Consider the following 144,179-nt stretch of genomic DNA (forward strand, 5'->3'; position numbering starts at 1 on the left):
TGCAAGAAGGCTGGGGAGGGACTTTTGAGGGTGTCAGGGAGTAATAGGACTGGGAGGAATGGAGCAAAACTAGAAATGGATAGATTGAGATTGGGTGTTAGGAAGAAGTTCTTCCCCATGAAGGTGGTGAGACACTGGCACAGGTTGCCCAAGGAGGTGGTGGAAGCCTCATGCCTGGAGGTTTTTGTAGCCAGGCTGGATGTGGCTGTGAGCAACCTGCTGTAGTGTGAGGTGTCCCTGCCCATGGCAGTGGGGTTGGAATTGGATGTTCCTTGAGGTCCTTTCCAACCCTGACAATTCTGTGATGGATTCTATGACTGTAAATGCAATCATTTTCTGTCTGACTGTCTGCTGGGAATGAACAACAAACCCCCCAAAAACATGAGAATGAAATGTTTTGCTTTTGATATACCTTTCCTTGCCTTTTACATGCACTACAAAGGGTTGAAACAGTAAGAGCTGCCTTTATCCTGCACAAGTCACCTTGAGAGGTAGGATCTAACCCTGAATTTGTTTGTGGTGACTATCAAGTCTGCCTATGAAAGGAATATATAGCACTGAAGAATGAATATGAAACACATTTTAGTTGAAGCAATACATTACATAACCTCCCCTTTGTTACATAGCCTCTTGTAACCCAACAGAAGGTTGCAAGAACAAGAAGAGAGGCACTTTCAGTAGGAGACTTTTAGAAAGTCAACTGCAACAGGAGCTCCTTCTGAAGTTCTTGTAAGGTATAAATTCAGTACAGCCTCCCCTGCCAAAATCATCTCAGTGCCATGGCTTCTGAATAAAAAGCACACCTAAATACAAATCTTTTGGGGAAGAAGAGGTCCAAAAGAAGACAGAGCAACTCACAGAAAACATCCAGTTGGAGGAGACCTTGAAGATCATCCAGTCCAAACCCCAACCCATGACTGAAGGATCAACACTAAACCATGTCCCTAAGTGCCAGCGCCACAGGCTGCTTAAACACCCTCAGGCATGGTGACTCCACCACTGCCCTGGGTAGACCATTCCAATGTTTGAGAAGCCTTTCAGTGAAGAAACATTTCCTAATATCCATCCTGAACCTCCCCTGACACAGCTTGTCACCATTTCCTCTCATCTTGTCATTTGCCAGCAAGAAGAGACTGCCTCCTCCTTGCTCCAACCTCCCTTCAAACAGTTGTAGAGAGCAATGAGATCTCCCCTCAGCCTCCTATTAGAATAGAATAGAATTAACCAGGTTGGAAAAGACCTTTGAGATCAAGTCCAACCTATCACCCAACACCATTTAATCAACTAAACTATGACACCAAGTGCCTCATCCAGTCTCTTTTTAAACTCCTCCAGTGACAGTGACTCCAATTCGGCACATTCCAATGGCCAATTGCTCTTTCTGGGAAGAATTTCTTCCTAACATCCAATCTAAACCTCCCCTGGCACAGCTTGAGACTGTGTCTTCTTGTTCTGGTGCTGGTTGCCTGGGAGAAGAGACCAACCCCCACCTGGCTACAACCTCCCTTCAGGTAGCTGTAGACAGCAATGAGGTCTGCCCTGAGCCTCCTCTTCTCCAGGCTAAGCAACCCCAGCTTCCTCAGCCTCTCCTCACAGGGCTGTGCTCCAAACCCCTTCTCAGCTTGGTTGCCCTTCTCTGGGCACATTTCAGCATCTCAACATCTTTCCTAAACTGAAGGGCCCAGAACTGGACACAATACTTCAGCTGGTTCCAGACTGAACAGCCTCAGCTGCCCCTTATAGGTCACATATCAGAGAAATACTTTTTTCTCCCCCCAAAATACTTAAGAATCTGCATTTCTCCTTCCCCTCTCATTGCCATATTGGAGGGAAGCATGCCCAGGTGAGAGCCACACCTCTGCTGAGTCATCTGTCTGGGGCAAGGAATGAAATCCAGAGTCCTTTTATTCAGATGTGAGTTGCCATAGAACATCTCTTTCTGAACACTTAAATACATGTTGAGGATTATTCCCAACTACTTCAGGCACTGATATTCATATTATGCTGAGATAATCTTGAGTTACTCCCTAATCACCTAACTAATGACAATTCCCTAGGTTGTTTGTGATTCACCAGGGAAATACACCATGAAATGAAAATACAGCTTTCACCACACATTAAATCTCCTGAAATTCAAGGTGCATGTGCAAATGCTTTAATGCTTTAAAGAGCATTAGCCAGTTGCGTGAGCAGGGAGCATGGAAAAGTTACATAGAGCTCTTTTGGTTTATTTAAATATCAGTGATGATGACTTTAAATAATAATCCCCAAAGCATCAGTGATGTCTCTCACAGAAGAGTTTTCTCACTTACTTTGGTTAGAGAGGCTTTCCTGTGCATGAGAAACTGGTTTCATGTTCCTGCATACAATGAGCTTTGTGCAAGCTCCATAGAATCAGAGAATTGTCAGGTTGGAAAGGACCTCAAGGACCATCCAGTTCCAACCCCCCTGCCATGGGCAGGGACACCTCACACTAGATCAGGATGCTCAGAGACACATCTAGCCTGGCCTTAAAAACCTCCAAGGATGAGGCTTCCACCACCTCCCTGGGCAACCTGTGCCAGTCTCTCACCACCCTCATGGGGAAGAACTTCTTCCTAACACCCAAGTTGAATCTAGCCATTTCTAGTTTTGCTCCATCCCCCCCAGTCCTATCTTTCCCTGACACTCTAAGAAGTCCCTCCCCAGCTTTCTTGTAGCCCCCTTCAGATACTGGAAGGCCACAAGAAGGTCTCCTCGGAGCCTTTTCTTCTCCAGACTGAACAGCCCCAACTCCCTCAGTCTGTCCTCATAGCAGAGAAGCTCCAGCCCTCTGCTCATCCTCATGGCCCTTCTCTGGACATGTTCCAGCACCTCCAGATCCTTTCTGTAATAGAGGCTCCAGAACTGGATGCAATACTCAGGTGGGTTATCACCAGAGCAGAGTAGATGGGGAGAATCACCTCCCTGGCCCTGCTGGCTCTGCTTCTCTTGTTGCAGCCCAGGATGTGATTGGCTTTGTGGGCTGCAAGTGCTCACTGCTGGCTACTGTTGAGCTTCTCATCCACCAGCACCCCCAAGTCCTTTTCTTCAGGGCTGCTCCTAAGCCAGTCCCTGCCCAGCCTATAATGGTGCTTGGGATTGCCCTGACCCAGATGCAGGACCCTGAACTCCATGAGTTTGGACTTGGGCCCAGCTCTCCAGGCTGTCAAGGTCCCTGTGGATGAGAGACCGTTTTTAACCCTAATTTAACACCTTACTGGAATGTTCATATTTCTGGGCTGGCCAGGAAAGTGTCTGCTGTGCTTTTTACTGAATTACTTTTAAAAACAAATGTACCCATAAATCATGGGGGGGGTTAGCATGTTGTCAGGCATTCTGAAGTGCAAAAGTAAATGAAAAGCATCCATTCTTTACAGGTAGATCAGGATGGAAAGCTGTCTGTCTGGAGGCTGTCTCAAGATCATCGGAGGCTGTCTCAAGATCATCTGATCTTGTCCTTGTTGGTGACTTCAACCTCCCAGATATCTGCTGGGAACTTAATTCAGCAGGGAGGAGGCAGTCCAGAAGATTCCTGGAGCGAATGGAGGACTGCTTCCTGACACAGCTGTTAAGCGAGCCTACCAGGGGACAGGCTCTGCTTGACCTGCTGTTCTGCAATAGGGAAGGGCTGGTGGGAGATGTGATCGTGGGAGGCTGCCTAGGGTGCAGTGACCACGAGATAGTGAAGTTTTCAATATGCAGGGAGATTGGGAGGAGCACCAACAGAACCTCCACCTTGGACTTCCGAAGGGCGAACTTCAGCCTATTTAAAAAACTTGTCTGCAAAGTCCCCTGGGTACCAGCCCTCATGAACCAAGGGGTTCAGGAGGGTTGGACCTACTTCAAACAGGAGCTCTTGAAGGCACAGGAATTGGCGGTTCCCATGTGCCGGAAGGCAAGCCGGCGGGGAAGGCGACCAGCCTGGATGAGCAAGCAGCTCCTGGAGGATTTAAGGGGGAAGAGGAGGCTGTATCACCTTTGGAAGGAGGGGAAGGCTTCTCGAGGTATGTTCAAGGAAGCTGTTAGATTATGTAGGAATAAAATTAGGGAGGCTAAGGCCCAGCTGGAACTGAAGCTGGCCACCTCAGTCAAAGATAATAAAAAGCATTTTTATAAATATATTAACAATAAGAGGAAGGGCAGGAAGAACCTGAACTCCCTAGTGGACCTGGAGGGGAACACAGTTACTGAGGATGAGGATAAAGCTGAGGTCCTGAACACCTTCTTTGCTTCAATGTTTAACAGCAAGGCAGGAGTTCAGGACGAGTGGTCTCCGGAGCTGGGCGTTGGGGTCGGGGAGCAGAGTAATACCCTGGAAATCCATGAGGAGTTAGTTCGGGACCTGCTGAGCCACTTGGATATCCACAAGTCCATGGGACCAGATGGGATCCATCCTAGGGTGCTGAGAGAGCTGGCGGATGTGCTAGCTAGGCCACTCTCCATCATTTTCCTCCAGTCCTGGCTCACTGGTGAGGTCCCAGATGACTGGAAACTGGCCAATGTGGTCCCCATCCACAAGAAGGGTCGGATGGAGGAACCTGGAAACTACAGGCCAGTCAGCCTGACCTCAGTGCCAGGGAAAGTGATGGAGCAGATTATCCTGGCAGCAATAACTGCGCACCTGAAGGATGGCCAAGGGCTCAGGTCCAGCCAACATGGATTCAGGAAGGGCAGATCCTGCCTCTCCAACCTGATCTCTTTCTATGATCAGGTGACCCGCCTGGTGGATGTGGGGAGGCCTGTGGATGTGGTCTACCTAGACTTCAGCAAGGCCTTTGACACCGTCCCCCACAGCAAACTGCTGACTAAGCTGTCAGCCCATGGATTGGACCACTACACTCTGTGCTGGGTTAGGAACTGGCTGGAGGGCCGGGCCCAGAGAGTGGTCGTGAACGGTGCCGCATCCAGCTGGAGGCCAGTCACCAGTGGTGTTCCCCAGGGATCAGTGCTGGGCCCTGTCCTCTTCAACATATTCGTTGATGATCTGGATGAAGGGGTAGAGTCAGTCATCAGCAAGTTTGCAGATGACACAAAGTTAGGGGCAGATGTTAGTCAATTAGAGGGTAGAAAGGCTCTGCAGAGGGACCTTGACCGACTGGACAGATGGGCAGAGTCCAATGGGATGGCTTTCAACAAGTCCAAGTGCCGAGTGCTGCACTTTGGCTATGGCAATCCCATGCAGAGCTATAGGCTGGGGTCGGAGTGGCTGGAGAGCTCCCAGACAGAGAGGGACCTGGGGGTGCTGATTGACAGCCACCTGAATATGAGCCAGCAGTGTGCTCAGGTGGCCAGGAGGGCCAATAGCATTCTGGCCTGCATTAGGAATAGTGTGGCCAGCAGGAGCAGGGAGGTCATAGTGCCCCTGTACTCTGCTCTGGTTAGGCCGCACCTTGAGTCCTGTGTCCAGTTCTGGGCTCCTCAGTTTAAGAAGGACATTGAGACACTTGAGCGTGTCCAGAGAAGGGCAACAAGGCTGGGGAGAGGCCTTGAACACAAGCCCTATGAGGAGAGGCTGAGGGAGCTGGGATTGTTTAGCCTGGAGAAGAGGAGGCTCAGGGGTGACCTTATTGCCCTCTACAACTACCTGAAGGGTGGTTGTAGCCAGGAGGGAGTTGGCCTCTTCTCCCAGGCAACCAGCACCAGAACAAGGGGACACAGTCTCAAGCTGCGCCAGGGGAGGTTCAGACTCGAGGTGAGGAGGAAGTTCTTCACCGAGCGAGTCATTCGGCATTGGAATGTGCTGCCCAGGGAGGTGGTTGAGTCATCGACCCTGGAGGCGTTCAAGGGGAGATTGGACGTGGCACTTGGTGCCATGGTCTAGTCATGGGGTCTGCGGTGTCAGGTTGGACTCGATGATCCTCGAGGTCCTTTCCAACCTAAGTGATACTGTGATACTGTGGATTAGACATAAGAACATTTCCCAAGACTTTCCCTTTAAAATCTATTCCAAATAAACATGTAAATACTGTACCAAATTCCTAGGCAATTTGCAGCTTGCTATGAAAAGAGTTTGAGTCACATTCTGAGGTGTTCTTGGGTGATTTCCCTCCTTCCAATGACTTCCCAGCTAAAGTCATCACTTTCTTAGCCACCTTCTACATTTCCCTACTCTTTGCTTTCCCATGGAAGCATAAGCTACAACTGATGTGATTCCCGGAAGTTTTTGCTCTTTTTTTTTTTCTTCCTTATAGAATTAACCAGGATGGAAAAGACCTCAGAGTTCATTGAGTCCAACCTACACCCAACACCATCTAAGCAACTAAGCCATGGCACCCCATCCAGTCTCTTGAACACCTCCAGGGACAGTGACTCCACCATCTGCCTGGGCAGCACATTCCAGTGGCCAAGCTCTCTTTCTGGGAAGAACTTCTTCCTAACATCCAGCCTAAACCTCCCCTGGCACAGCTTGAGACTGTGTCCTCTTGTTCTGGTGCTGGTTGCCTGGGAGAAGAGACCAACTCCCACCAGGCTGCAACCTCCCTTCAGGTAGTTGTAGAGAGCAAGAAGGTCTCCCCTGAGCCTCCTCTTCTCCAGGCTAAGCAACCCCAGCTCCCCCAGCCTCTCCTCACAGGGCTGTGCTCTAAACTCCTCCCCAGCTTTGCTGCCCTTCTCTGGACACCTTCCAGCAACTCAACATCTTTCCTAAACTGAGGAGCCCAGAACTGGACACAGGACTCAAGGTGTAGCCTAACCAGTGCTGAGTACAGGGGCAGAAATCCAATGTGAATAATATATGTATCAGGTCTCTTACATGTATCTTATCATTACAAGTTCAAAGCTTGTGAGATTCCCTCACCAGTATCCTGTATTAGAGCTCTTACAAGTTCAAAACTTGTAAAGTTACTTCACCTTTAAGGTAAAAAAAAAGCAGAAAAGTGGAGATTTATGAATCTTCCAGACAGCAGCATTTAATCTGTGATTGCAACATATACCACAGTGAAACAAAACAAATTGTTTGTTACTGGGAAATGTAATTGGATGCAAGGATCTAACAGTGACTTGGTGCTTGAGCAGTTCTGAGGGATTCAGGTACAATTATTACCATGAGAAATCAAATGCCAACACCCATTAAAAAAAACCATAAAGGTCAGAAGTAATTGCTGGATGTGGAAAGGGAAGAGTTTATCCACCTGTATTAAGAAATAGATAGCAGCTGTGATCAAGATCTGTAACAGGAGTTAGAAGGGGAAGCAGTAGCTGAGGTGTACTTCTTATCATAACATCAATGCACTGCTCACATTAATGAAGCCTTACTCCCAGCAAATTCTAATCCAGCTGGGATTGTTCCTTTAGGACTGATAATCACTGTTTCATCCTCAGTGAAACAATTAAAGCCATGTGGATACATATGCATCACACTCACTAGCCTCCACCCGTAACGTGTTGGCGCTACTGGCACCTGGCAACAAAGCAACCACACTTCAGGCATAAACACTCCAGCTTTAGCAGCAAGTGTAAGGTGTGAGCAGTGAAAAGGGGCAGTCATTTCAAACAGTCAGCTCTTTATCACATTCTGGTAAGACCAGAATAAGTGGGAATCATCCGTCTGTCATGCAGGGTCTTAATGCAAAAAGGAGGAGCTCATGCAGCTTCAGACTAATAAGCATCAGATACCGGAGTGGAGTGAGAGAACTCACCATGCAGTCAAGGATCATAGAACTATAGGATCAACAAGGTTGGAAAAGACATCAGAGATCATCAAGTCCAACCTATTACCTAACGCCTCCTGACAACTAAACCATGGCTCCAAGTGCCACATCCAAGCCTTTCTTGAACACCTCCAGGGGTGGTAACTCCACCACCTCCCTGGGCAGCACATTCCAATGGCCAATCTCTCTTGCTGGGAAGAACTTTCTCCTCACCTCCAGCCTAAACTTCCCCTGGGTTCTCTTGTTTTGGTGTTTTTTGCCTGAGAGAAGAGACCAACCCCCACCTGGCTACAACCTCTCTTCAGATAGTTGTAAAGAGCAAAAGGTCCCTCCTGAGCCTCCTCTGTCAGAAGAAACTGCTGACAACATGAAACCTGTGTGTGGTAGCTTTAGGCTGTGCCTAGGAAAGTTTTCCACAAGTCATAGAATCACAGAATTTTCAGGGTTGGAAGGGACCTCAAGGATCATCCAATTCCAACTCTACTGCCATGGGCAGGGACACCTCACACTACAGCAGGTTGCTCACAGCCACATCCAGCCTGGCTGCAAAAACCTCCAGGCATGAGGCTTCCACCTCCTCCCTGGGCAACCTGTGCCAGTGTCTCACCACCCTCATGGGGAAGAACTTCCTAACATCCAATCTCAATCTACCCATTTCTAGTTTTGCTCCATTCCCCCCAGTCCTATCACTCCCTGACACCCTCAAAACTCCCTCCCCAGCTTTCTTGTAGCCCCCTTCAGATACGGGAAGGCCACAATCAGGTCTCCTTGGAGCCTTCTCTTCTCCAGGCTGAACAGCCCCAACTCCCTCAGTGCGTCCTCATAGCAGAGCAGCTCCAGCCCTCTGCTCATCCTCGTGGCCCTTCTCTGGACACCTTCCAGCACCTCCAGATCCTTCCTGCAATAGGGCATCCAGAACTAGACACAGTGCTCTAACAGAAAGTAGTTTCTCTCTTGTTAGTAAGAGCTACAGCTTTAAAAGCACCTATAAAATGTATTAGACACGAGTTCTTCATCAGCTCACAACCTGCAATACTTAGTTGTGTTTGATTCATAGGAGTGCAGCACTGCATAAATCTGCTTGCTCCTCTTCTAGGATTTCCTCTTCCCCATCTCTTAGGCACTGTAGACCATTACAAATGTGTATTTGCAGCCCAGCAGAGGAAACCAACATCCTCCTTCCTTAAATTCCTTAAGTTATCTTAATTGGCATGCCAATGAAATGATTAGCTGATTAGCCCACAAGACACTGAAATGAGACTTCTCAGAAGTGATCTATTGTGCCACATTGTCTGCAGCTTCAGGGAGTGCTGCAAGGTCTGATGTTGAGCCTGCAGCTCTGAGGCTTTCTTTGCAACTGCAGGGAACAGAAGCTCTTGTTCAAAGGAAAAATGAAAGAGGGCAACAGTGGTGGGTTGCCTACTGTGCTGACTAGATCATTTCCTAGATAATTGACTAAATCAGTTTTTTTTTTTCCCATCTACATTAAGGGGATTTAGGAAAAGCCATCTGCAGAATTAGCAAACATTCTAGCACCCCTAACAGTCATGTCCTACTGCATGCAAGAAAGATCTGGATGTGCTGGAACATGTCCCAGAAGGGCCAGGAGGATGGGCAGAGGGCTGGAGCTCCTCTCCTGCAGAGACAGACTGAGAGAGTTGGAGCTGTTCAGTCTGGAGAAGAGAAGGCTCTGAAGAGACATAATTGTGGTCTTCCAGTATCTGAAGGGGGCTACAAGAAAGCTGGGGAAGGACTTTTGAGGGTGTCAGGGAGTGATAGGACTGGGGGGAATGGAGCAAAACTTGCAGCAGGTAGATTCTTAGAATCATAGAATCAATAAGGTTGGAAAAGACCTCAAAGATCATCAAGTGCAACCTATCACCCAACACCTCCTGACTACTAGACCATGGCACCAAGTGCCACATCCAATCCCCTCTTGAACACCTCCAGGGATGGAGACTCCACCACCTCCTTAGGCAGCACATTCCAATGGCAAACAACTCCCTCTGTGAAGAACTTCCTTGTCACCTCCAGCCTAAACCTCCCTTGGCACAACTTGAGACTGTGTCCTCTTGTTCTGGTACTGGGAGAAGAGACCAAGCCCCTCCTGGCTATAACCTCTCTTCAGGTAGTTCTAGACAGCAATAAGGTCACCCCTGAGCCTCCTCTTCTCCAGGCTAAGCAACCCCAGCTCCCTCAGCCTCTCCTCACAAGGCTGTGCTCCAAACCCCTCCCCAGCTTTGTTGCCCTTCTCTGGACAGGTTCCAGCAACTCAACATCTTCCCTAAACTGTGGGGCCCAGAACTGGGCACCACAAAGGACTGTTGTGGTTCAGGCTCAGTGAGCAGCAAAGCCCCATGCAGCATCTCACACAAGTACTCCCCCATGGAATGGAAAGAACAACCAAGAGGAAGAGGCAAAGCCCTGGGGGCTGAGATAAGAAGAATGTGACAGAAGAGCATAAAGAGAGAAGAACAACAACCAGGAAGAACAATGCTGCTAATGAAAGCATACACAAGCAGTGATACAAAAGGCAGCACTGACCTCAATGGGGAGGCTTGGCTCATCCACTTGATCCTGCACTGTCGTGTCCCAGCCACCTGCTCACTGCAGGTGTTGCCCTGGCCCTTCCCTTAAGTAGTGAGCATGAAGTCAACAGGGTATCAAATAACCATTGGCTAGTTCAGGTGCCTCTCTTGGCTCTGGCCCCTCCCAGCTCTTTGCAAAGGGGAAAAAAAAAAAACCACTCCAACCAACCAAACCAACCAACCAAACCAAGGACTTAACCCTGTCCTAACCCTGCCCAGGACAGCATGATTTGTTCATGTCAGGCGTAACTCATATAGAGTCACCATCACAGGAGGTCATAGAATCATAGAATCAATAAGGTTGGAAAAGGCCTCAAAGATCATCAATTCCAACCTGTCACCCAACACCTCGTGACTAACTTACCCATGGCATCAAGTGCCAGATCCAATCCCCTCTTGAACACCTCCAGGGATAGTGACTCCACCACCTCCCTGGGCAGCACATTCCAATGGCTAACAACTCTGTGAAGAACTTTCTCCTCACCTTCAGCCTAAACTTCACCTAGCACAGCTTGAGACTGTGTTCTCTTGCTCTGCTGCTGGTTGCCTGGAAGAAGAGACCGACCCCCACCTGGCTACAACCTCCCTTCAGGTAGTTGTAGACAGCAAGAAGGTCTCCCCTGAGCCTCCTCTTCTCCAGGCTAAGCAACCCCAGCTCCCTCAGGTGTTTAAGAAGAGATTGGATGAGGCACTTAATGCCATGGTTTAGTTGATTAGATGTTGTTGGGGGTAGGTTGGACTTGATCTTGAAGGTCTATTGCAACCTGGTTAATTCTACTCTATTCTATTCCCTCTTCAGCATGCACCAGGTTTTGTGGTGCAATCACAGAATGTTACGGGATGGAAGGGACCTTGAAAGCTCAATCAAGACTTTTCTTAACTTGCCTTATAATTCAGCAAGAACCAAACTCTGAATTGTTCAGATTAGTCAGGTCACTTGGAGGGCAACAGAAAACAAGATCAGTCATATACTGCCTCTGGCTCAGTTGTTAAGACTTGAGTATATCTTGGGGATTTTGATGAATGCAGCTAGAGAATCAAATAAAAGAAAGAAAAAGAGAGATTAATTTCTTTTTGTAATATATTTATATTCAAGGCAACCTGTCTCCAGAGTTAGAGGGCAATTATTGTGCCTTCTGGTGTATTCACCTGTTCTACATCTAAGCTGTGTTGTAGTGGAATCTGAAGAAAACTTGGCTGCTTTCTTGAACACCTTCAGGAACAGTGAGTCCAACACCTCCCTGGGTAACCTATTCCAATGCCTGAGCACTCTTTCTATATGGAAATTTGTCCTAGTATCCAAACTAAACCTAGCCTGCCACAATTTCAGGCCATTTCCTCTCATCCTATGACTTGATACTAGGGAGAAGAGGCCAACCCTCACCTCACTGTGACTTCCCTTCAGGTAGTTGCAGGGAGCAATGAGGACTCTCCTCAGCCTTCTCTTCTCCAGACTAAGCAACCCCAGCTGCCTCAGCCACTCCTCACTAGACCTGACCCTTCACCAGCTTCATTGCCCTTCTCTGGACACACTCCAGCAGCTCCACTTCTTGGAGTGAGGGCCCCAAAACTGAACACAGTACTCAAAGTGCAGCCTCACCACTGCTGAATAGAATAGAATAGAATAGAGTAGAGTAGAGTAGAGTAGAATAGAATAGAATAGAATAGAATAGAATAGAATAGAATGATAGAATATAAATAGAAATAGAATAGGAATAGGAATAGGAATAGGAATAGGAATAGGAATAGGAATAGGAATAGGAATAGGAATAGAATAGAACAGAACAGAACAGGTTGGAAAAGACCTTTGAGATCATCAAGTCCAATCCATCAAACAACACTATCATAAAACTCTTCTTTGCACTTTGGCACTCGTGTCCAGTATTAGCAATAAAAAGAGATGATGGTGGTCTTTGGAGAGTGGAGGAGACATTGAATGCCTTCCTCTTTAATACTTAAGGTTAGGATTTCAAAAGGTCTGCAAAGACATTGAAAGCCATGTGGCTCTTCGATATTTATCATGCTATGAATGTTCATCTTTCACTGTGGCTCCTCTTTGCCACAAGCACCAAGCACAACTCTTCAAACTGATTTTCATACTGGATCTAGTTAAATGTTTCTCTTCTCCTGTCTGGTGGAAGTTTTGATAGATTGGATCCATGGCCAGCATCAAAGGGATGAGCTTCACAAGGCCAAATGCCTGCACTTGGGTCACAGCCACCCCAAGCGTTGTTACAGGCTTGGGGAAGTGTGGCTGGAAAGCTGTCTGGCAGAAAGGGACCTGGGGGTTCTAATGGACAAGCAGCTGAACAGGAGCCAGCAGTGTGCCCAGGTAGCCAAGAAAGCCAATGGCTTCCTGGCTGGGATTGGAAATGCTGTGTCCAGCAGGAGCAGGGAGGGGATTGTCCCCTGGTACTCAGCTCTGGGGAGACCACACCTTGAGTATTGTGTCCAGTTTTGGGCATCTCATACAAGAGAGATATGGAGGTGTTGGAGCCAGGGCAGAGGAGGGCAAGGAAGCTGGGAAGGGCCTGGAGAATAAATCTGATGAAGAGGAACTGAAGAAGCTGGGGATAGTTTGAAACAGAGGAGGCTGAAGGGAGACCTCATTGCTCTCTACAACTACCTGAAAGGAGGTTGTGGAGAGGCTGCTGCTGGTCTCTTCTCACAGCTAATTAGTGATAGAACAAGAGAAAATAGCCTCAAGCTACAACTGGGTAGGTTTAGACTGGACAGTAGGAAACATTTTGTCAGGTTAAGAGTGGTCAGGGATTGGAATGTGCTGCCCAGGGAGGTGGTTGAGTCCCCAAGCCTGGATGTGTTTAAAGCTGGTTTGGATGTGGTGCTTCAGGCTATGGTTCAGGGGTGACCCTTGTAGAGTAGGGTGCTGGGTTGGAGTTGGTGATCCTGAGGGTATTTTCCAACCTGAATGTTTCTGTGATTCTGTACTCTGCAACTATTACTCAGGCCATCTATTGGCTTCAGGTTTGTACACAAAGCATTCTGCTGAAACCCTCCTCAGTGACAATCTGATGGGTGCACTGCAAAGTTTTCTGAACAAGAACATACTGTATTATAGACCATTTTCTGCATTGCTAGGAATCCCTCAGCATTTCAAAGAGCATAAAAACACTCTTTGATACTGGTGAAATATTCAGGGGGAAAATATATATATAGAGAGAGAGAGTAAGTAGAAGAAACCCATTTTCCAATGGACTAATAGCTATCTTTGGACAGTTGCTAGTAAGAGAACACTGCAAGCATATTTCACCCTCCAACCATATTTTGTCTGCGTACATTTTTGCACCCAAGAAGAAGGAACTGTGCAAAGGGACAAGCCAAACAGACTGCTGCTTCACCAGTAGCTTGATCCTTTACTTTTACCTTGGCATTAGGATGCTGCCTTGCTTTATAATACAAGGTGCTTTGTGAAGGGGAAGAAATGAAAAGGAAGTCAAATTGATCCAGCAGCTCCAGGAGGTGTTGTTTGCTGCGTCCAGTTCTGGGGTCCGCCAGCATAAGAAGGACATTGAGCTGCTGGAACAGGTCCAGAGGAGGGACATAAGGATGGTCAGAGGGTGGGATCACCTCCCCTATGGGGACAGTAATGGCTGTTCAGCTTGAAGAAGACTACAGGGGGACCTTATAGAGACCTTCCAGTACATGAAGGGGACTACAAGAAAGCCAGAAAGGGACTTTTTACAAGGGCTTGTAGGGATAGGACAAGAGGGAATGGATTGAAGCTTGAGGAGGGCAGATTTAGGCTGGAGATTAGGAAGAAATTCTTTACAGTGAGGGTGGTGAGACACTGGAACAGATTGCTCAGGGGGGTGGTGGATGTCCCCTTCCCTGGAGGTGTTCAAGACTAGGTTTGACGAGGCCTTGAACAACCTGGGCTAGTGGAAGGTGTCCCTGACCATGGCAGGGGGGTTTGGATGATCTTTAAGGTCCCCAAACCCTCTTATGGATCTATGACATACTTAAAGGGTGGTTGTCAGGAGGATGGGGCCAGTCTTTTCTCAGTGGTGCCCAGTGACAGTACACAATGGGCACAGGCTTATACATAGGAAGTTCCATCTAAACATGAGGAGGAACAAGGGGGAGGACAAGAGGGAATGGATGGAAGCTTGAGGAGGGCAGATTTAGAGTGGAGGTTAGGAAGAAGAAAATTCTTTACAGTGAGGGCTGTGAGACACAGGACCAGGTTGCCCAGGGAGGTGGTGGATGCCCCCTCCCTGGAGGTGTTCAAGACCAGGTTGGATGAGGCCTTGAACAACCTGGGCTAGTGGAAGGTGTCCCTGCCTATGGAAGGTGTCCCTGCTCATGGAAGGGGGGGTTTGGAGCTAGATGATCTTTAACCATCAACCTAAACCATCTTATGAATCTATGACATACTTAAAGGGTAGGTATCAGGAGGATGGGGCCAGTCTTTTCTCAGTGGTGCCCAGTGACAGGACACAATGGGCACAGGCTTATACAGAGGAAGTTCCATCTAAACATGAGGAGGAGCAAGGGGGAGGACAAGAGGGAACGGATGGAAGCTTGAGGAGGACAGAGTTAAACTGAAGGTTAGGAAGAAGAAAATTCTTTACAGTGAGGGCTGTGAGACACAGGACCAGGTTGCCCAGGGAGGTGGTGGATGCCCCTTCCCTGGAGGTGATCAAGATCAGGTTGGACGAGGCCTTGAACAACCTGGGCTAGTGGAAGGTGTCCCTGCCCATGGAAGGTGTCCCTGCTCATGGAAGCATGGTTTGGAGCTAGATGATCTTTAACCATCAACCTAAACCATCTTATGAATCTATGACATACTTAAGGGGTGGGTATCAGGAAGATGGGGCCAGGCTTTTCTCAGTGGTGCCCAATGACAGGACACAATGGGCACAAGGAACAAGGGGGAGGACAAGAGGGAATGGATGAAAGCTTGAGGAGGGCAGATTTAGACTGAAGGTTATGAAGAAGAAAATTCTTTACAGTGAGGGCTGTGAGACACAGGACCAGGTTGCCCAGGGAGGTGGTGGATTGGTGCTGCCAGAGCATTAAACACCCCAATGCAAAATGTGCTATATTTAAATTAACTTTAATAAGAGGTACAAAAAGATAATGTTGAGCAGTATTTTTGCCTGTGGTTAATAAATAGTCTCGAAGAGCAAGCAGTGACACATTCAAACAGAAATCCAGTTATCTCTTTTACATCTTAGAAAAGTTAACAACTTCTTCCAGTTAAAACAAGGTCACAAATTACAGAGTAGTATCATCCTCTTGGAATTATTTATAGCTATGAAACCTACTGAATAAGTGAACTGTCACCCAAGAAGGTTGGCTGTGACGCTGATGCTCGAGGTTAAGTATACTTACATTTATCATGCAGGTTCTTACTGTGTGCAGTATTCGACTGGTGGTTGATTTGCTGTGAATTTCTCGGTTCCATTCTTCTTGTTGTCATTGGAAAAATAAATAAAGAATGATATATATATATAGAAATTATTATTTTATTTTATTGTTAATTGTTAAGGTACTGGAAGCATCATCTGGTCTCAAACTCCTACCCATCTTCGTGTCTAAGTGACTCACTGAAGTAGGTTTGTCGTACAATACATAAATGCTCTCTGACTCCAGCCCGGCTGAGAATTTGCTACCAGGGTCTGAAGCAGACTCTGCAGTAGTTTTATTTTTTTTCTCATTTTTGCTTTTTTTTTCTGCTTTTTTTTCTGATTTTTTAATTCATATTTTTTTCTCCTTTTTTCTCCTTTTCTTTTTCCTCTTTTTTTCCTATTTTTTTCTCCTTTTCTCTTTTTACTCCTTTTCTTTTTGCCTCCTTTTCTTTTTTCTCCATTTCTCTTTTCCCCCTTTTTTTTCCTTTTTTTTTTTCTCCTTTTTTTCCTCCTTTTTTCTTTTCTCTTTTTTCTCCTTTTCTTTTTTCTTCTTTTCTTTTTGCCTCCTTTTTTCTCCTTTTTTTTTCCTTTTCTTTTTTCCTCCTTTTTCTCCTTTTCTTCCTCCTTTTCTCTTTTTTCTCCTTTTCTCTTTTCCTCCATTTCTCGTTTCTCCTTTTCTTTTTTCCTCCATTTCTCTTTTATCCCTTTTTCTCTTTTTTTCTCCTTTTCTTTTTCCCCCATTTCTTTTTCCCCTTTTTCTCCTTTTTTTTTCTCCATTTTTCCTCCTTTTCTCTTTTCTCTCCTATTCATTTTTCCTCCTTTTTTCTTCTTTCCTCATTTTTTTCCTTCTTCTCTCTTTTTTCTCCTTTTCTCTTTTCTCCTTTTCTCTTTTCTCCCTTTCCTCCTTTTTCTTCTATTCTCTTTTCTCCTTTTTCCCCTCCTTTCTCTCCTTTTTCTTTTCTCCTCTTTCTCCTTTTTTCCCCTCCTTTGTCTCCTTTTTTCTTTTCTCCTTTCTCCTTTTTCCCTCTCCTTTTTCTCCTTTTCTCCACTTTCTCCTTTTTTCCCTCCTTTACCTCCTTTTCTCCTCTTTATCCATTTTTCCCTCCTTTATCTCCTTTTCTCTTCTTTATCCTTTTCCCCCTCCCTTTTTCTCCTTTTTTCTTTTCTCCTTTCTCTTTTCCTCTCCTTTTTCTCCTTTTTTCTCCTTCCTCCTTTTTCTTCACCTTTCCCCCTTTTCTCTTTTTTCTTTTCTCTTTTCTCTTTTTTATTTTCTTTTTTCCTCCTTTTCTCTTTTTTCTCCTTTTCCTTTTTCCTTTTTCTCCTTTTCTCTCTTTTCTCCTTTTTTCCTTCCTCCCTTTCTCTTTTTTCTCCTTTTTTTTTTCTTTTCTCTTTTTTCTCCTTTTTATGTGTTTTTGTTTTGCAAGTCAAGCATAACAAGGCTTAGTGTAATCACTTCCATTAAAGTGCCTTCAAATGTTTCCTAATAAAGTGACTATTTGGAAGGGAGATGGTTGAAGGGGGTGCTGTGCAGGACCTGATTCTTGTACCAGTTTATAGATACGGTGCATATTGTACATATGTATTCTAATAGATGTAAAGTACTACATTGCATTCCATGCTAATGCTAAGCTACAGTAGCCTAGAAACTGATAAATTCAGCCAAAAATGAACATCTAAGAAAGAATATCAAAAGCAGCTGATCAAAGCAATATCGTCTTCCATTCTCTGCTTCCATCCATCCTCAACAGCACAGGTAGATGGATGAAGTACTGGAAAGCCAACACGCCACTTCAACCTGTTGCAGCTCACCTCTGAGTATCAGATGAGTGAAAGCACTCAGTGCAGTCATAAAAAAAGCCTCAAATGCACAAAGACACCCTCCAGGCCCCCTGATCAAGTGAATCATTCACAACATTCGATAAGGAATTAACATGTGAAAGGAAAATATAACTTTTGAATCATTCAGCAATAAAAAATATATCTATATATCTTTAGGTAGACTGAACACTAGAGGAAGAGTAGACATCACCTGGCCTATTTTAAACTACCCTCCAAATTCCTTTCTTGCAAGTGTTGTCAGCTATTCCTACCTCCTAATATTCTTAAAGGCATTAATCTATAGCAGGAATGGAGCAGACACCATGTCCTTTATTTCAGTATGGTTGGCTTGTCTTCTAAGGCCTTATTTTCATGGGTTAAAGCACTGAGCATCTCTGTGCCAAGGAAGAGGCCCAGGGCTGCTCTCAGGGGTACTCCCCTTCTGTCAAATATCCTTACTGAATTCAGTGACATAAATGAACATCCTGCGGATGCCAATCACTTTGGGTTTAAATCCAGTGCAGATTTTGCCCTGATCTCAGCCAGAGACATCAAGCCCTCAAAGTTTAGTCTCTTACAGTAAGATGTAATCACAGACTCCAAAGCATGAGTTCAAGGATTCATTCACTTAGAAATAGCTGAATCTAGAAAATGAAATGGTTTGAAGTAGAGGAAAACAAACTTTTAATGTGGTTAACATCAGCCATTCATTGAAATCTACTTTTGAGCTTCTAGCTTCTGCTACTAAAGGTCTACAGTGATGAAGCATTCTAGCAGGATGCTTGGCACTGGGGAAAAGTGGAAGGAATCCTAAAACTCTGCTTTCTACAGAGCCACCTCCTTTACTGGGGGCTGAAGTGTGAACTGACTTTCATACAAATTCACTTTGCTTCAATGTCTTCAAGACAAAAACTTCATATGTGACATCAAATTATACCACACTTAGGGATGTTATTTAGATGTGTTTAGACATTTGTACATTTATCTTTTGCTGTGGGTTTTTAAATGAGCTTTCTGGGCTCATTTTAAAATGATGTCTTCCTCTGCTTTAAACCCCACTGCATTGCTTTCTAAATCTCAGCATTATGTGTCTAGGCATCATCAGGCACAGGCTGATGATAGATTCATATTCCATACTGAAAGCCACATTCCATACTGAAAGCCACATTCCATCCTGAAAGCCACATTCCATACTGAAAGCCACATTCCATCCTGAAAGCCACATTCCATGTTCATGCATATTTGTTAGGAATGGAAATGTTCAGAGGCATAGAATTCACCTACTCAGTGAAAGGCCAAGGCAAAAAATTGGGCACCACCAAGTAGGAATGAGGGGGGAGAAGGATGGATGCTGATTATCTGTGCTTAAGTAAAAGTCACATCTCTCAACAAAACCTGGAATTAACAAAGTTCTACTTAATTCCTGAAGCTTCTTTTCCTTCTCTGCCCTCGAAGGGCCATATGGTAGGAAGCACACAACGTTGCATGGTTTTCACAAAGCAGTCAGCAGAAGCCTCAGTTTTGAAGGCACAACTCATGTCTCTCAAATTCAGCACAATTACACAAGAAGTATTTCAACTTTACACTCTTGAGCTATTCTCCTACAACTCACACATAGCAATGAAGGCTCAGAACTGAAGCTGAAACAAAACCACACATTATTACCTGCCTCAACGGCTTCTTCCTCAATCATCTCACAGTCTCTACCAAGCACTAACAAAGCTGCTTCTCTTTCCTACTTCTTACCCCACACATCCCTACCTCCTTCCACATGCTTCTGCTTCCTTTAATGCAGTTTATGCTCAGCCACTTCTGAAAAGTCTTACTACAGTCACTGGGAAGGGAAGGAGATTCAGCAAGGCTCCTGCCTGGTGTCAAGTGAAGCTCTTTCCTTCACTCTCCTGTGCCTCCAGGCCAACTAGCTCCTCCAGCTAGCATAATGCTCAGTGGAACAAGTAGTCTTCCAAACCAAAGCTCCCACCTCAGAACATCCACCAATTAATTATTCTTTTTAAAACAATGCAGAAGTTTCAAGTTGAATTAACCCAGATATGGAGAGTGAAGATAATTTCATTGGCTACAACAAAACTGAGAGGTTTGGAAGCCACTCTTTGAAAAGCAGTTTGTCAGCTCCCCAGCAGACAGCCCTGGCTGATAACCCCTGCTGACCTCCACAGCTTCAGGCTGACTTGCAATTTACTGTTAGCTTACTGACCACATGCACTCAGTGCTACACTGGAAATCTATTTCATAAGCTTCATTCTCAATTCTGGTCCTCCCAGTCCGAGTTTACCATGGCATTATATCATTCTATTTATTGTATTCACCTCCTAAGTCACATGAAATATATGACACTCTCACCCAAGAAAAATGGGGAAAATAAGTTACATGAATAGGCCAACAAAAATATTTCACTGCTAGATTCCATGTGCAAGCTTTTGATAGTGAAGAGACTTCCATTTGCTCACTCATCCTCTCTCTCTCTCTGCTTGAAGGAGTTAAAACTTGGAAGTTTTACTCGAGTTAACTGAAACTTGGCACACTAGGTATTTGGCACATCAATTTGTGAGACCAGCTCTACAGTGCAGGACACAGGTGACCCTGCTAAATGAAGAGAAGGCCTCACTCTTCTATCCTGCTGTTCCCTGCACAATGCATACTCAAATTCCCTTACTCAATTTACACCCTATGCATAGCTTACTCTGAGTGTTTTCAGCAGGGAAACAACGAAACAGGCTCCTGCGTCCCGCAGAACTGAGTCTGCTTTAACACAGACCTACTAAAACTAAGGTGAAAGTGAAACTTTTCTGGAGCTAAGGCATTCAAAAGCCCTGCTGATTCCCACAGTAACTGCATTTGGCTATTGAAAGTGTGTTATTTCCAGCTGAGTGCATTCAGATAGTATTCAGATGCTTTTCTGTATTAGAGAGCAATAAAGGCAACTCTAGCCCCTGCTAAACACCTGCTTCCTTGTCTGACTGACCCTAAGCATAACACAAGCATAGACAAATGGTCAGTGAGTGGGAGAACAATTGCACTAGTAGCAGCAGAGCTGCCTAACATGAGGCAGCATCATCCTTCTTGTGCAAACTGAAGATCTGCTTTCTGCATGCAGCTCTGGATTACACAGGTGTTCTCTTCCAGAGAAGAAGTCTTGTTGGAGAAGACTTGTATTGGTAAAACCTTCGAGGGGTGCCTTGCTTGGCTTACGGATGCAAAATCCTTCCTTATCAGGTAATCCACCATGCCTCTGAGCACACTCACGTCTGTAGAGGGGAGTTCTGACTATATAGTGTCCTGTAGGGAGCAATACACAACATTGTTGAAACACTCTGGAGGGTTTGGAGTCCCTGGGCTGTGGCCGAGGGTGAAACACCAGCTCTGTTTCTCATAGGCCAGTCCAGCGAGGTTCGGCGAGTTCCTAGGTCTTGCTGATGGGGCTAGAAGGTAAGAACTCCCACCAGGACACAGGAAGGAGACCTCAGCTACAAAAAAAAAGTCATAACCAAGCTACTCAAGGTCAGGAGCAGTTCAGCATGGGCCTCCATTAAACTATACAGTCAGAGCCCTTTGCCAAAAACAGAGTTAAAAGTGAAGGGATTTGGGTGGTGTTTTTTTTCTACAGTGCTAATATTTACAGTTCTTTGTACATATCTACATATTTATATATTTATTTATTCATACCTGGACAGAAGGTGAAGTTGAAGGGATAACTTAGACTTTACAAATGAAACAACAGTTTTAAAATGTATAACCATACCATGGAAAGGAAAAAAAAAGAAGAAAACCAAAACCTTTTTGTGTTGGTTTTTTGGTTGGTTGGTTGGTTGGTTTCTTATTGCTTGCCTTCCAGCCTTACGCTCATAACCAGACTATTGCACACACCTCCATGTCACATGGAAGATCTAAATATCTGTATAAATATATATATGAAAATAAGGACATCTTTATTTTAATGTTCTGAGTAAAGTGCTCTTTGTTTGGTTTTTAACTACTGTTGGTGAGAAAGGTTTCATCTGACAGTTTAATCAGAGGGACTTCAAGGGATCCACACCTTGTCCGTGCTTCTCCCTTTCCTTTCACGACTTACAAAACAGCTTTATTCTCCCCCATGTCAGCTCTTGCCTTGACTCTTCGTTCTATTCATAATATGCATTTGTGACCTTGGCATCTCTACTGTCACACAAAGTACAAAACAAAACAAAACCAAACCCAGAGCCACGTTAAAGGCAAAGAAAAGGCAAGAAAATAAACCAGCAGATGAAAGCAGTGTTTCTCTTTGTTGCCTGTTTAGCACACTTCCATGTCTTAAGATACTCTCTTTTTTTTTTCCTTTTTTGAATTATTATTAGCATTATCATCATGTTGGTTTTTTTTTATTTGATTTTTAGAAATATTTGTACAATTGTTGTTTGAACATCTCTATTGTATGCACTATACTCAAGTACTGTACAAAACTGCAATAAATGACACTGTACGACTACATCATGTCTCTACTAGAAGACGTCATCATAAAGGTGCAGCTCACTTTAAAGGTCAACTAATAACTGCTAATGCATGTGTGACTCAAAAAGAGTTTTGGGCTGGCCAAGTGGACTAAAAATCTAAATACAGTACACAATCCTTACTGATGTCATGGTCTCCCAGGCCTTTAGGGGCAGAAAGAACCTTTGCAAAGGCTCGGACGAACAAAATATAAACCACCCACAGTTTCACCGAGCGGTGTTAAATGCTCATAGAAAACTGCAAATGGCAGCTCCAATTTGGTTGTGGTTGTGTGTATGAAGTACAGTTGATGCCTACTGATGATGCATGACCTGTTTTGTTTAAAAAAATAGCATTCAAGTCTTAGCAAAACCCATTTCTAGTATACAAAGTTGCTGGAAAGTCGTGTCGGCGAAACGTCAAGTTGCAATTTACAAAAGCAGCAGTTAAGATTTCGCTGTGTGGACAACTTCCTGACCTTAAATGCATCATGGGGCTCGTCTCCCTTGAAAAACAGCACTTCCTCGGGTCAGAGACAGGTAAATATCTGAGTGGCAGGTTTCAGGATGACATTAAGCAAGGGAAAAGAAAAAAGAGTGAGTTACTGATATACTTAACCCTGAAAAAAAATTTCTGAGTGCTTTGGGATGAAGCTGGAGCAATGGAATGAAGCTGGAGGTGGGGAGATTCAGGCTGGAGGTGAGGAGGAAGTTCTTCACCGTGAGAGTGGTGAAGCCCTGGAATGGGTTGTCCAGGGAGGTGGTTGAGGCCCCATCCCTGGAGGTGTTTAAGACCAGGCTGGATGAGGCTCTGGCCAGCCTGATCTAGTGTGGCGTGCCCCTACCCATGGCAGGGGGTCTGGAACTAGATGATCCTTGTGGTCCCTTCCAACCCTGACTGATACTATGATACTATGATTTTCTGAACCTGACAATGATCCAATTGACAAGAAAGTCAAAAAGCAATAAAAAAAACCCAAAAAAGCCAACCCCAACTTTGCAGAACCAGGCAAGCTGGCTTAACAACATCAAGCAAAGCAAGCGGTGGAAAGAGTAAGAGGTTCAGCAGCGGAGGTTGGTGGATATTGGCAATTTGCTTTCCAGGTGCTTGTCCCTGAAATCAATCAGAAGAGTTTGTGAACAGCTTCAGACAGGACAGAAGGAAGAAACTTGTGGCTTTTGCCACCTTTCCAGCCTAAGTAGCATCCAGCAGAAGGTTAAGTGTGTGAGCTCTGCACTGTGTTATGTACAGGGGTGGGACTGCCGTTGTATGAAACAGTTAGAACTCTTGCTTAAAAAGAAAAAAAAAAACAAAACCTTTTTTTTTTTTGCCTTTTTTGGTTGTTTTTTTTTTTAATGACAGCTTCTCCTTCATGAAAGTAGGAATTAAGTCACTTTGTAGAAAAATATCTTAACTTTAAATTAAAAAAATACTGCTTCTAAACAATGGTGTAGGATCACCTCTTTGTTTCCTCAACGCTGGAGAGAATGTCACTCTGTATCTTTGAAGCCTAGTTTAAACACAACTTCCCCTGGCTAGAACTATTGGTTTGGTTTGGTTTGGTTGTTTTGTTTTTTTTTTCCAAGAGCTGGCTGTATTTGCTGTGGGTGCTGTCAGTTTGCAGGACCCATGAATTAAGACTGCGTCCCTCCTCTGGAGGCAGGCAGAGAAGACATCTATATACACTCTGTACACAATGGTTCAGGGATTAGCAGTTATTAGTCGCACTGTACATAGCGAACAACCTATCTGATTAGAATGATGCTTGGAGTCCTCGGTGCAGGGCAGCGTTTAGGTTGATGGTGCAAAGCCAAGTAAGACGGGCTCCCTGTTTAAATATGTTGCCCAATACACTAAATTGAAAGTGCCAAATAAGACTGGAAAGACTATTCTAGACATTCTGTCGATTTTGCTAACGCTGTTGAATGTCTTCTTTGCTTCCTGTGGCTTCGCCTCTGGTTTTGCCTTGTTGGGTTCTGCGGTCGTAGCGCTCTTGGAGATGGTTGGTAGCACTGAGTCCTTGGTAATATTTGGAGCATAGTTGGCAACAGCCACTGCATAGGCATTGTTTTTCTTAATGACAGATGCTTTCTCTTTTTTCTAGTGGAAGACAGCATGAAGTTAAATATTTAATGGGTGTTTCCCAGCAGAGACTTAATAAAACATCATTGCAAACGTTCGAGAAACAAATGAGTCTGCGTGAGCATGCTAGAGTAAACACCAGGAACACCATACTGACAAATGCAAACACAAAGGCAAGACAATTCCAGTCCATCTGGGGTCAGAGTGGCTGAGAGCAGCCACACAGAAAGGGACCTGGGGGTGCTGGTTGGTAGTAGGCTGAACATGAGCCAGTAGCATGCCCAGGTGGCCAAGAAGGCCAATGGTATCCTGGCCTGGATCAGGAATAGTGTGGCCAGCAGGAGCAAGGAGGTCATTCTGCCCCTGTACTCAGCACTGGATAGGCCACACATTGAGTACTGTGTCCAGTTCTGGGCCACTCACTTTAGGAAAGATGTTGAGTTGCTGGAAGGTGTCCAGAGAAGGACAACAAAGCTGGGGAGGAGTTTGGAGCACAGCCCTGTGAGGAGAGGCTGAGGGGGATGGGGTTGCTTAGCCTGGAGAAGAGAAGGCTCAGGGGAGACCTTATTGCTGTCTACAACTACCTAAAGGGAGGTTGTAGCTAGGTGGGGGTTGGTCTCTTCTCCTGGCTGGCCAGCACCAGAACAAGAGGACACAGTCTCAAGCTGCGCCATGGGAAGTTTAGGCTGGATGTTAGGAAGAAGCTCTTCATAGAAAGCGAGAGTGGCCACTGAAATGTGCTGCCCAGGGAGGAGGTGGAGTCACCATCACTGGAGGTGTTTAGGAAGAGACTGGATGAGGCACTTGGTGCCATGGTTTATTTGATTAGATGGTGTTGGGAGATTGGTTGGACTCAATCTCAAAGATCTTTTCCAACCTGGTTAATTCTATTTTGTTCAAAAGAAGGTAGAGGGAAGATAGCAATGCTCTAAAAGCATGGACTCTTTCACCAGCAGATGCCCTACTCAAGTTCTCTGAGGAAGGGTCTCTGTGCTTGTAAGGATAACTGGGAAAGAGCTGGTCTTCCTCTAGCTGCTTTGTATCTGGCTCCTTACAACACACCTGCAAGATCTTTAAAGTGTTCTCTGCTAAAAGAACTAGGAGTGAATGCATAGACTGGAAAAGGTAAAATAAACCAAACAGATTACCTGGCACTGTAATAAAATGAAGATCAGGCCATGATTTCCCACATCAATCTAGCATCACTCTTATTTGAACACAAGTGAGGCGTTCTTGTGACAGGTGTACTCCAATTTTGTTACTTCCCCCTGTGAGGCATCTACCCAATCTCCCATTTTGGTTTCAAATTAGCTCCTGCTTTATAATTTTCAGAGCCATATACAGATCTTGACATCTCTGTGATTAGATGCTGTGCCCCAGCTCCCTTGTCTCAGGAGATGAGGTCACATGGAAATAATGGGGTGGGAATTCAGCTCATTGACTTGACTTCAACAAAGAGCTGATCAAACACGTAGCTTATCCCTGCACCTGTTTTCCTGTGAGATAAATTCCACGTTGACAGCACTTAGATGGAAATTTCCATGTAACATGAACGCAGCTGACTGTCAACATTTCATTTGGTGAAGACAAAGCCTGGCTCTCGGTGCACAGCTGAAAACAAGGTGTTCAGCACAAGCGAGAGCAAATTAACAAATCAAATCACAAGAGGAACACCCCCAGTGATCTATAATCCATTCCTTTCAGACACACTGAGCATGCTTTCTAAAGGTACTTGTAATGTCATTAAGGAGATCAACATTGTGAAGAAGAATATGTTAAAAGTCAGCTTTTTGTGAAGTCAGGTTGGAGAAAATTGGAATGGGCTGTCCAGAGAGGTGGTGGAGTCACCATCACTGGAGGTGTTTAGGAAGAGACTGGATGAAGCACTTGGTGCCATGGTTTAGTTGATTAGATGGTGTTGGGTGATAGGTTGGACTTGATGATCTCAAAGGTCTTTTCCAACCTGGTTAATTCTATTCTATTCTATTCTATTCTATTCTATTCTATTCTATTCTATTCTATTCTATTCTATTCTATTCTATTCTATTCTATTCTATTCTATTCCATTCCATTCCATTCCATTCCATTCCATTCCATTCCATTCCATTCCATTCCATTCCATTCCATTCCATTCCATTATAGAGAACTGGACATGTGAATGAGAGACAAATATTCAAATGAATTGTCTCCTTTTGTCCTTCCCAGGGAAGGAATTACTACATGGCTGTTAAACAGCTCCCAGTCCTGAGATCATGAGATGACACTGCTATATTAATTTAAAGGAGCAGCCAAACGATGATGGGAGAGTTTTTAATGGCCCTCTACATTATTACAGTGCCAGGGCAGCATGCCAGTCTGAAAAGCTTCACTAATGACATGCTGATAAACTTGTACTGACTCAGCATCTGCTTCTAGCACAAGGGAACAGATCCTGCAGCTATGGATAGTCCACACTCATTCAGGAATCAAAAAGACTTATAAACAGTGAACTTATTCCCTCTGATTCCCCTTTACCATTAATTGCACATTTTGCTTCCTTAAGCACATTGGGGTTGTTCAGCCTGGAGAAGAGGAGGCTCAGGGGAGACTTCATTGCTCTCTACAACTACCTGAAGGGAGGTTGTAGCCAGGTGGGGGTTGGTCTCTTCTCCCAGGCAACCAGCAACAGAACAAGAGGACACAATCTCAAGCTGTGCCAAGGGAGGTTTAGGCTAGAGGTGAAGAGATAGTTGTTCCCAGAAAGAGAGATTTGCCGTTGGGATGTGCTCCCCAGGGAGGTGGTGGAGTCACCATCCCTGGAGGTGTTCAAAAAAGGATTGGATATGGCACTTGGTGCCATGGTTTAGTTAATCATGAGGTGTTAGGTATTAGGTGACAGGTTGGACTTGATGATCTCTGAGGTCTTTTCCAACCTTATTGATTCTATGATTGTCTGATCGTGCTTTATGCATTCAAAGTGCTGAGAAACCAGCAGTTAATTAATCTTTGCTTCACGACTACTGTTTTCATCTAGGAAGCAAATCATATGCTGACCTATTTTGGGGGCAGAACCACAGAAATCAGAATATTCTTTATCAAAAAAAATAATAAAACCAGGAAAAGTAGAAAACAACACAATAATTCTTTCCCACTGGGAGAATCAGGGGGCTGGGATACAACAAAATTACATAACATGGTTTAGTCATGAGGTCTGTGGTGACGGGTTGGAATTGATGATCTTTGAGGTCTCTTCCAACCTTGGTGATATTGTGATATTAAGTCAGTCAAAACAAGAACAAGTCAGCTTCAGCATTTGCTCTGTGTTATTAAAGTCATCAGCTGTAAAGCTTGACACAAATTTAGGTGTCTCACCAGTTCATATTGTTCAGAGAGTATGAAATCCTATCAGACTGAAATTTCTTCACGCTCTCGTACCTTCGCTACAAGCAATACCAGAAAATTAAGGCCTGGCCGTGTTTGTGAGCACTGAAGTGCATCAATACATCATAGGTGAAGTGCTCAGAATCTGCTACAAACTGCTGTTTAAATTAGCTCAAAAAATCAGTGTCGCCCGAGGGCGAGTTTCAGAACACTGGAAAGGTTCAAACCCTCTGGATTCTGTTATTAATAGCTTTCCCATTCTGTTGTTTTGCTGATCCTCAGTTACCAGGGGAAAAAAAAAAATCAATTGACATGATATCTTCCTGTAATGTTCTTCTTATTGCCAACTCAGCCAGATTAAGGGATACAAAAGACCAGCAGCCAATACCATCTGGATTCGACTTTTGGAATAACCAGACAAACAGCTGTATCTGAGGAGTCAAGGGAAAGTCAAGACTGCTGCCAGCTGTGGTGGGTTTTAGGCTAGGCCTTTAAATTTTTGCTACAGGTTTTGAGCAGAAAAGTAGAAAAATATAAATAAAAACACTATTGGGTGTACAAAGGAAAACTAAAAGGGATTGGACATGGCACTTGAAGCCATGGTTTAGTTAATCAGGAGGTGTTGGGTGACAGGTTGGACTTGATGATCTCTCAAGTCTTTTCCAACCTGGTTGATTCTGTGATTCTAAGGATTACTCTAAACAATTTCATTGGAGAAAATATCTGCTATAAAATTGACTGTACCAAAACAATTCTTTCTCTTTTCTGATCTCTTCTCTGATTGCTTCACTCAGGAGAGATTAATCTGCTTCTGCTGACCTTGGCTGCATTATTTTGGTTAAGTCTAACCACTGCTTTCTCTCTCTGCTCCTCTTTCCTTTGGGACAGGGAGTTGGGGGAGGCAATGGACCGGGGTCTCTGACCAGGGGGATTTTCATGTTGTTTGTTAATTGTAAGTATCTGGATAATATTGTAACTACTGAATATTTTGTCCATGTTCATTGCATTCCATTGTAGAGTGTGGTTTTGCTTGTAAATACAGCTTCCATTTGCTTCCACCTGAGTTAGTCTGGCAAAATCAACGTTGGGAGGGGGAATTTCAACCCATCACATTACAAAAAATAATCTGGATTATTAAAACCAAGCAAGACTAACTAGATCAGAGCAGATATATTCCTGATCAGGACAGAAAATACATCTACGTCCTTCTGATTGAATGTATCATGACTTGGAGGGGGGTTTATGCAGCCAATTTTATCAGAACAATAGAAGCATGGAATCCATAAGGTTGGAAAAGACCTCAGAGATCATCATGTCCAACCTGTCACCCAACACCTCATGACTAACTAAACCATGGCTTCAAGTGCCACATCCAGGCCCCTCTTGATCACCTCCAGGGATAGGGATTTAAACATCTCCAGGGAAGTTGACCCCACCACCTCCCTGGGCAGCACATTCCAATAGCCAATCTCTCTTTCTGGGAAGAACTTTCTCCTTACCTCCCCTGAAACAGCTTGAGACTGTGTCCTCTTGTTCTGGGGCTGGTTGCCTGGGAGAAGAGACCAGCCCTCACCTGTCTGCAACCTCCTTTTAGGTAGTTGTAGAGGGCAACAAGGTCTCCCCTGAGCCTCCTCTTCTTCAGGTTTAACATCCCCATCTCCCTCAGCCTCTCCTCATAGGGCTTGTGCTCAAGACCTCTCCCCAGCCTAGTTACCGTTCTCTGGACATGTTCAAGTGTCTTAATGTCATTGTTGAGTTGAGGGGCCCAGAACTGGACACAGGACTCAAGGTGTGGCCTAACCAGTGCTGAGTACAGGGCAGAATGACCTCTCTGTTTCTACTAGCCACACTATTTCTGATGCAAGCCAGGATGTCATTGGCCTTCTTGGCCACCTGGGAACAACAGAGCTGTTTGCCACTCACTGGCAATAGGGCTATTGCCTGCTCTGGCAGGCGGGTTGGACTAGATGATCTTCTGAGGTTCTGTGATTCCTTAGCACTTACCTTATCATTCACTACACTCTTTCCATCCCAGGCCCATCCTCGTTTTGTGAAGTAGTTTACAGTTGCAAATTCAATGAGTGCAGAGAACACAAAGGCATAGCAAACAGCAATGAACCAATCCATAGCCGTCGCATAGGCCACTTTGGGGAGCGAGTTCCGAGCGCTGATGCTCAGCGTTGTCATTGTCAGCACTGTGGTGACTCCTGCCAGGGGACCAACAGAAATAAGTCAGAATATCACAGTATCATAGTATCAGTCAGGGTTGGAAGGGACCACAAGGATCATCTAGTTCCAACCCCCCTGCCATGGGCAGGGACACCCCACACTAGATCAGGCTGCCCAGAGCCTCATCCAGCCTGGGCTTAAGCATCTCCAGGGACAGGGCCCCAACCACCTCCCTGGACAACCCATTCCAGGGCTTCACCACTCTCATGGGGAAGAACCTCCTCCTCACGTCCAGAACAGCTTTGAATGTGAGGAAAAATGCAAACCAAGGATTCTTATGGTATGCTTGGGAAACACAATAGAAAATTTGCTAATCTAAGTGGAGGCAAAGTGCCAGGCTCATATTAAAGGCTGCAAATGGAGTTCCCTTTGAAGTGTTGCAGACCAATTTTGTTGTCTAAGCTTCCCTTTTTTTTTAGTTAGCTGAAGAGTGAACTCACAGGAGATAGAGAATATTTTCAATTATTTTTAAATGTCAGGACAGGTAAGGGACAAAATTAACAATTCTTTGATAGAATGATGCTGTTCTGCAGCATTACAGTAATAATGATCAATATGTTAATATCTGTTGGCTGGCCTCGGGTGTGGAACTGACAGCACCACGCAAACTGAGCTTTGTTAGTAGAAGTCATGATTTCTTTTCTCTTTGCCAGTAGCTGTCTCACTAGCCATCCAGTGGTGTAGCTGAAGATGCAAGCAGGTGAAGTTTTCCTTCAGGTAACAGAGGTCCAAGGATTTGAAATGCTAAAGCATTCTAACTGTGTATTATGTGTCTGTCGGGAAACAAGACTGGGTGGTCCTGGAAGAATGCTCTTTCACTGTGGCAGTTCACAGTACTTTCTCCATAAAGAAAACCCAGTAGGAAGTCAGAAATTACAATCCCAAAAAAACCCCAGAACAACAGGGGAAAAAAACAAAGACGATACATAGGAGGGGAAGAAAAAAAGAACATTTTTCTGAATCAGCCTTAGCAAGCAGAAACCCACAGCCAAAACTGCAGGCTCCATCCCTTAAGTAAATCTATTTTCTCACCTCAGGCTGAATCACATTTAGACAAACTAAACTATTCCCTTTGTGGCGTGCCATTAAAGATGTCTCCGGAATGAAAAGCGACACAATGTGATATGCTCAGCATTGATCAGCAAACCTACACCCCATGATGGCAGGCAAAGGAGATGCAGAAGGATTAGTAAGAGCAGATCACAGCTTCAACAACTAAACACTCATGAAATTGTTGTAAGAGTATTCCCAAGAGAAAGTAAAGTCACTCTGCCTAAGCCAGATCCTCCACTGTCACCAATCTGTCATCGGGGTTCTGCAGGAGTGACCTAGCTCAAATTTTCTTTCTGCTCTGAGAGCAGCAATTTTAACTGCTGCATGAGAGGGAAGAGAGGCAGCAATTACACCTACTCAGACCTCCTCAGGCTTTGTAATTTCCATCTTTCCTGTAAAGCATCTCCACCTCTGAGGGTGCTACAAAGGATGACAGAGCAAAGCTGAGTGGACTCAGCCTCAGCGCTGCTCTCCCTTGATGTGCCCCTGAAAGCCTGTGCAGCAGGGAAAACAAGGATCAGAAACACCCTGCTGAGTCACACAGTATCCAGACACCTTAGCAAACACCACTCTCTAATTGCTGGTTTTCAACCTCCAGAAATTAGTGGATTTGGTCTGGAATCAGCCTGTGACACCCTTGTGATCTCCCAGCACACACAGTGAAAGGGAAGCAGCTCTCAGACCATACTGCATGAAAACGTGTAGCCAACGTCTTTTGTACAGAATTTCTTCTCTCCTAAACACTTACACAACATATGGCTTGATTATTTGCAGCACCCCAGGGAAAAGGCAGTCTATCTTACATTTAAAATTACCACATACAAATGTTAACACTGTTCCTGAGCTGCAGATAGATCACTTTAATTTATATGGAAGCATCACTGAAGTGATTGTTTGCCAGAGCTAAGGTGACCTTATCCCCATGTAAATATATACAGTTACTGCTCTGCTTAAGTCCTAACTTTTACAAGAAACTCATCTTCTGGGAGCCTCATTGCCTCCTCCAGGAATCCAATTGAAGATTAACTGCTGACCTTTTCCAGTCTCAGTTAAAACCTCACGAATTTACATCTTGTATCTTGCTGCTGACTGACAGCTCCCCTAAAAGAGTTCGGTGAGCCACACCACTTTGTGACCCAAATGCTAAGCAACCAGGCCACTGTCAGACAATTGCCAAGGCTCTCTCATTTATCCTTTCATTCTATAAATTCAGGGATGGTCAAGCTACCACAGTCATTTTACCTGAACTGAGATGGGGGACAAATAGGACAGAAAATGGAATCTGTAATACCTGTCAGTTTAGCAATCTATAGCATTATTAGACTTGCTATTCTCCAGGCAGAAAGCAGAGTGACTTTGCACATGTGCTCCTCTGGCCAAGAAGGCAAATGCCATTCTGGGCTGGATTAGAAGGACTGCGGTTAGTAGGTCGAGAGAGGTTCTCCTCCCCCTCTACTCTGCCCTGGTGAGGCCACATCTGAAATACTGTGTCCAGTTCTGGGCCTCAAGAAGGACCTAAGGAAACTGCTTGAAAGTGTCCAGTGCAGAGTCACAAAAATGATTAAGGGAGTGGAACATCTTCCTTACAAGGAGGGACTTGAGGGAACTGGGGCCCTTTAGGCTGGAGACTGAGAGGTGACCTCATTCATGTTGATAAAGATGTAAAAAGGTGGGTGCCAAAAGGATGGAGCCAGGCTCTGCTGGGTGATGCCCAATGGTAGCACAAGGGGCAGTGGTGGAAGCTGAGCCATAGGAAGTTCCATGTGAACATGAGGACAAACTTTTTCCCTGTGAGGGTGGCAGAGCACTGGAACAGGCTGCCCAGGGGGGTTGTGGAGTCTCCGTCTCTGGAGATATTCAAAACCCATCTGGATGCATTGCAGTGTGATCTGCTCTAGGTGCTCCTGCTCCGACAGGGGGGTCAGACTGGATGATCTTTCAAGGTCACTTCGATCCTGACATTCTGTGATTCTGTGATTATAGTTCATTTGGAAAATCAGTATTATTAAGTCTTCTTTACAATAAAAGACTAAATCAGCTTCAAATCATTCCCTCTTGTCCTATTGCTAGACACCCTTAGGGAAAGTCCCTCTGCAACCTTCCAGTAGGCTCCCTTCAGGTACTGGAAAGCAGCTCTAAGGTCTTCCAAGAGTCTTCTCTAGGCTGAACAGCTCCCTTGGCATATCCTCATAGCAGAGGTGCTCTAGCCTTTGGATCATCTTTGTGGCCCTCCTCTGCACTTGTTCCAACATCTCTGTCCCCTTCTTATGCTGGGGACACTAGAACTGGACACAGTATCTGAGATGGGGTCTCAGCAGAGCAGAGTAAGGGGACAGAATCCCCTCTCTTGCTCTGCTGGCCACAGTCCTCTCGATGCAGCCCAGCACACAGTTTGCCTTCTGCTTGAGTGCCTTGCATGAGGGCACTGCCAGCTCGTGATGAGCTTCTCATCACTCAATACACCCAAGTTCCTTTCTTCAGAGCTACTCTCAACTATGATGATGATCCATGCAGGCCAAGACTGGAGCTATGTGATTGCCTAGGATATTTGTTTTCTTATGGTTCTGCGTTTGAAAGAGCATCTGCTCACGGGAGAGAGGATATCCATCTCCAGAGCTGTAAATTCAACACTTTGCACTGGCACTAAATTTATATTGGTTCTGTCTTGGTTTGGATTCCAGGACAGATGGATACCAATTCAAGATGTGATTAAAGTTAGACAGGCAACTTTGGGCAAACAATTTCTGTCACTCGGTGCATGACATATTGCCACACAACAGCAGAAGAGGCAAACTGGGGAAAAAAAGAGAAATGCCTAACTAAAAACACACACTGGGAACTGGAGAAGCTAGCACATCAATAACGAAGTGATGATCTGTCAAGAGGACTGGTTTGTGCCCACATTTGTGTGCAAAAGTCAGGCTACTCTTTGACAGGGATAAGTTCTTTTTGATCCTAATTTCACCTCTTAACAGTATCGTAGAATGGGCTGGGTTGGAAGCGACCTCCAAAGCTCATCCAGTCCAACCCCCTCTGCACTCAGCAGGGACATCCTCAACTAGATCAGGCTGCCCAGAGCCCTGTCAAACATCACCTTGAATATCCCCAGGGATGGGGCCTCAACCACTTCCCTGGGCAACCTGTTCTAGTGTTCCACTACCCTCATGGTGCAGAACTTGTTCCTAACATCCAATCTGAATTTGCTCTTCTCTAGTTTGAAACCATCGCCCCTTGTCCTGTCACTGTAGGCCTTTGTAAACAGCCTCTCTCCATCCTTCTTGTAGGCAGACCACTATTAGGTCTCCCCAGAGCCTCCTCTTCTCCAGGCTGAACACCCCCAGCTCCCTCAGCCTGTCCTCATAGCAGAGTTGCTCCAACCCCCTGATCATTTTTGTGGCCCTCCTCTGGACCTGCTCAATCAGGGCTCCAGACCTGGATGCAATACTCCAGATGAGGTCCCACCAGAATCACTTCACTCGATCTGCTGGCCACACATCTCTGTGTATCAACTGATCTTTCTAATTGGAACAAATCTGAGTCAACTCAGTCATGTCTCGGCCTTCTCACATTAGAAAGAGGACACCTCCTTTCAAAATGAAAGGCCTAAATTAGTTACCAAAGGACACTGCTGTAACAAAAGAGGTACTCCAGCTTTACAAACTGTACAAAATCCTCAAACTGCTCCTTCTGCAACTCCATCTTTCCCTCACAGCACTTTGCAAAGGTACACAGAATGCATCACAAAAGTACCAATAAACTACTTTCTATTCCTCCCTTTGAATTAGAAAGCTCATTCCATTGCTATATTATTTCACTCTTTCTTTCTTCTCCACAGTAATTACACATATTGTTAGGTAATTAGATTGCTCAAGCTGCTCCCAAACCTGAATAGGTTTCTACATACAAACAGCAGCAGAAAGAAAAGCCTGCTGTCCCTTTCACAGAGACACAGATTACTGTTTCATCACTCCACGAGCAAACGGTTGGAGGCCTAAACAAAAGCTTACAGATTCTGGTGATAGTGCAATTTAAAAGGATTCTACCAAAACATTTGGCTACATACTATGCTGTTGTGGGTGGTTTTTTTCCCCCCACCTACACAATGCCTATGTATTATTTGAGAGCATGTTGATTCTGCTTAGACACCAGGAGATAATTCTCAACGACCACTAAGAAGAAGATTGTAGAAAATAGCTGAAGTTCTCTGCCTACTGTTTTTGTTCAAAAAGATCCCCAACCAAAACACAAAAGGCCAGATGTCCTTTTGAACAGCATGGAAGGCCAAGAACATTGGTCAGTTTTAAGACTCAGCTTGACAGGGTGCTAGGCCATCTCATTTAGAATAGAATAGAATAGAATAGAATAGATTAGAATAGAATAGAATAGAATAGAATAGAATAGAATAGAATAGAATAGAGTAGAGTAGAGTAGAGTAGAGTAGAGTAGAGTAGAGTAGAGTGGAGTAGAGTAGAGTAGAGTAGAGTAGAGTAGAATAGAGTAGAGTAGAGTAGAGTAGAGTAGAGTAGAGTAGAGTAGAGTAGAGTAGAGTAGAGTAGAGTAGAGTAAGATAGGATAGGATAGGATAGGATAGGATAGGATAGGATAGGATAGGATAGGATAGGATAGGATAGGATAGGATAGAACAGAATGGAATAGACCAGATCAGGTTGGAAGAGACCTTCAAGATCATCGCGTCCAACCCATCAACCAATCCAACCCACCTAAACAACTAACCCATGGCACCAAGCACCCCATCAAGTCTCCTCCTGAACACCTCCAGTGATGATGACTCCACCACCTCCCCAGGCAGCACATTCCAATGGGCAATCACTCTCTCTGTATAGAACTTCTTCCTAACATCCAGCCTAAACCTCCCCTGGTGCAGCCTGAGGCTATGTCCTCTTGTTCTGGTACTGGCTGCCTGGGAGAAGACTACACTGTCTACTGCACTACTACACTACACTGTCATACAATCATAGAATCAACAAGGGTGGAAAAGATCTCAGAGAACATCAAGCCCAACCCATCACCCAACACCATCTCATCAACTAAACCATGGCAGCAAGCACCCCATCCAGTCTCTTCCTAAACACCTCCACCACCTCCCTGGGCAGCACATTCCAATGGCCAATCTCTCTTTCACAGAAGAATTTCTTCCTAACATCCAGCCTAAACCTCATGACTAACTAAACCATATCTTCAAGTGCCACATCCAATCCTTATTGTAGCAGATGATCCTTAGGGTCCCTTCCAACCTGGCATTCTGTGATTCTGTGCCCATAGCATAATCTATTTCCAGAAAAGTTGCATCTAGTCAGTCAATTAAGCTACACAAACCCATTGTGAAGTCAGAGCTGATGTTGCTTTCCTGTACATGCTAGCAAGAAGCACTGCAACAGTTCCTCATCAACCCCCAGCCAAGCTAATTCCAAAGCTGAACAGCAAGTGCTATTTACCCCAGCTCCAGTGAAAGCTGCATGCCATTATACCACTACTGGGCACAAGCCAACCTCATGAAGTTCAACGAGGCCAAGTGCAAGCTTGGGATAATCCCAAGCACAGATACAGACTGGGTGAGGAGTGGCTTGAGGGCAGTCTCAAGGAGAAAAACTTGAAGGTGTCAGCTGATGATAAACCCACCATGAGCCAGCAATGGTCACTGGCAGCACAGAAGGCAGCTGTGTGCTGGCCTGCATCCAAAGCAGTGAGAGCAGCAGCAGGGGATTCTGGCCTCCCCTGAGTGATCCTGTTTTGGCAGGGAGTTTGGACTCAACCATCTCTGGAGGTCCTTTCCAATGCCTAATATGCTGTGATTCTGTGAAATGCCTTTTTGCTTCAAAATGTAAATTAATTCATTAATATGTGTTGAGAAAAAGAAAACCAATAACAAGCAAGACATAGGGATAAGAACACCTCATAAGAATGGATGGCCACAGTCTTCTGACAAAAGAACATAGAATCATGGAACCATAGAATCAACCAGGCTGGAAAAGACATCAGAGATCATCAAGTCCAACCTATTACCTAATACCTAATACCTCATGATAACTAACCATGGCTTCAAGTGCCACATCCAATCCTTTTTGAACACCTCCAGGGACAGTGACTTCACCACCTCCCTGGGCAGCACATTCCAAAGGCCAATTACTATTTCTAGCTACATAACTACATGAATTTAAAGCTCTGTGTCTTGGATAATGTACTAAAAAACAATACAAGTCTTGATTTTTGTTCATGCCTGATTCAGGTGTCAAAGGGGAAAAAAAATACATATATATTCAGTTTATGACTCTCATTCCTTGGTCTCTTCTCCCAGGCAACCAGCACCAGAACAAGAGGACACAGTCTCAAGCTGCACCAAGGGAGGTTTAGGCTGGGTGTTAGGAAGAAGTTCTTCCCAGAAAGAGAGATTGGCCATTGGAATATGCTGCCCAGGGAGGTGGTGGAGTCACTGTCCCTGAAGGTGTTCAGAAAAGGATTGGATGTGGCACTTGGAGCCATGGTTTAGTTGTTATGAGGCATCAGGTGATAGGTTGGACTTGATGATCTCTGAGGTGTTTTCCAAACTTATTCTATAGAAGAATAGAATAGAATAGAATAGAATAGAATAGAATAGAATAGAATAGAATAGAATAGAATAGAATAGAATAGAATAGAATAGAATAGAATAGAATAGAATAGACCAGACCAGGTTGGAAAAGAGCTTTGAGATCATCGAGTCCAACCTATCACCCAACACCATCTAGTCAACTAAACTATGGCACTAAGTGCTTCATCCAGACTCTTCCTGAACACCTCCAGTGATGGTGACTCCACCACCTCCCTGGGCAGCACATTCCAATGGCCAAGCTCTCTTTATATGAAGAACTTCTTCCTCACATCCAGCCTAAACCTCCCCTGGCACAGCTTGAGACTGTGTCCTCTTGTTCTGTCTCTGGTTGCTTGGGAGAAGAGACCAACCCCCACCTGGCTACAACCTCCCTTCAGGTATTATTCCTACTCTGTGAGTTGAAAACCACAGGTAACTATAGCACTAAGAAAACTAATTTCTGATGGTTTTCCTGTCACCTGCATCTAATCCTGCTATTCAAACACATGTGATGCTTCTCAGTGTTATGACCCCTTAAAAACCAAGGAAGAATTCAATAAGCTGCACAAGATGAGTTTTGCTCATAGTGCTGACACTGAATGTGTAACAATCAACACATTACTAAATGAAAGAGATTGTAATCTTGCCACTAAATGGAAGCATTACGAATCAGCCTTATTTCCCTTCATTAAAAATGCAATCAAATGCTTCTCAAATTTATCTGCTGGAGAAAACACATTCAAGGCTTATTTAATTAATGATGATCAAACTTCCTTCTCCCAATTATTTAAAGCAAGGTTGAAACAATATAACATTATGATACCATTCATTTGGGATAGCTTAGGTCAACAATATTAAGTGGAGGCCATGAGGAAAGGGATTAAAGAGCTCAAATAGAAAAGAAGCTTAATGTTAACCTAGAAGTTGAAACTACAACGTGAGGGAGTAGAAAGGGGAAAGAGAAGTAACTCCTTTCAAACAGGAAATGATAAATGCCAAGTGGTGCTTTGAGTAAGTGGGAGAATGTTTCTTTAAAAGGGACACTGCTCTAGTAGTTAGTCCCTTCCAGGACTTGGGAGCTCTCAAGAAGATTTCCTGGGCAGTGTGGTTCTGTCCTTGAGGCCATTCTACCCACTTCTCTCAAGACAGACTCATAGAATTGTCAGGGTTGGAAGGGACCTCAAGGATCAGCCAGTTCCAACCCCCCTGCCATGGGCAGGGGCACCTCACACTACAGCAGGTTTCTCACAGCCACATACAGCCTGGATGCAAAATCGTCCAGGCATGAGGCTTCCACCACCTCCCTGGGCAACCTGTGCCAGTCTTTCACCACCCTCATGGGGAACAACTTCTTCCTAACATCCAAGCTCAATCTACCCATTCCTAGTTTTGCTCCATTCCCCCCCAGTCCTATCACTCCCTAACACCCTAAAAAGCCCCTCAACAAAGTAACCCAATAAAGTACTTAATTAAAAAAACCCAATAAAGTGAACAAAAAAATATGAGCAAGAAAGATGCATGCAGGAAGAGAGACAACATCCCAGAAAAATCATCCTAGTGCTTTGTCACTGATGTGGTGTGAAACTGTTATGGACAACACAGGAACAGACAGTGCATTTTTGGAAGAGAACATGCGAGACTTATTTTGGACACACCAGTTAGAATGTCCTAAATATATAGGAGAGGGGAGAGAAAAGGGCAAAGACAAAAATATGGATGGATTTGACAGTGTACTTGCAAGGCTGGGAAACAGAAATGTGCAGTGTGATAAGGAAAATTGGTCAAGTTCACAGCAGATTTGAAGGGGGAAAAAAAAACCAAATGAAACAAACAAACAAAAACCAAACCCAACAAAACAACACAACCCAAAACCCAAATCTGCCTAACAACTGCCCAGGCAAACATGGCTAAAAGCTAGTCCAAATAAAACCACTGGTCACTTTCACCTGAATAGGATGCAGAATACAGAATTAACCAGGTTGGAAAAGACCTTTGAGATCATCAAGTCCAGCCTATCACCCAACGCCATCTAATCAACTAAACCATGGCACCAAGTGCCTCATCCAGGCTCTTCCTAAACACCTCCAGTGATGGTGACTCCACCACCTCCCTGGCAGCACATTCCAATGGCCAATCTTTCTTTCTGGGAAGTATTTCTTCCTAACATCCAGTCCAAACATCCCCTGGCAAAGCTTGAGACTGTGCCCTCTTGTTCTGGTGCTGCTTGCCTGGGAGAAGAGACCAACCCCCACCTGGCTACAACCTCCCTTCAAGAAGCTGTAGACAGCAAGGTCTCCCCTGAGCCTCCTCTTCTCCAGTCTATGCAAACTCAGCCTCTCCTCACAGGGCTGTGCTCCAGACCCCTCCCCAGCTTTGTTGCCCTTCTCTGGACATGCTCCAGCAAGTCAACATCTTTCCTAAACTGAAGAGCCCAGAACTGGACACTGGACTCAAGGTGTGGCTTAACCACTGTTGAGTGCAGGGCAGAAGGACTTCCCTGCTCCTGCTGGCCACACTGTTCCTGATCCAGGCCAGGATTCCATTGGCCCTCTTGGCTGCCTGGGCACACTGCTGACTCATGTTCAGCCTACTATCAACCAGTACCCCCAGGTCCCTTTCTGCCTGGCTGCTCTCCAGCCACTCTGACCCCAGTCTGTAGACATCAATAAAGCTGATATTCTAACCTGCAATTTTTCCACAGTGCTTTGTGTGGCACTTTCTCTACCAGGCGGGCCAGCAGACGTGTTGCTGTGCATCGTGTCTGGCCTGTGCTTTGAAGTGTTGCATGGTTGTTGCTGATGACTAATCAGATGATTTTATGCAGCATTTCTGGTGGCTGAATTCACACTGAAATTACTTGCTTTTTGTTCTGTTAGTCTAGTTTTCTTTAAAGGCAAACAATTGGATTTGAAGTTATTTAAGGAGGGATGACATTTGTTACTTTGCTTTAATATGGAGCAAAACCTTATTGGAGGAGACAAAGAATTGTTTTGCACTGCTGAAGATGTTTGGTGTTTTTACAGTACACTCTAATTGGAACTAGTGAGAGTTTTGTCCAGATCGCCAGAACAGGGTTGTTTTGAAAGAAGGGCAGCCTGCAAAGTTTAACATGGTTCAAATAATTCTGCAAATGAGAAGGTCCTTTAATTTTCAAATATATTTAGGAATGGGTTCATCTACCAAGCACCAGGATATCTGGGTAATACCAAGGTAACACATTGCAGAAAGTAATAAACATTTACTTTTTCAATAGAAACACAATCATCTTTTTCCATCCTGTGAATTTTTTTTCCCCTTAAAAGAGTTAAGGAGTGTGGCCAGCAGGTCAAGAGAAAAGATTCATTTCATGTACTCTGCTCTTGTGAGACCCCCACCTCAAATACTGCAGCCACTTCTGGTGTCCCCAGCATAAGAAGGACACAGAGCTGTTGGAATTACTCCAGAGGGGGGCCGCAAGGATGAAGAAAGGGCTGGAACACTTCTGCTATAAGGATAGGCTGAGGGAGCTGGGGTTGTCCAGCCTAGAGAAGACTGCTGGTAGAACTTGTAGCTGCCTTCCATTACCTGAAGGGATGCTACAGGAAAGCTGGAGAAGGACTTTCCATGAAAGGGTCTAGCAACAGGACAAGGGGGAAAGGTTTGAAGCTGAGGGAGAGCAGGATTAGAGTGGATCTTAGGATGAAGTTCTTCTGTACAAGGGTGGTGAGACTCTGCAATAGGCCCTGAAAGGGCTGGAACACTTCTGCTATAAGGATAGGCTGAGGGAGCTGGGGTTGTTCAGCCTAGAGAAGACTGCTGGAGGAACTTATAGCTGCCTTCCAAGACCTGAAGGGATGCTACAGAAAAGCTGCAGAGGGACTTTCCATAAGGGTGTCTAGCAACAAGATAAGGGGGAATGGTTTGAAGCTGAGGGAGAGCAGGATTAGGCTGGATCTTAGGATGAAGTTCTTCTGTACAAGGGTAGTGAGACTCTGCAATAGGCTGCCCAGGGAGACTGTGGATGCCTCCTCCCTGGGGGTGTTTAATGCCAGATTGGATGAGACCTTGGGTAACCAAGTCTAGTGGAGAGGTATCCTTGCCCATAGCAGGGGGGTTGGAGCAGACAATAATCTCTAAGGTCCCTTCCAACCTAATCCATTCTATGCTACATGGATAATTTTCTTGTATGTGCTAATTTCCCAAACCTTTGGGGCTCTCAGGAGATCTGTAATCTGCAGCTGGGAGCTGTTAGGACTACAAACACAGTAACTGGAACGGAAAAGCAAACTTCAGAAAAGCTTCCTAACGGCTTCAGCTGTTGCAAACAGCAAAGCTAATGCTATTCAGTATACTCACCAAAGACTGTCCTGGCAGGTACAGATTCTCTGTTCAGCCAGAATGACACTTGAGAGAGAATGACAGTCATGATACAGGGGAGGTAAGTCTGAATGACAAAATAGCCAATTTTCCTCTTCAGGTGAAAATGAGCTGTCATTACTGTATATTCACCTAGGTGTCACACACAAACACAAAAAAATGCAATGAAACAAAACATTATCATCTTAGAAAGTCCATTTTGTTTGGTTAAAAAGAAAGAGTCTGGTGCTTTTATGTGATCCAAATGCACAGGAAGGGTTTTGTAGCATAATCTATTTCGTCTTACAGCACATAAGAAACTTTTTGATTCCAGCTACATCTTATTCCCACTGAGCTCCAGGAAATGTCAGTGCTCAGGATCTTAAAGGACTTGTGTGTCCTGATAAGAATTGCAGTCCTGCAGGCTTCTGTATGAAAGCAACTCTTTGTGTCAACACAAAGGCACCCTGAGAACTTAATCGCCAGTCAGAAGAGGGGGGGGGGGGGAGGTCCATCACAGCCTGACACAAGTAGGCACACAGTCTAGAGTGGAGTAGAATAATTCAGTGCTTAATGCCAAAAACATAATGGAAGGCAAAAATGCTTGCATGCTTCACCATTTAATAGATGAAAGTTGTCACTTACCATAGGAAATGAAAAATTATCCCAGGCTTGGGTTACAAACATCAGGATTCAAGCCTGGGCTCCAGGCAACAATAGAAGACAGTCACTGGGGACAAGTTCGCCTCTGTTATCATCACTTATTAACCCCAAAGAACCAGTAAAGTGCTGCTATGTGTTACTTGCACCAAACATTAACAGGCTATGCCTGATATCTCACAACAGGTTTTTTCCAGTAGCCCTCTAACACCAGCAGCAGTGACCGTGGTCTTCACAGCTGAGTGCTTTCTTCATCAGAATTATCTTTTACTAACCTGTACTTGATTTAACTGTCTCTTTTCCAATTGTTTGGCCTAAAAGGTCGTACTGGTTCAACCTGGAGCCATCTGGTGCCACCTGCACTGAATCTGAAGCATTGTAAGTCCAAATGTATGTCACTTCTGAAGTTGTGTAGGCATCTGTGGGAAATAAGATAAACTGCTTTGTCAGTAATGTAAATGAAAAGGCTTCCATCCACACTCAAACAATTAGAAGAGCTACTTGTTTTTGAGAAACAATGCCTCAAAACCTCTAAATGATATGGTTAAAAACATATTTGTCCATATGGAATGGAATGGAATGGAATGGAATGGAATGGAATGGAATGGAATAGAATAGAATAGAATAGAATAGAATAGACCAGACCAGACCAGAGCAGACCAGGTTGGAAGTGACCTTTGAGATCATCAAGTCCAACCTATCACCCAACACCATCTATTCAACTAAACCATGGCACCAAGCACCCCATCCAGTCTCTACTTTCATTACAAGTACATTTTAAATCTGATACCATAACTGTAGTGAAGAGAAAAAGAAAGCCACATTTCTCTTGGGCTGTAAACATATTCCTTTGAGAAATCTCTAGAGGCCCAGGAAGAAGCTTCTTCGTGCAAGCAGCCATAATTAGATCTAGCAAGTGAGTAGCATGTAGAGATTTTTAACACTTCCCTTCTATCTTACCAGCTTCCTCCAAGAAGACCTCTACTCTAATGCAGACCAGCAGTACTGCCATTTGTCATTATTTAGAATCATGGAATCATAGAATTGTCAGGGTTGGAAGGGTCGCAAAGATCATCCAGTTCCAACCACCCTGTCATGGGCAGGGACACCTCACACTACAGCAGGTTGCTCACAGCCACATCCAGCCTGGCTGCAAACACCTCCAGGGATGAGGCTTCCACCACCTCCCTGGGCAACCTGTGCCAGTCTCTCACCACCCTCTTGCGGAAGAACTTCTTCCTAACATCCAATCTGAATCTACCCATTTCTAGTTTTGTTCCATTCCCCCCAGTCCTATCACTCCCTGACATCCTCAAAAGTCCCTCCCCAGCTTTCTTGTAGCTTCCTTCAGATACTGGAAGGCCACAATTAGGTCTTCTCGGAGCATTCTCATCTCTAGACTGAACAGCCCCAATTCCCTCAGTCTGTCCTCATAGCAGAGGAGCTCCAGCCCTCTGCTCAACCTCGTGGCCCTTCTCTGGACACCTTCCAGCACCTCCAGATCCCCATACTCTCCTGTGTTGGTTAGACACCTATTGAACCTATTGAAAGCTATAGCTTCTCCAATGCATTCAGATTGGCTTTTGTGCATGTAAACAAACCAAAAATAAATCTGAGGCATCTGTACAGGTCAACAATCTTCCTAGCAATGTAAGATTAGCAGCCCATGAGGAGCTGTGACAAATGTGTGGCAGGCTTGCCTTAGCTAAACCAAACTCCTCAAGGCAAGTGTCTTGCTTATTTTCACCACTATTCATCATTCAAATTCTGGAATAAAAGATGAAAGATGTCTAGAAGAGTTCTAGGTAAAGAGATAAAATGAGTGTGAAGCTTTTCAGAATAGAATAGGAATAGGAATAGGAATAGGAATAGGAATAGGAATAGGAATAGGAATAGGAATAGGAATAGGAATAGGAATAGGAATAGACCAGACCAGACCAGGTTGGAAGAGACCTTCAAGATCATCACGTCCAACCCATCAACCAATCCAACCCACCTAAACAACTAACCCATGGCACCAAGCACCCCATCAAGTCACCTCCTGAACACCTCCAGTGATGGTGACTCCACCACCTCCACGGGCAGCCCATTCCAATGGGTAATCACTCTCTCTGTATAAAACTTCCTCCTACATCCAGCCTAAACCTCCCCTGGCGCAGCCTGAGACTGTGTCCTCTTGTTCTGGTACTGGATGCCTGGCAGAAGAGACCAACCTCCACCTGGCTACAACCTCCCTTCAGGTAGTTGTAGAGAGCAATAAGGTCACCCCTGAGTCTCCTCTTCTGCAGGCTAAGCAGCCCCAGCTCCCTCAGCCTCCCCTCATAGGGCTTGTGTTCCAAACCCCTCACCAACTTCGTTGCCCTTCTCTGGACTTGTTCCAGCAAGTCAACATCCTTTCTAAACTGAGGGGCCCAGAGCTGGACACAGTACTCAAGGTGCAGCCTAACCAGTGCAGTGTACAGGGGGCAGAATGACCTCCCTGCTCCTGCTGGCCACACTGTTCTTGATGAACAGAAATAAGCCTCCTGGATGTGCCCATAGGCTGGATCACAGGTGACTAGGGGGGGAATGAAAAACAGCTGTTCTAAACCCACTTTGCTCACAGTTTGAATTCTCCTGTTTGCTAGAAAACTAGAAACCAGGGGAAAAGAACAAACAACAAATTAGTATGGGGGAAAAAAAAAACCACTCAACAAAACAAATGAGAGAAGGGGGGAAACAAGCAGAAAGGAACTGTTCACATGAAGTCTAATGCACCTAGTCAGAAGGGTTTCCAACATAGGGATGCAAATGAAGTCATACTATCAAGTAGCCTCTTGGCCTGGGAAGTGCCAATTTCATCATTGCAAGTCTTTTTAAGTTGTTTTGAGGCTACATATGAGGCCTCTTTAACTCCCACACCTTATAAATCAAACACACCTTTCTGCACACATGTATGTAAATATTATTAGTCAGTAGCTGATTTCAGCTCACATCTCTGGTGTGGGCTAGTTAAGCTGTATTATGTATATGTAATATTTAAGGGGGAGGAAAAAGGTTTCATGACAGAAATATTATTAAATAGAATGGTTTTATAGTTCCATAGCTAAGATTTCCCTCTGCTGTGAAAACATTCTCCCAAAACACAGGCTTGATTGAATTAGCTCCAGAGGCTCTCCAGAACCTCTCTCCAAGGTTCTGGAGAGAGGACTATGTTCATGACAATGACAATGTTCATCTGATGTCCTCAGTGGCAGCAGATCACCTGTTTTGTAACCTGTTGTGGCTGTAATTAATGCAAATTCAGCCAGGATGTGAAGGTATCAACCAGTTTCCTCAAAAAAAAAATAAAGCACCTTTCTTTTCCTGGGCCCAGCAGAGAGCACAGGCTGCAGCCAAAGTAGAAGAGGAACCCTTTTAGTGTACAAGATGTAGGCAAAATGATGTGATCCTAATTCACAAAGAAAAATAATCAGGGCTGTATTGTAGTTAAATGAAGTTATGCTGCTGTTAAAATCAGACTAATGTGATCAAAGCCCACCTGTCTATAGCATGAGTGGAATTATTTCTCACCAGAAGCCATTAGTTAAGTTAATTGACTGAGAATGTAAAAAACAGCATCATCAACAATGAAGGGGAAATAAACATTTCAGTTAGTGAAAACAACATTAATGTAAGTCCTTAATCTGCTCTTCATTAATACCACACAGGCCAGGTGCACCCAATTCTGCACTCATCAATATGGTTTGCATGCTGGAATTAGATCAGCACAGTGCCAGATAAGGTGCAAGAAAGTCAAGAGTGGAGTCAAGAAAGCTTTAAAACACATTAGCAGACGCAACACTGAGAGAGAAAAGAGTTTTTGCTGTGTCAGCAGAGGATTTTACTTTCTTTTAAAGCGCCATCCTGTGTTTTCAAACAAAGCTTTCCTGAAGCAAAGTCACGCTGAGCAGTGTGAGGTATCCACCAGTCAAAAGCTGGACTCCTTGTTGCATACTTACAGCTGCCAAATTTCAGTGGGCACGAGTGAGCATCCATGGGGAAGTCCTCCAAGTGCATTGGACATTCAGCTTGGACTGTAAGCCTAAAAGGCATTTAAGTCAGTTAGAAGGACAAGAAAATCAATTCCACAGAAACGGACAGAGTTCATGCCGACTTAGGAGATGAAACTGAAATGTTATATTAAACTAATTAAAATTTAAATCAGCTCCTGCTCCTTGCCTTTTATGTGTTCCTTTGGAAGGCATTGACTTATCACATCAAAAAACCTGCAAGAGCTGACCTCGAAGCTATGAGCAAAGGCCATTTAAATGAAAAGATAAATTATGTAGCTGCAGGTTGTTAAGAACAGTCATTTTACTCTCATAATATCCTGAGGTACCTGTGTGATTATATAGCTCTCAAAGGCTCATTACAGAGGCACCTACAATGCAGTTAATCTGACAAAGGACTGTGCTCCATAGTTTTCTGAATTTCCCTTTATTTTTTTACAGTTTAAATGGAAGATGTAGGGAAAAAAATAACATCTGTGTTCTTTCAAAGATTGCTCTAACTCATTCTCAGTGAATGTTGTGATTCTTATTTTATGTATAGGCAGGGCAGTATCATAGAATCAGAGAATTGTCAGGGTTGCAAGGGACCTCAAGGACAATCCAGTCCCAACCCCTCTGCTGTGGGCAGGGCCACCTCACACTACAGCAGGTTGCTCACAGCCACATCCAACCTGGCTACAAACACCTCCAGGGATGAAGCTTCCACCACCTGCCTGGGCAACCTGTGGCAGTGTGTCACCACCCTCATGGGGAGGAACTTCTTCCTAACATCCAATCTCAATATACCCATTTCTAGTTTTGCTCCATTCCCTCTAGTCCTATCCTAAAGAAAAGGAAAGAGAGAGAGAAAGAGGGGGAGAGAAAGAGGGGGAGAGAAAGAGGGGGAGAGAAAGAGGGGGAGAGAAAGAGGGGGAGAGAAAGAGGGGGAGAGAAAGAGGGGGAGAGAAAGAGGGGGAGAGAAAGAGGGGGAGAGAAAGAGGGGGGAGAGAAAGAGGGGGAGAGAAAGAGGGGGAGAGAAAGAGGGGGAGAGAAAGAGGGGGAGAGAAAGAGGGGGAGAGAAAGAGGGGGAGAGAAAAAGGGGGGAGAAAGAGGGGGGGAGAAAGAGGGGGGAAGAAAGAGGGGGGAAGAAAGAGGGGGGGAGAAAGAGGGGGGGAGAAAGAGGGGGGGAGAAAGAGGGGGGGAGAAAGAGGGGGGGAGAAAGAGGGGGAGAGAAAGAGGGGAAGAGAAAGAGGGGAAGAGAAAGAGGGGGAGAGAAAGAGGGGGAGAGAAAGAGGGAGTTGACCAGAAATCAGGCTTCAGGGATGCTGTTGTGGCTCCATGGGGAAAAAAAATGCTTAATACACATTTGTTCACATTTTGGGCCATACTTAGGTTGTGGATTTCGTGTTTATATCCACAACAAGTTCAATGTATTAAAGAATCCCAAAGAAACAGAATGAAAACTGGGGGGGGGGGTCTGGAAAGAGGGGTACAAAATTGTGGTACTCACGTGGGTGACATTAGTGCAACAAGAATACCCACAGGAGACATTCATCTTACAAAAATGCTGCTTATGCCAATGCACACATGGTAGTTGTAACGATTTTGAGGCCTCATTAACCCTTTTCTAAGCAAATGTAATCCATTTTGTCAGCTAAATGTTTTATCTCAGCTGCTCATCATGAACAGGATGCAAGCATTAAAACTCTAAGTAAAATACTATAGAGAAATATAAAGGGGCAGTTATTACAGAGGGAAAATGATTTTTTCCCTGTGGCTCTTGCTGGAGAGATTTTGAGGCCTCATTAACCCTTTTCTAGGCAAATGTAATCCATTTTGTCAGCTAAATGTTTTATCTCAGCTGCTCACCATGTGCAGGATGCAAGAATCAAAACTCTAAGTATAATACTGTGGAGAAATATGAAGGGACAGTTATTACAGAGGGAAAATGATATTTTCCCTGTAGCTCTTGCTGGAAAGATTTTGAGGCCTCATTAACCCTTTTCTAGGCAAATGTAATCCATTTTGTCAGCTAAATGTTTTATCTCAGCTGCTCATCATGATCAGGATGCAAGCATTAAAACTCTAAGTAGAATACTGGAAGGAAATATAAAGGGACAGAGGAAAAAGCTATTTTCCCTGTGGTTCTTGCTGGAAAGATTTTGAGGCCTCATTAACCCTTTTTCTTCTTTCTGTTTAATTACCACTGCTCTTAATAATACATTTGCTTCTAGTAGTAGTAAATTTGTCAGTATAATGGGCACAGTAACAGCTTCTATGTTAATATGGGGTTAGTCAAATGAGTATTCTTAGCAGTCCTTACACAATGCTTTCCACCTGAAAGTCCCCAAGCACTTTATGCAGGTGCTCAGTGCCTTTTAGTACCTTACAGAGGTGGAAAACTCAGGAACACGTAGGAAAACTGATCTAGCTCATAATCAACCAAGAGACTTTAACAGACCTGGAAGCAAAAAGCACCATTGCCAAGCTTGCTTTCTGCTGAAACAGAAATGAAACAAAGGAGAGTCCTGCTGGAACGTTATTTAATGGTTCCCTGGGGAAAACACGCCGAGTAAAAGCTTGAGCAGAGAGCAGAAGGCTTACCTCATGGTGTACAAGAGGGTCCCATCATCTTGGATCCGGAGAAGCTTGTTTGGCATTGTCATGTTATGAGCCACTGACTTCTTCCCATTGTGAAAAAACGTATCTGGGGTCCAGATTTTGCTGGCCATTAAGTTGTTCAACCGGAGAATGTTCATGGGGCCCTTAAACTTTAATCGCTCATCCTTCCACCTCTGGCGGAAGAAAACATCTATCGTGTACTCCTGCCACGAAACAAACAGAGGCTTTTTGTGACACACTGAGCTGCTTCTGGAGGCTCACAGTATCACAGCACATTAGAGGTTGGAAGGGACCTCCAGACATCACTGAGTCCCTGCCAAAAGGAGGGTCACTTAGGGTAGTCCACACAGGAATGCATCCAGATGGGTTTTGAATGTGCCCAGGGGAGTGTGCTGCCCAGGGAGGTGGTGGAGTCCCCAGCACTGCAGGTGTTTAGGAAGAGACTGGATGAGGTGCTTGGTGCCGTGGTTTAGTTGATTAGATGGTGCCCCTGTACACTGCACTGGTTAGGCCGCACCTCGAGTACTGTGTCCAGTTCTGGGTCCCTCAGTTTAGGAAGGAGGTTGACTTGCTGGAACGAGTCCAGAGAAGGGCAATGAAGTTGGTGAGGGGTTTGGAACACAAGCCCTGTGAGGAAAGACTGAGGGAGCTGGGATTACTTAGCCTGGAGAAGAGGAGACTCAGGGGTGACCATATTGCTCTCTACAACTACCTTAAGAGGGGTTGTAGACAGGCAGAGGTCGGTCTCTTCTCCCAGGCAACCAGTACCAGAACAAGAGGACACAGTCTCAGGCTGTGCCAGGAGAGGTTTAGGCTGGAGGTGGGGAGAAAGTTTTACACAGAGAGAGTGATTGCCAGTTGGAATGGGCTGCCTGGGGAGGTGGTGGAGTCACCATCACTGGAGGTGTTCAGGAGGAGACTTGATGGGGTGCTTGGTGCCATGGGTTAGTTGATTAGGTGGTGTTGGTTGATAGGTTGGACACGATGATCTTGAAGGTCTCTTCCAACCTCGTCTCATCTATTCTATTCTATTCCATTCCATTCCATTCCATTCCATGGAGCTTGCATGAAGCTCATTGCATGCAGGAACATGAAAACAGTTACTCATGCACGGGAAAGCCTCTCTAACCAGAATAAGTGAGAAGTCTTCTGTGAGAGTCATCACTGATGATCATGAGGATTATTTTTTCAAGCCATCATCACTGACATTTAAATAAACCAAACCAACTCCATGTAACTTTTCCATCCTCCCTGCTCATGCAACTGGCTAGTGCTCTTTAAAGCTTAAAAGTATTGCACATGCACCTGAACTAGATGATTCTCGAGGTCCCCTCCAGCCTACCAATTGATTCTATGATCATGTATTCACTTTTAAATACAGAAGTAAAGTCTGCCAGATATGACCTTTTTTTGCTGTAAAGAATACGTAGTAGATTTCTAGGGAATGGTAGCATGAATTTTCCTCTATCTGAAGAGCTCATTTTGAGCCTTGTATTTCTGCTTCTGCCTGCCAGCTTCAGTCATTTTTGTCTAAGCATTTAATCTAAACATGAAGCATTTGGGGGAAAAAAAAAAGCCTGGAAAAATGTGCTCAAGCAGCTTGAATGATGGTGCCTAGGGAAGAGAATGTCTCCCTGTTCAGACCCATTTAAGAAAAGGACCTTCTCTGAATGATTATCTCTCTCTTTCTTTCCACAGACATGGGGTAGAGTGAACTCTGAGTCCAAAATAAGCGTGTGGAGGGCTAAGAGAGGACTGTGAAAGATACAAAGAGGGATTACTTGGTAAACAGGCTCCAGGATGTTATTCACACTGCTGCCACTGAAAATGCAAACACTTCTCATTACCCAGACATGGAGAAGGAACAACCCTGAAACACAATGGATGCCTGGTGCCAGGGACAGGAATCCAAACAGGAGGCACGCTGACAGCCATTGTCAGTGAAGGGCTTGGACACAATCTCTGACAAATCAATCTCCAATACTGATCCACTTAGCAGGATGCTGCCCAGGGGAACAAGCCTTCCCAGCAGAATAAATGGACAGAAATTCAGCAAGAGGGCATGTGAAATATTCTCTTTAAAAGTTCAGCCTATGGATTGAACTACAAATACAATGACCTGCATCTGGGGAGGAACAATAACTGCACCAGAACAGGATGGGAGCTGATCTGCTGGAAGGCAGCCCTTTGGGGAGGGACCTGGGAGTCCTGGTGGATCACAAGTTATCCATGGGACAGCAATCATAGTATCACCAAGGTGCCCTGGTGCCCAAGAAGGCCAATGGGATCCTGGGGTGCATTAAGAAGAGTGTGTCCAGCACACTCCTCCCCCTCTGCTCTGCCCTGGTGAGACCTCATCTAGAGTACTGCACTCAGTTTTGGGCTCCCCAGTTCAAGAGGGACAGGGATCTGCTGGAGAGGGTCCAGCAGAGGGCTACAAGGATGATTAGGGGACTGGAGCACTGCCCTGTGAGGAGAGGCCGAGGACCTGGGGCTGTTCAGTCTGGAGAAGAGAAGGCTCCCAGGTGACCTCATTGCGGCCTTCCAGTACCTGAAGGGGGCCTACAGGAAGGCTGGGGAGGGACTTCTCAGGATCTCAGGTAGTGATAGGACTAGGGGGAATGGAATGAAGCTGGAGGTGGGGAGATTCAGGCTGGAGGTGAGGAGGAAGTTCTTCCCCATGAGAGTGGTGAAGCCCTGGAATGGGTTGTCCAGGGAGGTGGTTGGGGCCCCATCCCTGGAGGTGCTTAAGAGCAGGCTGGATGAGGCTCTGGCCAGGCTGATCTAGTGTGGGGTGTCCCTGCCCATGGCAGGGGGGTTGGAACTAGATGATCCTTGTGGTCCCTTCCAACCCTGACTGATACTGTGATAGCTGAGTATGACCATGACCAGAGAGAAATGTTCAAGTTTCTTGACTCTAGAGTGGAACAAAAAGAGAGCTATCATCAAGAAAGTATGAAAAATTATTGTGTGGAAACAAATGGGGAAAACCAAAGATGTAACCACAGTAAACAGAACTCCCCACAGACAGTGAGAAGCTAAGGCTGCAAGCTGAAACACAAAGCTTTCAGAAGGTTTGTTCACTTTAACATTCAAGCACCAGCAGTTCAGGTCCTGCCACCTACTAACTGTGTGTTGTAGGAAAGCAGGAAAGACTGTTCCCAGTGACAGTAAGAAAGCAAACTGTGAGGCAAAATGTAGGGAAATCTTGGCAAGGATTTCTTCACTGCATACCTTAAAAAGCTCTCAGAGCCTAAATGCTTCATTTTGCATAGAGAAACTATTGCTTAAGGAGCAAAACATGTTTGGCTTTTTGCCTTTTTGTTGTTGCTTGTGGTGGTTTGGTTTTCTATTTTGTTTTGTTTGGGGCTTGTTTGGTTTGGGGCTTTTGGTTTTGGTTTTAGCTTCTGCATTTGTATTCTGGTTTTGTTTTGTGTAGTTTTCTATCAAGAGCATCAGCACTCAAGGCCATCAGGGAAATTTTAGAAGCCAAAGTGTCAGGAGAGCCTATTAAAAACAAAAAACAAGCCTGGGAAAAAGCTGTAAAAGGAGAAAGAGGAAGAGAAGAGAAGAGGAAGAGAAGAGGAAGAGAAGAGGAAGAGAAGAGGAAGAGAAGAGGAAGAGAAGAGGAAGAGAAGAGGAAGAGAAGAGGAAGAGAAGAGGAAGAGAAGAGGAAGAGAAGAGGAAGAGAAGAGGAAGAGAAGAGGAAGAGAAGAGGAAGAGAAGAGGAAGAGAAGAGGAAGAGAAGAGGACCAGACCAGGTTGGAAGAGACCTTCAAGATCATCATGTCCAACCTATCATCCAACACCATCTATCAACTAAACCATGGCACCAAGCACCCTATCAGGTCTCCTCCTAAACACCTCCAATGATGGGGACTCCATCACCTCCCTGGGCAGCATGTTCCAATGGCTAATTACTCTTTCTGGGAAGAACTTTCTCCCCACCTCCAGCCTAAACCTCCCCTGGCACAGCTTGAGACTGTGTCCTCTTGTTCTGGTGCTGCTTGCCTGGAAGAAGAGACCAACCCCCTCCTGGCTACAACCTCCCTTCAGGTAGTTGTAGACAGCAATAAGGTCTCCCCTGAGCCTCCTCTTCTCCAGGCTAAGCAACCCCAGCTCCCTCAGCCCCTCTTCATAGGGCTTGTGTTCCAAACCCCTCACCAGCCTCGTTGCCCTCGTAGCCTCTTGTATCATAATTCAGCCTCAGAATTTGTCAGAAGATTCAGGTAGGCTTTGTTACTCAACTGCTGAGTTCAATTTGGGGGTAGTTTGTTTTTCTAAACAATGCAGCTTTTCTTCTCCCAGGCTAATGTCAGAATACATTTGTGTCACTGATCTGTTTGGAAGGCTATAAGGCACAGCATCATCCTACTGAACCTAAGCATTTCAGAGGAATAACAGCTCAAAAAGACACAACAGTGCAAGTCAAATCTGTTTGATCCCATGTTTTGGTTTGCTTTCCTTGATTCTCATTAGTTTGCAAAATGAAGTTGACATTTTCTCTTGTATATTGGCATTTCCTTGGACAGTAAAACTCTGTGGCTGACACACAACAGCACTTTTAGAGGACAGCTGATATAGATACAGCAATATTTTCGTCACAGCAGTTCATTTGAAGTGCAGTTTGCAGCACAGTTCTGGCCAAGAGTCAACAGATTTGGGAGCTATTTGGGGCAGAACAGAGAGTGTAGCATCTTTTAAACTTAGTCATAATGTTAGGCCACAAGAAAGATGGAAAGGTTTTGACTCTTAAAACGCATTTAGACAAGACAAAACAACAAAAAACTAATGGCTTTTCCTTCCTAAATTCTCCAATGACTGCTTCAGCTAGAAAGACTCCCCCTTGTCCCATTGATAACCTTTAGAAGAAACCTTTAGAATAAACCAAACCAGGTTGGAAGAGACCTTCAAGATCATCATGTCCAACCCATCAACCAATCCAACCCACCCAAACAGCTAACCCTTGGCACCAAGCACCCCATCAAGTCTCCTCCTGAACACCTCCAATGACGGCGACTCCACCACCTCCCTGGGCAGCCCATTCCAATGGCCAATCACACTCTCTGTGTAGAACTTCTTCCTAACATCCAACCTGAACCTCCCCTGGCACAGCCTGAGACTGTGTCCTCTTGTTCTGGTACTGGGTGCCTGGGAGAAGAGACCATCATCCGCCTGTCTACAACCTCCCTTCAGGCAGTTGTAGAGAGTGATAAGGTCACCCCTGAGTCTCCTCTTCTCCAGGCTGAGCAACCCCAGCTCCCTCAGTCTTTCCTCATAGGGCTTGTGTTCCAAACCCCTCACCAACTTTGTTGCTCTTTGTTGCTACACATGCTTGTGAAAAGTCCCTCTCCAGCCTTCCTGTGGGATCCCTTCAGGTATTGACAGGCAGTTCTGAGGTTCCCCTGTGGTCTTCTGCTACCTAGGCTGAAAGAGTACTTGTGGTCAACACTGTGTCACCTTCATGTTCGAAAGAATATGTGATCATTTGGAAGCTACTCTTTCAGACCTCACATGTTGGAATTTTCTCATTGACTGCTCACATGTGGCAAAATGATTTCATAATTATCAACTGAACAAGCTAAATTAACACTGAAATCTGTAGTAGGAAGCATTAAACTGCTGTTACTTACCTGCCTACTAATCTGGAAACAGACCTACCCCTTCCAAACGCAGCTGCGTTCTGTCCTGTTTCTATCAACACCTCTGCACAGAGCTGTTGGAGCTGTAGCAATAAACCACCTGGCCCCTCACTGTGCTGCAGTATCTGTCTGTGCACAGGGACACACAGAGGTCTCCACACATTTACACATTGATGTCAAAACTGTTTCAGGAGCTAAGGATTAGGCTCAGGAAGCTCTGCATTAAATTCCCACTTGAGAACAGGTGACTTGCACAGCTTTGGGTAAGCCTCCTTGTGCCTCAGCACTGTATCTTTAAAACCAGGTTGATATCATCTCCTCCTTTCACAGGAATACTGAAAGTGAAGTCTGTGAAGTCTGCCCCTGTACTCAGCACTGGTTAGGACACACCTTGAGTCCTGTGTCCAGTTCTGGGCTCCTCAGTTTATGAAGGACATGAACATGTCCAGAGAAGGGCAATGAGGCTGGGGAGAGGTTTTGAGCACAAGCCCTGTGAGGAGAGGCTGAGGGAGCTGGGGGTGTTTAGCCTGGAGAAGAGGAGGCTCAGGGGAGACCTTCTTGCTCTCTACAACTCCCTGAAGGGAGGTTGTAGCCAGGTGGGGGTTGGTCTCTTCTCCCAGGCAACCAGCACCAGAACAAGAGGACACAGTCTTAAGCTGTGCCAGGGGAGGTTTAGGCTGGAGGTGGGGAGAAAGTTCTTCCCAGAAAGAGAGATTGGCCATTGGGATGTGCTGCCCAGGGAGGTGATGGAGTCCCTGTCCCTGGATGTATTCAAAAAAGGATTGGTTGTGGCACTTGGAGCCATGCTTTAGCTGTCATGAGATGTTAGGTATTAGGTAATGGGTTGGACTTGATGATCTCTGAGGTCTTTTCTAACCTGTTTGATTCTATGATTCTATGAAGTCATGAGCTACTTGACTAACAAAGTCAAGATGTTCAAATCACCTTTGTATCCAGCTGTGCATGCTTGGTTTTTTTATAATTAGCAATCAAGTCAGAATCATTTCAGAAACTTAAAATTAGGGAAAACTCCACAAAATAATCAGTGATATATAATACAGTGATTAAAAACCCAAAGAAATAAATGTCTATGTCATTGAGGTGCTGGAGTGGTTCCACAAAAAGTCTGGGGAACAGGTCTGGTGAGGAGCAGCTGAGGGACCTGGAGTTGTTTAGTCTGGAGAAGAAGAGGCTGAGGGGAGACCTCATTGGAGAATAGAAGTTTAAAGGAAGTCAATTGTACATATCTCACAACATTTACCATATATGTAAAGAAAAAAATCAGAAACTCACCATATCAGTATCTGAAACAGGTCCAAAACTGGTCACATAGATGTTAGTGAAGACTTCAGTAATACTATCTGATGTAAAGAGAAAAAAAAACCAAGCAAATATGTTAATTTTATAGCACTTCTTCAAACTCTTTGTGCCAAATTATTGGCCATTTTGAACAACTCTCTCCCCTTATTTACTTCTCCTAACCAGTATCCCCTTGTGAACACTGCTGGTCTCCCCCCCCAACTTCACACAGAGGTGATCACAGAGTCACAGAATGTTAGGGTTTGGAGAAGACCTCTAGAGATCATCTAGCCCAAACCCCTTGCCAAAGCAGGATCACCTAGAGCAGGCCACAGAAGAATGCATCCAGGCAGGCTATCAGATGAGAGGTTGCCCCATCAAGCAGTTGCTTTCAGTTAAAGGACTATGGAACCCACAGCAACCACACACAGGTTTCCCATTTCTCTCCATCAGCAAAAGCAACCACTCTGTCCTGGTGGTAACACAGTAGTGCAGTTCTAGACACAGTATGCCTTTGCTGCAGAGGTGTTACCTCTGTTGCTGCTGATAGTTCCTGTTAAAGCCTGTAGTGGGTTGAAATTTCCCCCTTTCTTCCCCCCTCCCAACATTAACTTTGCCAGACCAGCTCAGCTGGAAGCAACTGAAAGTTATATTTACAAGCAAAGCTACAATGGAATGCAATGAAGATGTACAATATTTTACAGATATCTACAACATTTTCCTGATATTTACAATTAACAAACAACATGAGAAACCCCCTGGTCAGAGACCAGGAGAGCTGTCCCTCTGTCCCCCCAATCCCTGTCCAAAAGGGAGAAAGGAGCAGAGAAAAAAGTAGCTCTTAGACTTAACCAAAACAATGAAGTCAAGGACAAGCAGAAGCAGATTAGTCTCCCTTCAGAGCATGGGGAGAGGGAGAGGGAGAGGGAGAGGGAGAGGGAGAGGGAGAGGGAGAGGGAGAGGGAGAGGGAGAGGGAGAGGGAGAGGGAGAGGGAGAGGGAGAGGGAGAGGGAGAGGGAGAGGGAGAGGGAGAGGGAGAGGGAGAGGGAGAGGGAGAGGGAGAGGGAGAGAAGAAGGGAGGGGAGAGGGAGAGAAGAAGGGAGGGGAGAGGGAGAGAAGAAGGGAGGGGAGAGGGAGAGAAGAAGGGAGGGGAGAGGGAGAGAAGAAGGGAGGGGAGAGGGGGGAGGGGAGGGGGGGAGAGGAGAGGGAGAGGAGAGGGAGAGGAGAGGGAGAGGAGAGGGAGAGGAGAGGGAGAGGAGAGGGAGAGGAGAGGGAGAGGAGAGGGAGAGGAGAGGGAGAGGAGAGGGAGAGGAGAGGGAGAGGAGAGGGAGAGGAGAGGGAGAGGAGAGGGAGAGGAGAGGGAGAGGAGAGGGAGAGGAGAGGGAGAGGAGAGGGAGAGGAGAGGGAGAGGAGAGGGAGAGGGAGAGAAGAAGGGAGGGGAGAGGGAGGGGAGAGGATTGTTTTGGTACAGCAAATCTTACAGCAGATATTTCTCCAATTAAACTGTTTAGAATCTTTGGTTTTCCTTATCACACCCAGTAGTGACTTATTTACATTGTCCTACTTTTCTGCTCAAAATCTGTAACAAAATTTTAAAGGCATGGCCTAAAACTACCACAAAGCCTCTCTAGTCCTATCCTGAATAGCTTTTTCAAAGCCAAAGACAAGAAAAAGCTTCCAAAGCAATTACTGACTCCACCAAATGCAGCACTGGACAGCATCATACTTTAGAGCTGGGTATGTTTACAAGTGGCACATATCTTAACATAATAGTTCCTTCCCTTCACACACTATGCTCCTGATGCATTGTTGTGGTACTGCAAAGACTGTAAGAAAATGTTCTCCCCAATCACTGTAGTCAGACAGCCATGAAATCAGAGTATTAAATATTGTACTGACAGGAAAAATAATTGCTGAGTTTTTTATCTTCACTTTTCAATTAGGCTCAAAATGGAACCCTGTTCACTGGGAGGGAGAGCACTCCCTTGCAGGAAATTTCTTCCAGCAGTTGCCAAATACTGTCTGCATTGATGACAGTGAGTACAGGATTACAGAACCACAGAATGGTGGGGGCTGGAAGAGGCCTCTAGAATCACAGAATCAAAAAGGTTGGAAAAGACCTCAGAGATCATCAAGTCCAACCTATCACCCAACACCATCTAATCAACCAAACCATGGCACAAAGGGACCCATCCAGTCTCTTCTTAAACATCTCCAGTGATGGTGACTCCACCACCTCCCTGGGCAGCACATCCCAATGGCCAATATCTCTTTCTGGCAATAATTTCTTCCTAACATCCAGCCTAAACCTCCCCCTGCACAGCTTGAGACTGTGTCCTCTTGTTCTGGTGCTGGTTGCCTGGGAGAAGAGACCAACCCCCACATGGCCACAACCTCCCTTCAGGCAATTATAGAGAGAACATCTTGTCCAAACCTCTCTCCTCACTTAGAGTAAGTCATACAGGAGCCTGTCCAGGCGGGGTTTGAAAGTCTCCAGGGAAGACTCCACAACCTCTCTGGGCAGCCTGTTCCAGTGCTCAGCCACCACCCTCACAAGAAAGATGATTTTTTCCTTCTGTTTAAGTGAAACCTTCTCTGCCTTTGAGCCAGCTGCTGGTTGGAAAAGAAATATTTGAATACAGCTAGGTGCAGTTGGCCTCAGCCCATCATTTCCCATTCCTAAAAATAATAGAGCTGTCTCCTATCTGAGTGATGGTGGTGTTATGATTATCATGTTTAATAATCATTTAACATGTATGGTTTATTGTTTCTGTATTCCTGAAGGCTACCTTGTGACAGATATGTGGCACAGGCAGATTTTAATTGCATTGAGGCCAAGAGCATAATCACTGTCCTCAATTAGGAGAGATCAGCAGTGCTCACTCACGCTGGCAGATACTCTACCAGCCACCAGGCAAAGGCAAGATGCTTCTGTGAGCAGCTGCACGGGGAGCACTGTGTTTTCAAAGGGATGTAGCTGCACCCAAAGCAGAGATGGGATGATACAGTAGTTTAAGGAAACTCCTGAAGTGAGGATGAGGCACATTCCCAATCTCTCATCTTCAAGGAAATTAGCATTTCCTTCCCCAGCAGAACACTAGACATGGTAATTAGAATGCAGGACTTTGTAAAGCCTTCACTGCCCAAAAGTTTCTTCTTTCCAGGCCCCTCTCTGCTTTTTTAATCAAATAAACAAAGGCTGACTCTCACCATGTGTCATTCTAAAAGTTCAAGAGCACATTTCCACTGAGAGATGTTGATTTATGTGACAGGGACTTCTCTAATCTCATATGCAGCATCCATAAACAAGCTGAGTTTACTTCCACTCTCAACACCTTACAAACTAATTTTAAGTCAGTGGACAGCAAAAGGAGCTGAGTCTGTACTGTTCTTAGCTTTCAACAAGGATGAAGGATGGCTCTGGATGAAATCCATCACACGGGAACCACAGGTACAGTTCAGCAGCCTAGCGACTGCATGTTGCCTGTGGGAGAGTCTCCAGAAGAGAAGAAAATTCTCTCCAAATGGTGACCTGGCACAGGCTGAGATGAAATGGAAAAGTGACAAGACAGCTGCTCTTCAGGGGGTAAAACAGTGCTGCAGGGACTAACTGTGAAATCTGGCCTGCCCTGTGAAATTTGGCCTGTGCTGTAATGACAACAGAAAATCTCAATTACAGTTCCTTGGAAAACACTGGTGTTAGAAAAATGTGACTGACAGCAGAAACCCAAGGTTAATATCAATTACACTGCTATAATCCAAAGGAACAATACAACAGGTAACAAAATCACTTGGCAAATATTAACCTGCACACACCCCCTCCCCTAACCCCTTACAAATGGCTGGAAGGATGGTCCTCTTGTAACCTCAAGCCACTGCTATCAGCTGTTTGCATCGAATGTGTTACTTCACACAGGGGATTTACTTTACAACTTGCATATAGTGAACCACAGGAAATAGAATAGAATAGAATAGAATAGAATAGAATAGAATAGAATAGAATAGAATAGAATAGAATAGACCAGAATAGAATTAGGAATAGACCAGAATAGAATAGACCAGAATGGAATAGACCAGGTTAGAAGAGACCTTCAAGGTCATCGAGTCCAACCTTTCACCAAACACCATCTACTCATGCACCAAGCACCCCACCCTGCCTCTTCCTAAACACCTCCAGTGATAGGGACTGCACCACCTCCCTGGGCAGCACATTCCAATGGGCAATCCTCTCTCTATGAAGAATTTCTTCCTAACATCCAGCCTAAACCTCCCCTGGTGCAGCTTGAGATTGTGTCCTCTCATTCTGGTGCTGGTTGCCTGGGAGAACAGAACAGAACAGAACAGACCAGGTTGGAAAAGACCTTTGAGATCATCAGGCTTGCCTTGCATTTTAATTTACAATTAAACCCCAAAAGCCTGTATTAAAGCAGACCACTTTGTCCTGCTAGCCACTTACTGAAAACAATCCAGAGGCACAAAGTAAAGTTTCACATGGACTCTCTATACACAATTCATCCAGCAGGCACCATGGTTACAGGCTGTCAAAAACAGCTCAAATCATCCCTTTTAGCCCACTGGAGATTCAAATAGTTCTGGATTCTCAGTGCTGTGGAATAGCCAAAGGAATGTACTCAGCTAGAAAAAGATTAAATGAAGCCTGTTGGTGTACAAACCTAGAGTCCATTTTTCTGGAGAAAAGTTAAGGATAAGTTCTTTTTTTACAGCAGCATCAGAAAATCTGTTCATTCAATTGCCATGCAAACACACCACTAAAAGGTTTGGCTTTCCAAAGTGCTCAGTGCAGTCCAGTTTCTGTTGGGAGGAGGGGTGGCTGACTCATACTTGTGAGCTCTTAAGTTATTCTGAATCATTTCCTTTGAAGGCTAAACAAAGGAAGAAGAAAGGGTAAGGATATAGTTTCTATTTCTGATGTTTCTTTGGGGGGGAGAAAAGAAATCTTGGCAAAGCATACGACATGTAGATGCCATCATCGCATGAAGTGCTCTGAAATTCAGCAAATGCCATTATAGCAGCAGTTCTAATTTGCCTTGGTCAGAAATGCGTGAAGAGAAGCTTTAGCTGAGTTAGTTGAGGCCAATTGCTCAGAAGATGGAAGCCAAAGGTAAACTGAACAAAGCAAAAAAACCCAAACCCAAACCAGCCAAGAGATTGAAGAACAGAGGGAAAAAATCATATCCTATGGAAGCAGTAAAAGCAGTCACTATGAAGGATCATGTTTCATGCGGTTGATTCCCTTTCCTGTCATGCTAGCAGTACTGAAAACAACAAAATCAAAAGTAAGGAAAAGCAAGAAATGCACCAAATGGCACAAGATTTATGGATCCTTATCTACCCAGAACTGGAAGGGTCTCTGCATGCTTTAAACACGTTTAGGATGTTGTAGATGCTATTACAATTACAAAGTCACAGGCTCACAGGAGGTTAGGGGTTGGAAGGGACCTCAAAAGATCATCAAGTCCAAACCCCCTGCCAGAGCAGGGCCATATAATCCAGCACAGATTACACAGAAATACATCTAGATGGGACTTGAAAGTCTCCAGAGAAGGAGACTCCACAACCTCTCTGAGCAGCCTGTTCCAGTGCTCTGAGACCCTCACAGTGAAGAAGATCCTCCTCATGTTGAGGTGGAACCAACTGTGCTGGAGTTTATATCTATTGCGCCTTGATCTATCCCAGCGTGTGGCTGAGCAGAGCCTGTCCCCTCCCTCTTGACACCCAGCCTTCAGATGTTTATAAACAGTTATTAAACCCCCTTTCAGTCTTCTCTGGACTTCTCTGGATTTAATGGAATAAAGCTGGAGGTGGGGAGATTCAGGCTGGAGGTGAGGAGGAAGTTCACCCTGAGAGTGGTGAAACCCTGGAATGGGTTGTCCAGGGAGGTGGTTGAGGCCCTATCCCTGGAGGTGCTTAAGACCAGGCTGGTTGAGGCTCTGGCCAGCCTGATGCAGTGTGGGGTGTCCCTCCCCATGGCATGGGGGTTGGAATTAGATGATCCTTGTGGTCCCTTCCAACCCTGACTGATACTATGATATTCTGATACTACAACTAAAAAGCCCCAGGTGTCTCAGCCTCTCTTCTTAAGGCAGTGCCTCAGTCCTTCAATCATCCTGCTAGCCCTGCACTGGACTCTCAAGTCCCTGCCCCTCCTGAACTGGGGAGCCCAGAACTGGATGCTAGCAATACTGAAAACAAAACTAAACATCAAAAATAAGAAAAAGCAATAAATGCACCAAATTGTACAAGGTATATGGATCCTTATCTACCCAGAGCTGGAAGGTTTAATGCATGCTTTAAACACATTCAGGATTTTACAGACATTGCTGCAATAAGAGGACACAGTCCCAAGCTGCACCAGGGGAGGTTTAAGCTGGAGGTTAGGAAGAAATTCTACACAGAGAGAGTGATTGCCCATTGGAATGGGCTGCCTGGGGAGGTGGTGGAGTCACCATCACTGGAGGTGTTTAGGAGGAGACTTGATGGGGTGCTTGGTGCCATGGTTTATTTGATTAGGTGGTGTTGGATCATAGGTTGGACGCGATGATCTCGAAGGTCTCTTCCAACCTGGTTTATCTATTCTATTCTATTCTATTCTATTCTATTCTATTCTATTCTATTCTATTCTATTCTATTCTATTCTATTCTATTCTATTCTATTCCGTTCCATTCTATTCCGTTCCATTCTATTCCGTTCCAGTTTTCCATATGAGGGAAGCTGAAGCAGAAGAGTTAAGTGAAGTGTAGGTAATGTGCAGTACAGGTGTTTACCAAATCTGCCTTCAGCTGTTCAACACTGAGTCTCTATACTGGAAAATTAAATCATTGACTTGTCAAAAATTAGAAGAGGATTTCAGAGCTTAGTTAGAGCTGCTGTCAGTGCCTTCATCCATTCCATTGTGCCAGCTCTCCTGCTGCTGGGATACTCTTTCTGAGGGTTTGGAGTCCTGCTGACTTGTTCCTCAACACAAGCTGGCTCAGCTGAAGTAGGCTGCTTGGCAGAAAATTTGCAGTGGCTGAATCAGTCACAGGTTGAGTAATAGAGATGGTCAGAAGCATTGGATGAAAAGGTTCCTTCATCAGCATTTACCCAGTTGTCCAAACTGGAAATTTCCACAGGGGCAATTTAATTAAGCCTTAGTTCCTTTGGGCTGCTGCTTGCCAGGCAGATTTCAAAGCTTCCCTGCTTTCTTTCAAATGTTCCCTCTCAGCTGCCTGCAGCTCTGAAGGGGTACACATAGCTCCAGTGTCTGCAAGGTTGGGTAGAGAGACATGCAGGGTTTGCCACACTTGAAACCTCTCCCTTTCATGGAGAACTCTGAGGCAGGATTATTATCCTTGAAATCACTCTTCTGAATATTCCTCAAACTTGAGAATGACCTGTGCTTTGCTCTTTCCTTCTCACACCAAAAGAATAGAATAGAATAGAATAGAATAGAATAGAATAGAATAGAATAGAATAGAATAGAATAGAATAGAATAAGGAATAGGGATAGGAATAGGGATAGGATAGGATAGGATAGAATAGAATAGAATAGAATAGAATAGAATAGAATAGAATAGAATAGAATAGAATAGAATAGAATAGAATAGAATAGAATAGAATAGAATAGAATAGAATAGAATAGAATAGAATAGAATAGAATAGAATAGAATAGAATAGAATAGGATAGAATAGACCAGACCAGACCAGACCAGGTTGGAAGATACTTTTGAGATCAAGTCCAACCTGTCATCCAACACCACTTAATCAACAAACCCATGGCGCCAAGCACCCCATCCAGCCTCTTCCTAAACCCCTCCAGTCCTTTCTCCACAAAGAGCAGGGACAAAGCAAGAATGGCTCATTCTAGGGATCTTTAAAAGAAGAGAGGAGAGTGATCAGTATGAAGTCTTCAGAGTGGACTATCAGCAAGGGTCAAGATGTTCATATGTATGAATTATAGAATCATGGAATGGCATAGACCTCAGAGATCACCCAAACCCTGCAGGGAGGTTGGATTGGGTGACCTCTGAGGTCTCTTGGGTAACCTCTGGTCTCTGAGGCCATGGGTAGGGACACCTCTCAACTAGACCAGGTTACTCCAGGCCCTGTCCAACCTGTTTTTGAGCATCTCCAGGGAGGACACAACTGCAATCTCCCTGGACAATTCATTCCAGTGTCCTGCCACCCTCATAGTGAAGAATGTCTTCCTAAGAAATTCCAATCTAAACCTATTCTCCTTCACTATAAATCCATTTCCCTTTTGTTTTATCAGTGAACACTCTTGTAAAGAGTCCCTCTGCAGCCTTCCCTGCAGCTTCCCTTCATGCATTGGAAGGCAGTTACAAGGTCCTTGTGGAGTCTTCCCTTCTCCAGGCTGTACAATCCTAGTTCCCTTAGCCTATCCTCACAACAGAGGTGTTCCAGCCCCTGGATCATCTTTGTGGCCTTCCTCTGGACTCCTTCCAACAGCTCTGGGTCCTTTTTGTGGTGGGGACACCAGGACTGGGTGCAGTAGGATAGGATAGGATAGGATAGGATAGGATAGGATAGGATAGGATAGGATAGGATAGGATAGGATAGGATAGGATAGGATAGGATAGGATAGGATAGGATAGGAATAGAATAAACCAGGTTGGAAGAGGTGTGTCTCAGTACAGTAAAGGGGGAGAATCCCCTTTCTTGATCTGCTCTATTAATGTGTCAAAGCTATCTTCACAACAAAAAAAAGAGTAGATTGGGACAGCCTCTTATTTGAATTTCCAGGCAGCAAAACTGTAAATCCAGGGTCTGGGCAGCCCAAATAAAAGCCAATCTGTTTGTGGCAATCCCAAACCAGCAAGACAGAGCTTTCAAAATGTATACACACGGTTCTGGGGCATAGTGTGAAACCCTTTCCTCCAAACGTTATTTAAATGTAAATAGTACCCGGGAGAACACTGCAAGGCTGTAACTGAAGGGCTGCCACAGCATGCAAAACAAAACAAACACAAACACACACACACACACACCCCAAAAAAATAGCTGTGAAAATAAACCTCTGCTCTTTAATTATGTCAACAAACAAAAACCCAACAAAGTAGGTCGAGTTGCAGTGCTGTGACAGCCTTAACTGAGGATTTCTGAGGTTGTGTGGAAATGTTGTCAAAAGCCTGATGCTACTCAAATAATTATTGAAGATTTATTTTTTATGGCAGCAAAACAATTAAACTGGAATTGACATTGTTCTGACATTGTAACGTGGTCTCCAGCTGCAAGCCTGGCAACACTGCCCAGAGGCTTTGAGCTGTCCATTCCTAACACGAGGCAGGAATTGCGCAGGTGAAACAGCCAGGGTCTTAATCCATCAAGCACTGTTCCAACTCAACATGCTGCCCTTATCTGACAGGCTCCTTAGTGTGCCTGTTGACAGCTCAAGACACTCTCTGTCTGGTAGGGAATGGGGGTCAGGGGAGGGCATGCAACACGGAGCCATAACAGCAGCAAAATCCATAGGAATGCAGCCATTTCAAAACCCTCTTCTGCCAGTTCTTCTTTATATATAGTGCTGGTGCTTGAAGTGACAGTTTCATCTGTCCAGCAACCCAGCATCTGTATCTGTTATCCACTGTGCAATTGCAACAGTTTCAAAGCCACATGTGCCTACATAAATACACTTCCAATTCGTAAACTGAAGCCAACGATGAGAAGCAACAAATTCACTTCACTTCGCCCTCTTTGACATCAGTGTTTCACTTCCAATAGCCTCAAGAAAACTTTCTCTTTCAAATCTCCATCTTTCATGAAGAGCAGCTAGGCAGAGCTGCAACACAAATAATGTAATCATAGAATCAATAAGGTTGGAAAAGACCTCAGGGATCATCAAGTCCAACCTATTACCTAATACCACATGATCAAGTAAACCATGACTTCAAGTGCCTCATCCAGTCTCTTCTTAAACATCTCCAGGGATGGTGACTCCAGCACTTCCCTGGGCAGCACATTCCAATAGCAAATCTCTATGAAGAATTTCTTCCTCACATCCAGCCTAAACCCTCCCTGGCACAGCTTGAGACTGTGTCCTCTTGTTCTGATGCTGCTTGCCTGGGAGAAGAGACCAATCCCCACCGGGCTACAACCTCCCTTCAGGCAATTGTAGACAGCAAGAAGGTCTCCCCTGAGCCTCCTCCTCTCCAGGCTAAGCAACCCCAGTTCCCTCAGCCTCTCCTCACAGGGCTGCACTCCAGACCTCTCCCCAGCCTCGTTGCCCTTCTCTGGACATGTTCAAGTGTCTCAATGTCCTTAAACTGAGGGTCCCAGAACTGGACACAGGACTCAAGGTGTGGCCTAACCAGTGCAGTGCACAGGGGCAGAATGACCTCCCTGCTCCTGCTGGCCACACTGTTCCTGATGCAGGCCAGGATGCCATTGGCCTTCTTGGCCACCTGGGCACACTGCTGGCTCATGTTCAGCCTACTCTCAACCAGCACCCCCAGGTCCCTTTCTGCCTGGCTGCTAATCTACCTCCATGGTTGGGTAATTACTCTGATTTGCCCTTTATGCAAAAGACAAAGTGTTAGAGCACCATTTCCAGCTAGAAAACGGAACATTAAGAAGTTGTCTCTTTGCTGAGTGATACATTCACATGCCACTAAGATAATTTTCACATGGGGAGGGGGAGAAAAAGAAAAGAGTGCAGATCCCATCCATAAACATCTTCACTAATGTTTCTTCTCTCTTAAATTTCCAAATGCTATTTCAGCTAGCAAAATTAAACGTGTCTCCAAAGGGTCCTCTGAATGAAGAACCTTGGATACAAGTGACATGCAAGATGCAGCTTTAACTTTAGTGTAGGCTGCTTCAGTAAGTTTGAGAAAGTCACACAAGGGTAAGGTTAAAGACTGATTTTGGTGCCTAATTATCTCTGTGAGTATATTGGACGTGCTCCACAAAGTTATTTAAGCTTCAAATTTCCACTGAAATCAATAACAGTTAATCTGAATGTCTCTGTGGTCCAGATCATAGTGACTGAATTTTGCACTTATATTTGTCTGAAACCCTTCTAGTCCCAAATTCCTGTCTCACATTGTCAGTACCTGAAATTCCCTGGCTGCTTTTCCTTCCACCTTAAGGCAAAAATGTCCTGATGCTGCCAAGCAGCTTAAATACCTGGCTCCCTACCAAATCCCAATGAGTTCCTCAAACTATAAATAATTACAAAATCTACTGGGCCAGGAAGACTTTGAGAGAGAAGGCAAGAAAACAAGCAAGAGACTGATTCCACAGCCTTGCAGTACTCGTGGGATGTAGCAGACATGAATTGAAGTCTGTGCTCAATATCTAATTATTTACACAAAGCAGAGCAATTCCTTACAAAGACTGAGGAAGCAGGCTCTACCTTAGGAAAGTGCCTTTGTGGTCAAGGCAGACCTTGACACACAGTATCAGGAGTTCACGTCTCTGCTTTAAAGCAGTGCGTGCACTTGACACAAGGGGCGCTCTGTCTCGCACAGGTTTCCATCATGCCAGGTTATCAGCTACTCTCAGGGCTCTTTCCAGGAAAGGAGGAATGGCATCAGCTCTACAAGGTGGGGGGCACACCACTGCAAACAGCTGAAGTGGAGACTGGTAATGTTTACAGGCTCACAGGGTGTCAGGGGTTGAAAGGGACACAAAGAGATCATTGAGTCCAACCCCCCTGCCAGAGCAGGACCAGACAATCTAGCTCAGGTCACAGAGGAATGTATCCAGATGGGCCTTGAAAGTCTCCAGAGAAGGAGACTCCACAACCTCCCTGGGCAGCCTGTTCCAATGTTCTGTGACCCTTACAGTAAAGAAGTTCCCCCTTGTGTTGAGATGGAACCTCCTGTGCTGCAGCTTGCTGCCTCTGCTCCTTGTCCTGTCCCAGGGAGCAAGTGAGCAGAGTCTATCCCCTCCCTCCTGACCCCCAGCCCTCAGATATTGATAAACATTTATTAAATCCCCTCTCAGTCTTCTCTTCTCCAGACTAAAAAGCTCCAGAACCCCTCAGCCTCTCCTTATGAGGCAGTGCTCCAGTCCCCTAATCATCCTTGTAGCCCTCTGCTGGACTCTCTCCAGCAGATCCCTGTCCCTCTTGAACTGGGGAGCCCGAAACTGAGTGCAGTACTCAAGATGAGGTCTCACCAGGGCAGAGTAGAGGGGGAAGAGAACATGCCTCACTCATTCCACCTGCATTGGCAAGAAAAGGCTTCAGCTGCATGCTCCTCTTCAGCATTTTTTAATTACTTTGCCTGACTGATCCCCACTCAGTTTATTGACTTTGAGTCACTTCTGCAGACAGCTACGGCTATGCCCACGCTGCCTCTGAGCTGTGCCAGCATTCCTAGTTTTCCCAGTGTTCCACAAAGGAGACCTGAATGTTTGAAGTAATCAATTCCACTACACATGGAGTCCAGTAGATTCAGGCACAGCCAAACAGCAAGAAGAAATCTAGATCTTCTCAGTCATTACTGTTAGACCTCATAGACTTCTGTCATCTCAAGCCACATTTTTGCAATCCCAGAGGTATCAACCTGCTAAGTGATAAATGCAGAAATTAGCTATCTAGACATCTGGAAACAGTAGTCCTCCTTGCAAAGATATTAGCACAACATTGTTGGTTCTATAAACATTTGAGATAATTCAGCAGTAGTTTTGGCTATAGTACCACTAACAAAGGGAACAGAACAGAACAGAACAGAATAGAATAGACCAGACCAGGTTGGAAAGGAACTTTGAGATCATCAAGTCCAACCTATCACCCAACACCATCTAATCAAATAACCATGGCACCAAGTGCCTCATCCAGTCTCTTCCTAAACACCTCCAGTGATGATGACTCCACCACCTCCCTGGGCAGCACATTCCAATGGCAAATCTTTCTTTCTATGAAGAATTTCTTCCTAATATCCAGCCTAAACCCCTCCTGGCACAGCTTGAGACTGTGTCCTCTTGTTCTGGTGCTTTTTGCCTGAGAGAAGAGACCAACCCCCACCTGGCTACAACCTCCCTTCAGGTAGCTATAGATGGCAATAAGGTCTCTCCTGAGCCTCCTCTTCTCCAGGCTAAGCAACCCCAGCTCCCTCAGCCTCTCCTCACAGGGCTGTGCTCCAGACCCCTCTCCAGCTTTGTTGCCCTTCTCTGGACACCTTTCCAGCAACTCAACATCTTTCCTAAACTGAGGGGCCCAGAACTGGACACAGGACTCAGGGGAGAAACAAAATGTTGAAAATAGGAACAAGTGACTGAAATCATGGGGAAGGGCAATTGGAACCATGGGTAATATGAAATCATAGAATCAACCAGTTTGGAAAAGACCTCAGAGATCATCAAGTCCAACCTAGACCTGTTCCCATCAAGCCAGACTACCAGGACATTCCCCAGATTTCAAATGCTTTCCCTGTGCATTGCATCCTCACACATCAAGAGGAAAAGTAATTAAAAAGTATTCAGCTCTGAAACAAACAACAAATGTGAAAAACTTTTAGTTGGAGTTGCCCAAAATGTGCAATAGAAAGGTGAAAATGAAACACAGAGTTTGGGGGGAAGAAATGTGATCTTACTGAGACGGGTTAGTGAAAAAGCTGAAGTAAAATGAACTTAGCTAACACACAACACATTTGGCAGCAAACCAAAACTGCGTGAAGTTCAAATGAAAAATGAACCATCAGCACTAAGCCTGATCCCTTTAGACACTGCAGCTTCCATCAGGGTACAAAGAGATTATATATAATAACCAGGCTGAGTAACAAATGGGAGTACTGCATTGTTTAAATCAACTGGATGAGCGCGATGAAGCTAAAATGAACCAGACTGCCCCAAAGCTGTCTAAAGAATGAGACAGAGCAAGACAAAGTGAGCAAGAGCTCTCAAGTCTGGAAATGGAAGGGAGGAGACTTTGATAAAGTGGAGCAGTAATGATGAGAACCAACCTGAATCAGTGTCACCACACAAGTAGGGAAGGCAAAGTTATCATTCCCATGCAACCATATTTCCATCTACTCTGCTTAGAGGCTTGTGCTATCAGAAAGGAAACCATAACAGCCAAGTAAATCAGAACCATTCCCACAATCATTCCAGCTTTTAAAAACTTAGCTTTAGAGGTCTTTTTTTTTAATTCAAGTTTGAAATTTATGACAGACTGAAGGAGTTGGGGCTGTTCAGTCTGGAGAAGAGAAGGCTCCCAGGTGACCTCATTGTGGCTTTCCAGTATCTGAAGGGGGCTACAAGAAGGCTGGGGAGGGACTTCTCAGGATCTCAGGTAGTGATAGGACTAGGGGGAACGGAATGAAGCTGGAGGTGGGGAGATTCAGGCTGGAGGTGAGGAGGAAGTTCTTCACCATGAGAGAGGTGAAGCACTGGAATGGGTTGTCCAGGGAGGTGGTTGAGGCCCTGTCCCTGGCTGGACGAGGCTCTGTCCAGCCTGATCTAGTGTGGGGTGTCCCTGCCCATGGCAGGGGTGTTGGAACTAGATGATCCTTGTGGTCCCTTCCAACCCTGACTGATATTATTACCTCAGAACTCTATCAAATTCTGCTGCATCACCCTTCCCAGCTAACTACAGGCTTAATCTCTGTGCTTTATCCCAAGTCACAGCACTTAGAAACCATCCCATTTAATACAGTCACTCTGCCAGTAGCTCCTGAGCTTCAAAACACATCTCCTCTTAGCAGCATCATTTCAAAAAGCAGCAGCTTCAAGTTTCTCTTTGCAGCCATGAAGCAGCCAAGCCTGGGCTTCTTAAGGCATGCTTTTATTGCATGGTGCCCCCTGACTCACTTCACAGCATCACAGTATAACTTAGGATGGAAAGGACCTCGAGGATCATCGAGTCCAACCTATCAACACAGACCCCATGACTAGACCATGGCACCAAGTGCCATGTCCAATCTCCTCTTGAACACCTCCAGGGACAGTGACTCCACCACCTCCCTGGGCAGCACATTCCAATGGCAAACGACTCGCTCAGTGAAGAACTTCCTCCTCACCTCGAGTCTAAACCTCCCCTGGCACAGCTTGAGGCTGTGTCCCCTTGTTCTGGTGCTGGTTGCCTGGGAGAAGAGACCAACCCCTTCCTGGCTACAACCAGGGGCACAATGACTTCCCTGCTCCTGCTGGCCACACTATTCCTAATGCAGGCCAGGATACCATTGGCCCTCTTGGCCACCTGGGCACACTGCTGGCTCATATTCAGGTGGCTGTCGATCAGCACCCCCAGGTCCCTCTCTGTTTGGGAGCTCTCAGCCACTCCGACCCCAGCCTGTAGCTCTGCATGGGATTGCCGTAGCCAAAGTGCAGCACTCAGCACTTGGACTTGTTGAATGCCATCCCATTGGCCTCTGCCCATCTGTCCAGTCGGTCGAGGCCCCTCTGCAGAGCCTTTCTACCCTCTAACTGACTAACATCTGCTCCTAACTTGATTTTAGTTGCTAGCTGATTTGCTTACTCATCTCTTCTTACACAGGCCCAGGTGCTTCCCTAAGCAAGATCACTCAGCCTTGATTTTCTAGAAGTGGTATTTCAGAATCTCATGTTGGTAACATGTCACCTTGCCAGGGAGAAGCACAAGTTATGAAAAGCAGCTCTCCTTCAGGATCTTCCCACATTCCAAACATTATAAACCCCCTCCTTCTGGGTCAAGGATACATGAAATGACCACAGAACTCACACTGGAGTGACCAAGGATCTGTGCAAACCCATGGATGGATTTCATTTTTGTCTACACACCACTTTCTCTAAGCTACACCAAACACTCAGTAAATAATTAACCCTGTTAATTATTTAATGAAGATTTGGGTAGCATGCTAGAGTCCACTTGAAGTCAGTGAAAAAGATTCCCCCTGGTGAAGTCCAGCTTCAGAGGAAGCCTTTGGAGAATGCCTCTGTGGCCAGCCATGGGGAAAAAAAAACAAACAAGTGGCATCCTGGAGCTGACAGAAACCAGGATGAAACTCTGGGAAGAACAATCTTGCTTGTTCTGTGGCAAACACTCATGATCACCAGAGGTCAGCCTCTTCCCAAGGCTTGTTGCTGTCAGAGCAAAGCAGAAACTTTGCATCCTGAAATCCCAAAGGCTGCTGGAGCTCACCTAAAGACCAACAGACTATAGAAAGCACTGAAGATTATGATCCTTTCAGACAGATTAATTTTACTGCCTGTGTGTAGTGCCTGGTTACTATAGTTTTGGATCATACAGCCATTAAAAATGGAGCTACAGGGTTTTTATCTCTTGCTAGCCTTGTACTTTTCAGTCAAGCATGACAGGAACCAATGGCAGCAAAAGGTAGTGTCTTTATTTAATAGAGTTGTACATTAGTGGGAAGTCTTCATGCCTTTTCTTTTTATTATTACTATTTCAGCAGGAGCCCCAAATATAATTTTAATAGGCAATGCTGTATGAAATCCTGTAACAGCGTTTCAGAAGATTGTGACACGCTGTCAAAAAACAGAGACAGCATTCTCATCCTCCTATCAACCAGGCAGCAGCTCCTGTTTGAAACCAGGGGAAACAACTACGAAGTACAGGAAATTAATGTTTATCCAGACTCCTATAATGGTCTCAAAAAAGCTACCATGGACCTACTAAGGTCAGCTGAGGGCTGTGTGTATGTTAATACCCTAAAACCCCAGGGGGCATAAGAGCAGGAGCAGGGAAGTCATTCTGCCCCTGTACTCTGCATTGGTTAGGCCACACCTTGAGTACTGTGTCCAGTTCTGGGCCCCTCAGTTTAAGAAGGACATTGAGACACTTGAACGTGTCCAGAGAAGGGCAACAAGGCTGGGGAGAGGCCTTGAGCACAGCCCTTGAGCACAGCCCTCTGAGGAGAGGCTGAGGGAGCTGGAGTTGTTTAGCCTGGAGAAGAGGAGGCTCAGGGGTGATCTCATTGCCCTCTACAACTACCTGAAAGGTGGTTGTAGCCGGGAAGGGGTTGGTCTCCCATGCAACCAGCACCAGAACAAGGGGACACAGTCTCAAGCTGCGCCAGGGGAGGTTTAGGCTGGAGGTGAGGAGAAAGTTGTTAGGTGAAAGAAAGTTGTTAGGTGAGGAGAGAGTTGTTAGCCATTAGAATGTGCTGCCCAGGGAGGTGGTGGAGTCACCATCCCTGGAGGTGTTCAAGAGGGGATTGGATGTGGCAGTTGGTGCCATGGTCTAGTCATGAGGTCTGTGTTGATAGGTTGGACTTGATGATCTTTGAGGTCTCTTCCAACCCTAGTGATACTGTGATACTGTAAGAGGTAGGCACACTTTTCTCTGCACTTCCCTGATCTCCACAGCTGCTGAAATGCAGGGAGAGGAGGAACAGAGGTATGTGGTTTCACAAGCAGCACAGATCAGACTGGCTGCCAAGCTGCCTTTTTCTTTATTCTTAACATATGTTTTTCTGGCAGGACAACCAGTGGGATGATCATGGATAATAAGCTTCAAACTAGAGAAGAAAAGATTTAGATTGGATGTTAGGAACAAGCTCTTTACCATGACAGTAGTGAAACACTGGAACAGGGTGCCAGGGAAGCACTTGAGCCCCCATCCCTGGAGAATAGAATAGAATAGAATAGAATAGAATAGAATAGAATAGAATAGAATAGAATAGAATAGAATAGAATAGAATAGAATAGAATGAACCAGGTTGGAAGAGACCTTCAAGATCATCGTGTCCAACCTATCATCCAACACCACCTAATCAACTAAACCACGCAACCAAGCACCCCATCAAGTCTCATCCTAAATACCTCCAAAGTGAGGCTCAACAGGGCTCTGGACAGCCTGGTCTAGTTGAGGATGATCCTGCTGACTACAGAGGGGGTTGGACTAGATGACTTTTGGAGGTCCCTTCAACCCAGACCATTACATGATTCTATGATTCTTGCTAAACAGCAGTCCTGACAACCAACAAGTTCCTGGCTTGATCCATCAGAGAATCATATTGATACTTAAACAAGTACCATCCAAACAAGCAAACAATAATAACATCCACAGTAGCAGGCCAATCTCTCTTTTTTTTTAATCCTTTTTAACAAATGGTCAATTGTTCTTCTGTTATAGGGTTAATAATAGTAAAAGAAAAGGTCTTAGATTAAGGCTGTGCAATGTGCCTGCAAGACTTTCAAATTCTGGGCCCCTCAATTTAAGGACATTGAGACTCTTGAACGTGTCTGGAGAAGGGCAACGAGGCCTGGGGAGAGACCTCGAGCACAAGCCCTACGAAGAGAGGCTGAGGGAACTGGGGTTGCTTAGCCTGGAGAAGAGGAGGCTCAGGGGAGACTTCATTGCTCTCTACCTGAAGGGAGATTGTAGCCAGGAGGGGGTTGGTCTCTTCTCCCAGGCAATCAGCACCAGAACAAGACGACACAGTCTCAAACTGCACCAGGGAAAGTTTAGGCTCGAGGTGAGGAGAACATTCTAAACAGAGGAAGTTGTTAGCCATTGGAATGTGCTGCCCAGGGAGGTGGTGGAGTCACCGTCCCTGGAGGTGTTCAAGAGGGGATTGGATGTGGCACTTGGTGCCATGGTTTAGTAGTCATGAGGTCCTGGGTGACAGGTTGGACTTTTCCAACCTTATTGATTCTCTGAAGATGTGCTCCCTAGCATTCAAAATCCCACAGCTGAGTCACCTGAATGTCTCCAAGCAACTCTACAGATTGCAGCGTTTCCCAGAGTCTCCTCTAAAACATACTGCCAGGATATTCCCAGAGCTTGGATTAAGCAGCCTCAAAACTGTCTTTTACAGTTGCCTGTGACAAGAGAATTCCCCTCTGGCTGTCAGTGGGACTTTCAGAGCCCATCAGGCTTCTGTGTCTGTAAAGGCTATATATCTGGGACAAGAATCTCCTTTTAATAGCAGAGTAACAGTTTAAGGGTTGTGCTTTTTTTTTTTACAGGCTGATAATATAAAAGAGTTTTGGCTGTTTGCTTTTTCTCTTTCAAATGATGCCTACTATGAGTTTAATTAGCATCCAGTTTCTTGAAGTGCATATCCTTCTAAGCAGATAGTATGGCTTTGTGCAGATGCAGGCAGCATCTACCACAGAATGTTATGTTTAAAACTGTTGGTTATTTGTACACCAGCTTATTATGCAGCAGCAAACAAAATTATCTGGGGGGGGGGCAGTGGTGGTGGTGATCTGGGTGGTTTTGTTGGTGTTTGGTTTGGTTTGAGTTGGGTTTGTGTGCTCTTTTTTATTTGTTATGGTCAAGTAAAGATAAAATGTCTGGAGGGAGGGAGGGGGAAGTAAAGAATTCTCTGGCTGCTTTTAGTACCCAGCAGACAGAAAGGGATTATTAAGGAGCTGACCATTCCCTTATCTTGAACAACAGGCTTTTATATTTCTACATTCTCATCTTCATTATTTTTTTTTTCCAGGAGGAAATATCCTCCCTTTTGGTAAGAAACATGAGACAATGCAGCACTGACTTCACATTTAAAGATCTAGTAGAAAGAAGTTCACTGTTTGGTACTCAACGCTATAGACAGCCTGTGAAAGGCCATGGGATGGCCACAGGATGGCAGAGAGGATTTTCGACACAGGACTCAGTCTAAGGCTCAGATTTCTGATTTCTTTCATACACTACAACTGCTCCTCAGCCACTTCTCATCCAGAAGGACTCCATTCCTCCTTTGAGGAAGCTATAAATTGTGACAAATGCAAATTACTTCAAAGAGTGAGAATAAAAAGACATCTACAGCAGCCTTTGGATTGTCAATCAGAAGGAAATATCTAGAACATTAGCCTGTTCTATTCAGGGCAGGAATTGTCCCTTTGACTCACCTCTAAATCATAGAATCAACCAGGTTGGAAAAGACCTCAGAGATCATCAAGTCCAACCTGTCACCCAATACCTAGCACCTCATGACAACTAAACCATGGCTTCTAGTGCCAAATCCAATCCTTATTCGAACACCTCCAGGGACGGTGACTCCACCACCTCCCTGGGCAGCCCATTCCAATGGCAAATTACTCTTTCTGTGAAGAACTTTCTCCTCACCTCGAGCCTAAACTTCCTCTGGCACAGCTTGAGACTGTGTCCTCTTGTTCTGTTGAGGCCAGAAGGGACCTCCAAAGGTCTTCCAGTCTGACCTCTCGGCAGTCAGCAGGGACATCCCCAACTAGATCAGGTTGCCCAGAGCCTCATTGAGCCTCACCTTGAGTATTTCCAGGGAAGGGGCCTCAACCACCTCCCTGGACAACCTGTATCTGAGTGTATCTGTATCTGTATCTGACTGTATCCAGCACTTAACCTCAGACCTAGAAGATTCTAGATATACTTCAGTGCTGTGCAGTGTAAGATCAGGATTTTTGTGCAGGAATGTGCTTTTTTTTCTGAAGTCTTTGTCATCTGATGATGACCTGATCTAGTTGAGGATGTCCCTGACTGCTGCAAAAGGGTTGGCCTGGATGACCTCTAGATAAGTGCAGACTCTCTTTCCCTTTCCATTCTATTTCTGCTCTCTGGTGCTGTGCTGTAAGGAAATGGAAAAGAGTGGTCCTAATAACTCCCAGTCTCCTGACAGAAGTGGCCTGAGGAACCTATTATCTTAGGACAACTGAGAAGGGACACAAGAAAGAAAAAGCAGGGAATGTGCTGGAAGACAATTACCTCTCCTGGATGAGAGAAGCAGCATCAAGCAATTGAGACCAACCAAGAGAACTCCTTAAAGACAGGGCAATCTTTCAGTCTGCTTTTCTGACATTCAGGTGTTTAAGAGATCAAGAGGATGGAGGTTTTAAAATTAAAAGAGAAGGTGTGACTCCAGAAAACTGCAGTCACAGGGAAGATCAGAAATGTAAGCAGCATATAAACACTTCAAGGAAAAAAAAGAGCTGAGGAGCTTCAACAACCAGCTTGCTCAGACATCATCTCTCCAAGCAGAATTTATCATCTGTATAAACAGCTCCAGTCAGGTCAAATCTGTGTTAGGAACGATGTGGCCTGTAAAACAGACCACTGCACTAGGGCTCGGAGAAGTGGAGCTGTTCCATCACAAATGCTGGATCATACCTCCCAGTTACTTCACCCTCACGCAGCTTTTTGACTTATTTAGATATAAAAGCCACCCCTTTTGCAAAGTAGTCTGAGTGCTGCAATAGGGTTTTGGTGTCACTGCTCTGAGCAAAGCTGTGATGTGCATATAAGGGACATGGAAGCTTAACAGCCAAAAAGTCAGGTTTTCACTGATTCTTAGCAAACAATACACATCAGAATGTAGTGAAGGACAGTGGCCTATGGCACTGAATTGGGATTGCAATCAGCTCCATTAGTCATAACACTCCAAGATTACAAAATAGTTAAAGTGTGCAAAAAAAGCCACAGAATGAGCAGATGGAAGATGGGGCAGCCATGTGTTTCCCAAACAAACTGCAGATGAGGATGCGTGATTTCCACTGCTTCAATGGAAAGAAATGCAGGTGCAGGACCAAATATGTACATATGGACATGAAAAATAAAGGTCACTTGGCAGGATGCAACTAAATCCAATCTCTGACTGCAGCTACACAGCCTTACTAAAATGCTTCGTGTCCTCTGATGTGCACAGTAATCCCAGGTAAGACAGAAATCGATTCAGACTGCTTCTGCTGCTTCAACAAAAAGAAATGCAAGTGCAGGACCCAATATGTCTGGATGGACATAAAACACAAATGGCAGTTGGTAAGATGCAACTAAATCCCATCTCTTACTGCAGCTACACAACCATACTAAAATGTTTCATGTCCTCTGATGTGCACAGTAATTCCAGGTAAGACAGAAATTGATTCAGACTGCTTCCACAGAGTTAACTGCTCTAATTATTAAATAGCCCTCGACATATGGCGAGGAATTATGGAATGCAAATCAAGAGATGTGTGCTACAACGTAATCACAGACAATGTTCCCAAACAGCAACAGAATAGCACAGCAAAGCACAGCATACAATAGAATAGCACAGCATAGAATAGAATAGAATAGCACAGCATAGAATAGAATAGAATAGCACAGCATAGAATAGAATAGAATAGCATAGAATAGAATAGAATAGAATAGAATAGAATAGAATAGAATAGAATAGAATAGAATAGAATAGAATAGAATAGAATAGAATAGAATAGAATAGAATAGAATAGAATAGAATAGACAGGACCAGGTTGGAAAAGATCTTTGAGAGCATTAAGTCCAATCTTTCACCCAACACCATCTAATCAACTAAACCATGGCACCAAGCGCCTCATCCAGTCTCTTCGTAAACACCTCCAGTGATAGAGGCTCCACCACCTCCCTGGGCAGCCCATTCCAATGGTCAATCTCTCTTTCTGGGAAGAACTTCTTCCTAACATCCAGCCTAAACCTACCCTGGCACAGCTTGAGACTGTGTCCTCTTGTTCTGGTGCTGGTTGCCTGGGAGAAGAGACCAACCCCCCACCTGGCTACGACCTCCCTTCAGCTAGTTGTAGACAGCAATAAGGCCTCCCCTGAGCCTCCTCTGAGCAACATCACTTCCAGAAGCTTAGCAGAATCATAATTTCTTGATGTACAGAGAATTTCACTAAGCTAGTGCTGACATACTCTGCAAACTATTAGGCTGATAGCGGTAAACAAAACTTCCTTTAGCTTATGATTAATTTAATTTGAGTGTTAACCTGCAAAAAAAAAAAACAACCCACCACCAGACAGGAAAACGTGTTTAAAGATTAATCTTAGCATATTAAAGCACTTTGGTTCTTATCATTAAAATTTATTAGACTTTTGACAGTATTAATTCAAAACTCTTCTGCTGACGCTTTAATTTAGGAGGCTGGCGCATTGTGCAGCAGCACAAAACCGTTATCTGATACATCCTCTACAGCTGCTTTCTGAGACAGATGACTCACTGTTGAACAACATTAATGTCAGAAATTTAAACACATGCACATGCCAGAAGGATGAAAGTGCTTATGTTCAAGGTTTCCAAAGGGGATTTGGAAAAAATAAATAAATAAATACATATATAAATTATCATTCAGCTGTCTTAACCTGCCAGGTGTTTAAAAGTGGCCAACATTTAGTATCGCCATTTTATCTCCCTCCTTCGCTCTCCATCCCTTTTGTCCTGCTTTCCCCCCCCTATTCCTTCCTCACGGTGGCCTTTCACCTTGGCTTTCACTGCCCCAATGCTAGGTTGTTGAAAAAGAGTGTGTTTTCTGCTTCACATAAGAGCTACTAATGCTAACAATAAATCATGGAATCAATAAGGTTGGAAAAGACCTCAAGGATCATCAAGTCCAACTTGTCAACCAACACCTCATGACTACAAAAACATGGCACCAAGGGCCATGTCCAATCCCTTTTTGAACACCTCCAGGGATGGTGACTCCACCACCTCCCTGGGTAGCACATTCCAATGGCTAACAACTCTCTCTGTGAAGAATGTTCTCCTCACCTTGAGCCTAAACTTCCCCTGGTGCAGCTTGAGACTGTGTCCTCTTCTTCTGGGGCTGGTTGCCTGGGAGAAGAGACCAACCCCCACCTGGCTACAACCTCCCTTCAGGTAGTTGTAGAGAGCAACAAGTTCTCCCCTTAACCTCCTCTTCTCCAGGCTAAGCAACCCCAGCTCCCTCAGCACCTCCTCATAGGGCTTGAAATACAGACTGAAATACTACAGAAAGCAGATCCAGTTTTAACATACAGGTAATTACAATGTCATAGGTTGAAAGAGACCTCCAAGATTATCCAGTCCAATCTACCACCCTCTGCTAACCAGCAACTGATCCACCACCAGGTGAGGTCTGCACAGTTGTGCTGCCCCCACTCCAGGTGCAGTCAGTCAGGAGATGAACTTCCAGATCAGTTCCATCATAGCACAGCAGCTGCTTGCAGTGTTTTGTAAATTCATAATTGCACACAGGGGGAAGAGAAAAAAATAGAATCATTCCCCCCCCTCCCCCTGCACAGAAATTGGAGGATGGGAAGGACACCAGTCAGGGGCAAGACATGTTCTAGAAGTCTCACATGAACTTCTCCAGCTCACTACAGTCCTGAACTGAGAAGTCACCAAGTTGCTGCAGTTTTCCAGAGACTGTGTTCTTGATTCTTAATACAAAGGCTTAATTTATGAAGTGTTGCTGGCATCTGGCTAGCAGCTCAGGGCTCTTTCCAATATCCATTAGCCCAAAGCTAGCCCAAGGTTAGCTGATTCAAAAGCCAAAGCCAAGTCAGAAGCAGACCCTAACTATAGCAGGGCAGGGGGGCGGCACGGTGCTTTGTAAATGTGGGCTTGGGGAAAGAGGTTCCCCAAAGATGTCCTTCTACATGATCCTTGTTGAAGAAATACCTCTCTCTCTGCACACTACCACTTCTAAAACTTGGATGCACCAGATGGTGCATTGTTGTTAAAAGTGGTCATGAAATGGTGGCACGCCAAGGATGCAGAAGCAGGAGTACACAGGCAGGAATACTGCCAGAAGCAGCAGATCTACATCAGACCACTCAGCAACAACCAGACTGTACTGGCACAAAAGGAAAGCCATGCAATCTGTAGGTAGAGAAGGATCTCTAGAGCTTCCTTCTTTCACTCTTTAGTTAACACTCTCTTTGGTACACCTTAGTAAAGAAAAGATTTGAAACACGATTTTTTTGTGTGCTGCCTGTACAAAGAATATAGGAAACCTGAAGGGGGTATGCAAGAAAGGCAGGAAGGGACTTTAGACAAAGGCTTGTAGTGACAGGATGAGAGGGAATGGATTGAAGCTTGAGGAGGACAGATTTACACTGGGTATTAGGAAGGAATTCTTCACAGTGATGGTGGTGAAACACTGGAACAGGTTGCCCAGGGAGGCTGTGGATTCCCCCTCCCTGGCAGCGTTCAAAGCCAGGCTGGATGAGACCTTGGGTAAGTTGGTGGAGGGGAGGGTGTCCCTGCCAATGGCATGGGGCATTGGAACTAGGTGATTGTTAAGGTCCCTTCCAACCCAAAGCATCCTGTGAATGTATGAAAGTGAGTAGTCCACAGCCACATCATGGCAGCAAACATTAAAGGATTTACTGTCTGCGAGTACATTTTTTACTGTAACCCAGAAAACTTTTAACTCTGTGTCTTTGTTGCTACAGAATGACTAACATTTATTTGCTTTCAATGTAAGCAACATATGCATTGCTACCTCCATTTTAAAGCCCCTTTTTTCCATGCTTAAAATGCACTACTAAAAATCCATTGAATTCCCCCCCAAAGATATCCTGGCTGAATTTCTGTTATGCTTAAATGTTTCTGAAAATGCTTCAGAGAGAGATTGTTTAAATAACAATTATCATTGCAATTTAGGTGGCACTACAGAAATTGCACCGTTTAACCAGGGTAATAAAAACATTGCCATCCTTTGGCACTTGGCTATTAAAACTAGTCAGCCAGGGTGAGAAGCAGCTCTATATTTGGGCTAGCAAACTCGCTGCAGGATTTATGTAACATGGTACGAGTCCTCAGTGGGAAGCAGTCAACAGGAGAATGCCTTGGACAGCAGCAAGGCCACTGCTTTTCAACCAGCTTCTAAATAACCCACAACAAAAGTATTGCTGGGGAAAAAAAAATGAAAGATCAATGTTTGCGTTAGCCCATCAAACCTGACTGAAGAACAAAACCAGCTTGTCGGGCTGATTTGCAGGGAGCTCCAATGAGCACCACAGAAAGCTGTAATATCTGCTTTTGTGTCTTCCTTGGAGCTAGGATGAAAGCAAGCAAAGAAGCCTTAATTCAGCTTTAGTGTCATCAGCAGTATTTCAAGGGAAGGGAAGGGAAGGGAAGGGAAGGGAAGGGAAGGGAAGGGAAGGGAAGGGAAGGGAAGGGAAGGGAAGGGAAGGGAAGGGAAGGGAAGGGAAGGGAAGGGAAGGGAAGGGAAGGGAAGGGAAGGGAAGGGAAGGGAAGGGAAGGGAAGGGAAGGGAAGGGAAGGGAAGGGAAGGGAAGGGAAGGGAAGGGAAGGGAAGGGAAGGGAAGGGAAGGGAAGGGAAGGGAAGGGAAGGGAAGGGAAGGGAAGGGAAGGGAAGGGAAGGGAAGGGAAGGGAAGGGAAGGGAAGGGAAGGGAAGGGAAGGGAAGGGAAGGGAAGGGAAGGGAAGGGAAGGGAAGGGAAGGGAAGGGAAGGGAAGGGAAGGGAAGGGAAGGGAAGGGAAGGGAAGGGAAGGGAAGGGAAGGGAAGGGAAGGATCCCAGTCAGGGAACTGGGAAATCCCCCCAGCCACAGCGTACAAACTTCACTGCACAGCACCAGCACCTAGATTTTTGTTAACCATTGTGAAGCACACAGCGTTTTGCCACTTTTGCACAGCACACTTTCCCTGATTGCAATACTCTGCAGAGTTGCAATATTAATCTTGTTTTGATGTCTCCACTGTTGGTTTATCCACGGAGTCACAACAAACCAACCCAGCAACAAACAAATAGCTTTGTTTAGCTGCTCTCAGCCACTTTCCTATCCTACATCATTTTTTCTGTTAGGGTTTGGGGTTTTTTTACTTCCTTCAGTTTCACAACGGTTTCTGAGGGCTTTTTATCATAGAATCATAGAATCAATAAGGTTGGAAAAGACCTCAAAGATCATCAAGTCCAACCTGAGACACTGAGACACTTGAACATGTCCAGAGAAGGGCAACAAGGCTGGGGAGAGACCATGAGCACAAGCCCTATGAGGAGAGGCTGAGGGAGCTGGGGTTGTTTAGCCTTGAGAAGAAGAGGCTCAGGGGTGACCTCATTGCCCTCTACAACTACCTGAAGGGTGGTTGTAGCCAGGAAGGGGTTGGTCTCTTCTCCCAGGCAACCAGCACCAGAACAAGGGGACACAGTCTCAAGCTGTGCCGGGGTATGCTTCCACTTCCCTAATGTTGCATTCCCTAGAATGCTTACAGATACTTAGTTCTGTTCTTGGATTCTAGCACCATGTGCATGACCTGGATAACTAATTAAATAGGATTTCCATATCCTCCTCTCTATTGCTTTTCCATTTTTCACAAAGAATGCTTTTTGCCAATATTCATTATCAACAACTCCAGCATAAATTAATCTGAGTTTCTCACTGACTGCTCTGAAAACACTTTTCCAGCCCAAGAAAGAGCACACAGGAACTTACTCCTTTGTATTCTGGCATAACTACACAAGGCAGAGGGCTTTCAGAGAGTGCAAATGCTGCTCTGAGTTGCTCGGCACTAGCTCTGGCAGAGAGATGTTAGCATTTCCAAAAGATCAGAGCAAAGAAAGGCTAAGGAAACAACCAGAACTGAGCAGGTGACGTGCACTGTTTCTTTTAAAGCCAGCAGTGAAAACTTTCTTGTTGTGTACTGCCACAAAAACAGCTGAAGGATCTTCTTTTAGGATATTCTGAATGTGTACCAAGCATGGTGAGGGTGACAAACACCACTAAGTTTTTAAGGCCCACAGCTAGGGGAGTGCTACAGTGAGAAACTCTTCTAAAGCTGATTAGATATCCTGAATCCCAGAGACACCTAAGTGCACTGCCTGAAGTTTAACACAGTCGTGATTATCAGCAGATGATTCTGGCCTTGTTTCCTGGCAACTGAAGACATGCCACTCTGATAAACACATGCATACACACACACATATAGCTGTCCTGCTGTGTGGGAAAAGTTTTCTGTGAAATACATATATATGTAAATATCTTTTTCCCTTTTAGCTTGCATTAGGGAGCACATCACACAAGCTTTAATCACAGCCTCTCATGCCACCATACCAACTCTAGGCAACAATATATCCAGTGAGCTGCAACTGCTCACTGCCCACTGTCTCTCTGACTGCAATCATCAACAACAACCCTTCCCAATTTCCTTCAGTTTTCCTGCTCAATTTCTTTACAAAACGTTGTACTATGTCTCCAAGTGAAACACAATGAATATTCTTCTTTAAAGCAACTAGAACATCTGAAAGTCACCTTGCAGCAGAGATGAAACCTTCAGAGATGAAACCTTCAGGATGGAACTCCAGCAGCGTTAAGTTTTCACCTGTTTACTCTCTGATCTTCCTCAACTTTTTCAGCAATCAACATTCACCTCTTTGCTTATAAGGAGGATACTATTCATGAAGCTGGTGAGACTGACCACAGCTCCTGGGAAAGATCCTCAGGCTGCACAGATTTGCTCAGCTTTTTTCAACCTCAACATGGCAGCTGAAAATGCGGCTTTCATTCTGTGACGTCCAGTCTTCTACCTTTGTAGCTTCCCTTTGTGAGTTTGTTGGGTTTTGTTTCACACACATACACACCCAAGACTTTAATTTTGTCTTTTCCAAGTCTTGTATTCAATTATATTTTATCACTTTGAGATAGCAGAGCAGAGGGAAACTCTATAGCTGCTGGAAATGGCCATTTTCAAATGTGAGAAAGCAAAGCAGGCTGAATAGCTTATGAAGATGGTAAGACTACTGAAGTATCCAACACAGTATGAAAATCCTAGCAACATCTCCATTCCTTCTCTCTCACATTCTCTTTTTCATCTTTAAAAAGAACCTATTATTTAAATTATTATTTTTTCTGATCACCTAATATCAACCTATTAAAAGAGAAGAATGCCTTAATCTCTATCCCTTTTTTCCCTTTAATCATGTGGTATAGGAAAGTAGGTGGGGAGGTAGGCAATTCAATCACTTCTAGGTTTAAATGCAGCTGCATTTCAGCCTTCACATTCTGTTGTCTCATTATTTGAATATCTTAAAGTTTCTTTGGGTCCCGTGCTTAGTTTCAGCATCTTTAGTTTGGGGGATCTCTTCTTCTATATGCTACTAACAAAACCAAATTCTTTATGGAAAAGTACTGCCCTAAATGGTTTGCAAACCTTCATGATCTTGAAGAAAATCATAACTGAACTTTTTAGGACTTAATCATTTACAAGGCTGTCTTTCATACAAATTAGTGCTAAAGACATAGGGAAATTGTTTTGAAACTGAACTTGTAATTTGCTCGGATGCCTAAACAGAAAAGGCATGGAATGATTGGGAAAAACAGCTCATGTCAGAGCTGAAAGTGCAGTGAGGTGTGTTCCAGCTGCCATCCTGTGCTTGGCATAAAATAAATAGAGAGAAAAAAAATTATCTCCTCTTGAACAATTTCATGCCTATCCATATCAGCACAGTAGGTCGGGGTGTTATCTAAGTCATACAAGATGTTTCTGGCTTCAGGGGACGTTGCAGTGTCTTCTTTTCCCCACCCACACCCATTTTGCAGGCTATTTCATCACTATGGTGTTGATACATCATTCAAGGATCCCAGCTGCTAGGACAACCAATAGCCAACAGCCAAAACTTGTTTATACAGCAGAGCTGCATCCCCAGTAAAAGCTAAAGCTGCCTGAGCGGCCTATAGAACACAGAGCTCAGTTCTGAAGTGTATCCATGTACCAGTAAAGCATCATCACCATACTCTTAAGTACTTACACCAAGGCTCCCAGTAAAATTAATTACAGATCTAGCCCTAAATTCAGGGATTCATTCCAAAACAGACAATTACTTAGTCGAATCTTTGGAGGTGCCAATACATTTCCACTTCGCTGGTGAGTAACTCCTTAAAACGCCGGTGATAAGCTAACACTTTTCACGATTACAAACGGCTTCAAGAGGAAATGATTATCGGCACTGAGCTGAATTTTTGCTGGGAGACACCTCTGAAAAATGTCTTTCACAACAGGTGAAAGTGGGCTGGGGAACCACTCCTGCTTTCAGAAGGCTTTAAAAGAATTCATCTCAGAACCCAGACTATTTCTGTTGTAGCACACGCTATAGACCAGACTGTGATCTCAGCCATAGTAGAGTAGCAGGATAATGACAGCTGCTGTGCCTAAGTCAATGCTCTACTGCTTTCAGCTGAATTATTCCAGAATCATATAAATGAGACAGAACTGAGACTAAGTATATTAAATTAATGACATGCAGTAGCCTGTGCAAAAACACTCTCAGAAACTATCAGGACTCACTGGGTACATAATGTTCCAAAAAAAAAGAAAGAAAGAAAGAAACCCAAAATGATGAAATTTTTCCATCTTCCAGAGCTCAGCTCAACAGGGAAAAATGGAGGGAAAAAAAAACCAACCCTGCTACAAAATTCCTGAAACATTACTCCATAATTACTAAGCATTATTTGGTATATTTCATACCATGGATCATCACCAATGGCTTTCACAAGCGCCCTTTTAAACTGCAAAAATTCCTCCATCCCCAAGCGAAGTGGGGTTTTTTTTTTCACATTAGATTAATGCATCATGAATCATCACGCTTTAATATGCATGACACAGTTTCATTTCACACATGTTCTGCATGGGTTGATTGCCATGTATGCCAATATCAAACAGATGTTAATTCTTCAATTTTTATGCTCCCCAAGTATATTTTAATTACCTAGGAGGCTTGGCAAAGAGAAGGGGGGGGGAAAAAAACCAGGAGGGAAATGTTTTAAAGCAGATATGATGTGGAAAGGAACTGCAGACTGCTCTCATTAAATGGCAGATTGCTTTTTGTAAACAAGGAAAAGAATTCTTCGTTATTTTTCCAGTGCAAGTCATGATTTCAAAAGCCCTGCCAACTGAACACGAGCTCTGGGATGGGAAATGCTCCTGCAGTTCACCTGCAAGGCATTTCCTGATCATACTGTGTCTAAATTCTTAAACTCAGGTGTTTTGCAAAGAAATTGAATCTCCATGGAAGACATCACTATAGAAATCCTCAAATCAGTGTTTTATGGATCATCTGAATTAAAAAGTCCATTAATAGGAAATATGTCACAAGTGTCCACTGTACAGAGGCCAGAAATGGAAATGAAGAGAAAAAAATATCCTAGGTTAAGATTAATATCTAATGAGAAAGCTGTTTCCAGATGGTGTCAGCTCCTACTTTATGCTGTGTCAGATGCAAGTCAAGATTCTCCAGAACCAGAGCCACAGGTCAGGGTGGAAGTACTGGCTAAAAACTGTGAGGCTTAGCTAATTCCTGGTTTGAGCAAGCAAGAGTTGTCAGAGTAATTCCTGTGGAGTTAGAGCTGGCCCTGATCTTACTGAAATCAACAGGAACAGAAATGGCTCCCAGGAATTTTTGCACTGGAATTAGTTTCAGCAAGCTGAAACAGTTGCCAGGTGGAAAAGTACAATGATAAAACAATAAGAATGAGAATGAGAATAAGAATAAGAATAAGAATGAGAATGAGAATAAGAATGAGAATAAGAATAAGAATAAGAATAAGAATAAGAATGAGAATAAGAAGAATAATATAATGATGATGCTTCTTATGATGATGATGTTGTTGTTCTTGTTAACACATAAATATTTATGTTGAGCTATATAGCAGACAAACCATAACAGTAGGTAAAGTATTATCTAAACCAGGATATTCTGCCCCTCCCAAAACCACGGAGATCTTTTTTTTGCACTGTAATACTTCCAGCCCCAAACAATTAATTTACATTTCTTGCTTACACGAGCTGGCTCACAGCTTTAAAGTCAAAACATGAAGTGATGCTTGGAAAAACAGCTGGCAGTTATGGCACAACAGCGCAGCGATCTCTGTCCTCAAATCTTTCCTTTTGCCTTTTATTTTCCTTTTCGAAGGTCCAAATACATGCAAAGTACCCAGAAACAGAATGCTAATTATCAGTGAAACCCTAGTTCCAAGGAAGCAAATATATATATATATATGTTATATATATATATATCCTTATTGAATTTACCAGGACAAGGAATGAGTCTAAAAATGTGGATCCTACACACAGCACACAAAACACTTCTCCAGATTTCTGCCAGCACACTCATCGCATTGCAGGAATCGAGCCTGCCTTCCTTGCTCAACCGAAATTCCCTGACTGGAATAACAGCTTTAGATGTTATTTTTTGCTTCTCATTCTGGTTTACTATGTTAAATCACCAGATTTCTTTTTCTTCTTCTTTTTTTTTTTCTCCTTTTTCTGCTTAAGATAAATGTGTGAAAGTGCCTCCTTTCCATTCATAGATGTTATCTCCCTCAAACTTCAAATGATTCAGCTGGGTGAACACAGAGTTATAAATAATGTATCGAGATCCATACCAGTTGTTAGGGGAGAAAGGGGGGGGGGGGCAGGGAATCCTGAAGGAAGAATATCACTGCATAAAATCTGAACATTAAAACTGAGATTAAACAAACCAACAAAGATAAATAAATCAATCTTTAATTGCTTTTATTACCTCCTAATCCGGGTCTGAGACGATTATCATAACCATCCAGAAGTCTGTCTAGAATTCTTGTAAAGATGGTGATGTTATTCTTAGCTTCGTCTTCCAGGGAGTCAGCCAGCACTGATCTAAATGGACATTTTTACATTTCAGAAAGTGCTAAATATGTTTCAACGTGCAGTCAACATACAGCTTTCATTTGTCAAGCTGGCCTCGAGCATTTAACTGCTGCCCTCTGACCGAAAAGGGTGTGGGTAAGAGTGTAGAACGCACAATTTACATGTGATGTGTTCAGAAACATGAGTCTGTGATACACCACTGAAAATTTCCAGGAAGGCATTTTTCAGTAGCTTCCCCTTCTAGTCAACATGGCATCACTGCCAGTGCTGCTTAAAGCTCCACTAACACATTTGGCTGTGCAGGTGTAAAAGCCTAAAAGAGCTTTCCCAGGCCTCGCTGGTATGTCACTCCCAGGGTTCCCCCACACAAAATTGTCTCCTTCCAGCTCTATCCTATCTGCTCTCACCCAAGTATATCTCCGGATAAATCCTGTGGATATGCTTCCACCCAATGGTCATGTAATGTACATGACCAGAGGAACTAACATGAGGGAAAACTCCAGTGATCATGCTCAGGGAGTCCTCTGATGTCAGTATTTGGTAAGTGGGAACAACGATGCTAACCAGCAAGCTGCAGGATAGCTGTGAATAAGCCTTCATGTTTCTAAGAGTCTATTTCATTCGGCACTGCCTGATAATCCTCTAGATGCAGCCAAACCATAGAGAAGTTGGAGTAAAAAAAGAGAGAAATCCTAAATGAAGTGTCAAGAAGAATCTATAGATCATCGGTTGTTCCCAACTTCCCTCATAAAGAAAGAGCTGTTACAGCCTTTATGGGTTGATATCTCTGTGGAAAACACCAGGGACTGGAACATGAATCTGCTTCCCTGTCAGCTCTGCTGCTGAACAGACCTCCCGTACCTGGATACCCAGACCAAAGGTTTTCTCTACTAGGGAAACACTTCATGCAGAAAGCCCCTGCGCATGCAAATGTCACTCTGCCAACAATCCCAAGCACCATGCATGTGAAATACACGAGCTCATCAGTCCTGTTCCTATCAGGATATTAGTATAAAGGAGGTAAAGCATCATATGCTAGAGGCATTGTCATTTATACCATTTGCAGCCATCTGCACACTTGAGTGTTGATCATCTCTAAATGTACTACTGACCAAGGCACCCTGAATGCCGTAAACCCAAGCGTGTTTCCTTCTCCTCCAAACCAAAAGTGGCTGTGGATGACATTTTCTCAAAAGCAAGCTATAAAAGGATTAAAGACAAGGGCATTATGTTGGTCCCCAATTCCACAGCATGGAGGAAGTATTTAAATGTAAATCATTGCAGTCTGTGCTTTCCATCCCTACATCTCGACTGAAAAAAGAGAGAACTTATAAAGAACATGCCAAGACATCATGTGTGGTTTTACAGGTATGTGAGAGGGGGGTTCTGAGTTTTAATCCCTGGCTGGCTCATTTTTGATCTTTAATGTGTATTTCTGTATTGTAAGTCTCTGTAAGCCTTTTTTTTTTCCCTCCCCCAAGCTCCTTTTGGAAACAGAACAGTTTTTTTGAAGTCAAGACACCACTGAAAAATTAGATCACTCAATTATATCAAATTAGGGTTGAATTCTGCAAACTTTGCTCAGGCATAAACTCCTTAATTACGCATGTAGTCGCTTTGACGTCAGTGAGATTACTCACTTGAGTAGGGTTTGCAGGATCTGGCCCGCTGTGACTCAACTCACACTGCACCATAGTTAGGCATGAAATGAAACAGGCAACATGGTCTCAGGAAAGACTTTGCTCACTAGGAAATCGATGAAAATGAGGGCACACTTTTGAAATCATGGGAAACTTGCATTTTTTTATCTTGCAAGCCTTGCCATATTAGGGCAAGCCCTACTGCAGTCAGAACCAAAGCAAGTAAACCGAAGTTATGAACTGCAATTAACTTCACGCCTAGGGACAGCGAGCAGCACGGAACTGTTGGGTGATTAAAACAGCTTTCTCTCGTGGTGCCCCTTTAGAAATGGAGAAACTTCAAACAGCATAAAAGAAGTTGATTAATAAACGAGGCTATTGTTTTATTATGGGTGACCGTGAAGTTGTATGCTATCTCCACCTAGAGGTTTGAAGCTTAAGCATCGTTTCGAATGCTGTTATGTTGGACCAAAAAAGAGAGACACACGGCGGGGGGGGGGGGGGGGGGGGGGGAGGAAGGCATGCCCGTATTAAAATCTATGTGAGCATTATTTTAGAGACTGTGATTTGCTGTTTGTCTTCATGCTGGTCTATTTCTCCATCTTAACCGTTCTGCACGGTACGGAACCGCAGCGATACAGTAACTCCAGCAGATCTTTAAGACTCAATAAGGCATTTAAAGGAATGGATTTAATTAACGGTGAAATAAAGCATCAATTCACAAACAGTTTAAGGAGAAGAGATTAGGTTTATGTGGTCTCTGGAATGCCTTCTACTGCCTCTGCCCTGGAAACTATGTAACACTGCATTCAAACAGCTATGAAAGACATTTTTTGGTTATTAGATTACTACGTACTATACTTTTATAACCTCTCACACCAGCTCTCCCCCCTGCCCCCTCCCCCCTTAGCAGATCGCAGCACACACGTTTGTACCGAACGACAAAACGAAGCATCCTCTCACCTTGTTGGTAGCCACACCAATAAAACGAGCAGAACCAACTGCATCTCGGAGTGTGCCAGCTTCCTCTTCATCGCTGCTCTGTGCAAAACCTAACCGCGCAAGGGGGGAAAGAAAAAAAAACCAAAACCAAAAGCCACAAACCCGCTCTCAGCTACAGTCAGTCTCCGCCAAGCAGCGCTTGCAACTTAACCCGAGGGGGATAGGGGGGGAGAAGAAATAAAAATTAAGGGGGGGAAAAATAAAAATATGTCACTTCGGTGGAGAAAGGAAACCGCTGGATTTCTGCAGCACTTTCCACTACTAGCAACTTATTGTATCTCCATCTTTCCCAGCGATCCTGCTCTGTGCAAAGAGGCAACGTATGATCACAAGTGGCATGTGAGCAGACGCATCAGACGCTTTCCTTTTCCGTAAGCCGAAAGCCCCAAGACGAAAAGGAACCCAAAAAAAAAAAACCCAAAAAAATTACAAAAAATATTAAACCCGTGTGTATGTTAAGAAGAGCGAGGTTTAACCATTCCTCGCTTCACTACGGCACACCGCAGCCGGGAGGGGCGGGCGGGCGGCGAGGGAGACTCATGCCATTCGCCGAGGGCTCGGTGCGGGGGACCGCGGGCGAGCCGCCCCCAGCCGCCGCCGAGCGCCCAGCACGTTTGACAGCTGCTCGGCAAAACACCGGCCGGCAGCCGCCGCCGCCGCCACCGCCGCCACCGCTGCGGGGGGACGCGGGGCGGGGCGGGGTGTGGGTTGCCCCCCTCAGGGCGACAAGTTGCGGCCCGCCGCGGAAGCCTTGCCACGAACAGGAGCTGTCTCCAGCCGTGGGGGTGAAGGGGGAGGGAGGATGGGGCACGCCGCCGGTGAGGACCCCCGGGGACCCTACCTGGGAGCGGCGGCCGGGGCGGGGAAGGAAGGGGTGGAAGGAAAGAAGAGGAAGGCAGAGGGGGAAGGGTGGGAAGGAGGGCACCGACGACGAGCGGGGCAGGCAGGCGGCAGCGAGCGCGGAGCTAGGACGGAGCCGGTTCCCCGGGCGGGCGGGCGCGCGCGCGTGGCTGGGCGCGTGGCGGGCAGTCGCGCGTGCCGGCCGGTGCGCGGGGGCGGGCACGGGGAGGGAGGGGCGCGCGCGGGCGGCGGCTGCCCCGCGGTTGAGGCGGGGGCGGGAGCGGAGCTGGCGCTCGCCGCCCCCCGAGGCCGGAGCCGGGGCGAGGGAGCGGAGCGATGCGAGGGAAGATGCAAGTCACCTTCTCGCCGAGCGGCCGCCCCTGCCGGAGGGGCTGCGCCGGCCTTGCCGCTCTGCGCGGTGGGTTCGCCGGTGCGCGAACGATGAACAGGGCGAAAGGGAACCATGCCCCCCAACGCCCCGAACCGTAAGCCGCGTTTGGCGTGGCCCTCCACAGCCCGTGCCGTCAGCTCTTGTTAAGTACGGGTCGTGGTAGGGTATAACCCAAAGGATTAGCCTGCGCTGCGCTGGGTCTGCCGAGGGGACCACCGCCAGCACCGGCTCCCGGCCGCCTCATTAATATTCCTTTCCCCACTCGCCCCTTGGCACAGTCTAATTGAAATGCAGAGAGAAGAAAAGTCTGTCATTTAAAGTGAGCTCAGGATGCTGGCAGCCAGGAAAACAAACCTTGCTTTTTTTCTTTCTTCTTCGTTTTTTTTAATCTCCTTTTCCTGTGCTCAGGTTGCATTACTTTCTGCCGTGTTGCCTTTCAAAGCACGTCGCCCTCCTTTCCTGTACCCCAGCTTTCTCTGGACAGCTGCTGGGATTCATTCCCATTGATTTTAGGTTTTCTAGCACAAGTAGATCAGGACAGGCTTGACAATTAAAGGTTTATATTTAGTGTACTCCCATTTTGCATTGTTAACTCAAAAATAGGATCGTTGCAGACGGAAAAGACCTTTAAGATCATAGAATCCTTGAAATGTTAGGGGTGGAAGGGACCTCAAGGATCATCTAGTTCCAACCTGGCTCATCTAGAGCCTCCTGATATTGTATGTCTGCTATTTTATACAGATGAATTAGTTAATAGTGGTTTTTTCATTGTTGTTGGAAGGGACCTCAAGGATCATCTAGTTCCAACCCCCCTGCCATGGGTAGGGACATCTCACACTACATCAGGTTGCTCAGGGACTCATCCAGTCTGGTCTTTAAAACCTCCAGGGATGAGGCTTCCACCACCTCCCTGGGCAACCTGTTCCAAGATCATCCACTCCAGCCAATAAATAATTTCCTAACATTGCTGCTTTTTAAAAGAAAAATAATATGCATCTCCACACATTGGATCTCCATCCCTATCCTTTCCTTCCCCTCTGTCAATGGAAGAATACACAGCTCCCAGTCAGCCTCTTAACACCACTGGCCTACCTGGGTATTGCAGTGCTGAAGTTTGCTTCTGAGTTGCCTGTTCCAAAATGAGCATGTGAAGCTGCTTGGCAGGGAAAGAAAAACAAGAAAAAGAAAGAGGGAGAAAGAAGAGGGAGAAAGAAGAGGGAGAAAGAAGAGGGAGAAAGAAGAGGGAGAAAGAAGAGGGAGAAAGAAGAGGGAGAAAGAAGAGGGAGAAAGAAGAGGGAGAAAGAAGAGGGAGAAAGAAGAGGGAGAAAGAAGAGGGAGAAAGAAGAGGGAGAAAGAAGAGGGAGAAAGAAGAGGGAGAAAGAAGAGGGAGAAAGAAGAGGGAGAAAGAAGAGGGAGAAAGAAGAGGGAGAAAGAAGAGGGAGAAAGAAGAGGGAGAAAGAAGAGGGAGAAAGAAGAGGGAGAAAGAAGAGGGAGAAAGAAGAGGGAGAAAGAAGAGGGAGAAAGAAGAGGGAGAAAGAAGAGGGAGAAAGAAGAGGGAGAAAGAAGAGCGAGAGAAAAATACCCACCATATTTTCATCAGTTAATTGTAGAATAAACAACAATTTGGTGACTCTTTTATGTTGTTGTTCTCCTTTTCTTCCTCATCTTTTTCCTTTGTTCTCTGCTTCCTAATCATTGCTGCTTGTGATTGGAGAACCCTTTGTTTTCTTTCTCCTTCAGTGACTTCACAGCAGGGTGTGAGAGACAAGCAAGAGAAGTGCTTGGCCTGTCAAGACAATTTGGTACTTCACATTTTGAGATATTTTGTAACTCTCAGTAAGACTGGGAGGAGAGAGGGACCAAGCTGGATTCCTGGGTTTTAAATAGCCAGTGAAATGACAGCCCAGACTGTGGGAAATGACAAAAGTTAAGGACACAAGTGCAAAAACTGAGATCCAAAGAACACTCATTCAGCAGCCGTCTAACCCTGGCCACATCTAAGGCAGAAGGACCTCACCTTTGCCTGTCCAGAGGTCACAACATACTCTGCTCACAGTTCTTCCTTGTCTGATCAATTAAGCATCTGTGGTCAAGCTGAAATCTTGGAATCATACAATCAATAAGGTTGGAAAAGACCTCAGAGATCATCAAGTCCAACAAATCACCCAACACCTCGTAACTAAACCATGGCTCCAAGTGCCACATCCAATCCTTTTTTGAACACCTCCAGGGATGGTGACTCCACCACCTCCCTGGGCAGCACATTCCAATGCAAGCAACTCTTTCTGGGAAGAACTGTCTCCTCACCTCCAGCCTAAACTTCCCCCTGCACAGCTTGAGACTCTTGTTCTGGTGCTGGTTGCCTGAGAGAAGAGACCAACCCCCATCTGGCTACAACCTCCCTTCAGACAGTTGTAGAGAGCAAAAAGGTGTCCTCTGAGCCTCCTCTTCTCCAGGCTAAACACCCCCAACAACTTCTTTGGGTCTGCCTCGAAGTCCCCAGATGCTAGGAGTTAACAACTGACACTAAAGGCAGAACTGACTTTCCCCGTGAAGAAAACTACTTGTCCTAAGAAAAGGTAACTTCACAAACACCAATGTACATGAAAACTAAACCACTCAGAGTCAAGAGCCTTTGTGATTTATTTTCAGGCAAGACACATTACATAACAGAAAGAGGTATTTTTCTTTTTCCACAGGTGCTGGCAGTGTTTCTTCCCCAAAGACACTTCAAGCAACCCCAATACCCAAACTAGAGTCTGCTCCTTGCATGGGAATTGCATCAAAACATAGAAAGCCACCTTTTGTTAGGGAAGGCAGCCACAGTGGCTCCTTGTTGCTGTGATAGCAGAGTGTCATTCTTCAAAAGCCACATGGGGTAGGCATGTATTTATAATGAGCTTATGCTCAAAGCCTTCCCTGAATAAAATGTGCTGGGTTTTAGGCTCTAATCACAGTTAGTACCTGTGATGTTCTTTGAGGTTTACCATAGCTTCACGCATTGAAGTCACACTTCAGATGAACCACATACCTTGAAAGTATCAGAAGCTTGAAAACAACTCCTCATTCACATTCTCAGGCAAGTTGGACAGCCCTGTGGGGCATCCCAAATCACAGGGAAGCCGAGTACAGGAACAGATTACTGAGGCGATGTGTGAGAGATCAGAGGCAATGTAATCACTACCAGAGAGAAGGCTCTTTGTGATCGTCCCACACCCTTCTAACCCACACTGCAGATGAAATAGGAGACATTTGAGGAGAAAAGACGAAAAAGTGCCATTGCTGGGGGGTTGGGGTGGTTTTTTTTCAGTTAGATTACCTGCATGCTGGTTGGTTAGAAAGAGTGCTTGAGCCCCTTCAGGTGCAGAGTCAGCTGGGAACTCCTTGCTTCCATGTTATTATTTGTGGAGTTGTATTGAATGCTGATATTCTTCACTGCCTTTCAGCTCTCTCTGAGACATATACAGCATCCAACGTGTCACCTGGGTTTGTGAGACTTATCCTGAGGCCTGATACAAGTGCTCTGAAAGGCAGAGAGTCATTGTAATGGTTTAAATCAGAACAAAATGGGTCAAACGGAACCATCTGTCTGTTCCCCCAACACAAAAGTGAGGGAAAAGTAACACACACAAAAAAACCCTCAAGATTGAGAAAAGACTGAGATAAGAATAGATTTACTGAGCAGGATCAGATAAACATAGAATCATAGAATCAACCAGGCTGATTAGAATTAACCTTGGTTAATTCTATTCTATTCTATTCTATTACTCCATTCTATTCTATCACTCCATTCTATTCTATTATTCCATCCTATCCTATCCTATCCTATCCTATCCTATCCTATCCTAAGCTGTTAGAAAACACAGGAAGCTGAGAAACAGGTTATCCTGAATCATAGAATCATAGAATCAATAAGGTTGGAAAAGACCTCAGATATCATCAAGTCCAACCTGTCACCCAACACCTCATGACTAACTAAACAATGGCTTCATGTGCCACATCCAATCCCCTCTTGAACACCTCTCCAGGGATGGTGACTCCACCACCTCCCTGGGCAACACATTCCAATGGCCAATGTGCCTGGGTAGAAGAGACCAACCCCCACCTGGCTACAACCTCCTTTCATGTAGTTGTAGAGTGCAATCAGGTCTCCCCTGAGCCTCCTCTTCTCCAGGCTAAATGCCCCTAGCTCCCTCAGCCTCTCCTCATAGGGCTTGTTCTTCAGACCCCTCACCAGCTTTGTTGCCCTGGTACATAGTACAAAATGCATAATTACCTGGTGCCTGAAAGGTGGAATTGAACCACTCTGTCACTAGACAGCTACAGGTTTGAAGCCTGCACCCCAGACCACTGAGGGTCATCAGAGCATGGTGTGAATAACAGCAACAGATTCAACTCAATCCACGACAGTTGTGCCTTTGCTTTCAACAGGATTGGAAATAGTCAGGAGAGAGAGTAGGCCTAAAAGTTGTTGCTTCTGAAGTATAAAACAAATTCTTCCTTCCCAGCAAGAGAGATTTGCCATTGGAATGTGCTGCTCAGGGAGGTGGTGGAGTCACCATCACTGGAGGTGTTCAAAAAAGGATTGGATGTGGCCCTTGGAGCCATGGTTTAGTTAGTCATGAGCTGTTGGGTGACAGGTTGGACTTGATGATCCCTGAGGTCTTTTCCAACCTGCTTGATTCTATGATTTTTTTACTTAAGAGATTATCTTTTTTTTTTCTGCTATCCTTGCTGAAATATATAAATACAATTCAATCCATATAAAAGAAAAAATAAAGACTTTACAATCCTGTTATTCCCCCTTGCCAGTGATCTCAAAGCCCTGCACACACTGATGAGTGGTGTTTCACAATAGTTCCAGCAAGATTGAAAATATTTCCTCTCATTTCCTCTGTGAGGACAAATTGAATAGCCGGGCAGGTATGTGACATTTCACATACACTTCTTCCACTTTATAGCATCACAGGAGAGGTTAAGCCCAGGCTAGTAATTTTCCCTTCTGCAAAATGCTTCCTTTGACATTTTTCTTCCTCGTTTGGATGATGGGAATAGAATAGAATAGAATTAACCAGGTTGGAAAAGACCTCAGAGATCATCCAGTCCAACCTATCACCCAACACCATCTAATCAACTAAACCATGGCACCAAGTGCCTAATCCAACCTCCTCCTAAACACTTCCAGGGATGGTGACTCCCCCACCTCCCTGGGCAGCACATTCCAATGGCCAATCTCTCTTGCTGGGAGGAATTTCTTCCTAACATCCAGTCCAAACATCCCCTGGCACAGCTTGAGACTGTGTCCTCTTGTTCTGGTGCTGCTTGCCTGGGAGAAGAGACCAAGCCCCACCTGGCTACAACCTCCCTTCAGGCAGTCATAGACAGCAATAAGGTCACCCCTGAGCCTCCTCTTCTCCAGGCTAAGCAACCCCAGCTCCCCCAGCCTCTTCTCACAGGGCTGTGCTCCAAACCCCTCCCCAGCTTTGTTGCCCTTCTCTGAACACATTCCAGCAACTCAACATCTTTCCTAAACTGAGGGGCCCAGAACTGGACACAGGACTCAAGGTGTAGCCTAACCAGTGCTGAGGTTACACCGTGCTGGAGGCAGAAGAAATGACTTAAAAACAGTACCTGCACTTCTTGCCACAAGTAAACAGTTTCCATCATGGATGTAACCAAACAGAACTTCACACAACAGGATGATCCTGGGGTATGGCAGGACACCCAGACAATAAGTTTGGCAGGTTGAGGTACTCACCTTATACTTTGTGCTGCTTGAGATCAATCCTCAGATCAATCCTCACCCTTCTATCTAGGCCAGCAACACACTTAGCTGTAAGGATGAAAACAATAAGCATTGGAATTTAGTGAAGTGATGCTTGGATGTGGAAATTGAAGTGACACATAGGAAACTTTTATCAGTGATATATCAGTGGAATATTTTTTAGTATAAGGTATGCTCTTCATTGATTATTTAGTGTCTAAGAAGACATAAGACACATCTCCGTCAATATGACCTTAATTGTTGGAAAGACTTTCATTCATCCTTTTAAAATTTCTGTTTATATTACTTAAACAATCAGCTTATAATAAAATAATCATACCTCTAATAAATGTATATAAACATCTGAGGTGTCAAGAAGGAAGGGACAGCCTCTTCTCTTCAGAGAGTCCCACAGGGGGCTACAAGGATGATGAAGGGACTAGAGCACTGCCCTGTGAGGAGAGGCTGAGAGACCTGGAGCTGTTTAGTTTGGAGAGGAGAAGACTGAGAGGGGGTCTAATAATTGTCTATAAATACCTGAGGGCTGGGGGTCAGGAAAGAAGGGCCATCCTCTGATCACTGTGCCCTGTGATAGGACAAGGGGCAATGGATGTAAACTGCAGCACAAGAGCTTCCACCTCAACATGAGGAGGAACTTCTTCACTGTGAGGGTCACAGAGCACTGGAGCAGGCTGCCCAGAGAGGTTGTGGAGTCTCCTGCTCTGGAGACTTTTAAGAGTGATCTGGATGCATTCCTGTGCAACCTGTGCTATATTCTATGGTTCTGCTCTGCTCTTGATATCTGGAGGTCTCTTCCAACCCCTGACATCCTGTGATCCATGTATAATAACAATAAACTAGGTTGGAAGAGACCTTCAATATCATCGTGTCCAAGCCTTCAACCAATCCAACCCACCTAAACAACTAACCCATGGCACCAAGCACCCCATCAAGTCTCCTCCTGAACACCTCCAATGATGCAAATATTTGAGATAGGTAACCAGAATACAATACCAATGTAGATCAAATGTCTGAGCAATTTTAAACACATGTTATCTTCTTTATGTGAAGATTGAAAAACTAACAGTTGAAGTGGGGGGTGTGGGGTGTGGAACTAGTTTTTGAGTGAGTCAGTCTCTAAGCTGGTTCATCATACAGCTACAGGAATGCTAATATGAGCAAAAAGAAGGGAAGGGCTGGCACCTTGAAGGAGCAGCTCCACATTGTGCCCACTGAATGATGATGGAAATGAGATCTCTGTAAGCAAAGAAGGCTGTGCTGCAAAACTCCTCAGCCACTAACTTTCTGCAAGGTTGCACCTGGATCCCTTTGAGAGGTGAACTTCTTTGGAGATGTACTATTCAGCAAGAGATGCTAGCACAATAAACAAGAAAGCAATAAAAATCTTCCAGCCTTATGCAGCGCTCACTGCTCTGAGTGCCTGAGCAGCTTTTCGTCTTCAGGTTTGTCCAGCTATGGTGCTTTGAGCCTGGCAATAGTCATTGTGTGTGTTTAAAAGCTCTATCATACAGACTTGCTGGTTGAAGAGCAGGGGCAATGGCCAGTGCCAGCTTTATTTCAGCTCTCAGTAACCAGCTTCAAGATACTTGCTGAAGTGCACTGAGAAGTTCAGCAGAACAGGAAATTGAAATGGGCTTTCCCATCTTACATACTGGTGAAGGGTTTTCCTTTCCCAGGATTATACTACTTCCAGATCTGTACCTTGAAAACCACCTGAGGATTTTAGCTTCTCCAAATACACAAGATAGAAAGAATGAGTAGAGAGTCTTTGCTCTGAGGAGTAGTGACACTTGCATCATTTTTGAGTAGGGCTTCCTTGATGGGACAAACATAAGGCAAGCAGCAGAGGGCAATGCAACACACATAGCAACTGGGACAGGAAAGCTCAAACAGAATTGGCTCATACTTGGTTTGGGTGAGAGGAAGAGAGGTCTGCTTTTATAAAAGCAACAGTTTCCCTCAGCCTGCAGATTCCAGTTCCCCCCAGCCTGCAGATTCCAGTTCCCCCCAGCCTGCAGATTCCAGTTCCCCTCAGCCTGCAGATTCCAGTTTCCCCTCAGCCTGCAGATTCCAGCTTCCCCTCAGCCTGCAGATTCCAGTTCCCCCCAGCCTGCAGATTCCAGCTTCCCTCAGCCTGCAGATTCCAGCTTCCCCCAGCCTGCAGATTCCAGTTCCCCCCAGCCTGCAGATTCCAGTTCCCCCCAGCCTGCAGATTCCAGTTCCCCCCAGCCTGCAGATTCCAGTTCCCCCCAGCCTGCAGATTCCAGTTCCCCCAGCCTGCAGATTCCAGTTCCCCCAGCCTGCAGATTCCAGCTTCCCCTCAGCCTGCAGATTCCAGTTCCCCCAGCCTGCAGATTCCAGTTCCCCTCAGCCATCAGATTCCAGTTCCCCCCAGCCTGCAGATTCCAGCTTCCCCTCAGCCTGCAGATTCCAGTTCCCCCAGCCTGCAGATTCCAGTTCCCCTCAGCCATCAGATTCCAGTTCCCCCAGCCTGCAGATTCCAGCTTCCCCTCAGCCTGCAGATTCCAGTTCCCCCAGCCTGCAGATTCCAGTTCCCCTCAGCCATCAGATTCCAGTTCCCCCAGCCTGCAGATTCCAGTTCCCCCCAGCCTGCAGATTCCAGTTCCCCCCAGCCTGCAGATTCCAGCTTTCCCTCAGCCTGCAGATACCAATTTTCTTTCCACATCTATGGGGAGCTCACATATCATAGCAGGCTGAGAATAAGTTTATAGAGAAGCAAGATCCTGGCTCTGGGTAGACAAGAGAGAGTGCAGGGAATGCAAATATCTGTTAATTATAAGTATCTTTATATTTGTGCTACTTGTACAAATGCAATCTGCTTTATTTTTCAGCTGTTCCCTCAAGTATGCCTTGGCCTCTGAAGATGTTTTTCATGTAAGACAACACAGATGTGTGCTGTGTCATGTTCCAAGTGTCCAGCTTAGGGCAAGTAGAGCTCATTCATTAGAGGGATAGAAATACACATTTCTAAAAATCATCATTACAGCACAGAACTATTTTTGAGGGTCAATTTGTTTGAATGAATCTTGAAGTTCAAGGGCAAATTCTCTTCTGTGGCTACAATGAGGTTGATATTTTACAGACCTAGGGCTGGTTATCATCAGCCTTTTCCCCAAGGATACAAAGAAAGGTGAGGCAGGAGGTTTCTGCCACCTCGTGTTTCCCATAACATTGGGCCTGATGATCTCTGGAGGTCCCTTCCAACTCTTAACATTCTGTGATTCTGTGATGTGCTGACTAGGCAATCTGGAGTCATTCATAGAATCACAGAGAATAGAATAGAATAGAATAGAATAGAATAGAATAGAATAGAATAGAATAGAATAGAATAGAATAGAATAGAATAGAATAGAATAGGCCAGACCAGACCAGACCAGGTTGGAAGAAACCTTCAAGATCATCGTGTCCAACCCATCATCCAACCCCATCTAATCAACTAAACCATGGCACCAAGCAGTTGTTTTGGTTGGAACAGACCTGCAAGATCATCAACTCAAACCATTGACCTACCACCATCATGGCCACTAAACCACCTCCCAAAATGCCATGTCCTCTTATTTCTTGCACACCTCCAGGCATGGTGACTCCCCCATCAATGGCTGTCTTGGCTTCTGCAAAGGCCTCATCTCCCACCTTTCCTAACTGACTTTTTTTGGCCTCCCTAAATGATGTTCACTGCACACCAAATTACCAATGGATTTGCATAAGCCTTAAGCCTTTAGACAGATCCCAAGAGGATGCACTCCTGTAGAATAGAATAGAATTAACCAGGCTGCAAGAGACCTTTGAGATCATCGAGTCCAACCTATCATCCAACACCATCTAATCAACTAAACCGTGGCACCAAGTGCCCCATCAAGTCCGTGGGCAGAAGATACAACTGAGCAGTGATATATTTCCTATGACTAAAACATTTAATTACTGAAATTCTGCTTCTTGAGACTCAGCAACATGAAAGATTAGTGAAAACAAGCAGAAAGTTAAGTGGCATTTAGCATACCAAATGAAAGGGACTACCAGAGGGTGAACTTTCCAAGCAAATTGCTTTAAAAGGTCTTTTTTTTTTTCCCTCTGTGAACAAGAAAACATCTCTCTGGAACAGAAAGCACAGTACAGACCTTCAGACTGCCTGAAAACTGCTGAAAAGGGCAGTTCTGGCTGTGACAGGTTTTGAGCAGGGAAAAAAGATAAATCAGGGGGGTTTATTCCTACTCAGAAGGCACTGAATCCTCTCCTGTGAGGACAGACTCTGGGAGTTGGGGCTGCTCAGTTTGGAGAAGAGAAGGCTCCAAGGAGACCTAATTGTGGTCTTCTAGTATCTGAAGAGGGCTACAAGAAAGCTGGGGAGGGACTTTTTAAGGTGTCAGGGAGTGATAGGACTGGGAAGAATGGAAAAAACACTAGAAATGGGTAGATTGAGATTGGATGTTAGGAAGAAATTCTTCACCATGAGAGACTGGCACAGGTTGCCCAGGGAGGTGGTGGAAGCCTCATCCCTGGAGGTGTTTTAGGTCAGGCTGGATGTGGCTGTGAGCAACCTGCTGTAGCGTGAGGTGTCCCTGCCCATGGCAGGGGGGTTGGAACTGGCTGATCCTTGAGGTCCTTTCCAACCCTAACAATTCTATGAATTGAGCTTTTTTAAGGGAAAGGCAGTTTTGGGGCAATAACTTTCTTGCCACACTGCACCTGGTGTGGTTCTGTCACATGGAAAGGTTATGTGATAGCAAGAGATTCTTTTAGAAATCAGTCTCTTGTTGCAATGCATTTTACCATCTACAGGATGATGCTGTTCAGCATGATAAGGGGGATGAGAATCTGATCCCAAGGAGGTCTAGTAAGGCGTGCCTCAAATCTAAGGTGAGGGCTGCATGGCATCACTCAGGTTTCACTGAAGCATTTGATGTGGTGCCACGTGGTAAATTATAGTGGACTGAAGGTAAAGAAATGGTAAAAGGAGAGTTTAGAGCAGGTGTTTCCCCTTTTGTTATTAGGAGTTAGCTAGGAGGCTATTCAGGATCAAGGGATTGTTTTGAGACCTCATCTGGAGTACTACATTCAGTCTGGAGCCCTCAATATAGGAAGAACATGGACCTGATGGAGAGGGTCCAGAAGAAGGCCACAAAAATGATAAGGGGGTGGAGCAGCTCTGCTAGGGGACAGACTGAGGGTGGTGAGACACTGGCACAGGTTGCCCAGGGAGGTGGTGGAAGCCTCATGCCTGGAGGTTTTTAAGGCCAGCGTGGATGTGGCTCTGAGAAACTTGCAGTAGTGTGAGGTGTCCCTGCCCATGGCAGGGGGGTTGGAACTGGCTGATCCTTGAGGTCCCTTCCAACCCTACAGATACTGTAATTCTATGAACACTGAATGTTAAAAATTTCTGAATTCTAAAAGGCTTTTCTGAAGGCCTAAAAAAAAAGCTTCTGCCTCTGTCCTAATTTCAGTGCTGCCTGCAAGAATGGCCAGAATTCTTTTAGCAGCGTGTTCAATAACTGCTCCCCAGTCAGGATAGCTTTTGTTGCTGATCCAAGATTCCCTTATCTTGGGTGGCAAATAAATAAATAAACAAATAAATCTGCATTTTAAAAATGATCCTGCCTCCCAGGACTTCAAAGAGTTTCCTTCTGTCTGTGACTAATGTTAGCTAAAACACACACGAAGGTGTTCTCCTATCACAAACAACAAATAATCCACAGACAGTTCTTACATGAAACGTCTTGCCTGGATTCAATAAGAACAACAACAACAAATCACATTGCTCTATGCTGATCTGACACCCATGTAGCTTCTTTGTCTCTGGAGTCTAGACAGCAAAATTTGTGTTGTGTCCCGTTTTTCCTTAGGGAAAAAAGCCAACCAACCATAAACATTCAGGTTGGAAGAGACCCTTAGGATCACCAAGTCCAACCATTAAGCCTACTCTGCAAGGTTCACCCCTAAACCATAGTTCCAAGCACCACATCCAAATCACCTTTAAACACAGCCAGGCTTGGGGACTCCGCCACCTCCCAGGGCAGCACATTCCAATCCCTGACCACTATTGAGGTGGTGGAGTCGCCGTCACTGGAGGTGTTCAGGAGGAGACTTGACAGGGTGCTTGGTGCCATGGGTTAGTTGATTAGGTGGTGTTGGGTGAAAGGTTGGACGCGATGATCTTGAAGGTCTCTTCCAACCTGGTTTATTCTATTCTATATTGCCATGAGAAAATGTTTCCTAATATCCAGTCTAAGCCTACCCTGCTGCAGCTTGAGGCCATTCCCTCTTGTTCTGTCACTAATTACCTGTGAGAAGAGACCAGCAGCAGCCTCTCCACAACCTCCTTTCAGGTAGTTGTAGAGAGCAATGAGGTCTCCCCTCAGCCTCAGAGAAAATCTTTATTACAGCTTCTTAATATATGCCTCCCACCTGCAAACCTGGGCATAGTCTTAAGTTCTGAGGACCAGGAGAGCACTCATTTGCATCTGAATACCAAATACCTTTTATGATCATTACCATCCTAGAATGGGAAGCAGAGGCTTTCAGGGGTCTAGCTCAGGAATGGCAGAAGAAGGCAGAGCCAACTGTATGTCCCAGGACAAGGTCCTTTCAGGTAGTTGTAGATAGCCATGAGGTCTTCCCTCAGCCTCCTCTTATGGATGTAGCTGTAGGCTGTGACAGTTTGTTCACAGCTGCAGAAACATTGAGCTATTTATAAACATATCTGGGTTAAGCAATTGCCATTAGAGTGTTTTTTATTCATTTAAATGAATTTAGCTTTTTTTTTTTGCACACTCCAGATGATGCATTATGCAGGGTGACAATTAAACAATAATAAAGACATTTGCATAAAGAAAATGCTACATTTCAGTACCTGCTCCACATTATTAGCCCTTCTTAATCTGCTTCTTGCTGCACCAACAGACAGAAGGATCAAGAAGCTCCCCAGCTGGCCAGATGACAACCACCTCAGCTCCCAAGGAGCTGCTTAGACAGATTCTCAGCCAGCCCTGCTGGAGGAGGCTGAACAAACCAAGTACACACAAATCCAGAATGCTCCTAACACACACCTAAATTGGCAGCATAAATCCTTCCCTCCCTCTTTCATGACTCAGTGCAACAGATCCTCATGTCAGCAAAGGCTCTTCGTTCCACCTCTACTCGCTTCCATGCATGCAGGTGCAAAGCACAGCCCAAGAAAAAGCATCAGGCTTCGGGAGCTGTCAGTCCAGTCTCACTCCACTGCTTGGAGAACTCTCTGAGCTTAAAAAAATAGATAGATAAATGGGGGGGGGGGGGGGGGGGGGGGGGGGGAGGGGGGGGATTAAAAGCAAAAGGGGAAAAAATACATAAACGGCTGGCACTTGGTTTAAACAGGCCTGGTTTGCCTTCCTCTCAAGCAATGAATCAGCAATGAAACAGAGGTGACTCACTAAGGGAACCCAAAGCGTGATTTCTCCTTCCCATGTGAGCCTGCAGGAGCCATCCATGCTCTAAAGGTGGGGGGAAACCTAGCCTGCAGTTTAATAATCCATTTCCACAACGCTGAGTCAAAACTGCCTGGAAGTGCAAAGAGATTCTTACGGAGAGCCAGAGCTGCCCTCCTAGCTGGCTAACGCAGTAAGAGTGTATAAATAGTTGCACTTGGCAGATAGTTTGTGTCAACACAGTATTGGACTTGCCAGCATCTGGGTAGCGAGTGTCGGATGAGAGAGAGCAACTGAGTGGCTGCTAGCAGAACCTGTTGCTGCCGTCTACAAAGTGAATGCTCTGGACAGTATTCAAATCCACCACACCTACAGGGGTGCCCAAGGCGAGAGTTTATTGATCACCAAGACCGTTTGAGAAGAGAGAACTTAGGTCCCTTCTGACTGATTCTGTGGTACTCTTTGTGCTCTGAGCTCTTGCTGACGGTCCCTGGCCTCTTTCCATCACCTTCCTGAGGAACTCAGTACCGCATCTGATGGAGAAAGCTTCTAGCTAACCCCAAATTTCTTCTGTAGCTGCAAGCAGGCACAGGCACGTCCAGAAGTCACAAACACACCTGTTAGCCAGGGCAAGATGCTTCCCAGCGCTGGCTCTCCCTAAAAGCCTGAATCTGATCTTGCAAACACCAGGGGCAAAGGAGCAGCCATCTGGGCTGCAAGAGACAGCAGAGAAACAGGGGGAGAAAAGGAGGGGGGGAGGAGTATTTTCTTAAACTAATTTACCAAAGCACGTATCTCCAACTTCCAACTCCACCCTCTCCACACAACTCCTCCTCCTTTCTTCTGCTTCCCATTTATCACAGGGAACACTTCATCAGGAGCCTCATATCAGCATATCCTCGTCTATTCGTAGGTTGTTTCAATTTGGTATTTGCTCAGCAGGATTACTTCCCAGGGAAGTGGAGATGGCTGTTCCAATTCCCCACCACACTTTCTCTTCAAGGAAAAAAAAAACAATAATTAAAAGAATTGTGGCTGAATGTTTTCTTATTTAAGTTTTGTTTGCAATTTTAGAGGACTGGCAGGGAGGCTCTGGTTGCATAAGGACTTCTCTATTGCTCTGAGCCTAAAGATTACATTATAAGAAGTGTTCAACTAAGAGTCACTGAATCAGTAAGGTTGGAAAAGACCTCAAAGATCATCAAGTCCAACCTGTCACCCAACACCTCATAACTACTAAACCATGGCTCCAAGTGCCACATCCAATCCTTGTTTGAACACCTCCAGGGATGGTGACTCCACCACCTCCCCAGGCAGCACATTCCAATGGCCAATCTCTCTTTTTGGGAAGAATTTATTCCTCACATCCAGCCTAAACCTCCTCTGGCACAGCTGCACAGCTTGAGACTGTGTACTCTCCTTCTTGAGTTGGCCACCCAGAAGAAGAGACACACACACACAGCCCCCCCCCCCCCCCGGCTACAACCTCCCTTCAGGTAGGTGTAGACAGCAACAAGATCTCCCCTGAGCCTCCTCTTCTCCAGGCTAAGCAACCCCAGCTCCCTCAGCCCCTCCTCACAGGGCTTGTGTTCCAAACCCTTCACCAGCTTTGTTGCCATTCCAGCTCATAATCCATTACAGAATACAGAATGAACCAGGTTGGAAAAGACCTCTGAGATCATCAAGTCCAACCTATCCCCCAACACTAACTAAACCATGGCACTAAGTGCCTCATCCATCCAGGCTCTTTTTAAACACCTCCAGTGATGACAACTCTTGTTCTGGTGCTGCTTGCCTGGGAGAAGAGACCAACCCCCTCCTGGCCACAACCTCCCTTCAGGCAGTTGCAGAGAGCAAGAAGGTCTCCCTTGAGCCTCCTCCAAAAAAACCAAAACCCACCAACAGCTCATGTGCAAAAAAAAAAAACCAACACCCAACCCAAACAAAACAAAAAAAAACCCTAAACAAACCCAACCAACCTGCAAACAAACCCCAAATAAACCTGAGAAGCATATGCAAAGCAGTTTTCATTTGCTGTTTCTCCCACTCTGGTAGCGATGTACCTGCAGCTCGATTTGGCAGACTTGCAGCTTTCACACATTTTTCGCTGGAGTCGTTTGGATTGCAGCTCCCAGCTCCCTTCCCTGCTTTTATGTTGCTTAATGCAGCTCCTCACAAGCACACCCAGGATCTGGGGGGATATTAAAATACCTTATTTCTTTTTCTGCACAGCAGGAGCTCAGGTTTTAAATCGGGTATCTAGGCAGTGTCTCCGCCAACTCCTGCTTACTGGACATAAACCCAACCAAACAAAATCAGAATCAAGTGGATTGAGCTACCCAAACAAATCATAACTCATTTTTTTCTCTAAATATGTTTCTCTTACATAACTGCCCTCCTCATTCAATTTAAAAAGGACATTGAGACACTTGAATGTGCCCAGAGAAGGGCCACGAGGCTGGGGAGAGGTCTGGAGCACAGCCCTGTGAGGAGAGGCTGAGGCAGCTGAGGTTGCTCAGCCTGGAGAGGAGGAGGCTCAAGGGACACCTTCTTGCTCTCTACAGCTACCTGAAAGGAGGTTGTAGCCAGGTGGGGGTTGGTCTCTTCTCCCAGGCAAGCAGCAGGCCGAAGAAGAGGACACAGTCTCAAGCTGTGCCAGGGGAGGTTTAGGCTGGAGGTGAGGAGAAGTTCTTGCCCAGAAAGAGAGATTGGCATCTTTCTGGGAAGAACTTCTTCCTCACCTCCAGCCTAAACCTCCCCTGGCACAGCTTGAGACTGTGTCTTCTTTTTCTGGAGTTGGCCACCCAGAAGAAGAGACACCCCCCCCCGGCTACAACCTCCCTTCAGGTAGGTGTAGAGAGCAATAAGGTCTCCCCTGAGCCTCCTCTTCTCCAGGCTAAGCAACCCCAGCTCCCTCAGCCTCTCCTCATAGGACTTGTGTTCCAAGCCCCTCACCAGCTTATATGTTCCCCAAAAATGAGATATTTTTTTTTTAACCTGTATTGATTTGGGAGTGGTCCTGAAGTAGCATAAGCTCGTGGAAGGACTATTAGCATAGTATATTTGTACAAGGACAATGTATATTTTAATCTGCTCCTAATGGTGATATAATAATAGGTTTCCCCATAGAGAATGACAACATGATTTCCAACTTCTGAATTAATAATCTTGCAGAATAGTGCAGACCATTATTTCACTCCATTCACATGCAGGAGGCAGATACTTTATTGTTTTTTTTTGTCTTCCCATGCAAGTAAGGAACCTCTAAAACAAATCAAAGGTGTGTGGCAGAGAGCAGGGAGAACTAATTAACTCCAGGCGAGTAACCCAGGAAAATTAATGTTGAATTGGGGGTAGTTCAAAGCCTTCGAGGGTGACAGTTTAAAATGCAGCATGTATGGCCTCGAGTGGTTAAGAGCTTGTAAATTGCTCTATTCTTTTCAGAAAGCATGAAACATCAAAGGCAAGGGGAACTGGAATGGATCTGTATATGCAAAGTGGCAGGAAAGGGAAAGGAAGAGCTCTCGCATTCACAGAAGGGCAAGATGCCTTTAAGTCCTTCAAATCTGTACAGGAAGAAACCATAGAGTTACAGAATGGTCTGGGTTGGAAGGCACCTCTGAAAATCATCTATTCCAACCCCTCTGCAGTAAGCAGGATATCACAGTACCACTAAGGTTGGAAGAGACCTCAAAGATCATCGAGTCCAACCTGTCAGCACAGACCTCATGACTAGACCATGGCTCCAAGTGCCACATCCAATCCCCTCTTGAACATCTCCAGGGATGGTGACTCCACCACCTCCCTGGGCAGCGCATTCCAATGACTAATGATTCTCGCAGTGAAGAACTTTCTCTTCACCTTGAGCCTAAACTTCTCCTGGTTACAGTTTGAGACTGTCCCCCCTTGTTCTGGTGCTTGTTGCTAGAGAGAAGAGACCAACCCCTTCCTGGCTACAACCACCTTCAGGTAGTTGTAGCGAACAATGAGGTCTCCCCTGAGCCTCCTCTTCTCCAGACTAAACAATCCCAGCATCTTCAACTAGATCAGGTTGCCCAGAGCCCTGCTGAGCCTCACCTTGAATATCCTCAGGGATGAGGTCCCAAACCCCCAGGCAACCTGTGCCAGATTTCCACTACCCTCATTGTGCAAAACGTGTTCCTGACATCCAATCTAAATCTACTCTTCTCTAGTTTGAAGCTTATTATCCACGACCATCCCACTGGTTGTCCTGCCAAACAAAAAGATGTTAAGAATAAAGAAAAAGGCAGTTTGGCAGCCAGTCTGATTTGTGCTGCATGTCAAACCTCATACCTCTGTTCCTCTTTTCCCCTGCATTTCAGCAGCTGTGGGGATCAGGGAAGAGTAGAGGAAAAGTCTTAAGAAGTTCTTCCCAGCAAGAGAGATTGGCCATTGAAATGTGCTGCCCAGGGAGGTGGTGGAGTCACCATCACTGGAGGTGTTTGGGAAGAGACTGGATGGGGTGCTTGGTGCCATGATTTAGTTGATTAGATGGTGTTGGGTGATAGGTTGGACTTGATGATCTCAAAGGTCTTTTCAAACCTGGTTAATTCATTCTATTCTACTCTCCTACCTGTTTTTATGCACTAGGAATATAGGATATTAACATCTAGTTTGAAGGCATTGCCCCTCATCCTGTTACTCCAGACCCTTGTAAACAGTCTCTCTCCAATCTTCTTGTAGGGCCTCCTTCAGGTACTAGAAGGCTGCTATTAGGTCTCCCTGGAACCTTCTCTTCTCCAGACTGAACAGCCATGGATGCAGTGAGATCATCAAAGGAACACATGCAGGCTCCAGGCATGCCAAATTCTCCTTAGTGGCTGCTCTCTCCTGTGACAGGTTCTTCAGTGTACAACATGTCCTACATCTAAGGTTCCTCTTTTTATAGTACTTCCAAATCCAGTGTTTCATTAATCAGAAACAGGGATGAAAGATGGTTCTGAATCACTGATGTCAAGTGGCACTGTGAAGCAAATGTGATCCTAGACACACCAGGAAGTTTTCCCCAGGACAATCATGGAATCATGGAATGGTTAGGGTTGGAAGGGACCTCAAGGATCATCCAGTTCCAGCACCCCTGATATGGGCAGGAACATCTCACACTAGTTCAGGTTGCTCAGAGCCACATCCAGCCTGGCCTTCAAAACCTCCAGGGAAGGGAGCTTTAGTACCTCTAAAAAACTGGTGTGGAAAGGAATTGAAAAAGGGCCACAGAAATAACAGGGCTGCTTGTACTACAGAAGAAAGTTGAGTCTTGTTCTTCTTACGCCTGCTGGATGTGGAATGCTGAAGGAGAAGGGGCAAAAGAGAAAGGAAACTCTCAAAAATGGTCTCTAGAAAACATCAAAGTGAAAAAGAGATACAGTCACTGAAGGACGAAAGGAGTAGGTATTGACAAGCCCTGAACAGATGCAACCAAGAAACTAGAGGGCTTCTAGCAATGTAGAACAGAACAGAGTAGAACAGAACAGAATACAACAGAATTAGCCAGGTTGGGAAAGACCTTTGAGATCATCAAGTCCTACCCATCATCCAACACCATCTAATCAACTAAACCATGGCACCAAGCACCTCATCCAGCCTCTTCCTAAACACCTCCAGGGATGGTGACTCACCACCTCCCCAGGAAGCACATCCCAATGGCCAATCTCTCTTTCTGGGAAGAACTTCTTCCTAACGTCCAGCCAGAACCTCATAGCTGCAACAAGAGAGGGAGAGAGGGACAAACAGAGTGACAAACTGGTGAGCAAAAGGGAGCAAAGCAGGAGTTGAAGAGAAATCTCTTTTCTGGTGGTTTGGGTCATGATTCTCATCATTTGTTTAGGTTTTGAAAACATTGACTGAAAACTCTTTCATAATATCATAGAATCAGTCAGGGTTGGAAGGGACTACAAGGATCATCTAGTTCCAACTCCCCTGCCATGGGCAGGGACACCCCACACTAGATTAGCCTGGCCAGAGCCTCATCCAGCCTCAGCTTAAACACCTCCAGGGACAGGGCCTCAACCACCTCCCTGGACAACCCATTCCAGGGCTTCACCATTCCCATGGTGAAGAACTTCCTCCTCATATCCAGCCTGAATCTCCCCACTTCCAGCTTTATTCCATTCCCCCTAGTCCTATAATCATCTTCCTTTCATCATCTTCAATGCAGAAAGAGTGCTGACTGGGAAAGCTTTAGGCAGAATAGCAGTGAAGTATTTTACCTCTTTACATCTTGAAACTTTCAGTGCTATTTCTTGGTCATAGAAGAACAATAAAAACTGATAAATGACAGCAATAACATTAAAAATACATGGTGCAAAACTGAGGGGCACACTTTATCATGAGAGCCTAGAAACACTTTTGATGAATGCCAGTCTGCCAACAATGATTAACTTCTGTTGCACAGGCATTTAAAAACTACCTGTCTCCTGGTTTAGGAACAGAGCTGTCTCTTCAGACAACTGCATTCTAGTAGAACAAATAATGGGCATTGATTCCATCTTAAACATGCAGATGAATGCTGCCCTTTCCCAAGCAGCTTCAACTCTGTCTGCTGTTATGTCTAAGGAAAACATACAGCATTGAAATATGTTGGTAATTAGAATAGAATAGAACAGAACAGAATTAACCAGGTTGGAAAAGACCTTCAAGATCATCAAGTCCAACCCATCATCCAACACCATCTAATCAACTAAATCGTAGAATCAATAAGGTTGGAAGAGACCTCAAAGATAATCAAGTCCAACATATTATCCAACACCATCTAATCAACTAAATCATAGAATCAATAAGGTTGGAAGAGACCTCAAAGATCATCAAGTCCAACCTATCACCCAAGACCTCATGACTCCTAAACCATGACACCAAGTTTCACTTCCAATCCCCTCTTGAACACCTCCAGGGATGGTGACTCCACCACCTCCCTGGGCAGCACATTCCAACAGCTAACAGCTAGCAACTCTCTCTATGAGGCACCAAGTGCCTCATCCAGTCTCTTCCTAAACACCTCCAGTGATGGTGACTCCACCACCCCCATGGGCAGCACATTCCAATGGCCAGTCTCTCTTGCTGGGAAGAACTCCTTCCTCACCTCCAGCCTAAACCTCCCCTGATGCAGCTTGAGGCTGTGTCCTCTTGTTCTGGTGTTGGTTGCCTGGGAGAAGAGACCAACCCCCTCCTGGCTACAAGCTCTCTTCAGCCTCCTCATCTCCAGGCTAAGCAACCCCAGCTCCCTCAGTGAGGATGAAAGGTGGAGACTTGCTGCCACATGGCACATTTGTGTTTTTCCAAAGCTCTCAAAGCATTTCTAAACCAATATTTTATTTGCTATATCATCACTTTCCGCTCTGGCAAGGGTTACTGGCCCTGCAACTTCACTGTAATTTATTTTAAATGCTACTCCCTCCATTTTATTTTTGTCCTTTCTCCATCAGAGAGAGTGAACCATGGACTTTTAATATATATATACACACACACTGTACAAAGCTGTGATTGGTAAGGCTTGAGTTTGATTAAGCAGATAGTCATTGTTCCTTTCCATCCCAAGCGGGATCAAGAAAGGAAAACCGAATAGAAAAGGTTAGCAAAGTCATTTAAGAATTAATGTGATTAAAATCCACCTCCCTCTGGCTGTACCCAGACCTTTCAAGAGCAAATGGCAAATATATTCCAGCCACTGGCATGCAAAGGAGAGAGAATAAATCTCAGAGAAATGAGAAAGGTTAATGGGAGACCATAGCAAGGAAAGAAGATTGTCTCATGAATTCAGTTCACAACTTTGATATCTAAGGTTAAAAGTAGAAACCAGAGGCCTTGAGACACCTGGAAGTGGAATTATGTCATTGAAACAAGAAAATGGAGAAGACAAAGGGTTTTTAGTGCAGATGAGTCAGTTATACACACCTGGAAGAGGAAGAGAAGTACTTACTGTGTTGGAAAAGCTTCTGTAGTAGCTGGGCTGGACACTGTGTTTTGCTATATTAAGGCAGCTTTAACTTTTGCAGGTTTCCTACAGCGTGATCACTTGGCAAAGCCATTCTCAGCAGTCAGAAATCCTCTCTTCCTTTCTTCCAAGGGGATGCATTCCCCAAGGAAGTCTAGAGCCTCCATTTCAACCTTAATGAGTTAAAACAAACAAGTAAAGCTAAGGACAGAGAACAAAAGAGTTTGCAATGGCTTTGGGCTGTTGCTAACATAGAACGAAATTGGAGTAGCTTGCAGCCACCACCAACTCACTCCCAGTTCTTTATCCAGAATGAAGGAATAGAATAGAATAGAATAGAATAGAATAGAATAGAATAGAATAGAATAGAATAGAATAGAATAGAATAGAATAGAATAGAATAGAATAGAATAGAACGGAACAGAATGGAATAGAATAGAACGGAACAGAATGGAATAGAATAGAACGGAACAGAATAGAACGGAACAGAACAGAACGGAACAGAACAGAACGGAACAGAACAGAACGGAACAGAACAGAACGGAAAAGACCTCAGAGATCATCAAGTCCAACCTATCACCGAACACCATCTGATCAACTAAACCATGGCTCCAAGTGCCTCCTCCAAGCTCTTCCTAAACACCTCCAGGGACAGTGACACCACCACCTCCCTTGGGCAGAACATTCCAGTGGCCAATCTCTCTTTCTGGGGAGAACTTCTTCCTAACATCCAGTCTAAACCTCCCCTGGCACAACTTGAGACTATGTCCTCTTGTTCTGGTGCTGGTTGCCTGGGAGAAGAGACCAACCCCCACCTGGCTACAACCTCCCTTCAGGCAGTCATAGACAGCAATAAGGTCTCCCCTGAGCCTCCTCTTCTCCAGGCTAAGCAACCCCAGCTCCCCCAGCCTCTCCTCACAGGGCTGTGCTCCAAACCCCTCCCCAGCTTTGTTGCCCTTCTCTGGACACCTTCCAGCATCTCAACATCTTTCCTAAACTGAGGAGCCCAGAACTGGACACAGAACTCAAGGTGTGGCCTAACCAGTGCTGATTACAGGGCAGAATGACCTCCCTGCTGCTTCTGGCCACACTACTCCTGATGGAGGAAATACAAGAAAGGTTGTGCAAAATGTGATTCTTCTGATTTTAAAGGAGAAAAATGATAAATGTAGTCCGGGTTTTCATAAAGCTTGAAGCCTTTCTGCAGAACATGTATATATATATATATCTTAAAAGGGCAATTAAAATGTCAGGATAAAATAGAGAAGTGCTTGCTGAAGCTGCAGGAATGGTTGTTCATACACTTGGCCAGGAGAGGGACTGCTGAAGTCTGAGTCATGCTCTGCCCAGCTGAAGCTGCCTTAGCTCTGCAGAACAGGCACCTCCAGGGCACTGCTGCTGTCAGGTAAAGAATTTTGCTTTAGCTCCTAAACGGCAGGATGAAAGCTGTCCCTCTGCAGATGCCGTTCAGGGCTCGAGCTTTCCAATATGTGCACACCCCCTGACATGTTGCATTCTCCTCTAATGGAGGAAGAGATTTATTTAGATTTCAAATGGCAAAGAAACTCTTCCAGGGCTTAAGTGAATTCATTAGACAGCAATTACAATACAATCAGTCCCAGCAGTATTCAGGTTGTCTACAGGGAGGCTGACACCAGTAGTCAGGCAATTGCTGATCTTCCTCTTCCTTTCTCTGCCTCCCCTACCCACCAGGCAAGCCTTTGGCTCTCTCTAGTCATTTTCTGGTTTATTTAAGGAGTATGAAGTGGGCCACTAGTTCTCCTGACACCTATGAAAACACAATGATCATCACTGTGACTTCCACACCTTCTGTTTACCAACAATAGGGCCAGATCTCCAAATAAATCTCTGAAATGTGTCTATTTATCATCCCTCTATCTCTCCTTCTGTTTAATGACCTAATGCAGTCTGCTTTCAACCTTCCTCAATTTACAGACCTCTGAAAACCTCCCAGTGGAAATATATAGTGAATTTAAGCCTTCTAACAAAGCACTTTTCATGGTTCCATTTCTCAGACCCCTTGGGGAGGAATCCACAGACTTCCCAAATTAAAAGCCACCCCAGTGTCCAAGCCTCAACTTGATTGCAACAAGCCAGGGAATGTGTCCTGTAGCTGTAATTGTACCACCTGATTTTACAGATCTCCCTGGAGGCAGAAGGATACAATTCCCATTTAAACTGTGTCCAGTTCTGGGCCCCTCAGTTTAGGAAAGATGTTGAGATGCTGGAAGGTGTCCAGAGAAGGGCAACAAAGCTGGGGAGGGGTTTGGAGCACAGCCCTGTGAGCAGAGGCTGAGGGAGCTGGGGTTGCTTAGCCTGGAGAAGAGGAGGCTCAGGGGAGACCTTCTTGCTGTCTACAACTACCTGAAGGGAGGTTGTAGCCAGGTGGGGGTTGGTCTCTTCTCCCAGGCAAGCAGCACCAGAACAAGAGGACACAGTCTCAAGCTGTGCCAGGGGAGGTTTAGTCTGGATGTTAGGAAGAAAGTCTTCCCAGCAAGAGAGATTGCCCATTGGAATGTGCTACCCAGGGAGGTAGTGGAGTCACCATCACTGGAGGTGTCATGAGAAGGGCAACGAAGAGTCGCCCTCACTGGAGGTGTTCCGGAGGAGACTTGTTAGGGTGCTTGGTGCCATGGGTTAGTTGATTAGGTGGTGTTGGGTGATAGGTTGGATGTGATGATCTTGAAGGTCTCTTCCAACCTGGTTTATTCTATTCTATTCTATTCTATGAGGCACTTGGTTCTATGGTTTAGTTGATTAGATGGTGTTGGCTGATAGGTTGGACTCGATCTCAGAGGCAAAGTAGAAACAGCAAAATCTGCACACACTTTCTTGAGCTTTAACCCACAAACTTCAGCCTATAGGTAACAGACTCCATCCCCCACTGCCACAAATCCTTTTAATCAAATTAACAAACACCTACAAAGTTCAAGCATTCCTCTTTGCATTTATTGTGCTGAAGGGAAATATTATTCCCTTTTCTATTGCCAAAGGTGTCTGCTACCCAAGTGGGGCAGGTTGAAATTACCCCTCCAAAATAAAATTGCCAGACTAGCTCAGATAAGAGCAAAACAGAATCATAGAATCAATAAGGTTGGAAAAGACCTCAGAGATCAGCAAGTCCAACCTGTCACCCAAGATCTCATGACTAACTAAACCATGGCTCCAAGTGCCACATCCAATCCCCTCTTGAACACCTCCAGGGATGGTGACTCCACCACCTCCCTGGGCAGCACATTCCAATGGCCAATGATGAAGCAAAACTACCATCTAGAAATATGGGATGGCATGAATATGTACAAAATAGAGAATATTTGCATACCTTTACAATTCATGAACATATATTTATAAGCAACACAAGAACCCCCCCTGCACAAAACCAGGGAGATACCAACAGCTTCCTCCTCTTTTCCCCCTTCCCCCTTGTACACAGGACAAGAGAAAAAAGAGGATAAAAGCAGAGAGTAGCTTGCTAGTACTTAGCCACAACAAGAATTCAGCCAAGGTCAGCAACAGCCAAGCAAAAGCTACCAGCTAAGCATCTGCTAGAGTGAAGAAGCCAAAAAGAGAGCAAGAGTTAGTTTATACAACTAACTTTATGTCTGTGGTCAGCCCAGTGTGATGAGTTAGACTTCATCATTATTCTCCCCTTTTACATCCACTTGGAGCACAGCCCTGTGAGGAGAGGCTGAGGGAGCTGGGGTTGCTTAGCCTGGAGGAGAGGAGGCTCAGGGGAGACCTTCTTGCTGTCTACAACTACCTGAAGGGAGATTGTAGCCAGGTGGGGGTTGGTCTCTTCTCCCAGGCTACCAGCACCAGAACAAGAGGACACAGTCTCCAGCTGTGCCAGGGGAGGTTTAGGCTGGATATTAGGAAGAAATTCTTCATGGTAAGAGAGATTGGCCATTGGAATGTGCTGCCCAAGGGAGGTGATGGAGTCACCATCCCTGGAGGTGTTTAGGAAGAGCCTGGATGAGGCACTTGGTGCCATGGTTTAGTTGATTAGATGGTGCTGGGTGACAGGTTAGACTCAATGACCTCTGAGATCTTTTCCAACCTGGTTAATTCTGTTCTATTCAATGGTAATTTGTTTACATTCATTCTACCACTTTTTCTACTCAATCTGGGGAATATTTTCCTAGGCATCAGCCTCAAACTGCCACCCCAAGTCACAGGAAATGTCTTTTGGAGGATGTCTTTTGGACATGGCACTTGGTGCCATGGTCTAGTCGTGGGATCTGTGTTGATAGGTTGGACTCGATGATCCTCGAGGTCCTTTCCAACCTAAGTGATACTGTGAAAAAAAGATAAAGAAGTTTGAAATCCAATAGTTCATGCAACATGACACAGCAAAGTGTCAGATGAAGATGCCAGCTGTGTTGTGCTGTGCAGAGGGGATTGCAAAGTGAAACACCAGCTTTTGAAACTAGTTCACTACTCAAAAGAGCCATTAAGCCAACTTCTCCTTCTCATGTTGGGTTTCTTTTTTAATGAAACTCCTACAACCCAACCACCCAACAAAACTCATTTTACAATACAGGCAAATATCTCCCCTGCCATTTCGAGCAGGTTTTATCCCTGGCTGCTTTAATACCTGAAGATGCTGTGCATGGGGTTTTATGTAAAGCTTTAATATGCCTTATCAGGTTGGACTAGTGTGTTGAATAATCAGCCTCTAAAAGAAGTGGGGGAAGAGACAAAGTAAGCAACTGCTGCACTCCTCTGGCTTTGTGGAGACACTTCTGCTCTTAATCTCTAAGGGTTTTTTTTTTTATGGTGTGTTTGTGATAAAGAATTTTTAGGGGGAGGGAAACAAAATAAAGAAATCAAACTTTAAGCAGCGTTCCAATCCTAATAAAGGCTTAAACAGACAGAGTTTAAAGAGCTCTTACGTTTCAGAGGATCACAGAATGGTAGGGGTTGGAAGGGACCTCGAAACATCATCCAGTCCAAACCCCCTGCCACAGCAGGATCACCCAGGGCAGGTCACACAGGAGCACATCCAGGTGGGTTTGGAATGTCTCCAGGGAAGGAGACTCCACAACCTCTCTGGGCAGCCTGCCCCAGTGTTTTCTGCCAACCTCACAAGGAAAAGTTTTTCCTTATGATTCTGTGGAACCTCCTCTACTCCATCTTGCACTCATTGCCCCTTGTCCTGTCAGTGGACATCCCTGAGCAGAGCCTGGCTCCATCCTCCCCACACTGCCCTGCACATCCTTATCAACAGGAATGAGGTCACCCTTGAGGCTCCTCTTCTCCAAGCTAGAGAGACAGCTCTTTGCTCACAAGCCAGGGACACAAATATGTCAGATTTTGTTTGAAATCATTAGTTTGTGTTCATCTAAGGCCTTCCTCGATATTTAAAGGTGGTTTTAATACTAATTTACTTAAGTAGACTGAAAAGTAATTTAGTAAATTCAATCATCATGGCCCAACAGGAATCTTTTCTGTCTTTGACTATAGGAGAAATGTCAGCAATTCCACCTCACAGAATCATAGATCCATAGAATTATACAATCAGCCAGGTTGGAAAAGACCTCAGAGATCATCAAGTCCAACCTACTACCTAACACTTCATGACAACTAAACCATGGCTCCAAGTGCCACATTCAATCCTTTTCTGAACACCTCCAGGGACAGTGACTCCACCACCTCCCTGGGCAGCACATTCCAATGGCCAATCTCTCTTGCTGGGAAGAACTTTCTCCTCACCTCCAGCCTAAACTCCCCCTGGAGCAGCTTGTTCTGGTGCTGGTTGCCTGGGAGAAGAGACCAACCCCCACCTGGCTACAACCTCCCTTCAGGTAGTTGTAGAGAGCAAGAAGGTCTCCCCTGAGCCTCCTCTTCTCCAGGCTAAGCAACCCCAGCTCCCTCAGCCTCTCCCCACAGGGCTGTGCTCCAGACCTCTCCCCAGCCTCGTTGCCCTTCTCTGGGCACATTCAAGTGTCTCAGGGGTGTCCTTGCAAGTGAACTTTTGAGGCACAGACTGCACACTTCACTCCTGCTCTGTAATATTTACTTCCAGCCTACAGGCACCGCTGAACAAATAAATCACTGCTTTCTTTGTGCAGAGATCCTGCTAGTCACACAGGTTAGAAAAATCTGAGTTGCTTCCAATTTTAACACCGTGCTATGTTCTAAAAAGCACAGCCTGGGTTAGTTTGCCTCTTGTTATTCAAGAGATACCTTTCAGAAGAATCTCCAAGAATCTCATTTCAACATTTCTGGTTGATGCCACCTACCAGCTGGAGCTGAATCAGTTCAATGTTTGGGTACCCAGAGAGGGGAGGAATGGAAATTAATTTCTCCATAAATTGTGGAAAACATTTTATTTCAGGGAATCTCTGGGCTTAAAGATCCTACCAGACACTGCAGCTGTAGGAATGAGAAGGGAAAATAGCAATAGAAGGGGGAGAGGAGGAAGGAAGGAGAGGGGGGAGAGGAGGAAGGAAGGAGAGGGGGGAGAGGAGGAAGGAAGGAGAGGGGGGAGAGGAGGAAGGAAGGAGAGGGGGGAGAGGAGGAAGGAAGGAGAGGGGGGAGAGGAGGAAGGAAGGAGAGGGGGGAGAGGAGGAAGGAAGGAGAGGGGGGAGAGGAGGAAGGAAGGAGAGGGGGGAGAGGAGGAAGGAAGGAGAGGGGGGAGAGGAGGAAGGAAGGAGAGGGGGGAGAGGAGGAAGGAAGGAGAGGGGGGAGAGGAGGAAGGAAGGAGAGGGGGGAGAGGAGGAAGGAAGGAGAGGGGGGAGAGGAGGAAGGAAGGAGAGGGGGGAGAGGAGGAAGGAAGGAGAGGGGGGAGAGGAGGAAGGAAGGAGAGGGGGGAGAGGAGGAAGGAAGGAGAGGGGGGAGAGGAGGAAGGAAGGAGAGGGGGGAGAGGAGGAAGGAAGGAGAGGGGGGAGAGGAGGAAGGAAGGAGAGGGGGGAGAGGAGGAAGGAAGGAGAGGGGGGAGAGGAGGAAGGAAGGAGAGGGGGGAGAGGAGGAAGGAGAAGAAAAAGAAAGAAGGGGACAAAAGGCAAAGGGAAGATCATACTTTGGCTCTTACACTTCTGCAGAGCATTCCCTATGTCAGTCTATGGCTGAAGTATCTTCCACCCTGTGTGTTTTGTGAGGATACTCTTAAGGACAGCAAGGCTTTTCTTTTTGCCATATGAGAATGTTTATCAATTTTTTAGAGCTGGAAACAGAAGATTACTTCAATCCTTTGAAACTTTAATTTCAGCTCTTTAAAGAGCCCAAAGAGGCACCTAAGATATTTGGAGCCTTTGTTGCACTTTCTATCTTTGTTGCACTTAGCAGCTGTTAAAGCCTGCACTGCTCTGGAACATGCCCTCATTTAATGCTCAGATCTGGTGTCCAGTCTTGAGTTCCCTCTCATCAGGGATGTCTGCTTTGGCATCTTCAAGGAAATGGATAAACAAATGGCTCTTACAGAAATACACTCCTGCCATATGTCTGTCAGTCAGCTCCAATCAATAAGCATATTTTTAACACTGACAGTTAATAACAAACCAAATAATAACTTGGACAGACTGAGAGCTGGGCAGAGAGGAGCCTAATGAGGTTCAAGAAGGATTAAGGGCACAGTCCTGTACCTGGGAAGGAATATAAACTGCACCAGCACAGGTTAGGAGGTGATCTGCTGGAGAGCAGCTCTGTGGAGAAGGACCTGGGAGTCCTGGTGGACAAGAAGTTATCCATGGATCAGCAACATGCCCTTGTGGCCAAGAAGGCCAATGGGATCCTGGAGTGCATTAAGAGGAGTGTGTCCAGCAGATCCAGGGAGCACAATCTACTCTGCCCTAGTGAGGCCTCACCTGGAATATTGCATCGAGCTTTGGGTTCCCCAGTTCAGGATGGAAAGGGATCTGCTCAAGGGAGTCCAGCAGAGGGCTATGAGGATGATGAAAGGACTGGAACACCGCCTTATGAGAAGAGGCTGAGAGCCCTGGGGCTGGTTAGTCTGGAGAGGAGGTTGAGTGGGGATTTCATAAATGTCTACAAATATCTGAGGGCTGGGGGTCAGGAAGGAGGGGACAGGCTCTGCTCAGTTACACCCTGGGATAGGACAAGGGGCAATGGATAGAAACTACAGCACAGGAGGTTCCACCTCAGCATAAGGAAGAATTTCTTCACTGTGAGGGTCCCAGAGCACTGGCACAGGCTCCCCTGAGAGGTTGTGGAGTCTCCTTCTCTGGAGACTTCCAAAAGCTTTCTGGATGCATTCCTGTGTAACCTGTGCTGGATTCTATGGTCCTCCTCTGCCAGGGGGTTGGACTCCAACCCTAACATCCTGTGATCCTGGGATTTCTGGCCACTAGATTCATGTCAATTTTCTCATTTCACTGACACCAGTAGTCAGGTAGTTGCTGATCTTCCTCTTCCATTCTCTGCCTCCCCTACCCACCAGGCAAGCCTTTGGCTCTCTCTAGTCATTTTCTGGTTTATTTAAGGAGTATGAAGGGGGCCACTAGTTCTTCTGACACCTGTGAAAACACAATGATCATCACTGTGACTTCCACACCTTCTGTTTACCAACAATAGGGCCAGATCTCCAAATAAATCTCTGAAATGTGTCTATTTATCATCCCTCTATCTCTCCTTCTGTTTAATGATCTAATGCAGTCTGCTTTCAACCTTCCTCAATTTACAGACCTCTGAAAACCTCCCAGTGGAAATATATAGTGAATTTAAGCCTTCTAACAAAGCACTTTTCATGGTTCCATTTCTCAGACCCCTTGGGGAGCAATCCACAGACTTCCCAAATTAAAAGCCACCCCAGTGTCCAAGCCTCAACTTGATTGCAACAAGCCAGGGAATGTGTCCTGTAGCTGTAATTGTACCACCTGATTTTACAGATCTCCCTGGAGGCAGAAGGATACAATTCCCATTTAAACTGTGTCCAGTTCTGGTCACTAATTTGGTTAGGACTACAGTCTTCATGGTGAGCTGTGGTGGTTGAACATTATTGCACTGTGCATAGCAGGGAGACATTGCTCCCCACGCATAGTGTGTCTGTGGTGGCACCAGGAGGGTGGAGGAAGATTATTTCCCACATCACCACTGGAAAGCCCTTTTGAAATGGCTTTAAAAATGAACAGAGAAAGAGTAAATGAGAACATTGCTGGCCTCCTCAGCCCATGCTATTGAAATAGCACTTAGGGACTGATTTGTGGCAAGCTGGTTACTTACTGCAAAGGGCTGAAGGAACAAGTTCCCCTTTTGACAGCCATAAGCAAGAATGAGGTTTCTTATTACTGCTGATGCACCTGCTGAAACTACTACTGAAGTGCTTTCTGATGCTGCTGGTTTTCCTCCTGGTGCAATTAAAGCAACATCAGAGGAACACTGCCTCTTGCCATGTCTCAATTAAACTGAAGTCAGCCTCTTCAAGCAATCCTATCTAGGAGGTTCACAGAAGGGACAAGAGACAACATGCTAACTTGAATAGTGTTTCAAAGTTTTCCAGCACTTCCAGTATTCAGTGGTGCTTTACCTCAGAAAACTGGCACTCATGAGGACATAATTCAGGCTAGATGTGAGGAGGAGGTTCTTCCCCATGAGAGTGGTGAAACCCTGGAATGGGTTGTCCAGGGAGGTGGTCGAGGCCCCGTCCCTGGGGGTGTTTAAGAGCAGGCTGGATGAGGCTCTGTCCAGCCTGATCTAGTGTGGGGTGTCCCTGCCCATGGCAGGGGGGTTGGAACTAGATGATCCTTGTGGTCCCTTCCAACCCTGAATGAAACTATGAAACTCTGAAACTCTGAGGTTATGTCTCCATTACTAATCTAAACTGGATGAACACAGAGGTACTCAGCATGTAGGGGTGCCAGAAGTTGACCCAAGGGTTTATGCAGCAATGACTCAGATAAATTTCCCTTTTATTCAGTAGCTGAATAAACTGGGAAATAAATAAATAAATAAGAAGTCATTCTGCCCCTGTACTCAGCACTGGTTATTCCACACCTTGAGTCCTGTGTCCAGTTCTGAGCTTCTCAATTTCAGCAGGACATTGAGATACTTAAATGTGTCCAGAGAAGGGCAACGAGGCTGGGGAGGGGGTCTGGAGCACAGCCCTGTGAGGAGAGGCTGAGAGAGCTGGGGTTGTTTAGCCTGGAGAAGAGGAGGCTCAGGGGAGACCTTCTTGCTGTCTACAACTCCCTGAAGGGAGGTTGTAGCCAGGTGGGGGTTGGTCTCTTCTCCCAGGCAACCAGCGACAGAACAAGAGGACATAGTCTCAAGCTGTGCCAGGGGAGGTTTAGCCTGAAGGTGAGGATCAAGTTCTTCCCAGAAAGAGAGATTGGCCATTGGAATGTGCTGCCCAGGGAGGTGGTGGAGTCACCATCACTGGAGATGTTCAAAATAGGATTGGACATGGCACTTGGAGCCAGACTAGACTCAGCTGCTCAAGTCCTCAACCTGGCTTTGAACAACCCCAAGGAGGAGGCAGCCGCAACCTTCTTGGGCAACACGTTCCAGAGTCTCACCACCTTCATACTGAAAAACTGTTTCCTAAGATCCAGTCTAACCCTGCTCTCCCTCAGCCTCAAACCATTGTTCCTTATCCTTTCTCTAGACACTCTGATGAGAAGTCCCTCTGCAGCCTTCCTGTAGGTTCCCTTCAGCTATTGGAAGGCAGCTCTAAGGTTCTCTTAGAGACTTTTCTTCTCCAGGCTGAATAACCCCAGTTCCCTCAGCCTATCCCCATAGCAGAGGTGTTCTACCCCTCACTGGAACTGCAGACTGAACTAAATCCATCATCAGAAGGAGTAAGAAAGATGATTATTGCTTAAAAGGCCTGGGATTAAATTACTGCTGCAGAATATGTAGGGCAACTTTCCCTGGAGATCTTTCTCTAAATCTAAATCACACCAGCTATGTCTATACTGCTAAATAAAACCCAGACAGGCATGTGCTCACTCTGACAAAGCCTTAGAAAGTGAGCTGGGATGGTCCAAAGCAGAGCCAGCTCACAAGCCAGCTGTTATCCTTTAGCACTAATTACTCCCTGTGCATGGTTTGCCACACAGATATAATTCCTGTATCACTGGAACACCAAAAGAAAGAGCTGCTAGGTGATGCTAATCCTTGCTGCTGTCATGGTGGAGACTTCACTGTCACTATTGTTTGGATGGGTTCCACAAAAGGTTTTTTAAGTTCATCTGGAACTGGGTTGTTGCATTTTCCAAGCCATGACTTCCCCTCTCTACCACCTCCCACCTCAGCTGCTGCTGCTGCTGATCTTCCATTGAGTGCTGGCATGTATTGCAGTGGATCCTCGCTGCCAAGACACACGAGGCACACTCAGCCACTCTGAGTTGGGAAAGCTGCCAGCCTGAGGGCTGTCCTCTTGCCACCATGGGGTTTTAACAGTGACATTTGTTCTAAGGAGGAAACTTGCAAAGTGACAATAATCCCTCAGCACCAAACCCCTTTCAGAAGGCAAAGTCAGCGGCAAAGCTCTGAGCAACTTGATCTAGTGTGAGCTAGGACTCTAAACCAAAGAAAAGGTCAATCTGAAGCTGACCAATTTGATTTTGTCTTCCCATCTTGGGGAGCAGGAACGTTTATAGCCCTTCTCTGATCCCCACTTCTACTGCAGCTGCAAATGTTGTGAAGAAATGCCTGAAAGTTGAAGAGGTTTTGGATCACAGGATGCGGCGCTGGTCAAGCTGATCAAGTGTGAGGGCTCCCTGCCCATGGCAAGGGAGTTGGAACTGGCTGATCCTTGAGGTCCCTTCCAACCCCAGCAATTCTATGGTTCTATGAAACCTGTTCCTCTGTGCCACTCTAAGAGCAGGAATAAGTAAATGATGTCCCTCAGCTACTTCTCTCCAGATGAAATATTTATATCCTTTTGCCAGAAGTGCACAGTATACTGCAACACTTTGCAATAAAGCCATAAAGCTGTTGTGCTGTGCTCACCTGAGAAACAAAATGAGTTTTGTGTCACCAGAGGATATACTGGTGCTGCTCTGAGGCTTCTTGCCCCTGAGTGACTTCTTCATTAGTCATAGCCTTACTTACAGGCACAAAGGATAAAATACTTCCACAAAGGATTTAAGTTAACCTTTATAAAAATCTTAGGAAATGAAGAAGAGTAATGATTTTTTTTCTCCTCCTTTCTCCTTGCTACTCTTTCCATTAAAAAATTGCTGTGGATGGTGTCCTGGAGAACAGCAGATAAGGGGATTCCATGGAAGAATAGAATAGAATAGAATAGAATAGAATAGAATAGAATAGAATAGAATAGAATAGAATAGAATAGAATAGAATAGAATAGAATAGAATAGAATAGAATAGAATAGAATAGAATAGAATAGAATAGAATAGAATAGAATAGAATAGAATTAACCAGGTTGGAAAAGACCTTTGAGATCATCAAGTCCAACCTATCACCCAACACCATCTAATCAACTAAACCATGGCACCAAGTGCCTCATCCAGTCTCAGTAAAGTGTGGGTTGTGATTGCTGTTGTTCCAAGCACCCATCATTTGGTCCATGAACAAGTTGGTAGATGAGTACAGGTTGATTTAAAGTCCTAGACAAGATTCTTATTTACACAAACCCAGGATGAGGCTTTCCCTACCAAAACAAAACCCGAACAAACAAAACAAACAAAAAAGCCAATATCTTAATTTTCATGCTCTGTATGTCCCTGCCAAGGACATATCAGAAGTCAAATAAGAGCACTCAAGAATTTATTACAACTCCAAGGCTTTAAATGAAGATAAATCACAGAATCACAGAATGTTAGGGGTTGGAAGGGACCTCCAAAGATCACCAGCTCCAATCCCCTGTCAAAGAAGGATCACCTAAATCAAAGGTAGGCTTTTATATTTGAAAGGAATAAGTCCTTAATATCACTTTGGTACTTGGCAAGTACAATATGTTGGTGGTTTGGGTTTGTTTTGAGGAAAGTGGCAGAGGATAGTATAATTTTTCCATCATCACAATATGTGTTATATATTGTCTCCATCCAGAGCAAATAAACCTTTTTCCCCTACCATTTACACTTAGGACTCAGTCTCAAGCTGTGCCAGGGGAGGTTTAGGCTGGATGTTAGGAAGTTCTTCATAGAAAGAGTGATTGGCCATTGGAATGTGCTGCCCAGGGAAGTGGTGGAGTCACCATCACTGGAGGTGTTTAGGAAGAGACTGGATGAGGCACTTGGAGCCATGATTTAGTTGATTAGATGGTGTTGGGTGATAGGTTGGACTCAATGATCTCAAAGGTCTCTTCTAACATGGTTAATTCTACTCTATTCTATTCTAATTTTGTTCTGATCCAGCAAGGTACTCAAATTGAAGCCTACAAACAGGAATATGGAGTGAGTAGAACTGCTTGTGTCTCTCAGCTAAGGAACAACCTTAGGCATGATGATGAATTCAGCCTTAACTGGTTTCTAATACTGCTAAGCACTTTTTAAGACAGGGCAGATACTGAGTGCACTTTGGTTGCCAAACTTAGGAGGAGTTATCTCACCCTAGTCATGAACATCCTAAGTCATTAAGCAGCTTTATTATGACACTTATGTATTTATTTCATTTAAATAAGGAGAGGGACTCCTAAATTTGGAGTTACCCTGACACTGCTAATGCTACAAAGTAAATTGTTAAGGAAAAGAAAGGAACAAAGGAAACCACTAAGACAGGAAAGCAACCAGACCAGCAGAAAGAATGAAGCAATTTCCCTGCTGGTGAAGAACTAATTTAAGTCATCACAGGAAATCTCTTTACCAGTTTGTTCTTGCTGATTAAACTGAATGAGTAGTTCAAATGCTGCTTACTTAAAGGAGGGAGTCACTGCGTTGGTGGAGAGAAGAGGATGGGTTAACTTACTTCTCTCAGCTTTATTAAGTATATTTAGACACCTTTGCCAACACCCCTAGGATGCTAATAGGGAATCAGAGAAATGCAGAATACAGAATTAGCCAGGTTGGATAAGACCTCAGAGATCACTGAGTCCAACCTAGCAACCAACACCATCTAATCAACTAAACCATGGCACCAAGTGCCTCATCCAGGCTCTTCCTAAACACCTCCAGGGATGGTGACTCCACCACCTCCCTGGGCAGCACATTCCAATGGCCAATCTCTCTTTCTGGGAAGAACTTCTTCCTAACCACCAGCCTAAACCTCCCCTGGCACAGCTTGAGACTATGACCTCTTGTTCTGGTGCTGGTTAATCTTGGAGAAGAGACCAACCCCCACGTGGCTACAACCTCCCTTCAGGGAGTTGTAAAGAGCAAGAAGGTTTCCTCTGAGTCTCCTCTTCTCCAGGCTAAACAACCCCAGCCACTCCTCACAGGGCTGTGCTCCAAACCCCTCCCCTGCTTTGCTGCCCTTGCAACAGAGGAAACTGAGGCCTCTGCCTACAGGACTCCAGCTCAGAGCTTCTTTGCCTGTTTGTGTGAGCCTAGACACGGAGAGAGGAGGCAGCTACAGTAAGTGGAAGGAGCAGGAAAGCAGCAGGTAAGGAATGTGAATTTTCAGAACAGCCTTCAGAGCAGTTTTTCAAGTGCTCACCAGACTGATTAGAAGTGAATAAAATTGGATTGTAAAGCATACCTGCAAGTCATAGCTGTCTGATATCCTCATTGCCACTTCCCCCTTTCTGATTCTTCAGGCTGCTGTGGAACTTGTGAGCTCTCTGCAAGCTGCAAGGATGCATGATGCCTCTTGATTCTCTTCCACTTTAGCTCTCTGCTGTTGGGCTGTGCATTCTCTTATAAACCTCCAACGTTCTTAAGTACTTCCTCTAATAAAGAATGGGAGAGGCAGAAAAATCACTGGAGTAAAAACATCCCTTGACAAAGGTAAACGTAAGTGACTAGAGCAATGGACAAAGGCAGTGCTAGCTATACTTTAAATACAGAGGAAAACAGCTGTCTGGTGAATTTGCTTTCCCACAGCCAAAGCCATGTAGCTTGCATCTAAAAAGCAGCAAACAGTAAAAATAATTAATAGAAACAGATGTCACTGGGGCTACTTAAGTAAGAAAAGCTAATGTGAATAAGTACTTGAGGGGATATAACATTTAATAACAGATACTTACAGGGAACTTTATGTGTTCCAGGAACTGCACTTACAGCAATTAATCCTTAGGACACCCCAGGGAGACGACTTGGTAAGGAATAGTCTCCGACTTGGTTTACAGAAGGGGCTGTGAGTATGGAAAGAAGCTGCCATTGTAATATGCCCAAGACTAAACAGCTCTTTGATAGGAACAGCAAGGCAAGAGCTCCTGCATTCGCACCATGTAAAGTATCAGAGCCAGAGTGACGTGGGAGAGAAGCACACACACAGAGTTTGGGTCTGTGTCTGGGTGTGCTGCTGCTCTGGTGGGTTGAAGTTCCACACCGACCACCCCACCCCCCCACCCCCACCCCCACCCCAACATTAAATTTGCCAGACCAGCTCAGCTAGCAGCAGATGGAAGCTGTAGTTACAAGCAAAGCTACAATTTACAATGGAATGCAATGAATGTCTACAAAATATGCAACAGTCACAATATTTACAACCAATAATCAGCACAAGAACTCTGCCAGCCCAGGACCAGGGGAAGCTACTATCTTCTCCCTCTCTGCCTCCCCCTTACCTCCCTGTACAAAAAGGAAAAGAGGAAGGGGCAGAGGGACATTAGACTTAGCCAAAACAATGGAGTCAAGGTCAAGCAGAAGCATGTTAGTATCTCTCAGGCCAAGGAAGGGAGAGGAGAGTGAAATTGTTTTGGGGAACTAAACCTTTTGATAGATATCACTCCAGTGGGATTAGTTAGAATTACCTTTGTTATTCAACAAGTCCAAGTGCCAGGTGCTGCACTTTGGCCACACCAACCCCATGCAGTGCTACAGGCTGGGGTCAGAGTGGCTGGAGAGAGGCCAGGCAGAAAGGGATCTGGGGGTACTGGTTGCCAGCAGCTGAACATGAGCCAGCAGTGTGCCCAGGTGGCCAAGAAGGTAAATGGCAAATTTCCCAACCGGGTTTATTCTATGATCTTTGTTTTCTTTTTCACACCCAATGGTGATTTCTTTACATTTTACTACTTTTAAATCCCTGAATCACATATATATAGAATAGAATAGGTTGGAAAAGACCTTAAAGGTCATCAAGTCCAACCTATCACCCAACACCATCTGATCAACTAAACCATGGCACCAGATGCCGTATCCAATCTCTTCCCAAACACTTCCAGGGATGGTGACTCCACCACCTCCCTGGGCAGCACAATCCAGTAGTCAATCACACATTCTGGGAAGAATTTCTTCCTAACATCCAGCCTAAACCTCCCCTGGCACAGCTTGAGACTGTGTCCTCTTGTTCTGGTGCTGGTTGCCTGGGAGAAGAGACCAACCTCCACCTGGCTACAACCTCCCTTCAGGTCGTTATAGACAGCAATAAGGTCTCCCCCGAGCCTCCTCTTCTCCAGGCTAAGCAACCCCAGCTCCCTCAGCCTCTCCTCACAAGGCTGTGCTCCAGACCCCTCCCCAGCTTTGCTGCCCTTCTCAGGATATGTTCCAGCATCTCAACATCTTGGCCCAGAACCTGTCACAGTACTCAAGGTGTATTCTCCTTTTGTTTTCTTTTTACCCCAAGAGACTCATACAAGCAAATCTTCATCTTCCTTACCAAGGTTATTGCCTTCACACAATAATTTTATGTGCTCCCATTTAAAAGCATCTCATTGGATATCCCAATTATAGCCTATTATTTTTATTACCAGCATTAGGTAGGAGTAATAGACCAATATGCCATTATAAAGGCAACAACAACATCACTCCTCCTTCAAGCAACATAAAATGTTCTTTTTAATGGGAATAGGTAAAATATTACCATGAAACCCATTTGGAATTGCAGTGATTTTCCTAATTGGATGGTGGCAGGTACAGAACCTTTCTATTTTCTCCTTCTAATGGTTGCACCTCAAATAAGTGGAATGTTAAAGCAAGCTTAGCAGTGAATTAATAGGGGCAGAGCCATTTTTATTCAGTGACAATTAGTAACATTTAATAAGCATGAGTTCAAGGACAAAGTTAAAAAGGAAGCTCTTGTTGTTTTCTTTTGATATAAGCTGAGCTTCAGGAATATTAAGAACTTTATTTATCCTCCCATGAACATCAGCGGCATCAGTCTGTGGACTTCAGTTTGTATGGTCAGGATGTTTACAGGGATGCTTTCATTGCTCCTGCACAGGAGTGATGTAGAAGAGTTTTCCCATGGCTAACATTCTTTATCAGATATCCACAGACATTGCTTTTTCTGTATTAGAATGGAATAGAATTAACCAGGTTGGAAAAGACCTTTGAGATCATAAAGTCCAACCTCTCACCCAACACCATCTCACTAACTAAACCATGGCACCAAGTGCCTCATCCAGTCTCTTCCCAAATACCTCCAGGGATGGTGACTCCACCACCTCCCTGGGCAGCACATTCCAAAGGCCAATCTCTTTCTGGGAAGAATTTCTTCCTAACATCCAGCCTAAACCTCCCCTGGCACAGCCTGAGACTGTGTCCTCTTGTTCTGGTGCTGGCTGCCTGGGAGAAGAGACCAACATCCACCTGTCTACAACCTCCAATTCAAATACAGTCTACAGTTTTATGGGTAGCAGCTCCCCTAGATTACACCTTTACTATTTCATTCTAAAATGCTTCCCACAGGGAGTCCACACAAGCTCACCATTTCCAGTATTGCAGTGCCAAGGCCTTTCCCAAAGAGACAGACTGAGAAGGATAAACCTGGAGAAGAGAAAGCTCTGAGGAGACCTAATTGTGGCCTTCCAGTATCTGAAGGGGACTACAAGAAAGCTGGGGAGGGACTTTTGAGCGTGTCAGGGAGTGATAGGACTGGGGGGAATGGAACAAAAATAGAAATTAGTAGATTCAAGTTAGATGTTAGGAAGAAGTTCTTCCCCATGAGGGTGGTGAGAGACTGGCACAGGTTGCCCAAGGAGGTGGTGGAAGCCTCCTGCCTGGAGGTGTTTGCAGCCAGGCTGGATGTGGCTGTGAGCAACCTGCTGTAGTGTGAGGTGTCCCTGCCCATGGCAGGGGGTTTGGAACTGGATGATCCATGGTCTGGTTGATTAGATAGGGTTGGTTGATCAGTTGGACTTGATGATCTTGAAGGTCCCTTCCAACATGGTTGATTCTGACCTAGTGTGAGGTGGCCCTGTCCATGGCAGGGGGGTTGGGACTACAAGATCCATGAGGTCCCTTCCAACCCTGACAATTCTGTGGTTCCATAAAGTACCTCTGGAAAACCAAGACTTTGCATGCCAGCTTTTTTTGTATTTTTCCTGTTTTGCCACATATGTTTTCTGAGAAAGAAGCTAATGGTAAACTGGAAGCCAGAAACACTTTGTTCTGTTCTTCATCTAAGAGGAGAAAGTTCTGTTACAGCCTTACAATAAGTCGCAGGGAGGCAGAAGCCACAAAACCTGGTTAAGGAACACAGTGGAAAGAGCTGTGGGAGGTTGCTTCACTTCTTCTTAATTAGAGGTGAATTTGGAGGGAAAGAGAAAATAAATGTGCTCCCAGGTAGCAAGGAAATGAGAAACTATGTTGCTTACTGCCACTGTCCAAGTAGCCTTACAAGGGAGGAAGTAACTTCCCAGGCATATATAAGAAAATCAGGAAGGAAACTCTGCTGAGGGCAAAGAGAGAAACTCACTGCAGGGGCACTACAGTTTTGACAAGGGCCTTCCTGTAGGAGTTCTTTTAGAGCTGCCAAAAGGGAAACACCAAACAAAACCTCCAAAGAAAGATAAAACCCAAACCAACCAAGGCTTCTGTGGAAGAATGGGGCAGTGACAGGACTAGGGGGAATGGAGCAGAACTGGAACTGGGTAGATTCAGATTGGATGTTAGGAGGAAATTCTTCCCCATGAGGGTGGTGAGAGACTGGCACAGGTTGCCCAGGGAGGTGGTAGAAGCTCCATTCCCTGGGGGTTTTTGCAGCCAGGCTGGATGTAGCTATGGGCAACCTGCTCTAGTGTGAAGTGTCCCTGCTCATGACAGGGGGGTTGGAACTGGATGATCCTTGAGATCCCTTCCAACCCTGACAGTTCTATGATTCTATATTACAGAGTTACAGAATGTTAGGGGTTGGAAGGGACCTTGAGAGATCATCCAGTTCAATACCCCTGCCAGAGCAGGATCACCCGTACCAGGTCACACAGGAACACAGTTCTATGATTTTCTGATTCTTGGGGAAAGGGAAAGCTTCTGCTGGTGTCAGGGTTTGACTCTGGCTCTTTGCCAATCACTTCCCCCCAGCCTTCTCAGACCTCCCAGCCCAACAATAGCCCTAAATAACATGCTTAGTGCTGGCGTCAGCTGCAGAACTTCTGATCCCCCACTCATGTACAGCATGAGTAAAAATAATCTCAGCAGAAGCAGGCTTGGGGGAGGGCTCCTGCAGAACGCCCAGGCCCAGCGCATCACCTTCGCTGCCGCCTGTACCCACTGCGCCCCGGCGCCTAGCAATTCCTTATCCCGCAGGTGACAGATCGCTCTGGGGGTTCCTGCTGCTCTGTGGGCAAGAAATCCCCCTGCAGAATACAAGCCTGGGTCATGCCAGATGACAACTCTTTCACTTATTTGCATCACTGGAAGGCAGCCTGGCAATTATACAGCAAGAGCGTTGCCAGGGCAACGCAGGGAAACTGCAGCAGCTATGGGGGGGGAACCTATAAGAAAGAAAAGCAAAGCAAAATTAAGGCTGCAGAATTACTTAACATTTTATTCCCCAAAGACCTGGGTATTCTGAGTTTAAACTTTGAATGAACTATCATAACAAATGGTGCCTAGTTCATAAATAGTGCTTCCCACACCTTTTAGAAGGAATGGCTTCTTTTCATCAAAGCTTTATATATAGATTTATCTTCCCTCCCCCCCCTCCCCCCCTTTGTGGAATCACTGAGTACAGAGTTTAATGAGGAAAATGTTCCTCTAGCCCCTGTCCAGAATTGTCTCCTTTTTTCTTTGTTGGCAGCAAATACCACTTGATTATTAGGCAAGTGGCATATAGTAATTATTTCAGCACAGTTAATGCCTAAGTCCTCTCACACATCTCCCACACGAACAACTGCAGACAGCTCCGACAGCTCCTGTGTCCTGCTACGCTGTGGAACAGCTCAAAAGAATAGCTGAGATTTTGCTTCCCACAGGACAGGAAGGGCCAAGCAGTCTGAAGCATTACAGGTTGGACTCGATGATCTTTGAGGTCTCTTCCAACCTTGGTGATACTATGATGAGAAGGGACAAGGAAAGGTGAGAGGAACACAAACACCCAACGTCCAAGCCATGGGCTAGTACCCACTGACACAAGGCAACAACCACTCTGGTTTCTAGCTCTGGGCAGCCTGATTTAGTTGAGGATGTCCTTACTGCAGAAGGGGGCTCAGGAAAGACCTTATTGCTGTCTACAACTACCTGAAGGAAGGTTGTAGCCAGGTGGGAGTTGGTCTCTTCTCCCAAGCAACCAGCACCAGAACAAGAGGACACAGTCTCAAGCTGCACCAGGGGAAGTTTAGGCTGGAGGTGAGGAGAAAGTTCTTTACAGAGAGAGTTGTTAGCCATTGGAATGTGCTGCCCAGGGAGGTGGTGGAGTCGCCATCTCTGGAGGTGTTCAGGAGGGGATTGGACGTGGCAGTTGGTGCCATGGTTTGATTAGTCATGAGGTGTTGGGTGACAGGTTGGACTTGATGATCTCTGAGGTCTTTTCCAACCTTGTTGATTCTATGATTCTGTGATTCTATGTCACAGGGTTCCTTGTGGTCAACACAAAACTGAGGCTCAAATATTCATAGATGGCTTTGTCACCCAGGTCCCACCAGCTGCACTGGTTGTGGATGCTGTCTGTCACATTATCATAGAATGGTTTGGATTAGAAGGGACTTCTAAAGGTCTAGCCCAACCTCCTCTGCAGTCAGCAGGGGCATCCTCAACTAGAGCAGGTTGCCCAGAGCCTCACCTTGAACTGGACACAGTACTCACTGTACTTCTGAAGATGAGTTGGTCTTGCTGCTCAGTGTCTCTGATCCACAATCCCTGCTAATTAACCTACATCTTTCAATTGAAAACAGATCTTTCTTCCTTAGCAAGAAGCTTAATTGTGTTACCTATATTGCATTTCTGAAATAGGTGATGAAACCCAGCCTCGATTTTAAGCCTTTGTTAACCTCACTAACCAATACAAGTCACAGAGAACTGATTAGGAGCAGAAACTCCAAAGATATCTGAAGCATTTGCACAAACAAAACATGCAGAAGTTAACCACCATGAATATTGTGTTTGGGGCTCCCCAGTTCAAGGGGGACAGTGGTATACTCAACAGGGACCAATGGAGAGCTATGAGGATGATGAAAGGACTGGAGCACTGCCCTGTGAGGAGAGGCTGAGAGCCCTGGGGCTGTCCAGTCTGGAGAAGAGAAGACTGAGAGGGGATTTAGTAAATATTTATAAATATCTGAGGGCTGGGGGTCAGGAGGGAGGGGACAGGCTCTGCTCACTTGCTCCCTGAGTTATTGGTGATTCTGTGATAGGACAAGGGGCAATGGATGCAAACTCCAGCACAGGAGGTTCCACCTCAACATGAGGAGGAACTTTTTCACTGTGAGGGTCACAGAGCCCTGAAACAGGCTCCTCAGAGAGGTTGTGGAGTCTCCTTCTCTGGAGACTTTCAAGACCCATCTGGATGTGTTCCTGTGGAACCTGTGCTGGATTCTATGGTCCTGCTCTGCCAGGAGGATTGGACTCCATCATCTTCAGTGGTCCCTTCCAACCCCTAACATCCTGTGATCCTGTAATGATGTTGGCTCAGAACAAACAATACATATGAAGCACAAGAATTCAAAGTAGCCCAGCTGCCTTGAATACACTTCTAGAGCTTGAGGCCAATGATACAACAGGAAATGAATAGAGAAGGAAGATTCAGAAATAAACCCAGCAAGGGATTGCTTGGATTTGCTCATCAGGACTACTCTTTGGAATACAAACCAGACTGCCAGGCACAGCAAAAAAAAGAAAGTAGAAGCAGTAAGAGGAAGAGAGGTAACACAAGGAGATACTTGATGTTGTCAGGGAGTCTACTGACATGGCAAGTGAAACAACAAGCTGAGAGCTGTGAAAAGAAAACAGTAAATAAGAAGCTGCAGATCAGCCATCAAGAAGCAACAGCCAGCTAATGGGAAAAAAGACAGCCAGCTATCAGGAGGTCAGCTGCCTGGAACCACAAAGTGGATGAGCTAAAACAACAGCCAGGTGCACATCCCAACAGAATTGCTAGAATTATGGAGTGGAAAGAGCAGCAAGGGAGGCAGCCTGAAGGTAGAGCTGCAGGAAGGTCTTGGCCGCACTGCAGACAGTTTGAATCCGGTTTTGTCTGCAGCCTCTTGTAGTTGCAATGCGGCTTTCCCAGTGACAGGGGCTGCTATCCAGGTGCTGAAAAAAAAACCGTGCTCCTGCTGGAGAAAATGAGGTAGCGTCACAGAACAGGTTGACTTACAACCTTTGACTCACTCATTTCTGCTTCTAAAAACGCTTAACTGAGTGATAGTTCTGTTTGTAGGATTCCCTTCACACCACAGCAGTGTTTCCCACCATACCGAGCCTCAAATACAGCTCAGATACACTGCCCTAATGAGACCTCACCTGGAATATTGCATCCAGTTTTGGGCTCCCCAGTTCAAGAGGGACAAGGATCTGCAGGAGAGAGTCCAATAGAAGCAGTGAGGATGACAAAGGGACTGGAGCACTGCACTGTGAGGAGAGGCTGAGAGCCCTGGGGCTGGTTAGTCTGGGGAAGACTGAGAGGGGATTTAATAAATGTCTATAAATATCTTAGGGCTGGGGGTCAGGAGGGAGGGGACAGGCTCTGCTCATTTGCACCCCCTGACAGGACAAGGGTAATGGATAGAAACTCCAGCACAGGAGGTTCCACCACAACATGAGGAGGAACTTCTTCACTGTGAGGGTCACAGAGCACTGGCACAAGCTGCCCAGAGTGGTTGTGGAGTCTCCTTCTCTGGAGAATTTCAGGACCCGTCTGGATGTGTTCCTGTGTGATCTGCACTGGATTCTCTGGTCCTGCTCTGGCAGGGGGCTTGGAGTAAAATCTCCAGAGGTCCCTTTCCATCCCCTAACATCCTGTGATCCTGTAAAGAGGAAGAGGAAGGAAGGATGGCACATCTTCACTGTGATGGAACCTGAGAAGCCAAGCACTTGCAGTTCCTTACCCTGCCCCACACTTCTGGAGTAAACTTTTGTAAGTCACTGTAGACAAGTCTGTTCAAGACTTCCAGCAGACCAAGGGTCAGAGAGCCTTGGCATGGCTATACACCCAGCTCTGCAGGTATTACATGGGATGTTCACATGCTCCTGCAGTCACACTGGAAGCCTTGCTACCTGTGAAATGAAAAAGTAAAGATATACCCTGTCCTATAAATCACAGAATCACCCAGGTTGGAAGAGACCTCAAAGACCATCAAGCCCAACCTGTCACCACAGACCTCATGACTAAACCCTGGCACCAAGTGTGGTCTGGACAGCTCTACAGACGGCAAAGAGGTAGTGAAATATTTGGTCTCTATATCCTCTTTTTTTTCCCCCACTGAGTGCCAGCTGTCTGGCTCAAAATCTAGTGGATAGAGGCAGAAAGGAATGCAGAGCCACCTCTACAGAAAACATATGGCTGAAGGCAGTCTTGGTGTAAACAAAAATACTCTGAGAAGTGTCACACAAAACTTCTACTCCCTCCTTTTCATTTCACACTTCTCCAATAGCTGCAAACCATCACCAAAGCCCATCACAGCCCAAGCCATTTCTGAAGCCAAGCTATGCATTTTTTAACACCATTTTAGCTTTTTCCATATGTCACCCCTCCTATTTCTGTTGCTCTTCTTCACCTGTAAGCCAATTATATATATCTGCTAATTCGCTCCCCAGTAAAGTCTGATTCATCTCCAACCACGTAAGGACAAATTGCATCATGAAATCTTAAGGCAAGAAGGTTCAGAGGAGGAAAGCTTTTGGCAGTTTCCCCCTAAAGATATTTCTCCCAAGCATTCATTTTCCTAGGGAAAAGCTTGCTAAATCCTGGGGAATTAACATAATAAATAACACAATCCCCAAGGCCAAAACTGCACACAGGGAGAAGCTGTTTCTGTACAGGCTCTCTTTCATGCAATATTCCCCTGTGGACTCCATTCCTTTTTAAAGACACCCTGGAGACAGGGTAAGTTATATTTTAGCTTGTCTAGAGTAACTACAGAATTATTTCACCCATTTCAGCAGACATCTTTCCACACTGCTGCTCTCATTCTTTTTTCCCCCCTATATACTCAGCTCTTTTTTCTTTCCACTCTAAAACAATGGGGGTTTTCTACCATGTACTTTGCCTCTTTGAAACTCATAGTATCATACTATCATAGTATCAGTCAGGGTTGGAAGGGACCACAAGGATCATCTAGTTCCAACCCCCCTGCCATGGGCAGGGACACCCCACACTAGATCAGCCTGGCCAGAGCCTCATCCAGCCTGGGCTTAAACACCTCCAGGGATGGGGCCCCAACCACCTCCCTGGACAACCCATTCCAGGGCTTCACCACTCGGAAGGCACCCCAAGGATCACCTAATTCTCACCCTCCTGCCATGGGCAGGGACACTTTTACTAGATCAGGTTGCCCAAAGCCACATAGAGCAAAACCTCCAGGGATGAGGCTTCCACCACCTCCCTGGGCAACCTGTGCCAGTGTCTCACCACCCTCATGGGGAAGAGCTTCCTAACATCCAATCTGAATCTACCAATTACTATTGAACTTCTTCCTGATGTCTAATCTAAATCTCCCCTGCCCTAGCTTGGATGCACTGCCCCCAGTCCTATCACTCCCTGACACCCTCAAAAGTCCCTCCCCAGCTTTCTTGTAGCCCCCTTCAGATACTGGAAGGCCACAATAAGGTCTCCTCAGAGCTTTGTCCTTTCCAGAGTGAACAACCCCAACTCTCTGTCTGTCCTCATAGCAGAGCATCTCCAGCCCTCTGCTCATCCTCCTGGCCCTTCTCTGGACACATTCCAGCACCTCCAGATCCCTCTTGTAATAGGGGCACCAGAACTGGACACAGTACTCCAGGTGGGGTCTCACCATAGCTGAGTAGAGGGGGAAGATCACCTCCCTTGACCTGCTGGCTCTGCTTCTCTTGATGCAGCCCAGACTCTGGTTGGCTTTCTAGGCTGCAAGTGCTCACTGGCAGCTCATATTGAACTTCTTTCTTACCAGCACCCCCAAGTCCTTTTCTTCTGTCCTTTTCCCTAAGAAATATGCTACTTTAGCTGCTAAACTATTAGTCCCTACAACAGCTCATTAAACTTCTCCTACCTGGTTTGATATACTGTTATTTTTAATCCAGTCTGTCAGCCTTTTGTTGGGGGGGGGGGGGGAGGGGGAACAAGCAGTACTACTTTTGTTCAAGTAAATGTGAATTCATTTCAGTCAGCTGACTTGCACAGGATGAGATAAACCTCTGCAATGAGCTCCAAAGACAATTTGTCTGCTTGCAGCCTGTATAGCCCCTGATTTTCTATTGTAGTTTCAACATAAGAGAACAATTGAAAACATGCCTGATAATAACCAGCTCTTATGAGAGAGAATCACAATACTCACTCCTCAAAGTGCCTTCCTAGGTTGAGAGACACATTTTCCCCCACTGTTCCATTACACTTCTAGAAGCAGAAGCTCAGATGCAAGAAAGTCCTGGGACTATCTTCTCCCACAGCCCTTTCGTTTCCCAGCTCAGGAGTCAGCACAGCTAGATGTGTTTTCTCCCATTTTTAACCAAGTGACAGGGGCTGCTGAAAGAGGGGAGATTAAGACTAGAGATTAGGAAGAAATTCTTTAGAATGAGGGTGGTGAGACACTGGAATGGGTTGCCCAGGGAGGTTGTGGATTCCCCCTCCCTGGAGGTGTTCAAGGATGAGGTCTCGAGCAGCCTGGGCTAGTAGGAGGAGTCCCTGCCCATGGCAGGGGGTTGGAACTGGAGGATCTTTTTAGGTGCCTTCCAGCCCAAACCACACCTGGAGGACCTTTTTAGGTGCCTTCCAGCCCTAACCACACCTGGAGGATCTTTTTAGGTGCCTTCCAGCCCTAACCACACCTGGAGGATCTTTTCCAGGTGCCTTCCAGCCCTAACCACACCTGGAGGATCTTTTCCAGGTGCCTTCCAGCCCAAACCACACCTGGAGGACCTTTTTAGGTCCCTTCCAGCCCAAACCATTCTGTGATTCTCCTGACTGCAGAGCCACTCCCAGTGCCTTATTCTGGGATCCCAGTGCCATGGAATCATAGAACCAATGAGGTTGGAAAAGACCTCAAAGATCATCAAGTCCAAACTGTCACCCAACACCTCATGACTGCCATGTTCAGGCAGCATTTGCTGTGCATGCTGCTACAGCAAGATGCAAGAGATGGAGGTACTGAGGCAGAGCAAAAAGAAATCCAAGTGAGCAGCTAATGCACAGACCACATCTTCCCTTGCCTTTGACAGCTCCTCAAAAATAGGTCATGGTACATATATTTGGTTAAGTGTTCCCCCAAAACTGCATGCCACCAATTCTCCAGAGCAGCAAGTCCCTCAGGCTGTGCTACTTCCAGAGTTTCCTCACTTGCACCCTTGTCCTCCTCTGAAATCATTTCTGTCTGACCTTACCTCCTTTCTAATTTGTGTATGCACAGACGACAGAGAAATTGTGCAGGGGATCTCAATCTTTGCCATTTTCCATGCATAATTAATTCACCCCTCTTCATTTATTAATGAACTAATTTCTTGCTGAGGTTAAAGTTACTCAAAAAGGGAAAAGGGAGAACTTTTTCAACGCAGGAAGGTCTCCCACACATCAGCAAAGAAGGCTGTTTGGGTGGCCTGCTGCCTGGAGGAGCCCTAAAACCACAGCAAGGAATAGCAGAGGCTGCACACTGAAGAAAGTTTGGACTTGGGATTTGCTGTGGGTTTTGGGCTTGGCTCATTTCTAAGCCCTGTAAGTCTGAGAAGGAAAGCAGGAACAAAATCTTCCACTGTTCCTCTATCACAGAAACATTCAGGTTGGAAGGGACTCTCAGGATCACCAAGTCCAACCATTAACCCTACTCTACAAGGTTCACCCCTAAACCATAGCCCCAAGCACCACATCCAAACCATCTTTAAACACACCCAGGCTTGGGGACTCAACCACCTCCCAGGGCAGCACATTCCAATGCCTGATCACTCCTGATAGGAAAAAATATTTCCTATTGTCCAGTCTAGACCTACCCTGCTGCAGCTTGAGGCCATTCCCTCTTGTGCTGTCACTAATTACCTGTGAGAAGAGACCAGCAGCAGCCTCTCCACAACCTCCTTTCAGGTAGCTGTAGAGAGCAATGAGGTCTCCCCTCAGCCTCAGAGAAAATCTTTATTACAGCTTCTTAATATATGCCTCCCACCTGCAAACCTGGGGATAGTCTTAAGTTCTGAGGACCAGGAGAGCACTCATTTGCATCTGAATACCAAATACCTTTTATGATCATTACCATCCTGGAATGGGAAGCACAGGCTTTCAGGGGTCTAGTCCAGGAAGGGCAAGAAGGCAGAGCCAACTGTATGTCCCAGGGCTGTTTAGTCTGCAGAAGAAGAGGCTCAGAGGAGACCTTCTTGCTCTCTACAGCTACCTGAAAGGAGGTTGCAGCCAGGTGGGGATTGGTCTCTTCTCCCAGGCAACCAGCACCAGAACAAGAGGACACAGTCTCAAGCTGTGCCAAGGGAGGTTGAGACTGGAGGTGAGGAGAAAGTTCTTCCCAGAAAGAATAATTGGCCATTGGAATGTGCTGCCCAGGGAGATGGTGGAGTCACCATCCCTGGAGGTGTTCAAAAAAGGACTGGATGTGGCACTTGGTGCCATGGTTTAGTTGTCATGAGGTGTTGGGTGGCAGGTTGGACTTGAGGATCTCTGAGGTCTTTTACAACCTTATTGATTCTGTGATCTCCCATGTTGCAGCAGCTCAGTTGTGCAGGCTTGGCTCATACTTTGTGCATACAATCACAAATTAATTTGGGTTGGAAGTGATGTCTAAAGGTCACCCTAGCCCACTGCTCTCCCCTCATCCAATGAGGTAGTCACTCCATCACAAAAGGCCTCTAGACTGGTCAGGCAGGATTTGTGCTTGATGAAGCCATTCTCACTGTCTCCAAGGACATCCCTAACTCCCAAGTGCCTTAGCATAGCTTCTAGGGAGACCTGTCCTGTGATCTTCCAAGGCACAAAGGTGAGGCTGACATTGTGGTAGAATCATAGCACCATAGAATTGTCAGACTTGGAAGGGACCTCAAAGATCAGCCAGTTCCAACCCCCCTGAGGAGGGACACCTCACTCTACATCAGGTTACTCACAGCCACATCCAGCCTGGCTGCAAAAACCTCCAGGGATGAGGCTTCCACCACCTCCCTGGGCAACCTGTGCCAGTCTCTCACCACCCTCATGGGGAAGAGCTTCTTCCTAACATCCAATCTCAATCTACCCATTTCTAGTTATGTTTCATTCCCCCTAGTCCTATCATTACCTGACACCCTAAAAAGTCCCTCCCCAGTTTTCTTGTAACCCCCTTCAGATACTGGAAAGCCACTGGGACTATCCACTACTCTGGGTATTTCCCAGGGTCCTCCTTTTCACTCTTAAAAAACAAACCAACAGCGTACTATCTCCCTTCTTCCAGGGACCAGAGACTTCACCTGACTGCACAGACTTACCAGATGTTACAGAGAGTGTCTTGGCAACCACATCAGCCAATTCCCATCTGAATGATGTGAGGCCACCTCCAGAATATTGTGTCCAGGTCTGGGCCCCTCAGTTCAAGGAGGACTTCAGGGAGCTGCTTGAAAGAGTCCAGCATAGAGCCACAAAAATAATGAAGGCAGTGGAACATCTTTCCTATGAGGAGAGCCTGAGGGAGCTGAGGCTCTTTAGCTCAGAGAAGAGGAACCTGAGAGGTGACTTCATTCATGTTGATGAAGTGGTTAAGGGCGAGTGCCCAGAGGCTGGAGCCAGGCTCTGCTGGGTGATGCCCAATGCCAGCACAAGGGGCAGTGGTGGAAGCTGAGGCAGAGGAAGTTCCATGGAAATAGGAGGAAGAATTATTTCCCTGTGAGAGTGACAGAACACAGGAACAGGCTGCCCAGAGAGGTTGTGGAGTCTCTCTCTCTGAAGATATTCAAGACCCACCTGGATGCATTCCAGCATGACCTGCTCTGGGTGATCCTGCTCTGGCAGGGGGGTTGGACTGGATGATCTCTGGAGGCCCCTTCCAGCCCCTACCATTCTGTGAGTACTCCTTATAGAGTCTCATCATGATGCTGAGCCACATGCTGCTATCTATGGGCAACACATTGCAAGGTGAGGAGAAACACAGACAATGAAGATACTCCCTCCATACTCCTGGCAGAGAGGTTCTGCATTGAACATCACCAGGCACAGCAGCTGGAATACACCTGCCTGCTCCTCTCCCTGCCCTCTTCTCTGACTACATGTTACACACTAAGCTCAGACGAGCTTCACCCTCCTTTCACTAACATTCTCCTTTCTATGCTCTGCTAGAAAATAGGTCTCTAGCTCAGTCAAGTCTGGGGCATGCACAGTTTTAAAAGGAAAGGGGAAAAAAAAACCCAAAATAAGGTCACCCAAGGTCAGCAGCACTAATGGAGCCTATTCTAAAATTATGTAGCCCAGATGTGTTGGGCTTTGCTTTTTTTCCTCCTTTCCTTCCCCCCCCTTCTCTTTTCTTTTTTAATCAAATGTAGGACAAGAGTACAGAGCACTCGAATTGGCACATTAATATAGGAGGCAGACTGTGTGAAGATGGAATTAGAATTACAATCAAAGTCTGCTGCATAAGGGCAGACTGCTGCAGCTCTGCTCAGAGTGGAGCATGATTCAAGCCATCTAGCCACTGCTTGATTCCCTCATTGCTTTCTTACCAAAGGTTTCATTGTCTTTCCAGCCACCAACACATACAAGCTGTAAGGAAGAGATTGCAGCCCACTGCTGGTAAAAGAACCCCCAAAAGAAGTTACTAGAGGCTGAAATCCAAGTTTGAATTTAGAATTAGGATTCCTACTTATAATTGTCAGAAAGTCTTTGCTTGTATCTGCCTAGAGCACCAAATCATTCATTGGCAGGGGGGATTGGAACTAGATCATAGTATCATAGTATCAGACAGGGTTGGAAGGGACCACAAGGATCATCTAGTTCCAACCCCCCTGCCATGGGCAGGGACACCCCACACTAGATCAGCCTGGCCAGAGCCTCAGCCAGCCTGGGCTTAAACACCTCCAGGGATGGGGCCTCGACCACCTCCCTGGACAACCCATTCCAGGGCTTCACCACTCTCATGGGGAAGAACTTCCTCCTCACCTCCAGCCCCAATCTCCCCACCTCCAGCTTCATTCCATTCCCCCTAGTCCTATCACTACCCGATCATCAAAAGTCCAACTGATCACCCAATGAGAGCCACATCTACCACTTAGTCTACTCTGATTTTCCTCAGTGCCTGTCAGAACATCAGTGGTGATAGCAACAGAGTTGCCCTCAGTGGGGTTGGGCTTGGGGTTGTTTGTATGTATTTATATATGTTTAATTTTATCATGATCACAGCATCAACCAGATTGGAAGAGACCTCCAAGATAGAATCATAGAATCAGTCAGGGTTGGAAGAGACCACAAGGATCATCTAGTTCCAACCCCCCCTGCCATGGGCAGGGACACCCCACACTACATCAGCCTGGCCAGAGCCTCAGCCAGCCTGGGCTTGAAAACCTCCAGGGATGGGGCCTCAACCACCTCCCTGGACAACCCATTCCAGGGCTTCACCACTCTCATGGGGAAGAACTTCCTCCTCACCTCCAGCCCCAATCTCCCCACCTCCAGCTTCATTCCATTCCCCCTAGTCCTATCACTGCCTGAGATCCTGAGCAGTCCCTCCCCAGCCTTCCTGTAGGCCCCCTTCAGATACTGGAAGGCCACAATGAGGTCACCTCAGAGCCTTCTCTTGTCCAGACTGAAC

At 45.5% G+C, this 144,179-nt stretch overlaps 1 protein-coding gene and 1 non-coding gene across 6 annotated transcripts; both read right to left on the bottom strand.

Moving 5' to 3' along the window:
* Window positions 1-15,316: 15,316 nt before the first annotated feature.
* GABRA2 (gamma-aminobutyric acid type A receptor subunit alpha2) lies at window positions 15,317-93,695 on the bottom strand. Of its 5 annotated transcripts, none has more exons than XM_068137638.1 (10): window positions 93,521-93,695; window positions 90,665-90,753; window positions 87,955-88,070; window positions 55,809-55,876; window positions 48,856-49,076; window positions 46,222-46,304; window positions 42,517-42,660; window positions 41,582-41,734; window positions 29,380-29,582; window positions 15,317-24,033 (listed from the first exon to the last, which is right to left on the bottom strand). In XM_068137638.1, the coding sequence occupies exons 1-10, from the start codon at window positions 93,521-93,523 to the stop codon at window positions 23,725-23,727; spliced, it is 1,389 nt and encodes a 462-aa protein (XP_067993739.1). In that variant the 5' UTR covers window positions 93,524-93,695; the 3' UTR covers window positions 15,317-23,724. The 5 variants fall into 5 exon arrangements, with proteins under 5 accessions (XP_067993739.1, XP_067993743.1, XP_067993742.1 ...); XM_068137642.1 differs by lacking the exon at window positions 93,521-93,695 and adding an exon at window positions 93,027-93,044; XM_068137641.1 differs by lacking the exon at window positions 93,521-93,695 and adding an exon at window positions 92,289-92,305.
* Window positions 93,696-96,214: 2,519 nt separating this feature from the next.
* On the bottom strand, window positions 96,215-96,301 carry TRNASTOP-UCA (transfer RNA opal suppressor (anticodon UCA)). Its single transcript has one exon. It is a non-coding gene; the product is annotated as a tRNA-Sec (tRNA).
* Window positions 96,302-144,179: the final 47,878 nt, after the last annotated feature.

This window comes from Melanerpes formicivorus, unplaced genomic scaffold (genome assembly GCF_026170545.1).
Source record: "Melanerpes formicivorus ecotype bairdi unplaced genomic scaffold, bMelFor1.0.p_v2 SCAF_4, whole genome shotgun sequence".
In the NCBI taxonomy this organism is placed as follows: domain Eukaryota; kingdom Metazoa; phylum Chordata; class Aves; order Piciformes; family Picidae; genus Melanerpes; species Melanerpes formicivorus.

What these genes read in the sequence shown, in the direction of transcription:
- GABRA2 (XM_068137638.1), bottom strand. An exon ending in ACCCTCTTGTACACCATGAG is followed by an intron (nt 46,305 to 48,855) that starts GTAAGCCTTCTG and finishes AATGCCTTTTAG; the next exon opens with GCTTACAGTCCAAGCTGAAT. An exon ending in ACCTGCCAGGACAGTCTTTG is followed by an intron (nt 29,583 to 41,581) that starts GTGAGTATACTG and finishes GTCCCCTGGCAG; the next exon opens with GAGTCACCACAGTGCTGACA.